Source organism: Macaca fascicularis, chromosome 7 (genome assembly GCF_037993035.2).
Source record: "Macaca fascicularis isolate 582-1 chromosome 7, T2T-MFA8v1.1".
In the NCBI taxonomy this organism is placed as follows: Eukaryota; Metazoa; Chordata; class Mammalia; order Primates; family Cercopithecidae; genus Macaca; species Macaca fascicularis.
The window spans coordinates 50,883,381-50,986,683 of NC_088381.1; the positions used below are offsets into that span (position 1 = coordinate 50,883,381).

At 47.8% G+C, this 103,303-nt stretch overlaps 2 protein-coding genes across 29 annotated transcripts; one reads left to right on the forward strand and one right to left on the reverse strand.

Moving 5' to 3' along the window:
- Positions 1–24,184: 24,184 nt before the first annotated feature.
- STOML1 (stomatin like 1) lies at positions 24,185–35,582 on the reverse strand. 7 transcript variants are annotated; one of them, XM_005560011.5, is made up of 7 exons: positions 35,525–35,582; positions 31,303–31,409; positions 30,078–30,227; positions 29,569–29,772; positions 26,287–26,482; positions 25,641–25,850; positions 24,185–25,112 (listed from the first exon to the last, which is right to left on the reverse strand). In XM_005560011.5, the coding sequence occupies exons 3-7, from the start codon at positions 30,204–30,206 to the stop codon at positions 24,919–24,921; spliced, it is 933 nt and encodes a 310-aa protein (XP_005560068.1). In that variant the 5' UTR covers positions 30,207–30,227; positions 31,303–31,409; positions 35,525–35,582; the 3' UTR covers positions 24,185–24,918. The 7 variants fall into 7 exon arrangements, with proteins under 7 accessions (XP_005560068.1, XP_015308539.1, XP_073852436.1 ...); XM_015453053.4 differs by having other exon boundaries at positions 25,641–25,853; XM_073996335.1 differs by lacking the exon at positions 35,525–35,582 and adding an exon at positions 33,161–33,242.
- Positions 35,583–35,755: 173 nt separating this feature from the next.
- PML (PML nuclear body scaffold) lies at positions 35,756–90,008 on the forward strand. 22 transcript variants are annotated; one of them, XR_012415146.1, is made up of 9 exons: positions 35,756–35,914; positions 38,943–39,415; positions 65,509–66,089; positions 67,524–67,594; positions 75,846–75,989; positions 76,430–76,696; positions 77,764–77,816; positions 86,238–86,388; positions 87,470–90,008. XR_012415146.1 is itself a non-coding variant. In XM_005560012.4 (9 exons), the coding sequence occupies exons 1-9, from the start codon at positions 35,786–35,788 to the stop codon at positions 88,255–88,257; spliced, it is 2,649 nt and encodes an 882-aa protein (XP_005560069.1). In that variant the 5' UTR covers positions 35,756–35,785; the 3' UTR covers positions 88,258–90,008. The 22 variants fall into 22 exon arrangements, 16 of the variants coding, with proteins under 16 accessions (XP_005560069.1, XP_005560073.1, XP_005560070.1 ...); XR_012415147.1 differs by having other exon boundaries at positions 87,475–90,008; XM_005560012.4 differs by having other exon boundaries at positions 76,430–76,688.
- Positions 90,009–103,303: the final 13,295 nt, after the last annotated feature.

The following is a 103,303-nucleotide window of genomic DNA, read 5'->3' on the forward strand; positions in this document are numbered from 1 at the left end:
ACTTGGCCAGGGGTGGTGGCACATGCCTGTAATCCCAACACTTTGGGAGGCCAAGGCAGGCAGATCACTTGAGCCCAGGAGGTCCAGACCAGCCTGGGCAATATGGTGAAACACTGTCTCTACAAAAAACACAATAACTAGCCAGGGATGGTGGTGGGTACCTGCAGTCCCAGCTGCTCAGAAGGCAGGGATGGGAGGATCACCTGAGCCCAGGAGTTTGAGGCTACAGTGACACTGCACTCCAACTTGGGTGACAGAGGGAGACCTTGTCTCAAAACAAAAAACAAAAACAGAAACAAAGTGTCTACATGCTCAACAGACACATTATATCTTCTTCTTTTTTTTTTTTTTTTTTTTTTTGAGACGCCAGGCTGGAGTACAGTGGTGTGATCTCAGCTCAGTGTGCAACTTCCGCCCCTGGGGTTCAAGCGATTCTCCTGCCTCAGCCTCCCAAGTAGCTGGGATTACAGACACACACCACCACACCTGGCTAATTTTTGTATTTTTAGTAGAGACAGGGTTTCACCATGTTGGCCAGGATGGTCTCAATCTCTTGACTTTGTGATCTGCCTGCCCCAACCTCCCAAAGTGCTGGGATTACAGGGGTGAGCCACTGTGCCTGACCTGTATCATCTTTTTTAAAGCTATTCTACTAGGTACCCAGTGGCAGTCATCTTTCCATATTCCTGGGGACTGATTCCAGGACTCCTGAAAATAGGAGAGTCTGGGGATGCTCAAGTCCCTGATATAAAATAGTGTAGCATTTGCATATAACCCATGCACATCCCCCACTTTACTTTATCTCTAGATGACTTATGATCCCTAATATAATTTAAATGCTATGTAAATCCTTGTTATGTCGTATTGTTTTTTATTGTTGTATTGTTATTTTTTTCAATATTTTTTATCTGTGCATTCACTGTGCAGTTGGTTGAATCCGTGGATGTGGAACCCATAGATACCGAGGGCCAATTGTATTTCATTTTGGTTTAAATTTTCATTTCCCTAGTGACTAATAATGTTGAGCCTCTGTTCATGTGGTTGTTTGCCAGGATATCTCTTCTTTTTTATGAAGTTTCTCTTCAAATCCTTTGCCCATTTTTAATTGGCTTGTTTGTCTTATCATTGAGTTGGAAGAGTTCTTTATCTATCTATTCTGGATACAAGTTCTTCATCAGTTATATGTTTTGCAAATATTTTCTCCCAATCTATAGTTTGTCTTTTCATTTTCTTACTAGTACCTTCTAAAGAGCAGAAGTTTTTAATTTTGATAAGAGCGAATTTATCATTTTTTTCCTTTTATGGATTGTGTTTTTTGTCCTATCTAAACCTCAACTTAAACAATGTCACAAAGATTTTCTGTAAGCACTGCAGTAAATGGTATCCCATGAATTTTTAGAACTAAGTTCTGAGTTTTGATCTTGCCAAAATTTCTATCTAAGTGGTCTAGGGAGTCATGCCCTACAAATCATAAATTCTCATCAGATGGATTTTATTTATATATCATGACTTACTTTTCAATCTGACTCTGGCATAACATTACGAGACAAGGAAAAAATATTTAACCCCAAAATGTATTTCCTTGCCATACCTTGAAATTGCCCTGCAAGTCTCTTGTGGGAAAAATCCACATTCTATAGAGAATCCCTTTTCCCTTTTGTTTTCCTTTCTTCCTTTCCAGATCCAGGAGATAATCAACTAAGAGCCAGGCACCCTTTTAGGTCTAATAAGAAACATTTTACAACCTGCTGTCTCTCTCTCTCTCTCTCTCTCTCTCTCTCTCTGAAGTCTGCTATCTGAGAGATTCCTCTGCACAATAAAACCTGGTTTCCACAATCCTTTATTTTAACCTGAACATTTCCTTTCTATTGATCCCAGATCTTCAGATAAACCAACCGTCAACCAGAAAATGTTTAAATTTACCTATAGCCTGGAAGTCCCCGCTTTGAGTTGTCCCTCCTTTCTGAACCAAACCAATGTATTTCTTAAATGTATTTGATTGCTGTCTCATGCCTTCCTAAAATATATAAAATTAAGCTGCACCCCGACCATCTTGGGCACGTGTTCTCAGGACCTCCTGAGGGCTGTGTCACAGGCCATGGTCACTCATATTCGGCTCAGAATAAATCTCCTAAAATATTTTACAGAGTTTGACTCTCTTTTTTTTTTTTTTTGAGACGGAGTCTTGCTCTGTTGCCCAGGCTGGAGTGCAGTGGTGCAATCTCGGCTCACTGCAACCTCCGCCTCCTGGGTTCACGCTATTCTCCTGCCTCAGCCTCCCGAGTAGCTGGGACTACAGGCGCCCGCCACCATGCCTGGCTAATTTTTTGTATTTTTAATAGAGACGGGCTTTCACCATGTTAGCCAGGATGGTCTCAATCTCCTGACTTTGTCATCCACCCGCCTCAGCCTCTCAAAGTGCTGGGATTACAGGCATGAGCCACCGCGCCCAGCCAGAGTTCGACTCTTTTCGTCGACAGTTTTGATATGTTGTATTTTTATTTCCATTAGAATATTTCTAATTATCCTCATGGTTTCTTCTTTGAACCATAAGTTGTCTAAAAGTATGTTGTTTGATTTCCAAACATTTGGGGACTTTCCAGATATCTTTCTGTTACTGATTTATAGTTTAATTTCATTATGGTGAGAGAACATACTTTGTATGATTTCACTTATTTTTATTATGGTGAGAGAACATACTTTGTATGATTTCACTTATTTTTAATTTGTTAAGATTTGCTTTGTGGCCCAGAATATGGTGTATCTTGCTAGAGTTCCATGGGCACGCAAAAAGAATGTGTATTCTGCTGTTGTGCGGAATGTCCTATAAATGTCAATCAGATTAAGTTGGTTATTAGTGTTATTCAAGTTACCATACCCAGCCTGATTTTCTGTGTACTCACTCTACCAAGTATTGAGAGAAGAGTGGATTTGTCTATTTCTCCTTTCAGCTCTAACGGTCTTGATTTCTCGATTTCAGCTCTAACGGTCTCGATCCTCACTGTGTTCTCCAGTGCACATGCACGGACAGGTATGATGTCCTCTTGATGAATCAACCCCTTTATATACGGTCCTTCTTTATTCCTGAAAATATTCTCTGTTTCTGCTTCGTCTGACATTAATATAGACACTTGAGCTTTCTTTCGATTAGTGTTTACATGGCAAGTCTTTTTTCCATTCCTTTGGTTTTAGGCTATCTAGGTCTTTATTATTACTTTTTATTTCTTTTGAGACAGAGTCTCGCTCTGTTGCCCAGGCTGGAGTGCAATGGTGTGATCTCAGCTCACTGCAACCTCCGCCTCCCGGGTTCAAGCGATTCTCGTGCCTCGGCTTCCCAAGTAGTTGGGATTACAGGCACATGCCACCACACCTGACTACTTTTTGTATTTTTAGTAGAGATGGAGTTTCACCATGTTGGCCAGGCTGGTCTTGAACTCCTGCCCTCAGGTGATCAGCCTGCCTTGGCCTCCCAAAGTGCTGGGATTACAAGTGTGAGCCACGGCCCCAGCCCTAGGTCTTTATATTTAAAGTGTGTTTCTCACAGACAGCCTGGGGGGGCCCGGAAGTTTTCTCAAAGTTGCGGCTCCACCCTCAGCTCTCAGCAGCCCCTGCTCGCCTGCACCACCTAGGGGATGTGAGGTCTTGCCCGCCTCCTGGTGGTAAATGCCGTTGCTGCTACTCTTGGTTGGGCTAGTGGTGGAGGTGGTTTGTGGATGTGTATTAAAGGGTTTACTGGTGGTGGGATGTTGCTCCATTCTCCTGGCCCAGCCTCCGCAGAGCCTGTGTACTAGGGTCTCAAAACGTGGAGTCTTCGAAGTGCTCCTGTCCCTTCTTCTCGTGCCTTCTATCTCCTGTAGGTTTAACACAGGAGAGTGCGTCCTGCCCCTCCTGCAGGGGCAAGTGGTGTTTACTTTGATTCTGCCCCAGAAGTAGTGGATCTTCGTTTCTGCCTCTCTGGTAGCAGCCCAGGGCCAGAGAGAGCAGCCTCCCACGTGGCTTTGCCCAGAGAGAATCATCCTGGGGAAGCAGGTGGGGGTCGCTGCACAGCAGCCAATCACCGCTTGCATGCTTGTGTCACCAGCAAGCGGGGAGGGATCTCTCCCGGCTCCCCCTCTGCCTCCAGTCTTTTTCCCGCAGTGAAGACCTGTGCAAAAAGCTCAGAAGGCAGGGCAGACTCCCTCCTGCCCACCACATGCTCTGTCCTGCCTTTCCTTGGCGGGGCTTGTCACTCTTTGGAATTCAGTTCTCTTGGTTGCCTGCCCCCTCAGCTCCTGACTGGTTTAAGAAATGATGGTTTTGCAGATTATCTGGTGTTTTGTTATTGTGAGAGTCATGGGGCAGGGTGGCTTATTGCTGTACTCTCAGCACTTTCAGGGGCTGAGGTGGGTGGATCCTTTGAGCCCTGGAGTTCAAGACCAGCCAGCCTGAGCAACATGGTGAAACCCTGTCTCTACAAAAAAAAAAAAAAAAAAAAAATTAGCCAGACATGGCGGCAGGAGCCTGTAGTCCCAGCTACTCAGGAGGCTGATGTGGGAGCATCACTGGAGCTCCCCCAAAAAAGAATGGGAATGATGTTCCCTTGTGATTTTCTACATCCTAAGAGGAAATAAACACTCTTCTCTTTCACTTTTAACATATGCAAATGAGTGACTCCAAATGCCTTCTAGGGCAATGTCTCATGGCTTACAGTGCCTCGTGATTTTTCTTATTTCTTTGACGATTGCAGTTGTATTTGCTACCACTCGTGCAGCTGACATTTACGAAGCCCTTACTGTGTTCCAGCATGGTTTCATTTAGAACCATCCCTGACTCCTCTTTTCTCTCAAACCCACATTCAATTTGTCAGATAATCCTGTTGGCCCTATGTTGAAAATATAACCAGTTCCTTTCAAAAATAAAAATGGACTTATCATAAAACCTGGCAATTGCACTCGCATGCATTTTTCCCAGAGAAATGAAAACTTATTTCTATGGTGGAAGTTGTACACAAATGCTCACAGAAGCTTAATTTGTAATAGCCCTAAACCAGAAAAAAATACTCACAAACTATGGTGTATTCATACCACAGGATACTGTTTTGCTGTAGAAGGAATGAACTATAGATACAAGCAACAACTTGGATGAACTTTTGCTGAGTGAAAAAGCCAACCTCAAAAGGATACATCACTGCATGATTCTATTCACATAGCAAATAATGTAATTAGAGAGATGGGGAATAGACTAGTGGTTGTCAGGAGTTAGGAATGTGTATTAGTCCTGTTCTCCTCTTGCTATAAAGAAATACCTGAGACTGGGTAATTTATAAAGACAAAAGGTTTAATTGGCTCATGGTTCTGCAAGCTGTACAGGAAGCATGGTGGCTTCAGCTTCTGGGGAGGCCTCAGGAAACTTACAATCATGGGGAAGGCAAAGGAGGGGGCAGGGACTACTTACATGGCCAGAGCAGGAGGAAGAGAAAGGGGAGGTGCTACACACTTTTGAACAACCAGATCTCATGGTGAGATCCCATTCATGAGAACTCCGCTGGATTTGGTGGGGACACAGATCAGTACCATATCAGAATGGGAGGGGAGGGTGTGGCTGCAAAGGGGTAACACAAGAGGCTTTGTGGTGATGGTACAGTTGAGCACCTCGATCATTCTGGTGGCTACTCCAGGCTACTCATGGGACAAATTTGCATAGAGCAACTTTGTGGTTGGCCAGGCGTGATGGCTCACGTCTGTAATCCCAGCACTTTGGGAGGCTGAGGTGGGGGGGATCATGAGGTCAAGAGATCGAGACCATCCTGGCCAACACGGTGAAACCCCGTCTCTACTAAAAATACAAAAATTAGCCAGGTGTAGCAGTGTATGCCTGTAATCCCAGCTACTCAGGAGGTTGAGACAGGAGAATCGCTTTAACCCGGGAGGAGGCGGTTGCATTGAGCCAAGATTGCACCACTGCACGCCAGCCTGGCAACAGAGTGAGACTCTGTCTCAAACAAACAAACAAACAAAAGCTTTTTTGTGGTCTTTGTGCTGATATCAAGTAAGTGGTATCATTTCCAGTACCAATTGATTTTCTGATTCTGTGATACCAATTGGGTGTTCAATAATTCAATTCTATTCCGATACTAACTACCTGGAGTTAGTGTCAGGCTCTACAGGCTGAAGGGCTCAGTCCCATAAGACTACTCCCATTTCTGCCAGCCGCGGTGGCTCATACCTGTAATCCCAGCACTTTGGGAGGCTGAGGTGGGCCAATCACCTGAGGTCAGGAGTTCGAGACCAGCCTGGCCAGCATGGTGAAACCCTGTCTCTACTAAAAATACAAAACTTAGCCAGGCATGGTGGTGGGCACCTGTAATCCCAGCTACTCAAGAGGCTGAGGCAGAAGAATTGCTTGAACCCAGGAGGCAGAGGTTGTAGTGAGCTGAGATCACGCCACTGCACTCCAGCCTGGGCAACAAGAGTGAAATTCCATTTCAAAAAAAAAAAAAAAAAAAGGGGGCCAGGTGCAGAGGCTCATGCCTGTAATTCCAGAACTTTGGAAGGCCAAGGCGGGTGGATCACCTGAGGTCACGAGTTTGAGACCAGCTTGGCCAACATGGTGAAACCTCATCTCTACTAAAAGTACAAAAATTAGCTGGAAGTGTTGGTGAGTGGCTGTAATCCCAGCTACTTGGGGGGCTGAGACAGGATAATTGCTTGAACCCAGAGGCAGAGGTTGTGTCAGCTGAGATTGTGCCACTGCACTCCAGCGTGGGTGACAAAGTGAGAATCCATCTCCAAAAAAAAAAAAACAACAAAGACTACCCCGATTTCACATGCCAGTCACGAGTACTGGGTCCCCAGGTTACCCACACTTCTGTCCAGCCAACTACAAATTTGGAGGTTCCCATGACCCCCATTCCTCAGGTTTGACAATTTTCTAGAATGACTCACAGAATTCAGAAAAACATATTACTTAACCATTACTGGTCTATTAGAAAAGATACAACTCAGAACAGCCAAGTGAAGAGATGCATAGGACTAGGTACCGGGGGGTGCGTGTGCAGAGCCTCCCTGCCTGCTCTGGGCGTCACCCGTCCAGCATCTCCATGTGTTCCAACCTGGAAGCTCTCCAAACTCCATTGTTTTGGAACTTTTTGAAGGTTCCATTACAGAGGCATGATTGATGAAATCACTGGTCATTGGTGACTGAACTCCATCTCTAGCCACTGTCCCCTCCCTGGAGGTCAGAGAGTAGGGCTCAAAGTTCCAGCCCTCTCATCACCAATCATGGCTTAGTCTTTCTGATGAGCAGCCTGCATCCAGAGACTATTTAGGGTCCTTATTAGCATAAGCTCAGGTATGGTTGAAAGGGGTTTGTTATGAATAACAAGACATTACTGTAACTCAGGAAATTTTAGGGGTGTTTTAAAAGCTCTGTGCCAAGAACCACGGACAAAGGCCAACTCTATTTTTCTCACTATATACATGATTTCCCATTTCCTACAGGCACACACAAACACACACACAAATGGGTGCATGTGTAACTGGTTAGATCTGAATAAACTCAATGGATTGTGCCAATGTTCCATTTCTTCATTTTGATACTGTACTCTGGTTATGTGAGTTGCTCGTATGAGGGGAACATGGGACTTCTCTCTACATTCCTTTGTGACCTTCTGTGACCCTACAATTATTTCAAAATTAACAACTTAGAATACAAATAACCAGAGTCCAACTCCCGCGCCGCTACCAGCCTGGTCCACACCACTTTTTCTCCTGCCTGGATTATTGCAACAGCCTCCTTTTGTTTTTTTTTTTTTTTGAAATGGAGTCTTGCAACAGCTTCTTAATGGATCTCCCTGCTTTTACATACAGTCTATTCTCAATAAAGCAGCTTTGTAAGACGGGTCCTACCATTTGTAGAAATAAACAAAAACCAATCAAATGAGAAACACAAAGGCTACTTATTCAGAGCTTGCTATAGCAAGGGAGTCAGCCAGCATCACTTGCATTTTTGTAGGGATTCAAAGTCAGGCTGAGCCTTATAGTGGGGGGAGAAAAAGGGGTTGGGGAAGGCTTCGGGTGTGCCCTAATTGGAGGCTATTGGCCTGGAGGAGCTGAAGGTGGGATAATTTGGAGGGGATTCTGAGATTGGCTGGGGAGAGGTGGGTGCATATTTGGCTTTCTCTTGCTGGCCCCAAGTTGGAAGCTGGGACAAAAATTAGGGAAGCTGCCAGTTTTTAATCAAGTCCTGGCCTTTGGGGGCTGGTTGTTAGAGAAGTTATTGTTTTGCTTCCTGGATGGCTACTGGAGACAGTGATCTGGCTTCCTACATGTCTGACTTATAGCAGACTGGCATCCTTGGCTGTGGATGCCAGATGAAGGGGTTGGTTTCCTGGGCAGCTTGCTGCAGGCTAGGCTCGGAGTTCTAGTTTCCACAAGGTCTGGCCACGGTACACCTGTATGTTCAGTCCCTCATGTTCCTCTGCTTAGAAGCCTGCCGGGGCTCCCACTGCACATAGCCCTTCTGGTGGCCTACCAGGCCCTACACGAGCTGGCCCCATTTCCCCTCTGGCCTGGTCTTCTGCCACTCTCCCGCCTCTCTCCGTCCCAGCCACAGTGGCCTCTTTGCTGTTCTAGAACATGCCAGGCCCTCTCCCAAGGCATTCATGGCCTTTTAACATGCTGTATGCCTTTCTTATTTCTCTCTCTCTCTCTCACACTCTCTCTCTCTCTATATGTGTATACAATATGTACACACGCACACACACATACACATATATGTGTACACACACATACACATATATGTATACACACACACATATATACATACACACACACACACACACACATATATGTATTTTTTTTGAGACAGGGACTCACTCTGTCACCCAGGCTGGAGTGCAGTGGTGTGATCCTAGCTCACTACAGCCTCAAACTCCTGGACTCAAGCGATCCTCCCACCTTAGCCTCCAAAGAGCTGGGATTACAAGCATGAGCCAATGCACCCAGCCTCCTTTCTGATTTTTAATGCTTATTGCTTAAGTTTAGCTCTCCCAACGAGAATGTAAATTTCACAAGGACAGGGTTCTTGGTGGGTTTGTTCCCCTACTATATCCTTAGCACCTAGAACATTGCCTTGCCCAGCACATAGTGAGTACCCAATAAAAAATGTCTGAGTGAATGAATGAGTTTGCGAGTATGTGTGTGCAGATACATTTACTAACATCTACTACTTTCAATTAGGTGCTCAGCGTTTACCAGACACTATGCTAAGTGCTTTTATCTAGTATCCAATTTTTATTCTTCATAGCTTTCCTATGGGTAGGTGTCATCAGGCCACTTATCTTTCAGGTAAAGTGAACTCAGAGGACATGCTGAGAGCCCATGAGCTTCTCAGGGACCTAAATCAATGTTTAAAACCTGAGAAAAGTCTTGGCTCCAAAACGTAAAAACTACAGAATCATCCAAATTGATAAATGTTTAATCAAATGTCTACAAAGTGTCATCGATTGTTAATTTATGTCATTAATTCTCTATTGGCCTCTTTAATTATTAAATGTAGTGTTCATAAGAATTTCATTACTTTTGGCCGGGCGCGGTGGCTCAAGCCTGTAATCCCAGCACTTTGGGAGGCCGAGGCGGGCGGATCACGAGGTCAGGAGATCGAGACCATCCTGGCTGACACGGTGAAACCCCGTCTCTACTAAAAAAATACAAAAAACTAGCCGGGCGAGGTGGCGGGCGCCTGTAGTCCCAGCTACTGGGGAGGCTGAGGCAGGAGAATGGCGTGAACCCGGGAGGCGGAGCTTGCAGTGAGCTGAGATCCGGCCACTGCACTCCAGCCTGGGCGGCAGAGCGAGACTCCGTCTCAAAAAAAAAAAAAAAAAAGAATTTCATTACTTTTAAAAAGAATCTGTAGACTAGATGTTTTTTAACTCTTGGAGCACAGTCATGCATCCGTTAACCACAAGAATACCATCAGAAAAATGCGCCATTAGGTGATTTCAATGTTGTGCAAACATCGGAGAGTGTCCTTATACACTCTGTGATGTGTGGCCTGCTATACACTTAGGCTATATGAGATATAGGCTACAAACCTGTACAGCATGTGACTGTACTGAACACTGTAGGCAATTATAATACAATAATAAGTATTTGTGTATCTAAACATAGAAAAGGCACAGTAAAAATATGATATAAAATATTTAAAATGTATACCTGTCTAGGGTACTTACCATGAATGGGGTTTGCAGGACTGGAAGTTGCTCTGGGTGAGTCCATGAGTGGGTGGTGAGTGAATGTGAAGGCCTAGGACAATACTGTACACTACTGTAGACTCTAAAGACACTGTAACCTAGGCTACTACACTAAGTTTATTAAGAATATTTTTCTTCTGCAGGGCGCGGTGGCTCATGCCTGTAATCCCAGCGCTTTAGGAGGCCAAGGCGGGTGGATCACCTGAGGTCAGGAGCTCGAGACCTGCCTGGTCAACATGGTGAAACCCCATCTCTACTAAAAATACAAAAAATTAGCCAGGCATGGTGGTGGGCACCTGTAATCTCAGCTACCCGGGAGACTGAGGCAGGAGAATTGCTTGAACCTGGGAGGCGGAGGTTGCAGTGAGCTGAGATCGCGCCATTGCACTCCAGCCTGGGCAACAAGAGCAAAACTGTCTCAAAAAAAGAAAAGTTTTTCTTCAGTAATAAATTAACCTTAGCTTTCTACAACTTTATGAACTTTTAAATTTTTTTAACTTTTTGACTTTTTATAATAACACAGCTTAAAATACAAACACATGATACAGCTCTACAAAAATATTTTTTCTTTGTATCCTTATTCTATAAACTTTTTAGTTTTCAATTATTTTATTTTTACTTTTAAAACCTTATTGTTAAAAACTAAGACACAAATACACACATTGGCCTAAACCTACACAGGGTCAGGACCATCAATATCACTGTCTTGCACCTCTACACTTTGTCCCACTGGAAGGTCTTCAGAGGCAACAACATGCATGGAGCTGTCACCTGCTGTTACAACGATGCTTTTTTCTTTTCTTTTCTTTTTTCTTTTTTTTTTTTGATAGAGTCTTACTCTGTTGCCCAGGCTGGAGTGCAGTGGCATGATCTCAGCTCACTGCAACCTCCGCCTCCAAGGTTCAAGTGATCCTCCAGCCTCAGCCTCCCAAGTAGCTGGGAGTACAGGCACGTGCTATCACGCCCAGAGAAGGGGTTTTGCCATGTTGGCCAAGCTGGTCTCGAACTCCTGACCTCACGTGATCCACCTGCCTCGGCCTCTCAAAGCGCTGGGATTACAGGCGTGAGCCCCCGCGCCCAGAGGACAATGCTTTCTTCTGGAATCTCTCCTAAAGGACCTGCCTGAGGCTCTTCTTGAGGAAGTGTCGGTCTTTTCAGAAATATGTCCATGGTGGTTTGCCGGGTTTGTTTCTTTTTTCCATAATAGATTTGCATGAGTATGCTTTGTGTCACCTAAAATGTTAGCTCGGCTATGACGTCACTAGGGGATAGCAGTTTGTCAGCTCCATTATAATCTTACGGGACCGCCATCGTATACGCAGCCCATCACTGACTTGAAACGTCGTTATTTGGGGTGTGATTGTACTTTAAGAATGCAAATGAATAACCCAGGGAGAGCTGAGAACGCATAGGTAATTACACCATAAATGAATTACTCTTAGCCAAGTAATTTCCAAGGCAAACATGCAAAAATCACCTGTGTTATCTTACAGTGCTATGTAATATTTAACGTAGGATTTCTGTGTATTTTAATATTTAATAAGATGTGGGAAGGAACTTCCAAAGGTAATAGCACCTGGTCCAGGAGGTCTTAAAACGCCCTTTGATTTCAGAATGCCTCATTTTGCAGATTTAATCCAGAATCTGCAGTTTCTGGCGACGCAGTAGTCCGCCTCCCCCAGTTTCTCCAGGCCAAAGCCTCCCACTTTCCTCCCTACCCCCACAACCCTGTCAAGTGCACCTGGGCCAGGCACAACAGCGGTGTGTGTGTGTGTGTGAGTGTGAGTGCGTGAATGCATTTGGGAAAGGCTAGGCAGGGTGAATATTCCCTAGACCCCGCTCTTCACCGTCACTCTACCACAGCAGCTCACTGCCCCTCCCCGCCCCGTCCCTCCCCGGCCCTGGAAAGCAACCTTTGGAAAGAGGAAACCAGCTATCTCCCGTGTCGCCACAAGATGGCACCACAAGCTCGGGACTGGTTTTCTCTACGTTTCCGTCATGAAAAAACGGGAGATCTGACCTGGGAGCCAAGGCGCCCAGGGAGGCCTCTGGATGCCACTGCCCGGGCTTCTTCTCCTCCTCAGGGTGACTCGGACCCTCTGGAGTGACCTGCATGGCTTTGTGGTTTGGGTGCCCATGAGACCCAGAAGTCAGCATGGAGACTCAGGGCTTCTCTTGGGCCACTTTTCTTCTCATACCCAGCATGCAGACCAAGGTTGGGATGAGATCTGAACATGGGGCAGAGTCCCTGACCCCAGAGCAACTCTGAGAGCACCTTGCCCTTCTTCCCACGGCACAGGCACCAGCCCTCCTCCCCAGCTCAGTCCCTGCTTCTTTCTTTTTTTCTTTTTTTTTTTTTAAAGACAGGTTCTTGCTTTGTCACTCAGGCTGGAGTGCAGTGGTGCAATTATAGTTCACTGCAGCCTTGACCTCCTGGGCTCAAGAGATCCTCCCTCCTCAGCCTCCCGAGTAGCTGGGACTACAGGTGCACACAACCATGCCCAGCTAATACCTAGGCTGGTCTCCAAATCTTGGGTTCAAGTGGTCCTCCCACCTTAGCCGCCTAAAGTATTGGGATTAAAGGTATGAGCCACTGTGCCGGGCTTGCTTCTCCTTTCTTCCTCTGTGGCGCTGTTTCTCACTCTGTCTCTGCCTCTCTCTCTCTCCTGTCCCTCCCTCTATCCCTGTCTCCCAGTGGTTTTGTCTTTCCTAGTTTACCTTCTCTCTCTATCTCTGCCTCTCTTTCCCTCTCTTCTTCTGTTCCTCCCTTCTTCCGGCCTCCTCAATATCTAAGACTTCTTCATCTTATTCAACGAGCTAATTTTGAAAACCAGTTGCTGGTGCCTGTTACATGGCAGACACCATGCCAGGCTTTGGAAAGTCAGTGAAAGCAAACTGGAGCCCCAGCCCAGAGGGGAACTATGGTGGACAAATCTTCAGTGCCGAGAAGAGTCTCTTTCATCTTCAGCTTCCTCGCTCTCTGCCTCTCCCCGCCACCTCACCTATCCTGTCTAAGCAGGGGGGAATCTGGGGCAGTAGGGGTAGAACTGTGTCCCCCTCTGCCCCACCCCGACAGTCCACCCATCAACCCCTATGCAGTGGAGTCAGGCTTGGCAGAGCAACTGAAAGTCGCAGGTCTTGAGACCTTCTTTATTCTAAACTCATCTTACCTCCCCACAGTTATGGGCTTGGAGCCATGAGACCTGGTTTCAGGAACCTGCTTTGCCCCCAGATTCCCCTGAGAAGGTTTTCTCTGGGCCTGCTGGACCCCCATCTTCCTTGGCAATGAGCCGGGTGGATCAGTAATCCCCTGCTCTTCTCCCACTCTGCACCCCAAGGTGCTCCTGACCGATCACTCACTGCTCCTTTAGCTTCACCTAACACTCCCAGCTGCCCTCATCAGTCTTGAAGATGTTGGCCTTGGGTCATCACTGAAAGGCTTGATCTCCTGGTTGGACTTCACTTGGCCCAGGACAGGAATGAACTACCCACCAGCCCTCACCACTCCAGTATATAAACAAGTCTCCCCAAATGCCCCTCCCCATCACTCTATGATTTTGGGCTGGGAGGCCCCACTGAGGGGCTAACCAAGAGTAGCCGAGTAGCTGCTGCAAATGACCCAATGACTAAGATTTTACCATTGGCACTTCTTTCCCTTGAAATTGTTACAGGCACTAAACATCCCAGAGCCAATGGGGTAAGATGGACTATGAAGATTTTCAACCTTTACCCAGGCATTGCCTGCTTCCCCCAGCCCACCATCCTTTCTCCCATCTTTCTCCAGGGCAGAGTTTCTTTGTCCTTCCACCAGGGCTCAGGACCCCAGTCTCTTCTCTTCATCTAGAAACTCCCTCCTGGCCAGGTGTGGTGGTCGCTCACATCTGTAATCCCAGCACTTTGGGAGACCAAGACAAGAGGATCGCTTGAGGCGAGGAGTTCAAGACCAGCCTGAGCAACAAAGCAAGATCCTGTATCTCCAACAAATTTAAAAATTAGGTGTAGTGGTGCATACCTGTAGTCCTAGATACTTAGGAGGCTGAGGCAGGAGGATCACTTGAGCCCAGGAGTCCGAGGCTGCAGTGAGCTGGTGAAACTCCATCTCTACAAAAAATACAAAAATTAGCCAGATATGGTGGTGCACACCTGAAATCCCAGCTACTAGGGAGCTCGCCTCTTAAGACGCGAGTCTGCCGACGCTCCCGGCCGAATAAAAAACCTCTTCCTTCTTTAATCCGGTGTCTAAGAAGTTTTGTCTGCGGCTCATCCTGCTACAGAGGCAGAGGTTGCAGTGAGCCCAAGATCATCTGAGATCTGAAATTCAAGATTGCACCACTGCACTCCAGCGTGCACAACAGAGTAAGACTCTGTCTCAAAAACAAACAAACAAACAAACAAACAACAGAAAGAAAGAAAGTTACCTGAAGTAACCTGACATCAATCGGTTATTTTTCTTTTTTTCTTTTTTTTTTTTTTTGAGATGTACTCTCGCTCTGTCGCCCAGGCTGGAGTGCAGTGGCGCGATCTCAGCTCACTGCAAGCTCTGCCTCTCAGGTTCATGCCATTCTCCTGCCTCAGCCTCCTGAGTAGCTGGGACTACAGGCTTCTGCCACCACTAATTTTTTTTTGATTTTTAGTAGAGACGGGGTTTCACCGTGTTAGCCAGGATAGTCTCGATCTCCTGACCTTGTGATCCACCCGCCTCAGCCTCCCAAAGTGCTGGCATTACAGGCATGAGCCCCACCACCTGGCCACCAGTTATTTTTAAATTGTTCTGTTTCTCTGTTCCTGCCTTACGAAGAAAGTAACTTTGAAATGACCGATCCACTCTTCGTTCTTTGTTTCTGGCGTCTTTAGCCTATTCTGTCTTTAAAACCTGCATCCTCTGCTCAGCTCAATGGTACGCTCATTCTGTTTTATAGAAGTTAGTAAGTATGGGCCGGGCGCGGTGGCTCAAGCCTGTAATCCCAGCACTTTGGGAGGCCGAGACGGGTGGATCACGAGGTCAGGAGATTGAGACCATCCTGGCTAACACGGTGAAACCCCGTCCCACTAAAAAATACAAAAAACTAGCCGGGCGAAGTGGCGGGCGCCTGTAGTCCCAGCTACTCGGGAGGCTGAGGCGGAAGAATGGCGTAAACCCGGGAGGCGGAGCTTGCAGTGAGCTGAGATCCGGCCACGGCACTCCAGCCTGGGCGACAGAGCCAGACTCGGTCTCAAAAAAAAAAAAAAAAAAAAAAAGAAGTTAGTAAGTATGATACTATGATATATCTATTTTTTGTTTTTGTCTATAGTTCCTGACTCACAGCCCATATAACCCTTGTAATTTCCTAAGAGACTGAAGTGTGATAAGAGTATCTTTCCTTAAAATACTTGACCTTTCATCCTTGGTTCCTGAAACGGCTCTGGAGCAGCTCCAGAATAAGCATAAAGGTGAAAGATAGGCCAGGCGCAGTGGCTCACGTCTGTAATCCCAGCACTTTAGGAGGCCGAGGCTGCAGGTCACGAGGTCAGGAGTTGGAGACCAGCCTGACCAACATGGTGAAACCCTGTCTTTACTAAAAATACAAAAATTAGCTGGGCGTGGTGGTGTGTATCTGTAATCCCAGCTACTTGGGAGGCTGAGGCAGGAGAATTGCTTCAGCACAGGAGGCGGAGGTTGCAGTGAGCTGAGATCATTACTGCACTCCAGCCTGGGCAACAGAGTGAGACTCCATCTCAAAAAAAAAAAAAAAAAAAAAAAAAGGGAAAGACGGGCTTGTTCTTTAGAGCCATAACTGAGCTTATGTTCATAACCACAGGATGGGGGGCTGCTTGCCAGGGGAACCAACCATCTGCTCAGAGCCCTACCCTCCACCTTCGGGCAGGGGAGAGGGACCAAAGGTTGATCACCAATGGCCAATGATGTCATCGATCATGCCTACTTAACGAAATCTCCATAAAAACCCGTAACGACTGAGTTGAGGGGTTTTCCAGGAAGGTGGTCTTGTATGGAAGATTTTGTATTCAGGGATGGAAGCTTTTGTATTCGAGGCCCTTCCAGAGTGTGCCCCGTTTATCTCTTCATCTGGCTTTTCATTTGTATCCTTTAAAATATGCTTTAGAATAAACTGCTAAATGTAAGCAAGTGCTTCCCTGCATTTTGTGAGCTGCTCTAGCAAATTAAACCCAAGAAGAGGGTCATGGGAATCCTGATTTATAGCCAGTTGGCCAGAAGTACAGGTAACACAACCTGGGGCTTGTGATTGACACTGGAAGTGGGGGACAGTCTTGTGGAACTGAGCCCTCGACCTGTGGGATCTGATGCTATATCCAGGTAGATAGTATTGGAATTGAATCAGGACACCCAGCTGGTGGCCACTGCAGAACTGGCTGCTGCTTGATATGGGTGGGTGGAGGAACTCCACACATGTGGTATTAGAAGTGTGTTTCTGGAGTATGGTAGGAGAAACTGAGTTTGTTTTCTACTCATACACAGAGAAACAAAATCACTAAAGAGCAATAAATTGTATTCTGTTCAGATAATATAATGGAAGAAATATTCCATTTATAGTAGTACCAAAAAGGGTAAAGTACCTAGGAATAAATGTTCAGACAATATAAAGGACATTTCAAAACTTCTAAAGGACACAAAAGAAGACATAAAAACACACCATGTTCATGGATAGGAAGACTCACTATCATAAAGACTGCAATTTTCTTTTTCTTTTCTTTCTTTCTTTTTTTCTTTTCTTTTTTTTTTTTTTTTTTTTTTTTTTTTTTGAGATGGAGTCTTGCTCTGTTGCCAGGCTGGCTGTAGTGTAGTGGCTCAATCTCGGCTCACTGCAACCTCCAACTCCTGGATTCAAGTGATTCTCCTGCCTCAGCCTCCCAAGTAGCTGGGACTACAGGTGCATGCCACCACGCCCAGCTAATTTTTGTATTTTTAGTAAAGATGAAGTTTCACCATATTGGCCAGGATGGTCTCAATCTTGATCTGACCTCATGAACCACCCACCTCAGTCTCCCAAAGTGCTGGGATTACAGGCCTGAGCCACCACGCTCGGCTAAAGATTGCAATTTTCTATGAGTTACTTGACACATTTAATATAATCCCAATGAAGATACTGACAATATTCTTTTTAAAAAACTACACCAAGTAATTCTAAAGTTCATTGAAAATAGAAACACTAGTCAGCCATGGTAAGTGGCTTGCATCTGTAGTCCCAGCTACTTTGGAGGCCAAGGTAGGAGGATCATTTGAACCCAGGAATTTGAGGCTGCAGTAAGCTATGATCGCACCTATGAATAGCCACTACACTCCAGCCTGAGCAATATAGCAAGACTCTGTCTCTTAAAACAAAAAAAGACAGAAGGTCTTTCTTAAGAAGCATTAAAAAGAATTACTCCTATAGATATTTAACGTTTTATGGCACCTCAATAATTAAAACAAAGTGGTCCTAGAGCATGGATAAACATTAGCCTGATGGAACAGAGCAGAAAGCCCAACGATAGACCTCAACACAAAAAATTCATGGTGTTGAAAAAAGGGGGATCAATATTTTATACTTTATACTTATTTAATTTCCAAATGAGTTTATAATTTTACATGTAAAATATAAAATAATAAGATTACATTAAATTCTGTTATGATCTCAGAATGGAGGTTTTTTTACTTATGACTCAAAATCCAGAAGTCATAAAATATTTATCAATTCAAATACATTTTTAAAATTTCATGAGAAAATATTATAAGCAAAGTCAAAATACAAACCAACAAATTGAGTGAAAAAAAATTTACAGCTCATATCAAAATGGCTAATCTTCCTAATATTTAAAGAGCTCCCAAATGTCAAAAACAGAAATAGAAACAACCGACACTAGAAAAATGAACAAAGTAGAAAAAATAACAGTTTGTAGAAAAGGAGACACGTGGCTCTTAAACATATTAGAAGATGCTCAACCTCACTCAAAATAACACAAAAGCAAATGAAAAGGTTTCCAGGTAATTCAATGGGGGAAAGATACCTTTAAACAAAAAGTGCTGGAAAAATCAGATATCACCATGAAAAAAAAAGAACCTCAACCTTTACTTCATATCATATACAAAAATTAATTCAAAAATGGGCCACAGGTCAGGCAAGGTGTCTCATGTCTATAATTCCAGCACTTTGAGAGGCCAAGGCAGGTATATAACTTGAGGTCAGGAGTTTGAGACCAGCCTAGGCAATGTGGCAAAACCCTGTTTCTACAAAAAACCTAAAAATTAGCCAGGTTTGGTAATGTGTACCTATAATCCCAACTACTTGGGATGTTGAGTGGGGAGGATTGCTTGAGTCCAGGAGGTTGAGGCTGCAGTGAACCAGGATTGTGCCACTGCACTCAGCCTAGGCAACATCTCGAGACTGTCTGAAAAGAAAAAAAAAAAGGATCATAGACATGAAGTCAATAGCTAAATCTGTAAAATTTTAGGAGAAAACATAGGAGAAAATCTTCAAAAAGTTGGGATGAGCAGAGATTTCCTGTGTTAGTCCCTTCTCATTCTGCTATAAATCACTGCCCAAGATGGGGTAGTTTATAAAGGAAAGAGGTTTAATTGACCCACAGTTCCGCAGGACTGGGGAGGCCTCAGGAAACTTATAATCGTGGCAGAAGGGGAAGCAAACACATCCTTCTTCACGTGGCAGCAGGAAGAAGTGCCCAGCAAAAGGAGAAAAGCCCCTTATAAAACCATCAGATCTCTTTTAAGAGATTCCAAGTCGCTGGGATTATAGGTACTCACTATCACGAGAACAGCATGGAGGTAACTGCCTCCATGACTCAGTTACCTCCCACTGAGTCCCTCCTACAACATGTGGGGATTATGGGAACTACAATTCAGTATGAGATTTGGGTGGGGACACAGTTGAACCGTATCACCTAGGCCAGGCACAAAACCTCTAACCATTAAAAAATTATAAATGGGACTTCATCAATATTTTAAAAACTTTTGCTCTTCAAGTTAGAGCATTAAGAAGCTAGAAAGGCAAGTTATGGACTGTGGAAAAATATTCCAAATATACATATCTATTAAAGACTGTGTCTAGAATATTCTAAGAACTCCCTTTTCTCTTTTCCTTTCTTTTTCTTTCTCTTTTTTTCTTTCTCTCTCTCTCTTTTTCCTTCTTTCTTTTCTTTCTTTCTGTCTCTCTCTCCCCTCCCTCCCTCCCTTCCTCTCCTCCTCCTCCTCCTTCTTCTCTCTCTTTCTGTCTCTCTCTCTCTCTCTCCCCCCACCCCCCCTTTCTTTCTTCTTCTTTTAAGAGATCAGGTCTTGCTATGTTGTCCAGGCTGTTCTCGAACTTCTGGGCTCAAGTGATCCTCCTTCAGCCTCCCAAATATCTGGGAATACAGGCATATGTCACTGCATCCAGATATACTAAGAACTTCTAAAGCTCAACAATATTAATAGCCCATTTCTTAAATGAGCAAAATATTGAACAGATAGTTCACAAAAGAAGACACGTGCCCAAAAAGCAAATTAAAAGTGGCTCAACATTGTCAGTCACACCTGCTAGAGTGGCTAATGTTTAAAAGACTGACTATACTGCATGTTGACAGGATCACTTTGGAAATGTTTGACGGTTTTTCAATCCAGCAATTCTACTTCTAGGTATTTACCCAGATGAAAATATATGTCCAAACAAAGACTCATACACAGATGTCTGGAGGAGCTTTATTTAATAACCAAACCTGAAAACTACTCAAATGTTCATCAATGGATGAATGAATAAATTGTGCCTCTACCTAGACAATGGAATGTGTTGGCAATATAGTGAACTACAGATATAGAATAACATGTATTACTCTCAAAACCATTACAGTGAGGGGAAAAAGCTAGACACAAAAGAGTACATACTGTGTACTCATTTCATTCATATGAAATGCTAGAAAAGTGAAATGTGGTCAGCGGTTATGGATAGGTCAATGGCTGCTCAAGGCTGGAGGTGGTAAGCACTGACTGGGAAGTGATGTGGAGAACTTTGTGAGTGGATGGGAATGTTCTGTATTTGATTGTAGGGGTGGTGGTTACTCAGGTGTTCACATTTGTCAAAGCACATCAAATGATACATTTTATTTCTATTTTTATCTTTATTTAATTTTGAGATGGAGTCTCGCTCTGTTGCCCAGGCTAAAGTGCGGTGGCATGATCTCAACTCACTGCAACTTCTGCCTCCGGGGTTCAAGCAATTCTCCTGTCTCAGCCTCCTGAGTAGCTGGGACTACAGCGGTGTGCCACCACGCCTAGATAAATTTTGTATTTTTAGTAGAGATGAGGTTTGACCATATCAGTCAGGCTGGTCTCAAACTCCTGACCTCAGGTGATCCACCCATCTCTGCCTCCCAAAGTGCTGGGATTACAAGCGCGAGCCAGTCAAATAATACATTTCAAAAGGGTGTTTGTTGTATGTAAATTACACCTTTAAAAATACTCAAATGCTAGGGGAAGACAGAAACCAAACCAAACCAAACCCTGTTCTTTGCTGGAGCTAGAAATCCAAGACTTACAAAGCAATAAACAATTGGACAATAAACAGGCTGGGTTAGGTGGCTCGTGCCTGTAATCCTAGCAGTTTGTGGGGCCAGGGCCGAGGTGGGAGGATCACTTGAGGCCAGGAGTTAGAGGTCAGCTTGAGAAGGCCCTGTCTCTACAAACAAACAAAAAAGCCACGCATGGTGATCCCTTAAGCCTGGGAGGTTGAGGCTGCAGTGAGCCATGATCACTGCACTGTACTCCAGCCTGGGTGACACAGTGAGACTCTGTCTCAAAAAAAAAAATTGAACAATAAACAAAAAAATTACACTGAGATACAAATTTTAACTTTCCAGAATGTCAAAAGATCCAAAAGTTTCATAACACAGTGTATTGACATGACTCTGAGAAAAAAACACCACTGACAATGGGAGTGTAAATTGGTATAATCCCCAGAGAGGGTATTCTGGCAATATTTACTAAATTATAAATGCTTTGATTTAGCAATTCCACTTTCAGGCTTTTATCTTATAGATAAACTCTACCATAAATAGCACGTTAAAGGTTATTCATTGCAAAAGCATTTAAAATAGCAAAACACAAGAAATAATCTAAATGTCTATCAGTCCAGGACAGCTGGAATAAATTATGATACATCCATACTATGGAATCCTATGTAACTACAAGAAAGAACAGGGAAACGCTGTCTGTGGTAACATAGAAAGATCCTCAATGGGTGATGTTAAGCGAAAAAGACAACATTGTGTTTCTAGGTTGCCATTGTATAAAAACAGGAACAACAAAAACCCAGAAGATACATATTTGGATTTTCTTGCATATGTATTTTTTAAAGAAACAAAATCTTCTGGAAGAATTACCAAGAAACTAATTGCAGGGGGTAGGGGAAGGCATGGGAAATATGTGTGGAGGGAGAATTTTCATAATATGCTTTCCTATCTTTTTAAATGTTTAGCCAACCAAAATTTAAATACTGGCTGGGTACAGTGGCTCACACCTGTAATCCCAGCACTTTGGAAATCTGTGGTGGGAGGATACTGCGAGCCCAGGAATTCAAGACCTCCTGAGCAACGGGGGAGACATCCTCATCTCTATAAAAGAGATTTAAAAAACTAGCCGGTTGTGGTGGCACACACCTGTGGTCCCAGCTACTCAGGAAGCTGAGGCAGGAGGATCGCTTGAGCCCCAGAGTTCAAGGCTACAGTGATCTATGATCATGCCACTGCACTCCAGCCTGGGTGATAGAGCAAGACCATCTGAAAAAAAAATTTTTTTAATGCTTAAAAATAAGGCTAGGTGCGATGGCTCACACCTATAATCCCAGGACTTTGGGAGGCCTAGGCCTGCGGATCATTTGAGGTCAGGAGTTCAAGACCAGCCTGGCCAACATGGTGAAATCCCGTCTCTACTAAAAATACAAAAATTAACCAGGTGTGGTGGTGTGCGCCTGTAATCCTGACCACTCGGGTGTCTGAGGCAGGAGAATCACTTGAACCTGGGAGGTGGAGGTTGCAGTGAGATGAGATCGTCCTGCACTCCAACCTGGGCGACAGAGTAAGACTCTTTTTTTAAAGAAAATACTTTAAAATAACATCAAAATAACACATTATATATTAACATATTAACCAGGATACTATAACTATTATCATTACTCACCAGGTTATCTTGAAGAAAAATATAATACATAAGAAGTGTCTTGTCCAGTATAAGGACATATTTGGCACACAGATATGGTTACTTTTTCTATACCCTGCCCCTCAAATGCCCGCACACAACCTGTCTCATACTTCAGGTCCTAGTTCCCCAAAGCCCAGTTGCCTGGCTGCCTCTTCTAGCTCTGCCCTTGCAGGGACTTCTCCTCTGCTGAATCATTTTCCCCATCTCTTCTTACTGTCCACCTATCTGATGTGGAGGACATCACCTCCTCAGGGAAGTTTCTGATTGACACACATCCTCCTCCTCCCTCTTTACACTGACCCTTTAGGTGGCCCTTGTCCTCCCTCCCCTGTGGATTGGAGGGTCTGCTCAGTCCTCTGTAGCCCAGGGGCCACAGAACCCGTAGGCCCCCATTCCTAGAGTGCTGGCCCAGGATCGAGCTCCGCTCCGCAGGGTGGGGATCAATGGCGGGGCAGGCCTTACTCTCCACCTACACACACATCCAGAAGAGTTTTGGTTCCCCTAAATGTTATGTTGATCTTCCCATGCCCACAAAGAAGAGTTTGGGTTTCCCCTAAATTGTGATGTCATTTTTCCTGTCTCCCCTACCCCCCAGCCCTACCCCAGCCAAAGGGCAGTGCCAGCTTTCATGGTGAAGATGCCTGGGGTTTCCTGGGCAGCCCTTCACATACTGTGTAATAGCAATGGAAGGAATCCACAGGTGAATGCTGATGTGGGAGGCTCCCAGTCCAGCAGGGAGGGCAGCCATATATGCAAGGAGGAGAAACACACAATGTGGAATGAGTGCAGAGAGCCAGGCGAGGGCATAGAGGACAAGTCCCACTGGGCCTCAAAGTGTGGCCGCAGTGTGGCTGTGGGGATTGGAAGGCAGGCTTTGGAACAGACAGCCTCAGCTAGAAAGCCCTGGAAGCGCCCATGAGAGGCCACCAAGTAAGCAAAGGGGCAACAGTAGGTGCAGCAGCCTGGGACTCTAGGAAGGGGCCCTGGAAACCTGAACCTCAATGGCCATGGCAGTGACAGAGGGGTCTGTGCTGGGCTTTAGGGAGGTGCCTCAGGCAATGTGGAGGACCTCCAGGAGGAAGGACAAGGCAGTGTCTGGCAAAGGCAGGGACAGACAGCAAACAAGACAGAGCCAGGCACCCAGGAAGGGGAGAGACCCCTGGGGGAAGGGGGGATACGGTGCCAGAGGACAGGCTGGGGGCTGTTCTTAAGGGGAGGCTCTGATTTTTGTGGTTTTGTTTTTCCCAGAAGTCTCCCCAAGGAGTAAGATTCCTTTCTTAGGACTCAAGAAGTCAGAGGCCCCCCTTCTCTGGGGCCCCTGGGGTTTGGGCGGGAGTACTGGAGCAGAAAGCAGGGCTGGGCTGGGCTGGGCCTGGGGCCAGGTCTTGATGACTGTTTCCTTCCCGGCAGCCAGCGGAGAAGCAGTGACAGAGTGTACCAGGAGGGGAAGCTGGCAGTGGTCCCAACCCCTCTTCAATGGGACATGACCACCCCGCCTGTCCCTCAGTGTTTGCAGGACACTCTGGCACACTCGTGCCTTGCTTTCCTGGTGAACCTGTACCCCACTACAAAGAGGAACAGATAACTCCCCACCCAGCGCCATCCCTGCTTCCAGGGGCTTTGAGACACTCAGGAGAAAGAGCTTCAAATATTGTGAGGCTCTGTCTGTGTCAGCCACCAGGACGTCAATCCCTGCCTGGTCTGGCAGCAGGGACCTCGTGGACCCTCCTAGCCCACCCCATGCCCCCAGGAGCTCCGCTTGGCTTCTTCTCTTTTATACATTGTAAACACCACATTTATTTGTCTGAGGTTTGCAAACCTCTGGTAAGAAGCACAGAACGCAGGGCTCTACTTCATGCTGCCCTGGGCCCCAGCTCGCCAGGCATGCAGGATGGAGCTGGCAGATGAGTCAGATATCTTCGGGAGCAGTGCCAGGGGAGCAGCAGGCCCTGCTCCTTCCCATGTCCACTCCCGCTAGCCTGGGCCTGGGCTGCAGCCAGGAAGGCAGGCCGGCCAGGATCCCCAGGTAACTCTGCCACAGGGACCTCTTCTTAGAGGCTGCCTTCCCATCCCTCCCCATCCCTCTCCAATCACTGCAGAGCTTAGAGCCTGGACCACATGCTTGGTCCCTCACACAAGGTCCAAACCAGCTGCTGTCAGGCTGTTTCTGTGGGTCCTGCCTCTTCAGTCAGGAAGCCAGCAAGGTAGGGCCCGGCAGGGCGGGCCTGGCTTACCTCCTGGCATCACACCGTGCACCCAGCTCAAGGCTGGGCACTCAGCTGGGGACCAGGATGGACAAAGGCTTGTCCAAAGAACCATTGTAGGGGAGAAGTGCATGGCAGCCAGACTCAGTCTCCCCCAGCCTCCATCCATGGGCTCTTGGCTGGGCCTGAAACTTGTTAGGGCCTCAACTCTCAGTGGTACAGATGAACACTTCCTCCTCCAATAGGCCCCTCGGGCTTGGTGCCAGGCTTGGGACTGGGCTATGGAAAGTCAACCAAGGCTGCTACTTCAGGGCCCTGAGGACAGCCTCCAGCTTCATGGCCACGGCCAGGTCGCCCTTCACCTTCAGCCGTCCGCTCATGTAGGCCCCCAGGGGCCGTAGCTCTCTGCACAGCAGGGCCCGCAGGTCTGCCTCGGCCATCTCTACCACCACATCAGGGATGCCATCAGGCACCCCGTGTCCCACTCTTCCTTGTCCTGTGGGGGAAAAGAAAACCGAGTGTCAGTAGGGGGATGGAGGAACATGAAGGAGAGCTATGGGGATGGGAGGGGCTGGCATTTCCCACTGGGAGGAGAGTACTGGTTCAGAGTTCGGGTTCTAATACCCTGGGTTTGAGTCTTATTGGCTGTGTGAACTCTTGGAGCCTCAGTTTCCAAATCTGTGATGATAATCCCTTTACAGATGACAATTCCTAAAGCATAAGCTCATGGTGAGAAGTCGGTGAGATAATGCACAAAAAGTACTTGGCACAGAGCCTGACAGGCAGCAGGCCTGTAACATGGGCAGGCCTCTTGGTATTGGAAGCCTGGCTGTGTTGTCCTGCGGATGGTGGGGAGACCAGGGCATAGATAATGCCTGGAAATGGTGTCTGAGCCCCTGCCTGCCATGGGTTCACTCCAAATTATTAACAGGAGCAGGGGGCAGTCTATAAGAGCACCACTGGGGTGGGTAACATGCAACCTAGCAAGCTGGATGGGAAGGAGAGGCAGGGAGGGCAGCGGCACCTGTAGTGAGGTCCAGGAAGTAGGCGCTCTGGGTGCCGCTGGGCAGGACGACATTGAACTGGTAGCAGGCCCCGACTTGGTTGACCAGGGCCTCAGACAGGAAGGGCTGTAGAGCAGTCAGCAGCCCCTCCGCCAGAGGCTGCTTTGGACTGGGCCTGGCACCGACTTGAGGGGCAGGAGGCTCAACTTCACTCACCATCTCCACAGTGTCTGCTGGGGATGGCCAACAGGGTTGGGGAAGGAGGCAGAGAGGAGGTCATCGCATTGCCAAGGTCAGGACCACTCACTGTGGCCTTTGCACGTCTCCTCTTACATCCCCTTCCGGCCTTTGTTCAAGTTCCTGCCCTACTGGAAAGGTGCCCCTGAGTTTTCAGCCTAAACCACAAACTCAGTTTCTAAACTACTCCAGCCTCAGATATAAAACTCTTTCCAGCTGCCCTTCTGGTGCTGCCGCCTCCTCCCACGGAGCCTGCCAATGGCCTCTGCACACTCAGACACCTGGCCTCCTCTCACTGCCTGGGCTGTGGTCAGCGTGGGCTGAACATCTGTGCAGGGTGTGTACTGCACAGGGCTGCTGGGATAGCGAGCAGTCTGTGCTGGCACCAAGCTGATAAGCACCCCCGGCCTCCTCCCCAGGGCTCCTCACCTGGCCCCGGGGACGGGGCACCTCCTGCCACTGAGTTCATGCTTCCTCCCAGGAAGTGCAGGGCCAGCTGCTGGAGGGTGCTGTCCAGGTTGGGCCCAGTTGGGCTGTCCTGGGGCGGCTGGAGCACGGCCTCCACCGCCAGCTCCACTCGGTCTACCTCCAGCCCCCAAGCCCTGGTCACATCGTTGATCTCCAGCTGGAGGACAGGGTGGGGAGAAATGTAATTCATTCAACAAACCTTTCCTGAGCACCTTCTTTGGGCAGACTGTGTGGCTGTGCACGGACATGGAGGCACCACACCACCCTTGAGACGCTCCTAGCCTGGGACACAGGCAGAGGGCAATGACCACTCAAGCTGTAGTAAGTGCCAAGACAGAAGCAAGGCCGGTGGTGAGCCCCCAGCAGAGGAGGGTGGTGCCAGCAGGAGGGAGTCCTCAGGTGGAAGAGGACCTTGCCAGGCAATAGGAACAGCATGTGCAAAACCCCGGACAAGAAAACCTGGCATGTTCACGGAGCTGCGAGGAACGAGAGTTCCATTTAGCTGGACCCTCACCTGTGGGCTGAGGACTGGAGACAGCTAAGGGGTCAGAGGTGGGGTAGTTCTGCTTACTTGGATTTATTCTGAAGCAACAAAGAGCCCCAGAGAAGAGTTTGAGCAGGGAGGTGACAGAGCAGACTTGCTTTAAGGCAAGATCCTCCTAGCTGCTGTGGAAGCTGGATTTTAGGGGGCTGAGGGGAGGGATGGAGACCAAGTAAGACATTGTTTCAAAATACAGCCAAGGAATGATGCAGCTCTCGTGAGGGCGGAGGGCAGCTGTGAAGCCAAGATCCACTGAAGGAGGCATGCCTCTATCAACTCTACTGAGCCATAACAGGGCACTAGAGAAGTGCAAGCACCAGGTTAGGGGCTGCCTTGATGTGCAATGATACAAGAGGGGGCAGGAGTGGGGAGGAGTCAGGCTCCTGAATGGATGAGTGTGGCATTCACTAGAGAGGACACACAGGGGGTGGGAAGGGAGGGTCGGCAACCTTTTTTTTTTTTTTTTTTAACTATTGTAAGCTTGAAGTGTCTGTGGGGCAGTCAACTGTCCAGTAGGCAGCTGGAGAAATGGCCCAGGGTACAGAAGCATCAGGGTTAGGGCAGGTCGTTGTGAATAATCAGCGTCCACAGGCAGCAAACAGCCCAGATGGATGAGCTCTTCCAGGGATGTCACAGATGAGAAGAGGCCAGTGATGAAACCCTGGAAACTCAAGGGCAGGAGAACAAGTGGCAGTAACCAGGGGTAACAGGGAAGGAGGAAATGCAGGGGGTTCTGGGGACTGGGGGCTGGGTCGACCATGTCGCATGCTGCCACCAGGTGATGTAAGGGAAGGGCTGAGAGGTGCCCACTGGGCTGGCATGTGGGAGGTCACCGTGATGTTGGCCAGCGCTGACTCAGGAGCCCAAGGAGGTCAAGACGAAGGATGTAGGGGCAGGGGTTGGGGGCATGGATGAAAGTCTTGCAGAAGAAAAGGGGAGAAAGGGAGTGGGAGCTAGAGGGCACTGGGGCAAAGGGAGAGTACATTTCTACACAGAAAGGAGAAGTAACAGAGAAAGAGTGCATGGAGTGGAGGGAAGCCATCCTGGGACAGCAGGGGGCCCAGAGCACTGCGCAGTACAGGGATGAGCCTCAGAGAGGGGAGACAGCCAGGAAAAGAGGCAGGAAAGCAGCACAGAGGCAGGTGGGTTTGAAGGGGTGAAACCGGAGGAAGCAGAGTGCTCATCCTAGTCTTTCTCCTGAGTGTTAGGAGGCAAGGCCTGCTGCAGAGAGCAATGGGCAGTGGTGGGGGCTGGAGGGCAGTGAAGGGCTGAGGCAGCTGGCCTGGGCCTCTGGCAGGTAAGGAGTGGTAACTGGCTAAGGAGGGTCCAGCAGGTGAGAAGTGGGGACTCTGATTGCTCTAGAAGAAAATCAGGCATGTGAATAAATGTACACCTGAACCAGGGCCTGAGGCCGGTGTGCTGGACTTCCTGAGGTTCTGTTTCAACCACAGGCACAGATCTCACTCTACCAGGTGCCCACTCAGTCTGGGAAATGGGGCCTAAATGACTCTTACATCCTCGTGTGGGAATGGCTTCCCCAAACTGCCTCTCTCACATCAAAGAAATGTGCAACAAGACTGAGATCAATTTTCTCTTCCTAAAGGTGAATTAACATGGGACATGGTTTTATGAATAAAAGTTGTTATCCACTTGTTATCTGAGTTGTGTTAGATCAAGCACTGGATTGAGGGGAGCTGGTGGGATGGAAGCAGGTGGTCTGGCTATGACTCAGCTCTGCCCTTGACCATAGCTCTCAAAGGCAAGTCAAATTATTTCTTAGCCTTAGTTTCCTCCCTCCAAAATAAAACCATAGTACTGACTTGCAGCAAAAACGTGAAGCTCAGACACGCTGGGCCAGACAAAAGGACTTTGTAAACCATAAGCTGCTAAGCACGTGAGAGCAATTGTTAGGACCTCAAATAGTATTTCCTCAGGGATTTCACCTCGCTGCTTGCAGTGGGAACTCCAGGACTGGCATTTATCCCACTCCCCTGTCTGTCCTCTAACCTCGATTCCCCAGGGCAGAGGAAAGAGGAGCCAAGAGGAATGGGGAGAAACTTCACCTACATTCCCCTGTCAGGACACAAGAGGAAGCACAAGTTGAGTGTGGCTGCAGGGGACATGCCTCTGCATGTGTATTTATTTCTACCCCATCTTGTAGCAGAAGACATTTAAGGCAAACTCCAGTATATACATGGAGAAGAGGCAGGAAAAAGATCCAAATGTCCTCATGTGTCTTTGTTCTGTTCCAAACAGGGAAACCAAAATCACAAGCATGCACACGCTGCATGGTGAGCCTGGAATTCCCCAGCAGGTGACTGGGCTGGGAGGGTCCCTGCTCCTTTACCCACCTGCCTGCCCCATGAGTCAGGCCCGGAATGAGAGCTGCAGAGGCCAGCGTCATCATGGCAGAGCGGTGAGGGGTGAACACTCAGCAGTCAGGGGCAGACCCCAAGAATGTCTGCCGGGGCCACTTCCTCTTCTCAGGGACAAGTTTGCCCAAGATCGTTATGGTCTATGCCCACCTGCCATTCCTCAACTCATGGCCCCACCCAGGCACTGGCTCTTCAGAGGTGGTTACACTTTTGGGACATATGGTAAACTGAGGCCCAGAGTGGTCTGACGCTTTGCTCAAAGTGACCTGGCAGGTGGAGCCAGGCCGGTGCCACTCCCCAAGCTCTGTCTTGTGAGGGGCTACCTACCAGAAGCTGGTCGCTGATCTTGAGCTTCTCCATCTGGATCTCCCGCAGCGGCCTCTTGAGCAGGGCCTTGGTCATGGCGTTCTGGGCCGTCATGCGTGTGGCTGTGTTCAGGTCTTTCACAGTCATCACCGACAGCACCGGGTCCCAGATGCGAAACTGGACATCGGCTCCCACGGACAGCACAGCTCCATCCTTAGAGGCCAGCTGTTGGGGGAGGCCATGAGAGAGAGACACTGGAGGGGCTGGGGGTGCAGGGAGGTCAGGCCCACTGGGGCCACCCAGCTTGACCCACCTGCTTGGCAGCTAGCTCCTCAAGGGCAAATGGTGTACCCAAGTATGTAGGGTTAGGTGTATGAAGCAAGGATGTCCTCCCAGCCTCCATCAATTTTCTGGTCTCTTCTTCCCCCTTCCCCCCTCAGATGGTGACTCACAGGCCAAGGTCCTGGAACCATAGTACATTCTGGACAGGCCCCCAATTCCTCTGTCAAGGCAGCTGAGAAGCCCCTCACCTTGCAGGGAGGGACGTTGAAGGCTCGTGTCCTCAGATCCACCCTCTGAAAGGAGTCAATGAAGGGCAAGAGCAGAACCATGCCAGGTCCCTGGGGGGTGCGGATCCGGCCCAAGCGAAACACGATCATCCGCTCATACGTGGGCACGATCTGTCCACAATGGCAAGGGAAAGAGTTGAAAGTGGTTAGCCAAGGCTGGCCAATGCCGTCTGCCTAAGTCCCTTCCTCACTTGGGTCACAGTTAGGTATCCCTAGCTCTGTTTTCAGATCAGAAAACCAAGGCTCACGGAGGCTAAGTTACTTGCTCAAAAATTGCATAGCCCTAAGTGAAACAGGGAAGACCTGAACGCAGTTCTGAATAACTCCAAAGACCATGTGTCTTAACCACTGCACTGTATTGACTTGATCCTTAAGAGAAACTTTTCATCTCTATGGTCTGAAGCTAGACATGACTCATACCAGGAAACTGTCTGTCCTTGGATTAGTTAGGAGAAAAGGCTGGGCTGCCCTAACAGCACCCCCGGGCAAAGGGCTTTGTCAACTTTAGGTCCCTGGACCTCTTAGGGAAGTAGTGATGTCCAAATTGAGAAATGAAGGCCCAGAGAGGCAAAGCAACCTGCTCAAGGTCACACAGCATTTGTTTCTGTGGCAGTTTTAGAACTAGGATCTGGGGCCATTTAAGGACTCCCTGGCAGACCACACCAAACCCAGTGATTGTCTAGAGAGGGACTGTTGCCTAGGGTTACACAAAGGGCAAGGCCTCCTTGGGCTTCCACCTTCCCCACAGCTTTCATGTGTGATGCTGAACTACAGCTCCATGACTCATCCTTTTCCCACTGTACCACCCCTTATTGAAAATGAGGCCTGAATTCCTATTATGTGTTACCTGCTGGGCTAGGTTGGGTGTTTTCATTTCTAATTTATTCTAACCCAAAGAGAAGATAATTTGGCAAAGACGTCTGTGTGCACCTTAAAGCCAGTGTCCAGATCCCAGGACTTAGGAGTTTGGGACTTGTTTCTACCCCCTACTGGCTCCCAGTATGACTTTAGACAAGCCCAAGCCTTGTTTCCTCCCCTGAACAATGTGAATGAATGATTCTTGCCTAGCCCATTGCACAAAGGGGTAATATTTAGGGAGACGGGACAGAGGATAGGCAAATTTATTCATCAATGCCAAAGCTCTGTGTGGCCCAACCACCCTGGGGGCTGACCCAGCCAGCCTTACCTTCAGGGCAAACCAGCCGGAAATGGGGAAGGTGACCAACAGCAGCAAGAACCCCAGGAAACTGATGAGGCCATGACAGAGGCAGGAGGGCCAGCTCTGGGGTGCATCTGCAGGTGAGAGCAGAGATGGTCAACTGGACCTGCCATGACAGCTGCAAGTAGAGTGAACTTGGGCAAGCGTACCTTACGTCCACCTTCCCCTCGAGAGGCTCCTTCCTTCTCAGGGTTCTCAGTCTGGCTCCTTGCCTAATATCCCCATATCTTTGGGCAGCTGCGAGTTAGGATCTGTTCCCTCCTCCCATACATCAATACTCATTTGTCCCAAGTCCAACAACCCTCACAAGGCCTTATTCTCTGCTAGGCAACAGTCATCAATCTCAGAATCCAGTCCAGGTGATGATGCTCTCCTCACTGGACTGAGTAGGGGTCAATCTTCTCGTTTAATTTATATTGCCTACTCATACCTGGCATGCAGCCAGGAGCACCTGGGCATCTGTAAACATGCACTGAATATTGCTGGCAAAACACATTCCTCCTATACCATTAGCCCTAGAAGTATGCTTTCCAGGAGTCCTTATGAAGATGATGCCTTAGCCTACAGGGATAGAGCATAAATAGCTTATCAACAGGAGCCATAAATGAGGAATAAGATTATTATTTTCTATTCCTCACCCTACTTTAATGCCTTAATGACCATTTAAAAATGTCTGTTTCACGAGATTGCGCCATTGCACTCCAGCCTGGGGGACAGAGCGAGACTCTGCTTCAAAAACAAAACAAAACAATAAAAAAACAAAAAACAAAAAAAACCTGCCTATTTAAATTCAAGAAAATTGTTAGGGGTCAGGGTCAGGGGCAGGGCTAGAAAGATGAGGCTTATCCAAGCCAAATGTCCTGGCCCCTGGAGAACCAGGATGGGAGCGCAGCCAAGACAGCTCCAGAATCTGGGATGAGGTTATTTGCTGCTTTCCTTCCCCCAACCCTGGACAGGAAGCAGTCAGGAGCCCCTGCTCCATTCTTCAAGGAAGCCCTGCCCTCTGAGCTAATCCCCAGAGCACTGAGGCTCCACTTTGTGCCTGGCTCTGATCCCCAGGCCTCTCAAGAGAGTTCTGGATACGGAGATCTTTCAGGACAGGAAGGCCAGGGAGGGATCAAATCCAAGGTTAGGCGGTCAGGCTGAACAGTGTGGGATCTGGCCTCTAGGCCAAAGGAGCCACAGAAGACTTTGAGGGCAAGACAGAGGCAGGGCAGATCCAACAGGCAGCTGAGGACCAGTCTTTTTGGCCTGCACATCCAGGAGATGCCTAGTTCCCGGGCTTCTAGAGGTGCCCCCTAAGGTGAAAATACTTCCATTTCTTGGCAGCAGGTGCCTTTAGGGTGCTGGCGGCCTCCTCTGCCTAGACCTCGGTTTCTTCTATGCGAAATAGAAACCTGAAACGTCTTCCCAGGCCTAAAGGGCTAATAAGAACCGAGGACAAATGTGGTGAGGTGAGGTTTTGGAAGATAGGAGCAACGCTGGCTGGCTCCAGGGCCACCGCCCCGTGACCCTAGGGAGGGCGTATCAGCGCTAGCACCAGGCGCCGGGTCCAGCCCCCTCTCCACATCGTATCCCCTTCTCAGTCCCCCCTCGTAGGGTGCGATGACGCCGGGCCGGCCGACTCCTCGGAGGCAGAGATTTCGGGCCTGGGGGTTGCCGGCCGGTCCCCCCCGGGTCCGCCGTGCCGGGCGGCCACTCACCGGCCCCCGTCCCCACGCCGCCCCGCTCCGGGGACAAGCAGCCCTTCTGCGAGCCCAGAAAGCCAAAGCTCGACTGCTGGAAGCGGTCAAAATCCCCCAGGGGCAGCGCCCGGTACCCAGACCTGCCCAGCATGGCTTTTGACAGGAGACACGCCCCGCACGCCACACGGCGCCCTCCCTGACCAGCGGGCCCTACGCGGCCCCGCCCTGCTGGCTGCTGCTTCCGGCTTCACCCACGCTGCCACCCGCTGCAGCGGCGGGCGCAGGAGGAGGAGACTGGCCGGGGCCCGCTCCCGCTGTCGTATGGCGTCCCCAGTGCTGGGAGGACCGAACTGCAGCCGAGGGCCAAGGGGTGTGATCGGTGTTCCCGGGAGCACGCTGGGGTCGTCGCCTCCTCCCGTCTTCTACTCAGCCTTAGAAAAGCTAAAGGGGAAGCTGGGCACGGTGGCTCACGCCTATAATCCATCAGTTTGGGAGACTCAGGCAGGAGGATCGCTTGAGGCCAGGAATTCAGGACCAGCCTGAGCAATACAGTGAGAGCCTATCTCTACAAAAAATTTTGAAAAATTAGCCTGGCGTGGGGATGCCTGCCTGTGGTCCCAGCCACTTGGGAGGCTGAGGCGGGAGGATCTCTTGAGTACAGGAGTTTGAGGCTGCAGTGAGCTATGATCGTGCCACTGCACTGCAGCCAGAGAGAGAGAGCAAGATCTCATCAGGGTTTACAGGAAGCGAATCTTCTCCAGGATCAAGGACATGCTATTATCAGCCTTCTCAGCACTCCTTCTCGCACACTGGAGGCAGGGCATGCCATATCTGGACTTTGGGTTTCTCTGGGACATAGTCTGCAAATTATTCCTCTTTGTGAACCCATAGCCCAGCAAGCAGGGACTGGCATAGGGCAGATCTCAGTACTTATTTGTTAAGTAATGGCCTAGCCAGGTCACCGTGATCAAGGTGGAGTAGGAAGGCCTGAACTTTGGCACAAAAAGAAAGAAGTTTCACATGCAGACCTCGGGGAGCATGGAAGTGTAAGGAAGAAGGGGGTAGCACAGAGCCACATGAGGGCAGGGGCCCCAGAGCACCACAGAGGTGAGGCCCTCAGTCCTGCAGGTCTAGAAACAGCATGCCCCTTGATCTAGGTAGCTGAAATTAACTGGCCTCTCCAGGGCTTGAGAAAACCTGAATGCAACTTGCGAATTTACTTTGAGAAGTGTTAACTTCCAACAGAACTCTGGGGTAGTCTGGGAGCAGGCTATCTTTCAAAGCAAGCAAATAAATGAATAAAGCTTCCCCAGCTCTGCCTCCTCAGCCAATCGCCTCTGGCCTCCAAAGCCCCATCCTGCCATAGCCCACTTCCAGGTCCCTTGTGCAGATGGCTGCCCACCATATTTGGCTTTCATGGACTGATTCTCTAAAGGCCTGGGAGTACTGACCAGGCTGGAGGGAAGGGCAGGCTCCTGAGGCCTCTTACAGTCCCTAGGAAGTTGGGTATCCACCCAACCCTTGACCTCCAGCCCGCATACTATAAGGTTTACAAGAGCCAGGCCCTATCATCATCCTTTCTAGTCTGTTTCTAAGTTGGAACAGAGTACAGAATGGGTACACAGGAGCCAGCACAGTGGTTGCGATGGTTTAAGTTTGAAGCCAGGGGCACTGGCCCAGTGAGGTCACCTGGAGCTGTGCCCTTTCCCCCTCACCAGCTGGGAGTCTGGCATGCTTTTCCACTGGTGAAGACCTACCTGGCTCTCCCCTCTCCCTCTTCATACCCGCTCTCCAGCTCTCCCCCTCCCTCCTGCCCCCACCACCTCACATCCACCAGCCTTTCCAGCTGTCACTCAAGGCGTCACCCTGCTCCCTCACCTCCAGTCACTGGCTTCCCAGGATCTCTGACTCAAGACCCTCCTCTGCATCCCACAGCCACTGTCCTAGACAAGGGTATGTGCCCCTAGGTTGTTAGAGTGACCGTCCCATCATGCACAGCTGATCATGTTGTTTCCTGGTTCCAGATCCTTCACCAACTTCCCATCACTCCCAGAACTGGTCCAATCTCCTTAGTTAGGATCTTGTCCCAGCACACTTCTTGGGCATCATTTCTCATGAATTCCCTCTTAAATCTGAAAACGGCCAAAACTAGTTCCCAAACAGGCTTTCGTGTTTCAAACTTCCATGCCTTTTGCAAGAGCTATCTTTCGTGTTTCCAGTGTCCCCTGGACCCCACCACCTACAGCCCTGAATCCCTGGTGAATTCCCACTGCTTTTTCAGGTCCCAGCTGAGGGCTCTCCTTTCCAGAATGTCTCCGTTTGCAAGCTTGCTCTTCCATTACATCTGGGGCTCTTAAAAAGCAGGGGCTGCGTGTGGCTCATCTTTGTGCGCCCAGCTCCCGGCAGGAGGTGGCACGAAGCAGTGCCAGTGTGAACTGATGAATGGATCAAACCCGGGGGCGGGGCTGCCCCTCTGCAGCTCTGCCCTGCCTCTCCCGCTTTACCGTAAGCCAGCAGTAGGTCTGCGGCTCCCCGCCTCTCCTTCCTCCCCGCTCTGGGCGTGTCTTTAAAACCCACAGTCGGCCTCTCTGCCCCTAGAACCGCCCCCAGTTTGTGTCTCACTTCCTCTCCAGAGGCGGGCCCTGAGCTGGCACCTCCCCTTTCGGACAGCTCAAGGGGCTCAGCCAACTGGCTCACGCCTCCCCTTTAGTTTCTTTTCACGCCCTCCAAGATCTAAACCGAGAATCGAAACTAAGCTGAGGTCCATGGAGCCTGCACCCGCCCGATCTCCGAGGCCCCAGCAGGACCCCGCCCGGCCCCACGCGCCCACCATGCCTCCCCCCGAGACCCCCTCGGAAGGCCGTCAGCCCAGCCCCAGCCACAGCCCTACAGAGGTACTATTGGGTTAGGGGATGATGGGGTTAGGCTTTGTTGGTTTGCTGTGGTGGGGAGAGTGGGGAAGAGAGGGTCTAACGGAGGATTTGGTCAAGTACGCTAGAGAGTGACACAAAGCGGGAAGACCACACACCAGGGTCCTGACCTTCTTGGCTGGGGCATGGGAGGGTAGGATAGAGTAGAAAAGAGGACCCGGAGGAGTTGGGGCGGCCTCGCTGGGCTGCGGTTTCTCCACGGAGCAGTTGGGCAAGGTGAGAAGGGTCAGTGGCCTCCGGGCCTGGGCCCTTCCGCCCACCCTCGAGCCCTGGTCAACCCTGCCTCAGATGCAGGACCACAGATTAGGGAGGATGGAAGTGGTAGCCCTGTTGCGCTGGCCTGGAGCCAGGAGCATGTCCCAGGCACAGCAAAACTAAAACCAACTTCCCAGATCCGAGGTGAGAAACTGTGGCTCAGACTGAAGAGGTATCTTTGCCAAGGCCTCCCAGCTCATGTGGTTTCTGCTTAAGGAAGCCTCCCTAACAAACCCTTCTCTTGCCACACCTGTCCTGCCTACCTCCCACCTCCACCCCCAAAGGAACTACTTGGGTTTCTTGTTCTGCTGTCTTCCAGGCCCTTTTGCTCCCCTTCATGAAAGTACAGAGGACACTGTATTACAGTAACTTTTATAAGCATTATTACAACTAAGAATAACATTACTTAACAACACTAGCTAACATTTATGAGCACTTCAAATGTGCCAGGTACTGTATTAAGCACTTTGGTTTTTTGTTGTTTGTTTTGTTTTGTTTTTTGTTTGTTTGTTTATCTGTTTGTTTTTGAGATGGAGTCTTGCACTGTCGCCCAGGCTGGAGTGCAATGGTGCGATCTCTGCTCGCTGCAACCTCCTCCTCCCGGGTTGACGTGATTCTCCTGCCTCAGCCTTCTGAGTAGCTGGGATTACAGGCCACACCACTATACCTGGCTGATTTTTATATTTTTAGTAGAGATGGGGTTTCACTATGTTGGCCAGATTGGTCTCTAACTTCTGACCTCGTGATCTGCCCAACTCGGCCTCCCAAAGTGCTGGGATTACAGGCGTCAGCCACCATGCCCGGACTGCTTTTGTATTTTAAAAATTGTGGTAAAATATACGTAACGGATAAGCTCCTATGTTAACCATTTCTAAGTGTAACGTTCAGTGGCATTAAGTAGATTCACAATATTGTGTAACCATCACCACCATCTATTTTCAGAACTTTTTAATTGCTCCAGAAACTCTGTACCCTTTAAACCATAGGGGAGGGAAAGATGGCTTCCCTCCACCCTTCTAGTTTCCTTGGCTGGGCTATGAATTAAATAGTCATAAAATAGATTAACAGGGGGAAAACCCATATTTAATTACATATGTATACTCAGGAGTCCCACAAAGTATGAGACTCAAAGAAAGGTCAGATGATTGAAGCCTATATAACATCCTGATCCACAGAAAAGAGCTTGGAGCTTCTGGGTGGTGGTGATGACACAAGTTATGGGAGGGTGAGGAGAGGAGCTGTTGTCTTGCTATGTAGATAAAAAGTTCTTAGATAATAAGAGTTGTCTGGAGCAGCCCTCTTTTAATATAGACCATTTTACTAATGTAGATTTTCTTTGGGATGCAAATGCCTTTCTGTTTTACAAAAGGAGAGCTTTTCAGAGCTATTCCTGTATCAGCAGTTTCTCAGAATAACCAGCTTAAAATATGCCAACAAAGTATATTTCAAGGGTGGCATATTCTGGCCTCCTGCAGTCATATTTTGAAGTGGTGTGTCCTGAGTCTCAGTAAAGCAATAGCTCCTCATTTTCTCCTTCCCCTAGCCCTTGGTAACTTCTAATCTACCTTCTGTCCCTACGAGCTTACTTATTCTAGATATTTCATATAAGTGGAATTGTTACCAGTAGACGGTCTTGACCGCAAGTTGTTCAGGTTCTTGGCGTTTTGAACAAAGAATTGGACAAAATGCACAGCAAAGCAAGGAAAGAATGAAGCAATGAAAGCAGAGATTTATGGAAAATGAAAGTACACTCCACAGGGTGGGATGGGTTGGAGCAGGGCTCAAGGGCCCAAGTTACAGAATCTTCTGGGTTCCAAATATGCCCTAGAGGTTTCCCATTGGCCACTTGGTGTTCACCCCATTGGTTGTAGAAAGCAACCAATCAGAGGTGCTTTCAATTTTCCATCTGCCAGGCAGGAAATGGGGTGTTTTGCAAAGAGAGTAGCCTCTGGTCCTTTTGTTACTTGGGCGTGGAGAGTTCGGGTTTTCCTTTGGATTTAGTTCTAGGAAGTCAGAGGGAATCGGCCTTAGGTTCCCTGCCTCCAGACCCTATTCTCCTGCCTCAGAATCATACAGTATTTGACCTTTTGTGTGTGGCTTATTTCACTTAGCATAATGTCATTGAGGTCCATCTATGTTGTAGCATGATCAGAATTTCATTTCTTTCTAATGCTGAATAATATTCCATTATATGTGTAGACCACATTTTGTTTATCTATTCATCTGTTGATGGATACTTGGATTGTTTCTACATTTTGACTATTGTGAATAATGTTGCTCTGGACATTGTTGTACAAGTATCTGTTTGGGTCCTTGTTTTTAGATCTTTTGGTTATATATGTAAGAGTGAAATTGCTGGGTCATATGATTGTTCCATGCTTACCTCTTTGATGAACCCCCAAACTGTGCATTAAGCACTTTATATGAGGTTGGTACTTACTGTATCTACCTTCCAAACTGAGTTCCTTGAAGGCAGAATGTATCCTATACCTCTTATATCTCAGGGCCTAGTACTGTGTGTGATGAGTAGATGCTCAATAAATGGTGCAGTGAGAGCAGGAGGGCCTGAATAAGTGGGAGTATTGGGGTGCTGATAAGCCAGGGTTTTGCATCATCCAATGACTGGCTGGAATGGAATATGAGGTCCTACTCCAGGCTCCAGCTGTAAGGGTGGTTGGCCAGTGGGTGGGGGCTCTTGGGACTTCTCCAGGCCTCACCCGCCTCTCTGGTCCCCCAGCAAGCCCCCTCTCCGGAGGAGGAGTTCCAGTTTCTGCGCTGCCAGCAATGCCAGGCTGAAGCCAAGTGCCCGAAGCTGCTGCCTTGTCTGCACACGCTGTGCTCAGGATGCCTGGAGGAGTCGGGCATGCAGTGCCCCATCTGCCAGGCGCCCTGGCCCCTAGGTGCAGACACGCCTGCCCTGGATAACGTCTTTTTCGAGAGTCTGCAACGGCGCCTGTCGGTGTACCGGCAGATTGTGGATGCACAGGCTGCGTGCATCCGCTGCAAAGAGTCCGCCGACTTCTGGTGCTTTGAGTGCGAGCAGCTCCTCTGCGCCAAGTGCTTCGAGGCACACCAGTGGTTCCTCAAGCACGAGGCCCGGCCCTTAGCAGAGCTGCGCAACCAGTCCGTGCGTGAGTTCCTGGATGGCACCCGCAAGACCAACAATATCTTCTGCTCCAACCCCAACCACCGCACCCCTACACTGACCAGGTGAGTGGGCTGGCACAGGGTGGGATGGTGCATCCAAGAACCAGGTAGAGGTGAGAGGAGCAAAGATCCAAAGAGTCACACAGCTGAGGACAAGGAGCTTCTGGGGCCTTGCAACTCTAAATGTGGTCTGCAGATATGCAGCATCCGTGGTGACGACCGCAATTTATGCTGCCAGTCCCCACGCAGGTGGATAGTAAGTTTCCAGTTTCCTCCTGTAATAAATAATGCTGCAGAATCATCTTTGCATTGTTATCCAGTAATTTCTTCAGGATAAATTTTTAGAAGTGCCACTGCTGGCTGTAGGGGGACAGAAATTCTACATTTGATACATGTTACCAAACTGCCCTTTAGAAAGTCTTCGAGTGAAATTTTCCATGAGCGCTGACAGAGAATCTCAGTAAGGCTGGATTCTAGGATCAGAGGCAGGTAGGTAGTTTCTGTCTGAAAAGTTGAGACCATTAACACCAGGCAGTGCTATCTGAGAGTGTCTGTATGGGAAAAAAAAATCACATCCAGTTGTAATTGTTTTTATTAAACAGATTTTAATTCAGTTTTTTAATAGGTAATACATTTGTACAGTTCACGAACAAAATTTATAAAGAGGAGAGAGAGAGTGCAGTCTTCTGTCCATCCTCAACTGTCTAATTCCCACCACTTCTCCCTCTTCCCATCCACAGGTAGTTTTGAATGTTTCTTCTGAGAGTTTCTTTATGACTATATATGCAGGTAGCAGCAGTCTTCTCAGGTCCTATTTTCCCTCTTTTAGCCAAAATGGTAGCATAACTATGTGAACTTTCAACCATCAGAAATAGATTGTTTATAGAAGGCTCTTCTTGGTTCTTAGGGATCCACTTGCAAAATGGAAGCATTTTTCCCTTGTTTTTGACAACTCAGAACTATATATGGCTAAACCACATACCTGCTAAACTACATATCTGCTAAACTGAGTGTGGTTTGTTTCCTGCTTTAGGATAAACTTCCCCCACTATCAGAATAAGCTTTCCCCTCTGACTTCTCAACAGCTGGTATCACCACATTTCTTAGCTTGTTGTAAAGGTTGAGTGGCTTTCCACTTGTTTATTGGCCATTGTGTTTCTTCATTTGTGAATAGCCTGTTTAGGTCCTTTGCCTGTTGTTGTTGTTGTTTCCTTTGAGGAATTAAGGGATTAATTAAGGAATTCAGGAACAAATTCCTCGAAGGAAAAAAATTTATGCGTTTCTTTTGCTCTTACAATTTGTGCAGTTTTAAAACTTACATATTCATTGGATTTTGATTGAAATTGCAATAAATTAGGGGAAATTGGCTTTATCTCTGGTTATATCTTTTGGATTTAAAAATTTTTTTTAATTTTTTTTTTTTTTTGAAATAGAGTCTCCCTGTATCACCCAGGCTGGAGTGCAGTGGCGCGATCTTGGCTTACTGCAACCTTCGCCTCCCGGGTTCAAGCAATTCTCCTGCCTTAGCCTCCCAAGTAGCTGGGATTACAGGTGCATACCACCATGCCTGGCTAATTTTTTGGTATTTTTAGTAGAGACAAGGTTTCACTATATTGGTCAGGCTGGTCTCCTGACCTCAGGTGATCCACCTGCGTTGGCCTCCCAAAGTTCTGGGATTACAGGCGTGAGCCACCGCACCCAGCCTTATACTAATTTCTTAATGAATTTGTAAGCTTTCATGTTTTGAACATGATAATGAAGCCATCCCACGGGATCCATGGGAGACTGGTTCAAATTCATAGATGCTCAAGTCTGTGATATAAAATGGCATAGTATTTGTATATAACCTCTACACATCCTCCTGTATGCTTTATTTTTTATTTTATTTTTATTTTTTGAGACAGGGTCTTGCTCTGTCGCCCAGGCTGGGGTGCAGTGCTGCACTCGTGGCTCACTGCAGCCTCAGTCTCCTGGGGTTCAAACAATCCTCCCACTTCAGCCTCCAGATTATATGGGACTACAGGTGTGCACCACCACGCTCAGCTAATTTTTAATTTTTTTTGTAAAGACAGGGTTTCGCCACATTGCCCAGGCTGGTCTTGAGAATTCTTGGGCTCAAGCAACAACCCTCCCACATAGGCCTCTCAAAGTGCTGGGATTACACGTGTGAGCCACTGTACCCAGTCTCTCCTTGTATACTTTAAATCATCTCTAGATTACTTATAATGCCTAATACAGTGTAAATGCTATGTAAAGAGTTGTTTTACTATATTTTTGAATTTGTATTATTTTTTATTGTGGTCCTTTTTTTTATTGATTTTTTTTTCCCTGAATATTTTTGATCCAAGATTTGTTGAATCCACAGGTGTGTAACCTGCAGATACTGAGGGCCAACTGTACATATAAATTGTTTAACATAGTGCCTGGCACATATTAAATACTCAATGAATGTTAAAATTCTATTATAATTTCTCTGCTCTAGAACAGTTTGAAGAATATAAGAAATTTAAGCTTATAAAAGTTTTTTGAAAAACCATCTTGGAACTGGTGCTTTTTTATAGTAGATTTTTGAGAACTTTTCCCATTTTTACCATGGAATTAGTCTGTTCTGGTTCTTGTGTCAGATTTTTGGAAAATTTTCCAGTTCATCCTGAGTTATCTTTCATAATTTAAAAATCTCAGCCAGGTGCGGTGGCTCACGCCTGTAATCCCAGCACTTTGGGAGGCCGAGGTGGACAGATCACGAGGTCAGGAGATTGAGACCAAAGTGGCTAATACGGTGAAACCCCATCTCTACTAAAAATACAAAAAATTAGCCAGGCATCGTGGCGGGTGCCTGTAGTCCCAGCTACTCGGGAGGCTGAGGCAGAAGAATGGACTGAACCCAGGAGGCAGAGCTTGCAGTGAGCCGAGATCGTGCCACTGCACTCCATCCTGGGCGACAGAGAGACTCCGTCTCAAAAAAAAAAAAAAAAATCCTCTATGTCTGTAACTGTACCCCCTTTTTTTATTTCTGATGTTGTATATTTGTGGTTTAGTGGTCTTTTCAAAGTACTGTACTTTTAGTCTTTCCTGAGATTGCTTACTGATTTTAATATTTTCCTTCTTTCTGTTTGGTCATTTTATTATTTTTGTCATTTTCTTCCTTCTAACTTTGTCATTATTCATTTTCTAGCTTCTTGAACTTATAATTCATTTATTTGCAATCTTTATTGTTTAATAATAATAACTTTTTTTTTTTTTTTTTTTTTTTTTTTGAGACAGACTCTCCTTCTGTAACCCAGGCTGGAATGCAGTGGTATGATCTTGGCTCACTGCAACCTGTGCCTCCTGGGTTCAAGTGATTCTCCTGCCTCAGCCTCCCCAGTAGCTGAGACTACAGGTGCCCACCACCACGCCTGGCAAATTTTTTTATTTTTATTAGAGACGGGGTTTTCCCATGTTGACCAGGCTGGTCTCGAACTCCTGGCCTCAAGTGATCCACCCGCCTCAGTCTCCCAAAGTTCTGGGATTACAGGCATGAGCTACAATGCCTGCCTAATAATAACTTTTTTAAGGCATAAGTTTTCTGTATATGGCTTTGGCTGTATGCCATAACTTTGATAATTTTATGAGTGTTCTTATAGTCAATCATTTCTCAAATATCATTTCAGTCTTTTATTAAAAAGGTTCTCTTGCTTAAGGTCAAGAGTTCGAGATCAGCCTGGGCAACATGGCAAGACCTCATCTTTACAAAAAATAAAAAAAATTAGCCAGGCATGTTAGGTGGTACATGCTTGTAGTCCCAGTTATTTGGGAGGTTGAGGCAGGAGGGTTACTTGAACCTGGGAATTTGAGCCTGCAATGAGCTGTGATGGTGCCACTTCACTCTAACCTGAGCATCAGAGCCAGACCCTGACTCGAAAAAGGAAAAAATTTTTTTTCTTTTGAAAAGTTTTAGAGAAGAGTGTTTTCTAAAATTTTCAAGTGGTTTGTGATGTTTGGTTTCTCGCTCTGTCACCCAGGCTGGCATGTGGTGGTGCGATTTCATACTTGCTAATTTCTGCACTATGGCCAGTTTATACAGTTTGTATGAGTTCTACATCTAAGACTATATTGAGATTTTCTTAGTGGCCTAGGATATTCCTTGGACTCACATATTCCTAGCAATAATCCTTAGAGTTGAAAAGTTGTATTTGTTGTACAGTACACACATATATATAATATACAAATATATGTATATATAATGTATATATGCATATATATGTGTATATCCATATATATGTAAGTTCTAGTGCTTGTGTGTGTGTGTATCTACACTCTATTGAAACTTTCTACTTTTCTTTCTTTTTTTTTTTTTTTGAGACGGAGTCTTGCTCTGTTGCCCAGGTTGGCGTGCAGTGGTGTGATCTTGGCTCACTGCAGCCTCCTCCTGTGGGGTTCAAGTGATTCTCCTGCCTCAGCCTCCTGAGTAGCTGGGACTACAGGCGCGTGCCACCACGCCCGGCTAAGTTTTTTTTGTATTTTTAGTAGAGATGGGGTTTTACCATGTTGACCAGGATGGTCTCGATCTCCTGACTTTGTGATCCACCTGCCTCAGCCTCCCAAAGCACTGGAATTACAGGAGTGAGACATCACCCCTGGCCAAAACTTTCTATCTTTCTTTCCATTCTGTTTCACCAATTCTCTAAATAATAATTACAGAGTGGTAACTTCCCCATTAAAACATATATATAGGCTGGACATGGTGGCTTCCACCTGTAATCCCAACACTTTGGGAGGCCAAGGCTGGTGGATTGATTGAGCCCACGAGTTTGAGGCCAGCCTGGGCAATATGGCGAAACCCCGTCTCTACAAAAAAATACAAAAATTAGCTGGGCATGGTGGCACGTGCCTCTCGTCCCAGCTATTCGGGAGGTGGAGGTATTCCTCAGAGAGGATCACCTGAGCCTGGCAGTTCAAGGATGCGGTGAGCCATGATCACGCCACTGCACTCCAGCCTGGGTGACAGAATGAGACTGTCTTAAAAAAAAAAAAAAAAAAAAAGGGCCAGGTGTGGTGGCTCACACCTGTAATCTCAGCACTTTGGGAGGCTGAGGCGGGTGGATCATGAGGTCAGGAGTTCAAGACCAGCCCGACCAACATGGTGAACCCCGCCTCTATTAAAAACACAAAAATCAGCCGGGCATGGTGGTGGGCGTCTGTAATCCCAGCTACTCAGGAGGCTGAGGCAGGAGAATCGCTTAAAACCAGAAGGTGGAGGTTGCAGTGAGCCGAGATTGTACCACTGCACTCCAGCCTGGGCAACAAGAACGAAACTCTGTCTCAAAGAAAAAAAAAAGTGTGTATAAACACACACGCACATGCGCACTCTAGAACCTATCTCATCTATCACCACAAAGAGTAGAATATAACTGTTCTTCCAGACAAAATAAAACATTTAGCACACTTTTATAATTTTTCTTCTTCCCTCTTCCCTCTCACTTTCAGATTTAGTTGAAATAATGTGAACTTTTAGTTCCAGATTACTACCAAATTTTTAATTTTTTTTTTCTATTGTAAGCATCCTTTCTGAACAGGTATTAAGCTTCATGGTCATATTACAACCCACCTGTTAGCCATACCTTAGACTTTAATTGGATTCATTGCTCAACATAATTTTTCCTATAGCTTTTCTTCCCCTTTCTTGAATTATTTAAGGTGATTAATTTTCCATTTGACAGGAATACTCCATCAAGTAATTAAAAAAAATTATTCCAGAGTTTACTTTCTGAGACCTTAAGTGTCTTTACTTGTATGTCCTTCTTTTCTGTCACATATGAGGGAAAGTTTAGGTGTAAAATTCTGAGGTCACAATCACAGTGCTTTTACCTCAGAATGTATAAACCTTGCTTCACAGATTTCTAGTCTGGTGTTGCAGATGAGAAGTCCAGTTATGGTCTATTTTTTTCTCTGTGAGTATACTTTTTAGAGATGGGATCTCACTCTGTCACCCAGGCTGGAATGTAGTGGTGCAGTCAGAGCTCACCATAGCCTAAAACTCCTGGGCTCAAGCAATCCTCCCACCTTGGCCTCCCAAGTAGCCAGGACTACAGGCACCTGCCACCACGCCTGGCTAATAAATATAGTTGGATGGTTTTCATTTGTTTATTTGTTTGTTTAGAGACAGGGTCTTGCTTTGTTGCCCAAGCTGGTGTGCAGTGGTGTGATCATAGCTTACCATAACCTCGAACTCCTGGACTCAAGAGATCTGCCAGCCTTAGTCTCTGAGTAGCTAGGACTACAGGTGCCTGCCACTATGCCTGGCTAATTTTTAAAATTTTGTATAGAAATAGGATCTCACTCTATTGCCCAGGCTGGTCTAAACTCCTGACTTCAAGTGATCCTCCTGCCTTAAACACCCAAAGCACTGGGATTACAAGCTTGAGCCCATGCCCAGCCTGCTAAAGATCTTTATATAATTTTTTCTTTTTTCAATAATCTTCTATCACCATTGTTGATCTGAAAAACTCAAGTCTTTCTTCAGCTTTTCAGCTCAGGGAAATTATATTTTGCTATTTATTTATTTATTTATTTATTTATTTATTTGAGATAGAGTCTCACTCTTGGAATATAGTAGCATGATCTCAGTTCCTTGCAACCTTTGCCTCCCAGGCTCAAGCAATTCTCATGCCTCAGCTTCCCAAGTAGCCGGGACTACAGAAGTGCGCCATTACACCTGGCTAATTCTTGCGTTTTCTTTTTAGTAGAGACAAGGTTTTGCCATATTAACCAGGCTGGTCTTGAATTCCTGGCCTCAAGTGATCTGCCCGCCTTGGCCTCCCGAAGTGCTGGGATTATAGGCATGAGCCACTGTGCCTGGCCATACTTTTTAATGTACTCATAGCCCTTCATTTGTTTAATTTATTATTTATTTATTTATTTTAGACATGGTCTCACTCTGTCACCCACGCTGGAGTGCAGTGGCACGATTGTGACTCACTGCAACCTCCGCCTCCCAGGTTCAAGCGATTTTCCTGCCTCAGCTTCCTGAGTAGCTGGGACTACAGGTGCGCACCACCATGCCCAGCTAATTTTTGTATTATTAGTAGAGACGATGTTTCACCATATTGGCCAGGCTGTTCTCGAACTCCTGACCTTGTGATCCACTCACCTCGGCCTCCCAAAGTGCTGGTATTACAGGTGTGAGCCACTGCACCTGGCCCATTTGTTTATTTTTAAAATGTTTACTACTGTTGTTATATGGATATTGGAACTCCAAGAACATATTTTGCATCTTTTAATTTTTTCCCCATTAATTCTGTTGCTTTGCCCTTTTTCCCCGAGATTCTCTGAGCGCTCCTTGAATTGTTTTTCTAACTTGCCAGCTCATCTTTTCACAGCTGACTCCATTCTTCTATCTGCTACCCCTGTTGAATTGTTGTGGGTTTTTCCCCCCCAGCAATCTTTTTTTTTTTTTTTTTGGTTGCCAAAAGAGCTTAATGCTGTCAGGATGCTTTTTCTTGGCAGCCTGTTCTTGTTTTCTCACTGTAATATGTTCTTAAGTCGCCCTGAAAAACACACTTCGCATTTACAGAGGTGTATGTTTCCTACATGATCCCCTTTTCAATGGGGACTTGCTCAGTTTGGTTGTTGATTCTCTTCATAGTTGTCCTGCGGTCTGTGCTGTCTGCTCCCATGTAAAGACTGACATCCAGATTGTTCAGTGTTTGTAGCTAGCGTGGGCTGGCAGCAGTTGTGTAAAGCACAATTTATACCCCACACTCAATCCCTGCAGTGGAACAGGGCCGCTCCCCGCGAGTCCCAGATGGTGTCAGCTTGTAAGTAGTCCCACCTCTACTGTGGGGGTCAGAGGTGGATTTCTCCCTATTAAGGATGGAGAAAGCCTTTCGTCTGTACCCATTTTAGATGTCCAGCTAGGTCCCTGTAAATTAGACTCACAAGATACAGATTCACAAGAGAAAAGCAGGCTGGGTGCGCCTGTAGTCCCAGCACTTTGGAAGGCCGAGGTGGGTGGATTACCTGAGGTCAGGAGTTTGAGACCAGCCTGACCAACATGGCGAAACCTCATCTCTACTAAAAATACAAAATTTAGCCAGGCGTGGTGGCACACACCTGTAATCCCAGCTACTCAGGAGGCTGAGGCAGGAGAACTGCTTGAACCCTGGAGGTGGAGCTGCAGTGAGCCGAGATCACACCACTGCCCTCCAGCCTGGGTGACAGAGCGAGACTCTGTCTCCAAAAAAAAAAAAAAGAGAGAGAAAACCAGGAGCATTTTAGCATGTGCATCTAGCATGGGTATCACATCTAGCATGGGAATTGTGCATATACATGGGAGTATCCAGAGATGAGTAACTCAAAGCATTGGTTAGAACTTCAGCTTACATAGCATCTTAATGAAAGAAAAGGAAATGTTTAAAGAAGTGGCAGGATTGGCCGGGTGCGGTGGCTCACGCCTGTAATCCCAGCACTTTGGGAGGTCGAGGTGGGCAGATCACGAGGTCAAGAGATCAAGACCATCCTGACTAACATGGTGAAACCCCATCTCTACTAAAAATGCAAAACATTAGCCAGGCGTGGTGGCGGGCACCTGTAGTCCCAGCTACTTGGGAGGCTGAGGCAGGAGAATTGCTTGAACCCGAGAGGCAGAGGTTGCAGCAAGCCGACATGGTGCCACTGCACTCCAGCCTGGGTGACAGAGTGAGACTCCGTCTCAAAAAAAAAAAAAAAAAAAAAAAAGGAAAAAAAGAAGTGGCAGGATAAAAGAAAGGGGTTTTAGGCTTGCAAAGGTGGCAAACTTTAGGAAGTTGTGTTTCTGTTTTGCATTGCTAGAAGGAATACCTGAGGCTGGGTAATTTATAAAGAAGAGAGGTTTTTTTGGCTCATGTTCTGCATGCTGTACAAGCGTGGCACCAGAAACCTGCTTGGCCTCAGGTGAGGCTGCAGGTAGGTTTTAATCGTGGCAGAAGGTGAAGGGGGAACAGGCGTGTCGCATGGCAACAGAGGGAGCGAGAGAGAGAGAGAGAGAGAGAGAGAGAGAGAGAGAGGGGGAGGAAGCTGGAGAAGGAGGTGTCAGGTGCCTTTAAATAACCGGCTCTCCCATGAACTACCAGAGAGAGAATTGTGGCCCCAAGCCATTCATAAGGGATCCACCCTCATGACCCAAAACACCTCCCACTAGACCCCGCCTCCAACACTGGAGGTCACATTTCAACGGGAGATTTGGCAAATATACTTACTAATGGAGTAAGGTTTGTTTGTGCAGGCCTACTTGGCGCCAGCTTTCCATCTTCGCGGCTGTAAAACTTCCCTGAGAGAGGAGATTTATGCAGTTCTTGTTTCTCAGAAGTTTCTGCTTTTAGTCATAAGAGCAAAGAGCGTAACAGTCAAAAGAGTTTCTGTTTTTAGTCATAAGCTCTTAGAAGGCTCCTTTCTGTATCTGTTGGTTTTCATTTGCCTGCAGCTCAGAACAATCACATGCCAAAGTGGCATATTTTGGAGTGGTATATTTTTATCCCCTATGTCAGGTACAATGAGCAGGGAAGGGTCAGCCAGCAAGAGGGCAGGATTCCTGTTCCTTCAGCACGATGCATGGCCTTAAAAATCCTGAAAAATCATATGCTCCCACTCCCATTTCACACTGCTTCACAATTTACCAGTGGTTACTGGATAAACTCAACTTATTTTTTCTGCACAAAACCTCAATGCCATAAATAAAAGCTCACAACTTCCTCTGGTCCCAAGTCAATTAGCAGCCACCTCGCTCTTTGACACTGATCTGATTTAGAGCTCACACTGGGGAGCAGCCCCAGAGGTGGCTTTAAACCTGGGACTTGGGGTGTCTGCCCTGGGGCCATTGGTATTTGCTCCACATGCCTGTGGAGTCCATTCTTTCATGTTCATGTCACACCTACTGTGTGGCATGTTCTTTACTAGGGGCTGGGGTAGAAATACGAATGGACACAGCACCTCCTTGAGGTCACAGCCTGGTAAACAGATCAGCCATTAACATCGAGGCGGCAGGGTTCTGTGCAGAAGGCTGCGTGACTTTGCTGTCTATTGTGACTGTGTTTTGATAGTTGCCTTTGTCACACTGTCTTCTGTGTTAGGTTTGGCCTCAGCAGCATGCCTTATCTGGCACAGGGCCGACATCCTGTTTGTGCTCAGTCAGTTGTGGAAGGAAGAAGGCAGGCAGGCACAAAGGTGGCTGAGCTCAGAAAAGGCCACTTACCCTGCTGGGATTGGCTGGGGAAGGCGGCTTCCAAGAGGCCATCACACTTAGTGTGATGTATAAGGAAAGAGAAAGGTTATAGACAGGAGGGACCGCAGGGGCAAGGAAGGGGCACTAGTGAGTCTGCAGCATTTCAGGAACTGCAATAGAAGGTTGATGTGAGGGCAGGCACTGGAAAGGTGAGTTGGGGTCAGACGTGGCAGGCTTGGAAGGAGTCAGGACTCTATGCTGCAATGTCCAGAACACTCAGTGTTGTCAGCTTTCTCCTTTGTCATGCCTTCATACCACCTAATCGTCTCACCAGTGACTATCCTCTGGAAGACAATGGGAATGGGACCCTGTGGTGGGCTCTACTGAAAATCCATTGATGGGGCCGAGCGCGGTGGCTCACGCCTGTAATTCCAGCACTTTGGAAGGCCGAGGCAGGTGGATCATGAGGTCAGGAGATCGAGACCATCCTGGCTAACATGGTGAAACCCTGTCTCTACTAAAAATACAAAAAAATTAGCCGGGCATGGTGGTGGGCACCTGTAGTCCCAGCTACTTGGGAGGCTGAGGCAGGAGAATGGTGTGAACCGGGAGGCAGAGCTTGCAGGGAGCCAAGATTGTGCCACTGCACTCCAACCTGGGCGACAGAGTGAGACTGTCTCAAAAAGAAAAAAAGAAAACCCATTGATGGGTGTTGAGGAGTGGTAGGATGGATGATCAGACCCTCTCTCTGCACTCTGGTACTTTGACAAAAGTGGGCAAGTTTGGGAACAGGGAGATCAGAATTTCTTTGGCTGCATACTTATTTATATTTCACCCCATTCCATGGAGAATTTGAGGGGACTTGCCACCAGATGTGGGATACATATCCAATAGAAACTGAAGCAAAGAATCTGGAGAAGGGAAAGGGAGCCTCATGAGTACACTAGGTCTTAGGTTCAGGTGGGGGTGAGACCTGCAAGAATGCAGAGAGGGAGGGGTGTGGAGACGGCTGCAGTCCCACACTGCCAGCACTTGCCTGACCAGACGTGCTCTGGAGTGCTTCCACCCAAGAATGCAGAGATGGCTGCGGTCTCACACTGCCAGCACTTGCCTGACCGGACATTCTCAGGAGTGCTTCCACCCAAGCATAGTGTGGGTCTAGGGCTGCAGGTGGAGCTGAGTCTTATCTGTGTCTGGGTGTCAGATCCTAAAGTTTGCTGGATGGAGTGGGGGAGTTAATCCAGGGCCATCAAAGCCTGCAGCCAGAAAGAGCTTGAGTTATCATTAATTGGAGGAAACAAAAGGCCTATTAATCAAGTTTAAGAGGTGTGGTTGGAGGATCAGTACCCATGCCTGCTTGGTGCTCTCTTGGTGCCCTCTGTGAAGTTAGCGGTAAATTGCATTTTATTGGGGATTGATGATATTATTGGGATTGCTTCCTGGCCTGCCAGGAGCATTACATGGGCAGAAGAAAGGCTGCTGCCAGGAGTTGGGTAACATGATGAAAGATGTGGACAATAAATGACCCATTTCCAAGTTTTTTATGAACTTACCTCGAAGGTAGATTTGTAGAATAGTATGTGGATAAAAGGGGTTTTCCTCCTGGTCTCCTTTGATGTTTTGGAGAAAGAAGCAAGAAGTTTACTTATTTATTTGTTTATTTTTGAGACAGTATCTTGATCTGTCACCCAGGCTGGAGTGCAGTGGCACAGTCATGGCTCGCTGCAGCCTCAACCTTCCAGGTTCAAGTGATCCTCCTACCTTAGCCTTCCTAGTTTGTAGAGATGAGTTTTCACCATGTTGCCCAGGTTGGTCTCGAACTCCTGGGCTCCACCCACCTCGGCTTCTCAAAGTGCTGGAATTACAGGCTTGAGCCACCATGCCCAGCCAGAAGCAGGGAATTTGAAGCAGCCCAAGCCAAGATCAGGATTAGGGCTGGCGCTCCTTCCTGCAGCTGTGGGAGTGGGCTTTGCTCTTCACAGATGGAGGCCTGGGACATTTTAGAACAATTTGGGGTTTTTTCGTTTTGTTTTTTTGAGACAGGGGCTCGCTCTGTCATCCAGGCTGGAGTGCAGTGGTGCGATTACAGCTTACTGAACCCTTGACCTCCCAGGCCCTAGTTATCCTCCCACCTCAGACCCCCAAGTATAATAGCTGGGACTACAGACATGCACCACTAGGCCCAGCTAATTTTCTTTCTTTTTTTTTTTTTTTTTTTTTTGTAGAGATGGGATTTCACTATGTTCCCTAGGCTGGTCTCAAACTACTGAGCTCAGGCAATCCACCTGCCTGGGCCTCTCAAAGTGCTGGCATTACAGGCGTGAACCACTGTGCCCAACCTTTAGAACGATTTTTAACAAGACTTGAAATTAACAAGCTTTTGGCATAGTGGTGCACGCCTGTAGTCCCAGCTACTAGGGAGACTGAGGTGTGAGGATCACTTGAGCCTGAGACGTTGAGGCTGCAGTAAGCCATAAATCATGCCATTGCACTCCACACTCCAGTCTGGGCAAGAGAGCGAGGGCTTGTCTCCAAAAAAAAAAAAGAAATTAACAAGCTTTTCTCATTGATTGCTAACTGATACAATTAAAAACTAACTATTAATAGAACCACGGCCAGCCAGCCAGACAGCCATTGAGCAATCACTTATTAAGCATCTATTTCATGACTGGTATTATGATAGCTATTGCCAGATGAAAAAGAATGCCTGCCTTTGAAGCTTGAATTTGTGGAGAGTTTCAGCCTATGGATAATTTGCATGTGTGTGCAACCTTGTACTCTATGGCAAGAACCCAGAGGTCCCAGAAGACACGTTCAGATCAAGTGCTGTGGCAGTTTTAAGAAGGGAAAACTTGTGTTTATGTGGGAGGGTCAGGGAAACCCTGATATTTTAGCGTTTCAGCTACACCTTGAAGAGGTTTATTTGTCTCTATAAGTTGCATCTAAAACAAACTATAAATTAGTGACTTTTTTTAGTAGGTTAAGCAAAAGCTGAATTGATGGCTGATGTAAGTGAATCGGGGTCAAGCTGGCCTCTGACCTGACCGATTAGATACTCAGATTGTGTCACCAGGAGGTACTTTCTCTGTATGTCTTGTGACCTGGCTTTCTTCCAAGACTGGTCCATTCACAGAAGGGTTAACTCCTCATGGGTGCCAGATGTTTGCAACAGCTCCAGAGGTTACGCCCTCAGCCCCAGATTCAAGGGGAAGAGAGTGTGACTCTCTCCCAGCATTCCAAGCTAAATCTCAGTGTGTCTTTGATTGGGTCAGGTTCCTCTCCCTGCAAGGGTGGCTAAGGCTAGGGGGGTTCTCCGATTAGCTTAAGCCTGAGTCATATGCTGCCCCAAAGCTCATGGACTGAGAACAGGAATGTGTGGCTACCTAAAGGCAAAGTCCAGTTTCATATTGGTACAAGAAGAAAGAAGAATGTGCCTTCAATACATCTTAGAAAAAATGTCCAGTAGCCACTGTAAATGAAAGCAAAGAAGAAAAAAAACACTCCAGGTGTATGGAAGGCAGTGGAACAGAAACTGAAGTGCAGGGGACAGGTTTGAAGCCAGCCTCAAGTGAAACAACACCCTCACCTCTTGGTACCTGGGTAAACTCTCTTCAATAGAAAGCCATCCTTTTCCAACCAGGTTAGGAAATGGGCTGTTGGGGCTGCATTCGGCCTTTCCTTTTAACAAAGTAGAGCACTATCCTGCCATTTGAGATGTTTTTCCTGTGTTATTCTTATAATTCCCACACCCTCCTGTAAGATTATTAGGAAGAGAGAGCTGTTCCCTTTGTACAAACAAGGTGAGAGGCCAGAGAGTTAACAGGAGCTTCCCAAAAGGAAGAGCTTGCGGGAGCCAGGGCCAGAACAGGATGCAGGATTTCCTGATTGCAGAATGGGTGCCCCTTTCCTACTCCTGCTGGACTCTACATTCAGGCAGCCCAAAGCTAACGACTGCACTGAGTTGCAAAAATAATTCTAACAGTTGTTTCTTAAGAATTTAGAGTGTATCTTAAGTAAGCATGCAATTTAAGCAATGTTGAACTTAATTTTCCCTGACTTTTACAGAAGATAAAGAAACTAAAGTAAAATGAGACTTGCTGAACTTCAAAGAAATCATTCTTCATCTTAAAATATTTTCCTAAAAGATCCCTCTAAGATTAAGGAAAAAAACCGCAAGACATTAAGAGGTTGCAGTCATACTGTTTTTTTGTTTTGTTTTGTTTTTTGAAACAGAGTCTCACTCTGTCGCCCAGGCTGGAGTGCAGTGGCATGATTTCGGCTCAGGGCAACGTCTGCCTCCCGGGTTCAAGCGATTCTCCTGCCTCAGCCTCTCGAGTAGCTGGAATTACAGGCGTGCACCAATAAGCCCAGCTAACTGTTTTGGGGTTTTTGGGTTTTTGTTTTGTTTTTGTTTTTGTTTTTGAGACAGAGTCTCACTCCATTGCCCAGGCTGGAGTGCAGTGGCGTGATGTTGGCTTGCTGCAACCTCTGCCTCCTGGGTTCAAGCAATTCTCCTGCCTCAGCCTCCCAAGTAGCTGGGATTACAGGCTCCTGCCACCACTCCTGGCTAATTTTGTATTTTTAGTAGAGATGGGGTTTCTCCATCTTGGCCAGGCTGGTCTTGAACTCCTGACCTCGTGATCCACCCACCTCTGCGTCCCCAAGTGCTGAGATTACAGGCGTGAACCACTGTGCCCGGCCATTTTTTTGTATTTTTAGTAGAGACGGGGTTTCGCCATGTTGGCCAGACTGGTCTCGAACTCCTGATTTCAGGTGATCCACCCACCTCAGCCTCCCAAAGTTCTGGGATTACAGGCAGGAGCCACCATGCCCAGCCTCATATCGTTTGTTTTTAATGAAACGCTTCTATTTTACATGGTAGTAACTGAGTCTCTGCAATGAAAGATCAAGATGGTTGGCTTCCATCCTTCTCGTTTTGGTTCCATGTCAATAGGACTATAAGGTTCACCACTGGTCTTTTTACTTTAACATCACTTTTCCCAAGTTGTGTATTTTCATTGAGCTCTTAATTGGATAGATGTTATCAATAAGCAATTTTTTTTTTGTCAAGAAGAACTTCTTTGTTCTGAATTCCTTGAGTCTCTTGGTGTTGAGAATGTCTCTGGGTTACTCTGATACTTGAATAATAACTTGGCTGGGTATAATATTCTTGGTCACAATCACTTTCAAAATTTTGTAGATGCTGCTGCCTTGTCTTCCAGCATCAACTGTTCATTAGGACAGCTCTGGGGCCAAACTGACTTGCTTTTTCTGTCTTTCTTTTTTTTTTTTTTTTTTTTTTTTTGAGGTGGAGTCTCGCCCTGTCGCCCAGGCTGGAGTGCAGTGGCCGGATCTCAGCTCACTGCAAGCTCCCCCTCCCGGGTTTATGCCATTCTCCTGCCTCAGCCTCCCGAGTAGCTGGGACTACAGGCGCCCGCCACCTCGCCCGGCTAGTTTTTTGTATTTTTTAGTAGAGACGGGGTTTCACCATGTTAGCCAGGATGGTCTCTATCTCCTGACCTCGTGATCCGCCCGTCTCGGCCTCCCAAAGTGCTGGGATTACAGGCTTGAGCCACCGCGCCCGGCCGCTTTTTCTGTCTTGATGCCTAAAGATATTTTTTATTCTTGAAATTTATTAATTTAACCAAGCTGTCTTGGTGTTGAACATTTTGTATCAAATTATTCTGGAACTTAGCATGCTCCTTCAATCTAAAAATGCTCTTTATTTCAATTGCTTAAATTGCTTCTCCTCCGTCTTCCTTTTCTTCCTTCTCATTTTCTTTTTCTTGCTCTATTACCAATAGTATTGCAATTTGTAATTTATTAACTTTAGGTTTGTTCAGTTTAGTAATATAACAGTACTACTACCATTTGGGGGGGGGGAACTTACTTAATGACTATTGAATGAGTAACCAAGATTAGAACCACCATATACATTCACTTGATACATATTTTTATAAAAGTGCTTGAGAATATCAGAATTATTTATGTCACATAAGGAGTTACTGCTTGTTTTCTGTGTCACCAGATTATATTAATATTTAATGATTAATTCTACTCTTTGAATTTTGTAACAAATTCCTGCTGTGGCATATTTTGCAATTTGGTTATGTTCTGCCAAAGCTGTAAGAGTTGGTGAGGTGTGTCAAAATTGGCATGACTGAATAGAAGAGCTATCCGTTTTCACGATATGTTACTTAACTCATATATTGCTATGTTATTTTTATCTTACTCATCAAATTATCTTTTTTCTTATACATGGCTTTAATTAATGATTATTTTAGGTATTTCCATCTCTTGACATTTCATGTACTGAAAATAGATCAGATTTAAATAAAAGCTTGATAATCAGTATTTATGTGATAAACTTTGTCTTATTTCTTGCAACATTTACCAGCATGTAAATCCAAATTGAATATTGGTTAATGTTCACCAATATTCAATACTATATAATTGTAGTGTATTGTTATGAAAGTCAATGAATTTCCCCCAATGATGTACTTTGTTCCAAAATTTGAATCTCCTTTAATAACGTATAACACATATGATGCTTAAAAAATTTCTCACCGCTGACACTATTTGGATTGTACTTATGACGGGCATACTGGCCATTACCTCAGCATATGAGGATAAGCATATTTTAGAAATACCATGCTGGTGGCACTGGGGAGAGCTGATTACAGCTGGAGAGACCAGAGGCAGGGAGGCCTCTTAGGACATCGTGCTCAAGGAGATAAGCAATAATCGAGGCAAGAAGAGAGGCAGTAGCAGTGGGAACTGCTGGGACAGGTTTAGGAGTCAGCATTCTGCCTTAATCATCTTTATACCCTTGCCCCATGCCTAGACCTAGATGGTACTCAGTAAGTTTTTTGGGTTTTTTTTGAGATGGAGTCTCACTCTGTCTCCCAGGCAGGAGTGCGGTGGCATAATCTCAGCTCACTGCAACCTCCGCCTTCCGGGTTCAAGTGATTCTCTTACCTCAGCCTCCCGAGTAGCTGGGATTACAGGCGCCCGCCACCACACTCAGCTAATTTTTGTGTTTTTAGTAGAGATGGGGTTTCACCATGTTGGCCAGGCTGGTCTCAGACTCCTGACCTCAGGTGATCCGCCCGCCTCAGCCTCCCAAAGTGTTGGGATTACAGGCGTGAGCCATCGCGCTCAGTCGTAAGTTTTTTAAGTCAATGAAGATAGGATCAAGAAGACTTAATAAAAAATTATTGGGCCAGGTGCTCACACCTGTAATCCCAGCACTTTGGGAGTCCGAGGTGGGCAGATCACAAGGTCAGGAGTTCGAGACCAGCCTGACGAATATGGTGAAACTCCGTCTCTACTAAAAATACAAAAATTAGCCGGGTGTGGCAGCAGACGCCTGTAGTCCCAGCTACTTGGGAGGCTGAGGCAGGAGAATTGCTTGAACCTGGAAGGCAGAGGTTGCAGTGAGCCAAGATCATGCCACTGCACTCTAGCCTGGGTGGCAGAGTGAGACTCTGTCTCAAAAGAAAAAAAAAAAAAATCATTGAAGCCGTAGAGGACAGGGAGGCATCCAGGAGTGGCTGTTGAATGGTCGTGCGATTCCCCACCATAAAGATGGCAGGAGAAACAGGGAACCCATGTGGCAGTGTACCCGCCGCCTATTGAATGAGTGACATGATCCCTAGGAACACTGCCCACCATGGATACACCAGCCATATGCCTTGGGAGCAGGTACCTGTGTAGAAAAGAGTGGAGAAGAAAAAGCACAAACATTCCCTTCCCCATTCCTGGGTGTGGCACCAGCATAAGACAGAAGTGTGAAACAGTGCTTCCTTTCACCGCTTTCCTTGCTGCTTTTCTTTTCTGGTGTCTTCTTCTCTAAGACCTCAGGCTTTCCCCTCTCCAACACCCCTTCTCAACCAATAAATCACTGGAGGGGAGGTCAATAGGAATAATGCATTCACTCTCTTCAAATACCCCAGGCTCTAGAATTACCCATCTCCTCTCCTGGTTTCAGAAATCTTGTTTTTTCAGCGGTGAGATAGCAGGAAACTGATCTGGTGAAATGCGTTCATACTACTGTATAAATGATCGATGGATTCTTTTAACTGTAGTTACTTGAATTTCCAAAAGAGCTGCTCTTTTACCACTCTACCAAAGTGAAGGTGGCAAGTTGCTGCATGGAAGTGGGACAGGTAGAGGAGTGTTTTTGGTCACCATTCAGGTAAGCCAGGTGGTATCAGCTCTCCTTCACTGGTCCTGTTTCATAACATTTTTGCTTCTTGCATTTTAGAGCTACCAGTTCCCTAGAACAGCAGAAATAGCATGCTCCCCTGGCCCAACCAAGAGGTGCGGCTATAGTGGCCTATCTGTACTGGGGAGGGGACACCCCAGATCTGATATTGATAGGTTCACCCAACAGCAGGGATGTCCCGTGCCATGTGTAATACCCCCTCTTCTTTTATGGCTCCAGAATGTCCAGTGACTACACAGCACTGTGCTGAGCCGTTCACATACACTAGCCTATCTTTGTGCTTGTAACAGTCTATGAGGGAAGCATTATTACTCCCATTCTACAGGTGGGGAAATTAAGACTTAGAGAGAAAAGGTAATTTGCTCAAGGCCTTGTAGCTAGAAATTGCAGGAGCTAACACATACCACTCTTGGCATGGCAGTTTAGACATGGACAGCTTTAGGATGGGGAAACTGAAAACCCAGGAAACATGTTGAGGCTTCTATTAAAATACACTACTCAGCCAGGCATAGTGGCTCATGCCTGTAATCCTAACACTTTGGGAGGCCGAGGTGGGCGGATTATGAGGTCAAGAGATTGGGACCATCCTGGCCCACCTGGTGAAACCCTGTCTCTACTAAAAATACAAAAATTAGCTGAGTGTGGTGGTACACACCTGTAGTCCCAGCTACTTGGGAGGCTGAGGCAGGAGAATCGCTTGAACCCAGGAGGCAGAGGTTGCAATGAGCCGAGATCTCGCCACTGCACCCCAGTCTGGTAACAGAGCGAGATTCCGTCTCAAAAAATAAATGAATAAAAATAAATTAAAAAATAAATAAATAAAATGAAATGAAATACACTACTCAGGAGGCTGAGGTGAGAGGATCACATGAGCCCAGGAATTCAAGTCCAGCCTGGGCAACATAGCAAGACCCTGTCTCTGAAAAAAAAATTAACAGTGTGGAGTCATTGCACTAAAGAGTCATAAAGGGGTAAATGAAACAATACATCCCAGAGAAGAGAAAGAGCTTTGTTGTAATACCTAGATGGGAGGTTCTTTGAGTGTTCCCCATTGCTTCCTATTTAAAGTCCAAACTCCTTTACTTAGAATTGATTATAGAAACTTTTGGAAAATCTAAATAGGTGAAAAGGAGGGACGAGAGTAAAAGAGGAAACTACTATCACTCTAGACCTTTTCCTTTCCTTTTTGCTATCTCTGTGATCATCTAAAACAAAATGAACAACGCTTACTGTTGTATAACTTGCTTTTCTTATAAATAGTCCTGAATATCTTTCAAAAATATATAGTTTTGATTTTTTTTTTTTTTTTTTTTTTGAGATGGAGTCTTGCTCTGTCGCCTAGGCTGGAGTGTAGTGGTGCCATCTCGGCTCACTGCAAGCTCCGCCTCCCGGGTTCCCGCCATTCTTCTGCCTCAGCCTCCTGAGTAGCTGGGACTACAGGCACCTGCCACCACGTCCGGCTAATTTTTTTGTATTTTTAGTAGAGACGGGATTTCACCATGTTAGCCAGGATGGTCTCGATCTCCTAACCTCGTGATCCACCTGCCTCGGCCTCCCAAAGTGCTGGGATTACAGGTGTGAGCCACCGTGCCCGGCCTGGTTTCGAATTTTTAAGGCAGTGGCATCTACTGATTGTGTGGTTTCTTTCATTTTTCAGTAATTATAGTGTCTTTACTATGGCGAGAGTAAATAGTCCACTATGTTTTCTCCTTCGAGATGTAATTTTACACATTTAACTTTGTGATTCATTGGAAGCGTATCTGGACATGAAACAAGAAGCAAAGCTCTAATTTCATTCCTGCCCCCTACCCTCCTCCCTAGCTAATTTCTCTGATTCCAATTGTTGAAAACCCCTTTAATGTCCATCAGTTTGGGCTGCTGGCTGGGCGTGGTGGCTTATGTCTGTGATCCCAGAACTTTGGGAGGCAGGGGCTGTCAGATCACCTGAGGTCAGGAGTTCAAGACCAGCCTGGCCAGCATGGTGAAACCCTGTCTCTACTAAAAATACAAAAAAATTAGCCAGGTGTGGTGGTGCACACCTGTAGTCCTGGCTGCTTAGGAGACTGAGGCAGGAGAATCGCTTGAACCTGGGAGGTGGAAGTTACAATGAGCTGAGATCGCGCCACTGCACTCCAGCCTGGGCGACACAGTGAGACTCTGTCTCAAAAAACAAGAGAAAAAGATGGGTTGCTTTCTTCATTATATAAAATATTACATTTCTATATGCCAGGGACTACATCAGGCCTATCAGGTCTGTTCTACTGATCCTTCTCTTGACTCTTGAACTAGTACCATATTCTCTTAATAATGGCATTTCTGTAATGTGTTATCCCTTCCTTACACTGATTCCTCAAACATTTCTTAGCAGCTGGTCATAGTGGCTTAGACCTGAAATCCCAGCACTCTGGGGGCCAAGGTGGAAGAATCACTTGAGCCTAGGAGTTTGAGACCAGCCTGGGCAAAATGTTGAGACTCTGTCTCTATAAAATTAAATTTTTTTTTCTTAGCTATTTTATCTGTTTGTTCCTTCATATGAAATTTAGAAACCTAGCCAGGCATGGTGGCTTACGCCTGTAATCCTGGCACTTTGGGAGGCCGAGGTGGGCGGATCACCTGAGATCAGGAGTTTGAGACCAGCCTGGCCAACATGGTGAAACCCCATCTCTACTAAAAATACAAAAAAAAAAAAAAAAAAAAAACCATTAGCGAGGCATGGTGGCTCACACCTGTAGTCCTAGCTACTTGAGAGGCTGAGGCACAAGAATCACTTGAACTCGGGAAGCAGAGGTTGCAGTGAGCCAAGATTGTGCCACTGCACTCCAGCCTGGGCAACAGAGTGAGAACTAGTCTCAAAAAGAAAAAAAAAAAGAAAGAAATTTAGAATACTTTGGTTAAGTTTCAAAAATAATTTAATTGCCTTAAACCTGTTTATTAACTCAAGGAGAATTAATAATTTTATAATATTTAGTCTCTCTTTTTGGGACCTTGATACAGTCTTCTGTTTTTTTAGACTTTATCTCTTAGTAGGTTTTTGTAATTTTCTAGGTATTTTGTACCTTTTTAAAATTAAAAACAAGTTTTTTAGAGATGGGGTTCTTGCTATGTTGCCCAGGCTGGCCTTGAACTCCTGGGTATAAGCAATCCTCTCACCTCAGCCTCCCTAGTAGCTGGGACTATAGGCACACAACCATGGCTTTGTAGAATTTTTTAAATAGCTGCTGTGAATGGGAAGATGGAATTTTCCCCATATTTCTTTTCATTTGCTTTGCTAAGATAGAATTATGCTATTTTTCTTTCTTAATTATTATGTAATCTAGCCACTTTGGTGAGCAATTTCTTATTAAGTTAGTGGTGTTTTTCCTCATTATTTTGAGTATTCCAGAAGCAAATAAATAATTATTTTGCCTTTCTGAAGATATAGTTAAGTCTGGGTTCTTGTCATGGAGCCCTTCTGGGCAGTTGCCCACTTCACCTCTGCCTCCTCCAAAGTGCCAAGCACACAGTAGGTACTCAGTGAGTGTCCTTTGAATGAAGGTAAAGGAACCGCCTGGCTAAGGTCATTCCTGGCCCTGGGTGGCAGCCCTTTGATTCAGGGTCTGCACCTCAGTCTTACCAGAGGGCTGGGGGCTTTTAGACCCAAGTGTCTGATTCAGGCTGGCCACCTCACAGACACTTGCTACCCATTTCCATGTGGAGTGGGAGCAGGGGCCAGTCTCCCTAAGGAGACCCCATTCAGGACAAAAGAAGCTTAGAAAAAGGACACAGCGGAGGCGATGGCCATCCAGAAGGTCTTGCTCTCTATCCAGCCAGGCTGCCTGAGGCGTGCCCTTCCAGGCTTGGAGCCCTGTCTCCAAGGAAAGGGATCCAACATCAGACACAGCCCCTCTCCCCAAGGGTCCAAGATCCAAAGTGGGAAACTGACAACTGTTTCTTATTCTCCTCCCTTTATTCCTATACCCTATAGAATTGCCCATATTTATTAGTATTCTGTTTTTTGATTTCAAAAAAAGGAATACATTCATACATTCACAAGGCTCAAACATAATCTAAAAAGGTATACAGTGAATGTCTTACTCTACCCTCATTCCACCCATCCCGTAGCCACTTTTAATAATTTGTGTGTCCTTTTAAGATTTATTTATTCAAATACAATCAAATATGAAGATATTCTTATTTTTCCCCATTCTTACACAAAAGGTAGTATCTGATACACACATTTCTGCACCTTGATTTCTAACTTAAAATATATATCATAATAATACAAATAGTTAGCATTTATTGAACACTCATTGTATGCCAGTCATTTTTCAAACTTTCATCCATATATTTAACTCATTTAATCCTTCCAGTACTCCTATTATTAACCTCATTTCTCCATGGAGAATTTTCCTTATCATTATATAGATTCCTCAGTGGCTTACAGCTACATAGTATTTGTTGTATGGGTGGATCATAATTTATGTAACTAATTGCCTTGTAATGGACACGTGGGTGGCTTCTAATTCTTTGCTATTGTGGACTGTGCTGCAGTGAATAAATTGTATGGATATCATCTTGTTATGTGTGGAGATAGAGCTGTGGAGCAGATCCATAGAAAGAGGATTGCTGGGATAAATGCATTTGTAATTCTGATGGGTATTGCCAAATTGCCGTCTTCAGAGTTATTAGTTCTTTTCATAATTGCTTAGTATTTCTAATTAAGCGTAGCATTGATGAGCACTGTGTATCAGTCTGGCTGGCTAGTAGGCTCTCTGTTGCTGGTTCCAGAACAAGTTGATCTCAACATGGTCCCAGATGAGACCCTTTCTTCTGGCCTCAGGTGGGCTGACTAATTCCTCTTTTTTTTTTTTTTTCTTTTGGATGGAGTCTTGCTCTGTTGACCAGACTGGAGTACAGTGGTGCTATTTTGGCTCACTGTAACCTCCGCCTCTTGGGTTCAAGCAGTTTTCCCACCTCAGCCTCCCGAGTAGCTGGGATTACTGGCGCAGGCCACCAAGACTTATTCTGAATATCACTGCCGGTGAGGGTAAATTACAGCAATATTTCTGGGGAAGTAACAGTATTTTCTCTGGTAATATTTGAAGAAGCAGCCTTGTAATGGTTAAGAACATGGACTCTGAGCTGGACTACCTGGGTTTTTATATTTTCTTTTTTTTTTTTTTTTTTTGAGACTGAGTCTCACTCTGTCGCCCAGACTGGAGTGCAGTGGCTGGATCTGAGCTCACTGCAAGCTCCGCCTCCCGGGTTTACGCCATTCTCCTGCCTCAGCCTCCGGAGTAGCTGGGACTACAGGCGCCCGCCACCTCGCCCGACTAGTTTTTTGTATTTTTTTTTTTAAGTAGAGATGTGGTTTCACCGTGTTAGCCTGGTCTCGTTCTCCTGACCTCGTGATCCGCCCGTCTCGGCCTCCCAAAGTCCTGGGATTACAGGCTTGAGCCACCGCGCCCGGCCGGGTTTTTATATTTTGTTTTGCTGCTGTAACAAATTACCACAAATTTAGGGGCTTAAATCAATGTAAATGTATTCTCTCATGGTTCTGGAGGTAAGAAGTCTGAAACAGGTCTCACTGAGGTATATTAAGGTGTCAGCAGGCTTTGCTCCTTTGGGAGGCTCTCAGGCAGAATGTTTTCTTGCCTTTCCCAGCTTCTAGAGGCTGCCCACATTCCTTGGTGCATGCCCCCTTTCTGTCTTCAAAGCAGCAACATCACAACACTCCCACCTCTGCATTCATCACATCTCCCCTTCTGCCTCCCTGCCCTTTCCTTTGTAAGGATTCACGTGATTACATTGAACCCACCCAGATAATCTAGAATGATCTCTTTATCTCAAGGTCCTTAATTGAGTAACACCTGCAAAGACCCTTTTGCCATAGTAAGGTGACATATTCACAGGTCTCAGGAATTTGCACGTGGACATCTTTAGAGGCCACTATTCTGCCTACTAGAGTTTGCATCTAGACTCTACCACTTACTAATCGTGTGAGCTTGAACAAATTATTTCGCCTCTTGCACCAGTTTTCTCATCCTTAAAATGGGGATAATAATGTTATCTATTCCATTGGATTGTCAGGAGGATTGAATGAATTGATATTTGCCAACACTTATAATAGTGTCTGATACACAATAAATGCTATGGAAGTATCTGCTAGCTAAAATATATTAACCAGGCTAGGAGTGGTGGCTCACGCCTGTAATCCCAACACTTTGGGAGGCTGAGGCGGATGGATCACCTGAGGTCGGGAGTTCGAGACCAGCCTGACCAACATGGAGAAACCTTGTCTCTACTAAAAATACAAAATTAGCCGGGGTGGTGGTGCATGCCTGTAATCCCAGCTACTCGGGTGGCTGAGGCAGGAGAATTGCTTGAACCCGGGAGACGGAGGTTGTGGTGAGCCAAGATGGCGCCATTGCACTCCAGCTTGGGCAACAAGAGCGAAACTCCGTCTCAAAAAAAAAAAAAAAAAAAAAAAAATTAACCAAATAAAAACATTAAAATACAAACACTTTGATCTAGCAAGCCTATATTTATAATCTATTTCATAGGAACAAAAGCATCCATGTTTAGGCTATATAACTTGGATATTACTAAAGTGTTGTCCATATTGGCACCAAAAGAAAAAAAGGAAAGGAAAAGAAAGAAAGAAAATACACAAACAGGAAATTACCTGAATGCCAGCAAAATGAGTGATTGAATCAATTGTAGCCCATCTGGGATATACCAGAGCTATTAAAGAGAATACATCTGATCTGTGCCTATGCACCTAGAGGAATGCTCTGAGTGAAAGTTTGTTAAGAGGAGGAAGTTACAAAGTAATTATATGAGTTGATTTCTTTCTTTTTTCTTTTTCTTGTTTTTTTTTTTTTTTTTTTTTGAGGCGGAGTTTCGCTCTTGTTGCCCAGGCTGGAGTGCAATGGCACCATCTCAGCTCACTGCAACCTCCGTCTCCCAGGTTCAAGCAATTCTCCTGCCTCAGCCTCCCAAGTAGCTGGGATTACAGGCATGCGGCACCACACCCGCCTAATTTTGTATTTTTAATAGAGACGGAGTTTCTCTATGTTGGTCAGGCTGGTCTCGAACTCCCAACCTCAGGTGATCCGCCCGCCTCGGCCTCCCAAAGTGCTGGGATTACAGGCGTGAGCCACAGCGCCCGGCCGATTTCTTTCTTTTCTTTCTTTTTCTTTCTTTCTTTTTTTTTTTTTTTTTTTTTTGACAAACGTCAATCCCCAAAATTGTAGATATCCAGGTCAATCATTTAACATGTTCTGTTTCTTCCTCTGGGAAATATGCATAACAATAATTCTCATCCAAGGGGCTCTCGCAAAGGTTAAGTGGCATGGCTGACATGTGTCAAGTCTGTACCATCCTGCAAGCAGCTGCCAGTCTGGCATTTGTGTAAAGCGGTTTCACTGGAGAGAGGTGTGGAAGGGTGCACCCCACAATGCTTACCTGGTGCTTCCTCAGTGAGGAAGGGAAATTCAGAAGTGGTGGAAAGAGATGATTGTCGTTTCGTATATCTTTGTATTGTTTCCCGGATGTTGAAATTGTTACTGTAGTAACTTTTTATACTCGTGTTATTGGTAGTTTGGATACTATCACCATAACCACAAACAATGAATTGGGAAAAGCAGAAACCTAGAAACACGCCATGATTCAAAGTCTGGTAATTTTGGAAAAGGAATTTTATAACGAACGTTTTAAGAGGAAAAAGTCAGGAGAGTCCTAACCCAGGCCAACCTTGTGTGTCCACAGCATCTACTGCCGAGGCTGTTCCAAGCCGCTGTGCTGCTCGTGCGCTCTCCTTGACAGCGGCCACAGTGAGCTCAAGTGCGACATCAGCGCAGAGATCCAGCAGCGACAGGAGGAGCTGGATGCCATGACGCAGGCGCTGCAGGAGCAGGATAGTGCCTTTGGCGCGGTGCACGCGCAGATGCACGCGGCTGTCGGCCAGCTGGGCCGCGCGCGCGCCGAGACCGAGGAGCTGATCCGCGCGCGCGTGCGCGAGGTGGTAGCTCACTTGCAGGCGCAGGAGCGCGAGCTGCTGGAGGCAGTGGACGCACGGTACCAGCGCGACTACAAGGAGATGGCCAGTCGGCTGGGCCGCCTGGACGCTGTGCTGCAGCGCATCCGCACGGGCAGCGCGCTGGTGCAGAGGATGAAGTGCTACGCATCGGACCAGGAGGTGCTGGACATGCACAGTTTCCTGCGCCAGGCGCTCTGCCGCTTGCGCCAGGAGGAACCCCAGAGCCTGCAAGCCGCTGTGCGCACGGACGGTTTTGACGAGTTCAAGGTGCGCCTGCAGGACCTCAGCTCTTGCATCACCCAGGGGACAGGTAAGTACGCAAGCCACCATCCTGGGCGCCCTGTGCCTCTGCTGCACCCTAGGGAAGGCGAGTCAGAAGAGATCGTCTCCATTTGACAGAAAAGGAAACTGGGTTTTTATTCAGTCTTTGGGATTTGGTAAGGTCTTAGGTTCCAGGACACAGGATAAGGGGGAGATAAGGCCCTGACAAAGGGCTGCAGCCACCCAGAGGGGACACGTTTTACTAATTTACAAGACTCTGGATTGACCTAGCGATGACTCATAGGGAACGAAAAACTGCAAAGCTGAGAATCAGACCCAGTATCATTTTGGCGCCAGAGGGACCAACCACTTCAGGAGGTTCTCTTAAGCCACCAGTGTCTCGGAACAGAGAAGTCAATTGGGACCTGGGGTTAGGGTAGAAGGGAGCTAAGAAAACCTCCGGGAGATGATTGGATGCTTACCCAAAACCGTACAGTGGCTCAGTGGAGGAGACCTCTTGTCTCTAGGATGACCTGCTGTCTGACAACCTTTGCACGCCCTGCCTAGTGTTGGGCACTTGAGAGGTAAGGAGACACAGACCAGTTTCTGATCTCAAGGAGCCAGAGCCACATCACATAGCTGGAGAATGAGACAGTGCTCAGCTCTGCAATCCAAATCCGGGAGATGTGGCAGCTGTGTATTAGCTGGAATAAGGGGACTTTCAAAGTAAGGGGTGAGGGGAGTGCACAGGAGGGTCTCCAGGACTCTTTGACTAAATCTCCAAGCTGGAATGTGAGCTCTGAGCAGCTGGTATAGGACGCCCTTACTGGGAAAGGGGAGGGAGGCTACGGAATCTGAAGGCACCTGGGTATGTGCCAGTGACAGAGAGCTTACTTACTTCTCCTGGAGCTGGACATGGATCATAAAGGATAATCTTAGAGGGCCTGGACCTGTGCCTTCTCCACCTAGGCAGTGAGTGTTACCCATATTAAGGAAGTGACGCCACAGAGTTTACACAGCTTGTCTTAGGTGTTATAACTGGGCAGTGGCAGAGAGAAGGATTATTTTATTCTGAAGCATAAGAGATTTAGATTTAATAAAAACCAGCCTGCAGATAAGGAAGATCATGGAGCTCTCACTATATGCAGAGAGTCAGTGAGCTGGGAATGATGGCTTTATGATTGCTCACACTTAGCCTTGCTGGTGGCTCAGAGATGCAGAGAGGTGCACTTGGAGTTTGGAGCCAAAAGCAAGCACTGTAATGCCACCTCTCTTTCCCTTCTGGCTGGGTTCCTGCCCACTGAATTCGAGAGAGCTCTCCTTCCAGCTGCCCCTCCAGGGAGTTGTCCAGTGCTGTGGGATGCCCTAGAAAATGGGTAACCAGGAAAAGCAACAGGGACCTCCTGTCTATCACTGTCCCAGGTCAGGATGTCCCTTACCAGCATTTCCTTGACCTGCCTGTGACCTTCTCTGTGTTCTACAGATGCAGCTGTAGCCAAGAAAGCCAGCCCAGAGGCTGCCAGCACTCCCAGGGATCCCACTGACGTTGACTTGGTGAGATGGGTTTGAGGTCTGAAGGGGAGGCGGTGGGGCCCAGCAGGTCAGGCAGGTTGTGAGTCCTGCTATCCCTGTGTGTGCAGGGAGAGTGTCTGAGTGAGGGACAGCAAGTGGCTGGACTGGAAATTTCAGTGAGAGGAAGTAAAGGGAGACAGTAAGGAAGGGTTGGCTGGCTACCTGGCTGACTCTAGGCTCCTAAATGCCGAAGTTGCTCTTTTTTTTTTTTTTTTTTTTTTTTTTGAGACGGAGTCTGGCTCTGTCACCCAGGCTGGAGTAGTGCAGTGGCGCGATCTCGGCTCACTGCAAGCTCCGCCTCCCGGGTTCACGCCATTCTCCTGCCTCAGCCTCCCGAGTAGCTGGGACTACAGGCGCCCGCCACCTCGCCCGGCTAGTTTTTTGTATTTTTTAGTAGAGACGGGGTTTCACCCTGTTAGCCAGGATGGTCTCGATCTCCTGACCTCGTGATCCGCCCGTCTCGGCCTCCCAAAGTGCTGGGATTACAGGCTTGAGCCACCGCGCCCGGCCCGAAGTTGCTCTTGATGGTCGGTGAGCCAGGTTCAGTGGGGGTTAGATGTGGGGTAGACGGACGGCTACAGATCAGGGCTGCTGCAGAGGGAATTCCAGCATTAGATGGCATATGGGTGCCTTCCAGCCATGAGAAACTATGGTTGTCAGATGTATGGTTAGATATAGGGTCAGCAGCCCTAAGGGATGTGGCAGATGTCCTCTCCCCTCCTGCACCCTGTCCCCAGTGTGTGAGCCTTCTCTTGGAGTCAGCATAGGTGGGCCTTCCCCCGCTGTTCCCCACAGGTGGTTCTTGGAAAGGAATGGGAAATGAAGCCAGGAGTCAGATCTCGATCCCAGTTGCCCAGGTTCTGCTGGTGTGATTCCAGGGCCACCATACATGTAAGAAACCAGAGTGTCTCAGGGTTGGAAGGTATCCATGTCCCATCTAATGCTGGCGTTCCCTCTGCAGCATCCCTGAGCCGTGGCTGTCCAGCTTTCATGTACACATCTCCAGGGACAGGAAGCTTACTCATTCTAGAGGCAGCTGCTCCCAACTCTGGACTGCTCTGACTTAGAAAGTGCTTCTCTGGGTGGAAATGCAGTGGTGTCCCTTTGACTTGCCCCCTTTGGCACTCACAAGTATGGCTCCTCTCCACCAGAATAAGCATCCTCGGTTTCTTCCTGGACCTGGCGTCTGGTCTCTTCCCCAGCCTGGTCACTCAGATTTGTGTGCACCTAGCCTATCAAGGGTCTGGCCCCAGGACTGGCCAGTCCTTCATGGACAGCAGGTCTTCTGGTGGTGGGTAGGGGCCTAGCTTTTGCCATGGCATGACCCATAGGAGAGAGAGAGTGCTGTAGGTTGAGGCAATCAGGAGAGGCTTCCTGGAAGAGACAGGACTTAAGAGTCTCAGAGTTTTAGAGCCAGGCAAGAGCATGGAGTCTAACCCCCTTTTTTTTTAAACAGAGGACGAAGCTAAGGCCCAGAAAGAGGATGTGACTTACCTAAGGCTACACACAGCAAGTTAGGGGCAAGATTAAAAGCTGACTCTGTTTTTGTTTGTTTGATTGATTGTTTTTTAGATGAAGTCTCGCTCTGTTGTTCAGGCTGGTGTGTAGTGGCACAATCTCAGCTCACTACAACCTCTGCTTCCAGGGTTCAAGCCATTCTCCTGCCTCAGCCTCCCTAGTAGCTGGGACTACAGGCACGCACCACTATGCCTGGCTAATTTTTGTATTTTTTAGTAGAGATGGAATTTCATCATATTGGCCAGGCTGGTCTTGAACTCCTGACCTCATGATCTGCCTGCCTCGGTCTCCCAAAGTGCTGGGATAACAGGCGTGAGCCACCGCGCCCAGCCTAAAAGCTGACTCTTAACTGCCTTGGGTACTGCATTCCTATATACACAACCTCAAAGTAAAAAGAGGACTTAAAAAAAATATATATATATATATATACACACACACATAATACAATCACATAGTCAGAAATAAAAACATAGAAAGTGATTAATAGTGTCTTACTCCCACTTCAGCCCCCCGTTCTTATGCCCATATAACTATCTTTTAAAAATTTATTTTGAGACAGTCTTGCTCTGTCACCCAGGCTGGAGTGCAGTGACACAATCTCGGCTCACTGCAACCTCTGCCTCCTGGGTACAAACCATTCTCATGCCTCAGCCTCCTGAGTAGCTGGGATTATAGGTGTGCGCTACTACACCCAGCTAATTTTTTGCATTTTTAGGAGAGATAGAGTTTTGCTATGTTAGCCAGGATAGTCTCAAATTTCTGGCCTCAAGTGATCCACCCACCTCAGCCTCCCAAAAGTGCCGGAATTACAGGCATGAGCCACCGTACCCCGCCTCTTTTTAAATTTCTTATATATCCTTCCACAATTTATTTATGTAATTACAAGCAAATATTATTACAGATATTTGCCTTTTGCATTCTGTGCTTCACAAAGGTAGCATAATACCATATACACACGGCATCATACCAGAATTCTTATCCTATCAATAGGTAGAGAGCTTCCTGATACCTGCATAATGGACCATTAAATGGATATGGCAGGCTTTATTTAGCCAGCTCCTTGTTGCTGCATATTTAGGTTGTTTTGCTATTACAAACAATGCTACAATGGATGATGTTCGCAAATAAATAATATAAAATAATAAGGCTGGGTATGGTGGCTCACACCTGTAAACCCAGAACCTTGGGACACTAAGGCGGGCAGATTGCTTGAGCCCAGGAATTTGAGACCAGCCTCGGCAACGTGGTGAGATCCTGTTTCTACAAAAAGTGTAAAAATCAGCCAGTTAATCCCAGCACTTTGGGAGGCCGAGAAGGGTGGATCACGAGGTCAGGAGATCGAGACCATCCTGGCTAACATGGTGAAACCTCGTCTCTACTAAAAAATACAAAAAACTAGCCAGGCGAGGTGGCGGGCGCCTGTAGTCTCAGTTACTCAGGAGGCTGAGGCGGGAGAATGGCGTGAACCCGCGAGGTGGAGCTTGCTGTGAGCCGAGATCCGGCCACTGCACTCCAGCCTGGGCGACAGAGCGAGACTCCGTCTCAAAAAAAAAAAAAAAAAAAAAAAAAAAAATCAGCCAGTTGTGGTGGCATGTGCCTATAATCCCAGGTACTCAGGAGACTGAGGTGAGAGGATCACCTGAGCCCAGGGAGTTTGAGGTTGCAGTGAGCTGTGATCACACCACTGCATTGTAGCCTGAGTGACAGAGTGAGACCCTGTCTCAAAAAACAAACAAACAAATAAAATCAAAATAATAACGGGGAAGTGCACTTGGTCCACAGACTCAGCTGTCTTCCAGGTGCTAGTCATTGGTGAATGAACAGTAAGAGAGCCTGCACTGTCTTGTGTGAAGGTCTAGGTATTTTGGGTCTTTGTCTTGATAAAATCAGAATAGACGTGGCCTGTCACTATCAGCTAGGAAGCAGTTTGAACTTGGACTATTAGAGGGTTGCTCTTTTTGCGGAGCCTCTGGCTTCAGTCCTTGCCTGGGGATGGCAGTGGAGCTGAGGGAAGAAAGTGGGGAACACAGTGTGAGTGCAAGGACAGGTGAGGCAGGCACAGACGGCTTTCCTAAGGGAAAGTGCTCCATCAGCTGTGCCAGGAGAGAAGCAGCTCTTGGGTCCATGTTTCTGCCTTAGAAGGCGGGAGTTAGGCATCTAGCTCCAGCGCTCCTCCCTCTTGAAACTGCTGGTTTGTTTACTTTCATTGCAACTATATGCCTGGAAGAGATGAAGAGAAAACTCAACAGGCTTCACTAGGATTGTTTGGGTGGGGCGGCAGCAGCTCGGATATTTTCCCTCCTCTGTTTCTCATAGGCTTTTTGTAATCATGTTATAATACTTTAATGGAAAAAAATAAATTTATTATTTAAAGCTATAAAAATTATAAATCCGTCATTATGATGTGTTTTTCTCTACTGAGCCCTCTGGTGTGTTCCCTGTTTTATTAACATGGATGGAGGGTGTGTCAGGGAGGTTGGGACAGAGGCAGAGAGGAGGCCAGCCCGGCCTTTGGGGAGTTCGTGACCTGTCTGGAAAGAGGGTCTTTTACATACCAGCAGTTTGCAGAGCCAGACACAGAATGATAGAGCAGGACCTTTTAAACTCCTTTTTGACGAAAAAAAAAAAAAAGTTTAATTTTGGTAAAATACACATAACATAAAATATTTCATCTTAACCATTTCAAAATGTTCAGTTCAGTGTATACTGAGTGTACAGTTCTGTAGCATTGAGTACATTCATACTGCTGTGCAGCCATCGCCACCACCCGTTCCAGAACGATTTTCATCTTCCCAAGCTGGAACTCTGTCCCCATAAAACAGTCACTCCCCAAGCTGTCTCCCCTCAGCCCTGGTGACCCTTGTCTACTTTCTGTCTCTGTGATTTTCACTACTCTAGGTACCTCCTATAAGTGGAATCACACAGTATTTGTCCTTTTGTGACTGGCCAGTTTCACTTAGCACAATGTTCTCAAGGTTCATCCATGTAGCATGTGTCAGAATTTCCTTTCTTGTTAAAGCTGAATAATAATATCCCATAATGTGTATATGCCACATTTTGTTGATCCATTCGTCCGTTGATGGACACTTGGCTTTTTCCATTTTTTGGCTATTGTGAATATGCTACTGTGAACACGGTGTACAAATATATCCTTGAGACCTTGCTTTCAATTATTTTGCATGTTTACTGAGAAGTGGAATCACTGGATTATATGGTAATTCTATTTTTAATTTTTTTTGAGGAATCACCATGCTGTTTTCCATTTTTTATTGCACAATTTGACATTTCCACCAGCACTGTATAAAAGTTTTGACTGGAGAGAATACAGCTTCACCAACATTTGTTATATTGTCTCTCTCTCTTTTTTTCTTAAATAATAGTCATTCTAATGTGTATGAGGTGGGTTAAACTCTTTTTTGACCACTATCCTCTATTAAAAATGTATATATTTTACATCTTATAGTGTATACATATGCACACACATACTGTAGCTAAAGGAGAAGTTTTATAAAATAGGCTGGGCGCAGTGGCTCACGCCTGTAATCCCAGCACTTTGGGAGGCAGAGGCAAGTGGATCACCTGAGGTCAGGAGTTCAAGACCAGCCTGGCCAACATGATGAAACCTAGTCTCTTCTAAAAATATAAACCTTAACCGGGCTTGGTGGTGGGCACCTGTAATCCCAGCTACTCAGGAGGCTGAGGCAGGAGAATCATTTGAACCTGGGAGGCGGAGGTTGCAGTGAGCCAAGATTACGCCACTACACTCCAGCCTGGGCAACAAGAACGAGACTCTGCCTCAAAAAAAAAAAAAAAAAAAAAAAGTTTTACAAAATAAATTATGATTGTTACATGGGATATACTCTGATAATATTTCTATTCTATACTATTATTTTTGATATAATAATGTTGGTCATGACCCACTAAATTGCTTTCATGGTTGGATCCACTAATGGGTCACAAGCTGCAGTTTGAAAACCACTGGCCTTAAGAGTGACTAGACTCTCCTAGAGGCCTGGCAGAGACAGATCCTGGGAGATCATCTGTTCTCTCTCCTTCCCCAGACAGACTCACACTCTCTAATCTGCAGAGATCATCCTCCTTCTTTTTAAAGATGTGGAGAAAAAGGAAGGAAGGAAGGGAGGAGGGAAGGAGGTCAATCTATCATGGCCAATGGTGTGGAGCCCAAGAGAAGGACCCACGATGGGGTTCTGGTACCTGGCACACCCAGGAGCCAGCACTGTGCTGGGGCCATCCCTGCCTTAACTCACACACCCAGCAGCCTCTGTGGGGAGCCTCTTCGCCCAGCCCCAGCTTGCCTGGGTGGTTCTCAGAAGGCCCACATGGGAGGGACAGAGCTTGTCCCCATGAGGAAGGCATATCCCTGCCACTCACTCATTTTCAACAATTGGTCCAGTGGACGTTTAAAGTTCACATAAGAGAGAAAGATGGTGGGGAAGGATGTAAAAGACTCAGCAAGTAAAGAAAATGAAGAGCACGCTGGGGCAGGAAGAGGCCTCCATTTCAAGACACTGGATTTGGCCAGGTGTGGTGGCTCATGCCTGTAATCCCAGCACTTTGGGAGGCTGAGGTGGGCGGATCACCTGAGGTCAGGAGTTTGAGACCAGCCTGGCCAACATGGTGAAATCCCGTCTCTACTAAAAATACAAAAATTAGCTGGGTGTGGGGGTGTGTGCCTGTAATCCTAGCTACTTGGGAGGCTGAGGCAGGAGAATTGTTTGAACCCAGAAAGCAGAGGTTGCAGTGAGCCAAGATCGCGCCACTGCACTCCATCCTGGGAACAGAGCAAGACTGTCTCAAAACAAACAAACAAAAAACACTGGATTCAAGCCAGGCCAGAGGTCCCGAGGTATGTGACCTTTGGAAATCACTTCACCTCTCTCTGCCTCCGTTTCCTTCTCTGAAGATTGGCAATAATCATAGTATGGCACCTACTTTTTTTTAAACTATAATCTTTATGGTGATAAAATTCATATAAAATTCACCATTTTAACTCTTGAAGTGTGCAATTTAGTGGTATTTATTAACATTCATAATATTTAAAAAAATTTTTTTTTCTTTGCAGCTCCAGCTCAAATGGTTAAATTTTTTTCTTTTTAATTTTCAGAGATGAGGTCTCGCTCTGTTGCCTAGGTGGGAGGCTGAGGCGATTGTCACACCTCAGCCTGCTGTACTTTCATAGTCTTGCACAGCCATTGCCACCTATCTAGCCCCAGAATATTTTTATCCCCCCAAAAGGAAATCCCTTACCCATGAAGCAGTCCCATTTCCCCCTCCCCCATTTCCTGGCAACCACCAATCTGCTTTCCGTGTCTATGGATTTAACCATTCTGAGCATTGCATGTAAATAGGATTATACAATGTGTGTTTTGTGTCTGGCTTCTTTTTTTTTTAATTAATTATTATTATTATTATTATTGTTTGAGACGGAGTCTCACTCTGTGCCCCAGGCTGGAGTGCAGTGACACAATCTTGGCTCACTGCAATGTCTGCCTCTGGTCTCAAGCGATTCTTGTGCCTCAGCCTCCCAAGTAGCTGAGACTACAGATGCGCACCACCACGTCCAGCTGGCTTCTTTCATTTAATGTAATACGTTCAGGGCTCATCCATGTTGTACATCTCAGTCCTCCATTCCTTTTTATGACTTAATAATATTCCATCATGTGGCTGTACCACATTTTTGTTTATTCACTCATCAGTTGATGCACATTTAGTTTGTTTTACCTTTTGGCTATTGTGAATAGTGCTGCTCTGAACATTCACGTGCAAACTTTTGTTTAACCATCTGTTTTCCCTTCTTTTGGGTGCACACCTGGGGTAGAATTGCTAGGTCCTATGGTAATTCTACATTTAGTCTTTTAAGAAACTGCCTCTATTTAATTTTGAGATAGATACATGAAGTACTTAGCACTGTGCCTGGCACAGAGTAGTAATAAGAACAATATTTATCATCAATGACATTTTCTAAGTGCCAGGTATTTTATATTTTACTTGTATTAACACATTTCATCCACATTACCATATAAGGTAGATGTTGTTACTCCCATTTTATAGAGGGGGACTGAGACCTGAGGAGTTTTAAGCAATTCACCCAACTAGTGTAGTAGCTGACCCAGGTAGAGTTAAGGCTGAGAGGGCAGAGGCAAGGTCCCAGGGAGGCCAGTTTCAGCTCAATGGGAAGATTTTCTCATTGTTACAGGAGCTGCTTTCGCCAGTAGTGAGCACTTTGTCCCTGGAGGTGTGTGTATAAGTTGAGCTAATTATTGAGCATGTCCTGCGTCGGGCACTGTGATTCCTGGGGTATCTTCCAGCCCTCTTAGGACACACAAGAACCAAAGTGGTCCCTAGGCACCAGTAACTCAGAGTCAGAAGGAGGTGATGACAGGCGCGGTGGCTCATGCCTGTAATCCCAGCACTCTGGGAGGCCGAAACAGGAGAATTGCTCAAGCCCAGGAGTTCAAGACCAGCCTGGGCAACATAGTGAGAGCTTGTCTCTACAAAAAAAATTTTTTTTAAAAAGGAAGTGATGTGAGAGTTTGGAGGACTTCTTGTCCCCAGTGAGCTCGGAGCTGTGAGTCAGGGAACCTGGACCTGTGACTTGGTGAGGCCCCAGGGATTGGGCCAACCACAGGTCTGGAGTACCTGGTCCTGGGGCTACTGCCTAGTCATTTCTGACTTGATTTTCCCAACTTTGCAGCCCGAGGAGGCAGAGAGAGTGAAGGCCCAGGCTCAGACCTTGGGGCTGGCTGAAGCCCAGCCTATGGCTGTGGTACAGTCAGTGCCCGGGGCACACCCTGTGCCAGTGTACGCCTTCTCCATCAAAGGCCCCTCCTACGGAGAGGTAAGGTTCTCCCCAGCCCCGGCCTCCCCTTCTGAAGGCCTCGATTCCACCAGGAAAGTGAGCTGGCACTGGGGTGGGAATCCAGGCCTTTATCAGATCAGCTCTTCGTGGGAAAGATTTTGCTCAGCGCCTTCTCTGTGCTCTCCCCTGTTCTTGGCTGCATGGTCAGGGAGCTCCCCAAAAGCATGGCCCACTCCCAGCCCAGCAGGGGTGCTGAGACACCCAGGGCTGTCAGAGGCCAGCAGAGACTGGTGGACAGCAGACAGTACCAGTTTGGGAAGACTTCCTGTCTGAAGAGAGACGTGATCTGCATGGTTGAGAGCAGAGGAGAGGGGACAGTAGGAGCAAAAGGGTGGTCACAAGCCCCTGGCACTCAGGGCAGGCTCTGCCCACCCACCCCTGGAGGCATCTGACCTGGCTCTGTGACTCCCTCTGTGCAGGATGTCTCCAATACAACCACAGCCCAGAAGAGGAAGAACAGCCAGACCCAGTGCCCCAGAAAGGTCATCAAGATGGAGTCTGAGGAGGGGAAGGAGGCAAGGTTGGCTCGGAGCTCCCCGGAGCAGCCCAGGCCCAGCACCTCCAAGGCAGTCTCACCACCCCACCTGGATGGGCCACCTAACCCCAGGAGCCCCGTCATAGGAAGTGAGGTCTTCCCGCCCAACAGCAACCACGTGGCCAGTGGCACCGGGGAGGCAGGTAGGGAGGTGGGTAGGGCAGTTGCTGCCTGCCAGGGTCTGGGTGGGGCCCCTCTTCTGTATTTTTGGCCCTATCCACAAAGCACAAAGCCAACAGGAGTCCCTTATTCCCACTGAATAAGATAGGGAAAGTTCACAGTGTGCCTGGGGGTGAGAGTGGATACGGTTTACCATGTGTTTTGCCATGATTAAGGTGTGGGGAGCCTGACAGGCTAAAATGCACAGTTCTATGAGTCCTTTCTCCCAAACATTAATCTTACAGTGCCCAGTACTGTGCCTTTGCACAGGGCAGGTCTCCACAAGAAGTTTTGGCTGATGCCTAGCATACTCCCAGAGAGGACTTGGGCATACCCTCACAGGAAACTGGACTCCCCGTGACCTTAACTCTGCTCTCTCAGTCTACACCCATCATTTCCCCAAGTGTTTCTACAAAGGCCACCTACCTAGGTATCTCATTTGTCAGAGTTATCTTCTACGAACACTGCCAGGCAGGTAGTCAGTTGGGCAGGAGTTGAGGTCAACCCAGAGAAATCTGGAACAAGACAGTTCTTCTTGGATCTGCTTAACCCAGAGTACAGCTTTGTTCTTCATTCTGACCAAGCCCCAGCCCTGGTCACACACTGAGCACTGACTGATATTCCTTACCCACAAATGCCATTGGTAATCGATGAGTTTTGATTAACTAAATGAAGCATATTTTAACTCTAGACACCCCAGCTCATGGAGCTGCGAATGGGGACAAACAGTGTGCTTCTTTAGGATTGCAGAAGGTTCCAGACCAGGTAGTGGTTGTCAGGCTTGCTGTACAGGGGGCAAATTCTGAATTCTGGGCAAATAACTTAATTGAATATTCATAGATAAGGCACAGCAAGAAATTATGGAAACCCATTTGTGAATTACACAAATCCAAGTGTAAAGCAGTCACATTGGCACACACAGTGGCTATTCCCATCCCCCTGCAGGGCATCCGTTGCCCCCAGTCCACTGGCCTGCAAGGATTCCAGTAGGTGCACACCCACACCCTCCCAGCGTGTGTCCTGGACAGTTAATAATGCATCTCTGCTTGCCCGTTTCAGAGGAGCGCATTGTGGTGATCAGCAGCTCGGAAGACTCAGATGCCGAAAACTCGGTGAGTAGCCCAGAAGTTCAGCCCAGGACTCTTGCCTCCCCCCATTTCAGGTCCCAGGGGACACAGCCACAGCAGGTAACTCTCAGACTTGCCTTGCACCTGGGAAATTTTCCAGTGAGGCCTTGAGTCCCAAGCTGTGCTGAGGACAGTCTCCAAATGCTAGCTGCATGCCTGGACCACCCCAGCCCTCCCACTACACCAGGGCAGGAGCCTTCAGTAGCCATATGTACTCTTCTGAAATGCTGATAGCATGTGTCCAGAGCCCTGTCTCTTTTCTGGAATGTCCAAGGCCTTTGTCTGGAACTTCCTTATGCATTTACTGTCCTCTAAGTCCTCAGTGAGGAGGGCTGGACAAGAATCCATTCCTTGGTTTATTGCAGCCAGTGGGGGCCAGTGAAGGGGTGTGAGGCCACAGGGCAGCTGTTCAGGGGCCAAACAAGTGAGGTTTGACTCTATCCATGTAAGAAAGAACTGTAAATCCATTCCACAATGAAACAGGTGGCCTCATGGGTAGCGACCCTTCCGTCCCTAGAGGTTTATTACTAGAGGCTGGGCCATCACCTGTCCAGGGGAAAATGGGATCTGAATAGAGTGAAAGGTTGGACTGGGTGGCCCCTGAGGTCTCTTCCAGCCCTCAGTCTGAGGTTCTGTATTGGAAAGTGCACAGAGCCCATGGAGACCGCCGAGCCACAGTCCTCGCCAGCCCAGTCTCTGCTGAGAGCACAAGGAGCCTCCAGCCTGCTCCGTGGCACACACCACCCCCCAGCTTGGCCTCCCCACCAGCCCACTGAGCAGGCTGCCGTCCCCGATGCTGAGCCTCACAGCCAGCCTCCTGATCACCAGGAGCACCCTGCCGTCCACCGTGGGATCCGCTACCTGTTGTACAGAGCACAGAGAGCCATCCGCCTTCGCCACGCCCTCCGCTTGCACCCTCGATTGCATCGGGTCCCTACTCGGGCTTGGTCTCCCCATGTGGTCCAAGCCAGCACTCCTGCCACCACAGGGCCCCTCAACCATCTTGCCAATGCCCAGGAACATCCTGCCCAGCTGCAAAGGGGCATCTGCCCACCCTGCCGGATACGAGGGACTGTGCGATCCCGCAGCCGCTCCCTCCGGGGCTCCTCCTATTTATCCCAGTGGCTCAACCACTTTTTTTCCCTTCCCCTCTCCTCCGTGAATTCCCAGCTTGATAACTCTTCCATGGTGGGGGCAGGGGGAGGCAGAGCCCAGACTCTTGGAACGGGTGTTTCCCCTGGGGATTCTGTCAGAGGCGCCATGGAGGCTTCTCAAGTCCAAGTGCCTCTGGAAGCCTCTCCAGTTACATTCCCACCATCCTGTCCCCCAGAAAGGCCCCCCATCAGCCCAGTCCCAGGCGCCCGTCAAGCAGGCCTCTGAGAGTGCTACCCTTCTCTTACAACCTTGCAGCCAACACCCCTGCCCGGCCCCTGAGCTGCCTCCTCTAGCCCATGCTCTTTCAGGCCCTGCACAGAGTACGCATTCGTTAATTCTTGGTAAAGGAATGACTCAGTGAATGACTGGCTATGCATGGACCTCTGGGCAGGGAGACATGGGTCTTCTCTGGCTGAGAGGGGAAGGCTAAGGCATGGCTGAGACTCAAGCCACCATTCCAGGACTCTGCCCAAGAAAGAAACTTTTGTCACCCCTGCACCCTCCTGTGTTCTGAGTCCCTGGCAAATAGCACAGCCTTCCATGCCCTGATCCCCACCCCAAGCTTTTCCACGGGGCCTCTGCCAGGATCTAAGCCCACGAGCACAGGGACTGGCTATCCCAAGACCTGGCAGACGTGGCTGCTCAATAAACACTTGTTGAACCATCACCCTTGCGAACCCTTATTCCATGACCATCATGTTCTCTGATGGATCCAGCTCCTCGCTGCAGGCTGGTTCTCTCTTCCCTACGGTGGAAGTTGGTTCTCCTGTGGGGATACCATGCCCCCTCTTCTGCCCACACTTATGGGCATCAGAGGTGGGAGGTAGGGTCAAGGCCCCGTGCTTCCTGGACTGTTGCATCCCCCTCCTGGCCGTCTGGTAAGATCCTCTGTGCCTCTGAGGATCCTCTGTCCCTCTCAGGGTGGGCCCTATGCTCCCCAGCTCATCTCAGACACTCACCTGCCTACCCTCACTGAGGGCAGACGTGAGCATTCGCCTCCCAGATTTCTTCTCCCTGCTCAGCTCCTGCCTTCCTCCTGAGTGAATTCTACATCCCCCGACCTGCCCGCCAAGCCACTCCTTGACCTCTCAGGGGTCATCACCCCATTCCCCCCAACAACTGCCTGCCCCATGGCTGCGCCCTGCACCTCGCCATCACTGAGCACTGTCAGTCCCTCAGCTGGCCCCCTCGGACTCTGACCGCAGCCTCCTGTTCCTTGAGCTCTAGGTCCTACCTTTGCCTCCCTCCAGCCCCGCACACTCGCCATTTCATCCCATCTTTCATCAGGATCACAGCTGCCTGCCCAGCAGAAAATCCTGGAAGGACTCAGGTGCTTGTCGCCTCTGTGCTGCCACCTGGAGGCCGAGATCTGCGGGAGAAAGGCCTGGGAAAACTATGAGTGGTTGTCTGTAACTACTAAGGGCTCCTTAGTTCTCTGCCCAGCATATCCTTTTGCTCTGCAGGATAGCCCCCGCCTGCCTTTCCTCACTGGACCCGTGTCCCAGCCTCACCCTCAGCTGGTGGTAGCACCTTCTGCTCCAGGGAGAAGACAGGAGCTCTCCAATGGCATAGGGACAGTTAACATCTTGCTCCCTATTTACAGATCCCCATCACATCCCTTCCCTGTCCTCGTTAGGGTGGAAGGGATGTCTGCCTGCCTCCAAGACTCACCCTGTGTCCTGGCCCCAGCCCTTGACCCCCTGGAAGCCTCATTCCTCCTCCTCATCTGTCTTGCATCTCTAATGCATCCACTGCCTTCTGAACGAAACACCCTGAATGAGGTCTTTCTCATCTCAGAAAACTCCATCCACTTCCCTCTTCAACTGTCGGCTCCCCTTCCTCTGCTTTCCTTGTTTAAACTTCAACCCCCTCCTTGCCCCTTCTTCACTCCACCTCCTGCGCTTCCCCGCCAGTACCAGAGTGGCCTCCATGCCTCTAGGTGCAGTGTTGTGTTTAGTCCTTATTATTCTTGACTGGCGCCGGGTCCAGTCTTTCCTGGAAAGATTGCCTGCTCTGGTGCAGCTCTGGGCACTCCTCCCTCTCCTCTGCAGACTCTGTTTCGTCTTGGGTGTGGTGCTCCTCCAGCTTTGCTGCTGGGCCCTTTCCTCTTTTCGGTCTGTGTATTCTCCCAGGTGCTCTCAGCCATGCCCCTGACTTCAATTACCACCCAGGGGTAGCTGATACCCAATGCTCGCACCTGCCTGCCAGACCAGCGTGGCCAATGACCTTCTAACAGCTCCACATGGATGCCCATTGGCACCTCAAACTCAGCACCTCCTCCTCCCCTCTCAGTAGCTCACCCCACTCTCTGCCCCGTTGCGCAAGCCGAGACCCCAGCCACCCAGGGCACCCCCCTTTTGATTATTCCTTACATCCAACCAGTTATTGTGTCTTGTCTTTCTAGGGTCTAAATTCCTCTGAAATCTGGGCACTTACTTCCATCTCATAATCTTGGTAAAATTAAAGCTACCACTGACCCTGGGTAGAGGCAGAAGCCTGGGAAGGAAAGGTGGAGAACGGGATTGGAATGCCAACAGTCTCCCCAGACATCATGGACAGTCAAGTAGAGGGACCCTAGCAATATTAGGGGCGGAGAGTATCTAATGCTCAGCTATCAGCAAGGAGTCATTAGGGGCTATCCAGTGAATTAAGGGAGGGGGTAAGAGCACATTTCAGGTGATGTGAAATGTCACCTGGAGGCCTGGAGATGTGGGGAGAGAGCCAGAGGACCGCTGCTTTTGTGTATGTAGCTTTAAGACACAGGTTTTAAAAATTGTTACAGGAGTCCCAAACTTTAGAAAATATATATTTTAAAACCCCAACAAATGAGGTCCCCCCATGCATTTGTCACTCAACTTCTATGCCCTTTCCAGACCCCTGGTGCCCCTAGAGTACCCCCAGCACCCCCACTGCAAATTCCTACTCCCCAGCTTAGAGGGAGGGGGTAGGGTGATATTCCCAAGGTGACCCCGGCTCCCTCCTAACCCATCTTCCCCAGCTGTGCCGCTTGTATCCAGCCTTACAGTGAGGAAAGTTGCAGAATACTGGTCTGCTACGATATGACACTTTCCAAGTGTATCAGGGCATTTAGGGACCCCTCCCTTGAGCTTCAGCTGTATCCTAGGGATTCAGTGAGAGACTGCTGGTGCAAGGAGGAGCGAGAGGCAGCAGGGCATAGTCATGGGGTGGAGCGGTGAGTCCCCCAGGCCTGGTTGTGGAGTACCTGGGGTGAGGACTTTGCTTAAAAACTGCCAGAGTGGGACAGCAATGCGCCTGCCCTGGGGCCCCTGCTTTAGGATCCAAAGTGGAAAAGATAGGTGTTCTCACTCACTCTTGTGACAGATTACTGGTTCCGGTGCCTTGGTGGCAGCAGCAACAGGAGGGGGTCAACGGGAGGGGGCAGCCTGTGGCAGAAGTGGCAGTGGTGATGGCGAAGGAAGGGAGGCCTGTGGGGAATGGCTGATCCAGGGAGGGGCCGTGGCACTGGTGAGTGTGCATCTGAGAAAATGAAACGGAGGTGCTGGCCAAGAGGCTGGAGCTAGGCAGAAGGGCAGCAGAGGCCACAGGCTGGCCAAGTTTATGGTCCAGTTCACTGATAACATGTGCAGTATTCCTGGGGTCTTTGAGGCTTTGCAAGACCTGGGGTTTTGTGTCTGCAGAAAGACAGCAGTGCATGTGTCTTGCCAAACTGATCCCAGCTGTAGCTGATGCTTAAGTGCTCAGAAAGTTCTTCAGGAGCTTGAGGGCTCTTGATAAGCATGAATGTCAGATGCTCTGTATCTTCCAGAGGCTGGAAGCTGACTCTCAGAGTTTGGCTTGTGTGTGTTTGGTTGATGAGCAAACCTGGAATGAATCAGTGAGAAGGACGATTGTTCTCAAGCTGGCTGTACACTGGGGAGTTTTCCCAACTACAGATTCCTAGGTCTCACGCCCCGAGATTCTAATTGAATCAGTCTTGGCTGCAGCCTAGGCCCCAATAGTTTTTTCTTAAAGCTACGAATGCCTCGCCAAAGTCAAGAACCACTGAATGGGATTCATTGCATGTCTGGTAGAGGAACGCTGATCGTTTGTTTATAGATGTAGCAGTCTTGAATGCAGGTGACATTTTCATACCGGGCTGTGATACAGCAGAGGAGGGGAGAGGCTGGATCTTCCCTGATGCACCTCCTAGACTTTTGGAAGGTGATTAAAGTGCCAATCCAGCCACTTCCTCTGAGCATGCTTAGGACAACTGTTAGACCTGCTGTGTTGAGTTGGAATGCAGTTGACCTGCTCAGGCCGGGAGATCTATGAGGAAGGGGAGTGAGATGGGTGTAGCTCATGGGCCAGACTGCATGTGTATCCAAGTTGCATGTAGATCCTGAAAAAATCCCAGTTCTCACGAGGCTCAGCCTGAACACAGTTTTGCATTCAAAGAAACAATATCCATGAACCAAGTATGATAAATAAATAAATCCCAGTATCTACTTGCATCTTTTGAAAGAATATTAAAGGGAATCCAGCTCATAACCCCAGCAGCACTTCTTCAGTCCCTCTTCCCCTTTTCTTTGGCGCCTGGCATCTTTCACTACATAGCAAAGGTTTCCCCCTTCCTTCCCAGTCCTCACATGCAGGCTCAAGACTCTGCTTTCCATCCTCTTTCTTCTGTCTCCCTTCCTTTTCTCTTCCAAGCAAATCTAAGCCTTTTCTAGTGACTGTCCCTCTCTATGCTCCCCCGACACCCAGTTATCCTAATTTGTGAAATAAGGCCAAGGTGTGGGGCCTGGGGGCAGAATGGGAGAGTCTCCCCTAGTGAGCAGGGAGGGGAGTGTGTCCTGCACCAGGCCACTATGTCTGATGGCCCTGCTGGCAAACCTGAGTCTTTCAGAAAGTCTTATTTAAATGCGTCAGCACTCCCCAGCCGTGATGCTGGAGTTTAAGGTGGGGCAGGGGAGAATTCTGAGTTCACAGCTGGCTGGAGTTCCAGTGAGACCAGCTCCATGGGTGGCCATACTTTATGGAAGTTCCCAACGGCAAGAGGAATTTTGGAGGAAGTGAGTCAGGGCTGAAAGTTCCAGCCTGTCCTCCATTAACAAGCTCGGTGGAATGGGGTGTCCTTTTGTTAAGGGAGAAAGCAGAGGTTTCTTAGAGAAGGCAGCTCCAGTAAGTTTAGGACAAAGGACTTTCCCTGGCCCCAGGACAATGGAAGGCTCTAGAAATGAGGGTCTAGTGGCTGCCATAAATGGCCCTGCTGTAACGATGGGAGAGATCGCCTAAAGAGACAGCACTGTGGCTCTCCAGGGAGCTCTGCTCTTGGAAGAGCAGATCTGAGAGAAGACTGGTTCTAAGGCCGAGGACATTGCCCCGAGCTTTGTGGAGGCACTCAGGAACACAAAGGGGCATTTGCAGTTGCGTTTGGAGCAGGAAGAAGAATGAAAAAGAGAAAGTCCTGTGTGCGGTGTCAGTAGGTGGCAGCATGGACTCAGCCTCAGCTATTGGCACCAGGGATCTGAACCAGGGAGGACCCAGGAGGGGAGCCCAGCCCCTCTGGCAGCTTGTGGGAGAGTGCTGCTGCCCAGTGAAGCCTGGAGAGAGGAAACAACTGGATTTTCCCTAAGCGGGAGAAGGTGGAGCCTCCAGCCACCCAGCTACAAGCTAGGAAGACGCCTTGTAGAAGGCTCCTTACAGGGAGGAAACCAAGTCGGGAAGGTGAGACAGCAGTGTGGGCTCACCCGGAGCAAGACGTGTGAAATCAGCCTTTGACACCGTGGCTAAATGAGGATCTGGAGATGCGAGGCGCTGGGCAGACTCTCTGACTAGATCCCTGGATATGAAGAGGCAAAGCCAGCTCTAGATGGATTCATAGTGAGTGCTTCTGACAATGACTGGCAGAAAGCTGGCGAGCCTGGAGCAGGGCTGTGAAATGCAAATCAAGTGAAACCCTGCCACTCCTAGGAAAACCCACCACATCTTAGGTTACTCGTAGGCGGAAATGCTTTTTCTCTCAGTTGAAGCTTGGTTGGAAACAGATGTTTCACTTGGGCATTGGAAGTGAAATGCATTGTCGCCTAGGCCAGGGACATTAGCCAGAGGCCAGAATTAACTGAGGCTTTAGCGCCAGGTGACACCAACTTCACTGAGAAGCCAGAGGCAGTCCATAAGGAGGAAAAACCCAAGGCCTGCCCTGGACTCTGTCCCAGCCATGCTCCCAATTGGCCCTGTGATCCTGGCCACGTCTCTTCCTTGCTGGTCTCTGGCTAACGTCCACAGGTGGCATTCACGGAAGGTTCCAAGTTGGTCACCAAAGACTAAACATCTGGGCTTGGCAGCTCAGCAGATAAGCAATTAACTCTGTATTACCATCAGAGGCACCACCTCCCTCTGTAGTCCCAGTCCCTTGGGAAAATCTCAGAGCTGGAGCCCTTCCCTCATCCTCTGGCTGCCCAGCCCATGGCTTCTCGAACAGTGTTCCCACCAGGACCTTGGGGCAGGAGAGAACACCTCACCTGAAGGACTCCCAAAACTCAGGTTTCTCTAAGCCTCTGGGTCAGATGCCAAGGGCCTCCACTGCTCTCTCACAGCCAAGGACCTGGGTGTCCACCTAGATGTGGCCTTCAGGAGGCCAAGCAGCCCTTCCCTTCGCCTTTGTGTAGGACACTGGCACCTTGGCTGACTTCGGGGACAAGAAAAGGCAGGCTCCTGACCTCTTCCAAAGAATCATCTGGGGTTCAAGATGAGGCTTCATTCTCCCATCCCAAGTTTTTGGTGTTTCTTCTGAGTCTGCTCAAAAATATGAAATTAGGAGCAGACATCTCAGGTCCTGCCTGCCATAGCAGATGGCTCCTTCCCTGAGCCTCCATAAGCAGCACAACACACTCGTGCACACACCCACTGGCATTTTCTCTCACACTTCCATATGCTTGTGTCAACGCAGGTTCACAGCTAACACTTAACTGTGCATGCACACACAGGCTTAGCACTTGGATTCATTCCCACACATGCACGTTCACAACCTGTGTGTGCCACCTTCCCTCCCCTACTCATGAAGGTGTATGCCCTGGTTCACACACGTAACCCTCACATGTGACACACCTAATTCACATCCATTCATGCACACATACCTTCTCTTGTGCATGCATGTCCCCTTTCCCAGTGGTACACCCTCCTTCATGTGCACGCAGATGCCCCCAGCTATACCAGCTTGCTAGTGTTCTGCACAGGTGCTTGCCTTGGCGCTCTGAACCCCTGACGCTTGGTTTTTCTGTGTTGCAGTCCTCCCGAGAGCTGGATGACAGCAGCAGTGAGTCCAGTGACCTCCAGCTGGAAGGCCCCACTAGCCTCAGGGTCCTGGATGAGAACCTTGCTGACTCCCAAGCAGAAGATAGACCTCTGGTTTTCTTTGACCTCAAGATTGACAATGAAAGTGGGTTCTCCTGGGGCTACCCCCACCCCTTTCTAACTGAGTCTCTGAGTCCCAAAAAGAAGTGCAGGCAGAGCCATCTGTCAGGCTCGGGAGAGCGCTGAGCTCTGGCCAACAACTGCAGCCAGGCTGGGCAGAGCACTCCGGCTCACCTGGGCTCCGGGGGTGTCATTTGCTGGCTTGAATGAAGATGTCTGCCTTGTCCAGTGCCTGAGTGTGCGAGGGAGGCAGATGCCTCCACAAGTGCACCTCTGACCAGTTCTTCTCTTAGACGGAGAGCCTGGGGAACACACTCCTAGACAGAAACACAATGTGCGAGCTCATTGCCATGAGCCCAGTCATCCAAGTAAGGCCTCTGGCTGTGCTACACGTTTCTGAGTAGAGGGCCAGTCCCACAGGGGGCTGCACAGGGCTGCCCACAGATCCAAGGTCACAGAGGGACCAGACGCCTTATTCTGGAAGCCCCTCAACTTCCTCCAATGCTTACCCTGGCTCTGCAAATGCCCCTCCTTGAGCCAGAGCCCCAGGCCCTACCCTGTGGCATGGACTCAACATTGGGGCTAGCCCAGCCAGACAGAAACAGCAAGTGTTTTCATGGTACAGGAAAGTTATTTGCAGACCTCAGTGGGAGGCTCTGGGCCTTGCTCTGAGTGGAGTGCTGTCTACGTCCCAGGGCTCTAACTGGGCTGGCGTCCTTGAGGGAATTGGAGGAAGGAGCATGGGATGGAGAGCTAAGTTCAGACAGCTTGGGATCTCTAGTGTAAGTGGCTGAGGCTGACAGAAGACAGGAGGGACCTGGATCCATGGAGTTTGGCCAACTCTGGGGCTGGTAGTGAAGAAGGGGAGAGCTGGATCCCCAGCTGGTGAACAAGGTGTTTGGAGGGCAGCCGAGCCTCCCCTTCTGACTGCTATCCCATCAGAACCAGGGTCAGAGCTGCATTTGGGGGCTGATGTGTGGCTACTGCCAGCAGGCCCCAAGGTGAGGTCTCTAGATAGTGGGTCAGCAGCCCTAGAGGACCCCCTGCTCCCACTCCAGAGCTCTCTGTGCCCCTGGGTCCTCACCCTGCCCTTCTCTCCTGCCCAGCCCAGAAGATTAGCCAGCTGGCTGCAGTGAACCAGGAAAGCAAGTTCCGCGTGGTCATCCAGCCCGAAGCCTTCTTCAGCATCTACTCCAAAGCCGTGTCCCTGGAGGTGGGGCTGCAGCACTTCCTCAGCTTTCTGAGCTCCATGCGCCGCCCTATCTTGGCCTGTTACAAGCTGTGGGGGCCTGGCCTCCCGAACTTCTTCCAGGCCCTGGAGGACATTAACAGGCTCTGGGAATTCCAGGAGGCCATCTCGGGCTTCCTCGCTGCCCTGCCCCTCATCCAGGAGCGTGTGCCCGGGGCCAGCAGCTTCAAACTCAAGAACCTGGCCCAGACCTACCTAGCAAGAAACATGAGCGAGCACAGTGCCATGGCTGCCGTGCTGGCCATGCGTGACCTGTGCCGCCTCATCGAGGTCTCCCCGGGCCCCCAGCTGGCCCAGCATGTCTACCCCTTCAGTAACCTGCAGTGCTTTGCCTCCCTGCAGCCCCTGGTGCAGGCGGCTGTGCTGCCCCGGGCTGAGGCCCGCCTCCTGGCCCTCCGCAATGTGAGCTTCATGGAGCTGCTGAGCGCACACCGCCGTGACCGGAAGGGGGGCCTGAAGAAGTACAGCCGCTACCTGAGCCTGCGGACCACCGCGTTGCCCCCTGCCCAGCCTGCTTTCAACCTGCAGGCTCTGGGTACCTACTTTGAAGGCCTGTTGGAGGGTCTGGCGCTGGCACAGGCTGAAGGAGTCTGCACCCCTCTTGCTGGCCATGGCTTGGCAGAGAGGGCTTCTCAGCAGAGCTGAGAGGAGGGGGTGACCATCTTGGAGTCTCTGGTGGGCAGAGAGGGATGGGGTCCCTGAGCCAGGCCCCACCCATCACAGCATTCCCAGGTCCTGGTACCCAGCCCTCAGTTGTCATTTGGTTCAGAATCAATTCCCTTTCTCTGGGACCAAATTTCTCTTCTCTAAAAATCCTACAGAGAAGGTTCCAAAGCTGAGCACCCACTACCCCAGGTGTGCACCAGACTCCTAGCCCCCTCCTTCCAGGAGCCAGAACCAGGGAGGTCTGGAGTGAGGAAGTCATGACCTCTGGGCTCTCTAGGTGGCCCTGGTCTTGCCCCATCCATCCCACCTGCCACTACCTTGGGTGTCCTTACAGCTCAGTCCTGACCCCAGCCCCTGCCCCAGGACACCTGTTGACAGCTCCCACAGAGAACAGTCTGAGGTGATGCTGGCTACAGCCCCAGCAGCCCATGGCAACTCAAAGTGCCTTCCAAACCAAACTGCCCCTCATGAGGTTAGGGTCCCCCACCCTCCACCTGCCCAGAGGCCAACTCTGTTCCCTTCTTTCATCCCAGAGGGGCCTCATCAACAAAGACAGAAACTGATGTTCCATGCACGTCCCTGCTTCCAAAGCCTGACCTTCCAAAGCTTGCTTCCTTCCTCCTGGCTGCACAGACACCTCTACTTGGCCACAGCTTTGCTCTTTGGTCCTCAGGCCACCAGACCCCTCACAGCATGGCCCTTGGCTCTTCCTGCACTGCCCTCACCCTCAGCCGTCCCAAGGAGTGCCCAGCACTACTCAGTATGTAGTCCAGGACCTGCGGCATTAGCATCCCCTGGGAGCTTCTTAGAAAGGCAGACCCGTGGACTCTACTGCAGGCCTCTGGAATCAGAATCTTCAGGGTGGGGCCCAGCAGTCTGTGTTTTAACAGGTTCTCCTGGTGATGCTGGTGCATGCTCAAGTTTGAGAACCGCTGCTCTCATAGACAGCTCCTCCAAGGGGAAGCAGTGTGGGACAGGAGAGAAAGTCCCGTCCCTATCTCTGACTGCGCAGTGAGTGTGGCCTAGGAACAGGCCCCTTCCTAAGCTCTAATGTCCCCATCTGTAAAGTGGACTGATTGGCCTCCATGGTCTCAGAGCTGCCATCCCTCTGTGCCATCCTGCAGTTTTGGGAATGGAAAGCAGGCCTCTGAGGCAGTGGACAGGAAGCTTTCTCATCCTTGAATTCTAGCTCCCATTCCAAACTGTGAGTCCCCAGCATTGTGGTCACATCAGAGGTCAACAGCAGAGCAGAGGCAGGTCGGGGTTGTCCTCTCTGATTAGCAGAACAACGGACCCTTCCTCCTCCTCCCTCCCTCCCATCCCTTCTCATTGGCTCCCTGCTCCTGGGATGCTTTCCAAGACCTCTAGCCTCCATGGCTGATGACCTCAGCTTTCACATAGGTGAAATGTGTGTGCCCATACTGCAGCTCCATCCCATGGGGGCCCTGAAGACCCACTGAGGAATTCCACAGGGTCTTGTTCCCACAATTGGAGTGCTGGCTCTAACAGTGAACTTTGATGCATTTAAAATAAGATTCTGATGCCAGACTGTTAAAGCAGGCGCTGGTTCTGAAGCACCGATGGAAATAGATTGATGCAGATGGAAGGAGGAAGGGAGACTGGGCCCACTGATTTCCAGCCCCACCATGTGCGCTGTTTTCAGATGTGACTGAGGGGTGTTCTGCCTGCCTCCACTGTCACAGTCTTTAATAAAGATGTAAATCTTGAAAGCCTGATGCTCCAATCACAGACTCTGCTCAGCACCCCCAGAGGAACCACTGAGAAGCCTTTTGCCTGGATAGGAGGGGGCTCTCCCAGGCATAGGCTTGTGGCCACTTGTCCAGCACAACTGTGTTTTGTGGGGCGTCTTTTAGGACTTAGCAGAGCTGAGAGCCCTTTGTTGCTCAGTGCTGTGAGCCTTAAGCATGTGAACCCCCATAGGACAAGTGGGGAGACCCAGGGTAGGCTTGCCTTGGGATCATCTCCAAATGGGAGTGCCACATGGAGGGAAAGAAACACCGATTTCAAGAATTACTTCCTAGAGAAAGTCAGGAACCAGAGACCAGAGTCTGCAGGAACTTTGCCACTGCCCCTCACTGGCTAGTCCTGTACTTCTCTCTGTGTTCCTTGAGTGACAAGTGGTAAAACCCTTAAAAAGGGAGGTGGAGGCCCAGGACTTTGGTAACAGGTGATGAATGTGTTGTCTTGGCCATCACAGATGGAACTTCAGTTAGTACCCGAGGGATTCCCATGGCACAAGCATTACAGGAATTAGTCCACCACTGGTGTGGGTGAGCAGCCAGGTAATGGGAATTGATCAGTGCCACCACCCTTGACCCCAACTACCATCCCAGATGCCCAGATTCCAGTCCTGGAGTTTTATTCTCAGCTTGACCCTTTGACCAAGAAGATCCAGTCCCAATACGTCACCTGTGCTTCATCTTTGGACTATATATCTCATGTCAGCTAATGGGAACTTACTGGGTTAGAAGTCAGGATGCAGAGTTTCAATCCTCACTTGGTAGTAGTCTGTGGCCCTCTTTGGCACATTTACCTCCCTCCTTGATCCTCAGGCCACACCTCTGTCAAATGGGATAATGTGGCTCCTTTTGACTTCAAGGGATCTTTGTGGGAACCGGTGAGAAAATGTGTGTGAAGATACCTTTTTGGTGTATTTTGAAAGTACACAAATTTAAGATCTTACTGCTTTATAAAGTGCTTTATGAATTATAGGAAAATAAACACATTTTAGATCTTAGAAAAAAACAAAAACAAAAAAAGTGGGCTTGTCTTCAGGGTAGCAAAGAACAAAATCTGGGATGAACAAACAATTGTGGGGGTCCTGGGGTCTGAGGGAGCCAAGATCAAGGGGCCCACCATGGAGGGGCTGGGCAGGAGGTGGCACTGTGCTCCCAGAACACCCAGATGGGACATTTCAGTCACTGGGGCCCAGAGTAGAGAACAAGCTTCCTGTGTGGCAGCTCAGCCAAGCCGTGCTCCAGGGTCTCCTTCTGAGGCCCAAGGGCCTCACACCCCTGGGAAAGTCATTTAAAAATCTGCTTTGCCCCCTACCCCAACCTGGCTCTTAGCTCCAGCTGCTGTCCCAGACCTGGCCAGGCTGTTCTCCCACCCTCTACCTCCCCTTGTCTTGGCCCATGTTCACCCTTCTCCCTGCCCATGTCCACCCTTCTCCCTATCCCAGCCTCACTCTGACTCCTGGCCCCAACCCTGACCACTCTTCATGCCTCAGAGTCTCCCCCTCAGCCCAGCCCTGCCAGCAGGCCCCATCTCCTCCTCTGACCTCAGCCTTGTCTCCACCTCACACCCCAGGTGCCTCCAGCACGTATGCCTGAGTAAGGGGCTCCCTTCTCACCTTTCTTCATTCTTCACAATTAAGGAAACTCCACGGCTAGTGTGCATACCACCCAGGCTGGGATGCACCAAATGTCAAGTCAAAGAGGGTAGGACACTGGGGACCCTGCCTGGGGAGAAGGGGAGCTGAGCTAGGGCTGCTTCCAGACTCTGCCAGCAGCAGAAGCTGCAGCCCCCACACAGTGCCTGGCAAAGGGCATGAGCCACGGTGGTGCTGGTGGTGCTGGTGGTGCTGGTGGTTTAGGCTCCGTCACCTCAGTCCTTTCTAAAGTTCTGTGTGCACTTCCTGTGGTATAACTGTAGATATGAGATAACTGTAGATTATCTATCAGTTATGTAGATAACTGTAGATATGAGACATGTGGAGGAACATTTTTGTTAAATGTTAAACCTTTTATATTTATTTTAACATCTGTTAGAAACAATACAACCAGGCCGTTCACGGTGGCTCACACCTGTAATCCCAGTACTCACTTTGGGAGGCCGAGGCAGGTGGATCACCTGAGGTCAGGAGTTCGAGACCAGCCTGGCCAACCTGGTGAAACCTGTCTCTACTAAAAATACAAAAATGTGCTGGGTGTGGTGGCCTGTGCCTGCATTCCCAGCTATTCGGGAGGCTCTGAGGCAGGAGAATTGCTTGAACCTGGGAAGTGGAGGTTGCAGTGAGCCAAGATTGTGCCACTGCACTTCAGCCTGGGTGACAAGAGCAAAATTCTGTCTAATTCTGTCTCAAAAAAAAAAAAAAAAAAAAAGAAAGAAAGAAAGAAAAAAAAAAAAAGAAACAATACAACCAGCTCATCGAAAGTGTGATTTCCGGGTGGGTGTGGTGGTTCATGCCTGTAATCCCAGCACTTTGGGAGGCCAAGGCAGGTGGATCACAAGGACGGGAAATCAAGACCATCCCAACTAACATGGTGAAACCCTGTCTCTACTGAAAATACAAAAAATTAGCCAGGCGAGGTGTCGCACACCTGTAGTCCCAGCTACTTGGGAGGCTGAGGCAGGAGAATGGTTTGAACCCAGGAGGCAGAGGCTGCAGTGAGCTGAGATCACGCCACTGCACTCCAGCCTGGGCGACAGAGCGAGACTCCATCTCGAAAAACAAACAAACAATAAAGTGTGATTTCTGGGACCTAGTTGCTCAGAATGATGCTGAAGTGGAATTATTTAAAGATCCACTTAGGACAAATAGTAACTCCATGCTCGGAAGGGACGCAGGTAGAGCAAAACTTATGACTGTCAAAGTGAATGAGCTGTTAATTTGGGGAAATACTGGGTTACCAGTGGACTTGGGGTGAGCTCTACAGCTAAGGATAGGGCCCAAGTTAGAACTGGGGTAAGGATGGGGTGGGCTTAGAATTGGGGTGAGGGTTAGAGCTAAAGTTCAGGGGAGGCCCCAGGTTAGGATTTGGGATTAGATCGAGGAGCACACTTGGTGCTTAAGGTTGAGAATAAACCTTAGGAATTAGGAATTGAGTTAGAATTGGGATGAGTTAGGAATTTAGTTAGAAATGGAGTTAAAGTCACTCTTCGGGTCACAAATCTTTGTGACTTTAGTAACTGAAAAGTCCATGAAACTGTGAACAAATGGGCAGGAGCTTCTCGACCCCCTAATAGGCACCCCAAGTTCAATCTGCCTTTTCCCCTAAATCCTCTTCTAGGAGCACCTGGCAGTGGCTCTGCCAGAGCTCACAACTCCAACAAGGTCAATGTACACCAATCAGATCGGAGGGACCGAGGAGTGGGCAAGCCTGCCCAGGCAGGAGAGCATGGGACAACCAGGTAAGATAACTGGGTACCAGACATGATTTCACCATTTAGCACAAGTAACTTTCTTTAATTTTCCCAACTGTCCTATGTGGTTACAGCCCATCCTCCTCCTACAGAGGAGCACAGCAGAGCAGCAAGGCTGAGTACCTTGTCAGGGTCATTAAACTTGTATGTGGCAGAGCTGGGATTTGCCTGCGGGGAGCCTGTGTCTAGATGGGCACCATCTGTGGCCCACACCATGGAGTGCATGGCCATGTGTTGGAGGACAGGCTCCGTGGTCTCTCCTTCCCGTGCCCTCCTGAGCTTCAGTCTCAGGTGATGCAGAAGGCAGGTCCCTGGAAGCTACCCCCACCTTCTAGTGCCTGTGCTTGAGCTTTCATTTTAATTTTTTCATTTAGGGCAGTGCTTCTGGATCTTTTTATAATAATAATTATTATTGTCCTCTTAAGGAGCATTTTTAGCATTTTTTCCCAATTGTGCCTCCCTCTATGAAATTTTAATACCATGGATACATTGTACATTCCATAGGATTTTCTAAATACAAGATTGTATCATCTGCAAATAGAGATGGTTTTACCTCTTCTTTACATGGACATATGTATGGACTGTGAGCCTTTGGAGGGTCAGAAACCATGGTAATAGCTAAGATGGTCAACTGCCCTTCCTCCCCTGCCTTTTCATCCTCTGTGGGGTGATAATACCTCTGTTGAGAATGCATGATTTAGGATAAGGCCCCACCCCCAGTTATAATGTAGGTAAGAAGTGGTCACGGGAAGGAGTGGGTGGGATGCAGGCTGCACCTCGATGTGGGTGGAGACTAGGTGGGCCAGGCAGAGGGAGACGGGAGGGAATGGAGATCCAGGTCTCTGAGGACACACTCCCCTGCAGTGGCCTTGATCCTGGTCCCAGGCACAGGCACAGGCTGAGCCTGGGCCTGGGGGAGGAATGGGGCCAATACCATCATTTATTTTTGTCTCTGAATCCAGATGTCAGCTCCAGACCCGCTGGACCTGAATAAAGCAAATACCTGTGCAGACTCTGTTGAGAGAAGAGTCTAGAATTTCAAGAGATTCTCCCCATACTAAAAGCAAACAAACAAAAACAAAATGAAACAACCAAACAAAAACAAAAACCAGAAAGTTTGGAAGTCTCTATTTACCCTTACAAAATGCATTTGCTGTCAAGTGAGGGGAAAATTCCTTCATTCTTGGCTCAGGGAACTTCCTTAAACTGAGACCAGCTGCCTGGACTATGCTAAATTCAGTTTATAAATATTATACATATCCCAAACTTGATAGCCAAGCAGATTACAAAAGCTAGCTAGCTAACCACAGAAATTTTCCAAAAAGCTAGCCAGTCAGACAAGTATGAGATATTGTGAAATCCTGTGTTGCTTGTCTGATTTCCTGAAATCATTCATCTCAGACTGAGCGCAGAGGGCCTGGGGGTGGAATTTAGGAGCACTATCTCCTACAGTTCTTAAAGCCCTGCCTGACCCCAGCTTGGATTGACTGCACAGTAAGTCAGACCTACCAGCTGGACGCAGTGGCTCACACCTATAATCCTAGCACTTCAGGAGGCCGAGGCAAGTGGCTCTACGGTCATGAAGAAGGTGGAGACATTGAGGCCCTAAGCAATTTTAAAAAGAACACGTTAGCAAATGTCCAGCACTATGGTTTCTTACCTTCACTAAGGGTCCACAAGGCCTCACGTTCTGACAGGTCTTATCAGACAAATTGCACTCAGTCATGCTTCATTCATTTTCCTCGGAGAGTTTCCAGGTTACATAGAACTGAGATAATCTCCCCACCACGCCATCATCCGCCACGAAGACCCTCCATGTTTGTGCTTGCAATACATTCTCATACGGATCAATATTAGATTTTCAGGTGCTCTTTGCATTTTGCAACTATTGCTCAAGCTGGAGACCCTGAAAGAGCACTAGCTTCAGAGTCAAAGACCCCTGGGTTCCAGATTCAGCTGAGAGACTGTGAGCGCGTCACTAGCCCACTCTGATCCTGTATCCTAGTTGTGTAATCACCTATTTCCCATCAATTGCGAGGCTGGAGAGAAAAGTGCCCACTCTGGCCAGTACACAGTAGGAGCTTACTAAGCTTAAGCTCTCTTCCTTCCCCACTATCCTAATGTATTAGGGGAAAGACAGAGATGTGGGGAATGGCACCTGGGAGGCTCCAGCTGTATGCTTCACAATCCTACCAATGAAAAATCTGAATTAGGCTTCAGTTTACCTTCTACAAAATGAGAAAGGGCAGGAGTGGGTAGGAAGAAGAGGAGCTGGGCTTTGTTAGTTTAAACTGGGCCAGTCTGATTGTGTGAGGCGGGCTTCACTGTCGGGTCCAGCCCACTCCCCAGCCAGGGCTTTGCGTGCTCTGAATGTCTTTTGGCCAAGTCCAAGGCTGCCCAGGGTCCGGGTGGGGAGGCGGGGTGGAGGATACTGGGGTAGGGGTGGAGAAGCAGTTCCCCCATATAACCTGCAGGAGCACCAGAGCAGCGTGGGAGCCGAGGGTTCCGCTCCAGCCTTCCTGGAGACCCGGGCAGGGCGGGGTAGGGCGAGGCAGAGGTGGTGCACACCGCATGGCTGGGCAGCGGCACAAGCGCGACTGCGGATCAGTCCACACCGTTTAAAATGGACACATGGGTCTTCTGGCTAATATTCTCTCTTTGCCAGGGTGATCATATGCTTTATCATCCAAGTCCAGACACTTTGGAGAGTGAAAGGGGCACTATAATAATTGCACCGGGACAACAGATAAAACCTTAGAGGCACCTTGCAAACAAGAACATAGGGTCACCCTACCCTCCGGTCACTTTTTCTTCCTTGTTTCCATTCTTTCTTTTAATTTTTTTTTTTTCTTTTTAAACACACAGCATTCTCTTTCCCTGAGCATCATTGTCTTTGCAAATGCTCTTGCAATCGGGACATTTTCGACCTGGCAGCATCTGCTTTTGCAGCTTGAGTCTGAACAGTCTCTCTGAACCCACCCCAAAGGCTGGTTTTGGCTTCCAGTCAGAAGACTCTGTTCCCTGGCTTGCCATCCCCATGACTCAAGAATTAAAGGTGTCAGAAGATGTCAGAGGTGGGACAGTGGCCCTTATCTCAACTTTGGTGCCTCTTTGCTAAATGTATTCCTGTAATTTTTTTTTTTTTTTTTTTTTTTTTTTTGAGACGGAGTCTCTCTCTCTGTCGCCCAGGCTGGAGTGCGGTGGTGCAATCTCGGCTCACTGCAAGCTCTGCCTCCCGGGTTTCAATAATTCTTCTGCCTCAGCCTCCCAAGTAGCTGGTACTATAGGCGCATGCTACCATGCCTGGTTAATTTTTGTATTTTTGGTAGAGATGGGGTTTCACCACGTTGGCCAGGCCTGTCAGAAAGTCCTGACCTCAGGTGGTTTGCCTGCCTCAGCTTCCCAAAGTGCTGGGATTACAGGCGTGAGCCACTGCACCCGGCCCTATTCCTGTAATTTTGTTCTGAGTGCTCATGTCCTTTGTCTCTTTGAATTTACTATATTGGTTTATTGAATTGCAAGTAGACAAGTCCCATTAAGCAGGATTCTTATATTTCCAAGATCATCTCATTACTCCATGCAACCCCAAATTAGCATGCCATTTATCCCCTTGTTTCTGAACCCTCTTCACTTAATAGTCTCATAAACATCCATCCATCGCAAAAAGGACTCTAACTGTTCTCACTTCCATTTTTGGTTGATTCATTGCTATCTAAGTAATGATTTGTCTGGGGGAGTCATTAGCAGAGAACTGTGCCCTTAAATTTAGTTTTATAGTTGGATTCTGCTAGTTAATATCTCTCTCTCTGTCATTCTCACATTGCAACGAACGACTATGGGTTTCTGTCTTAACCTAAAATCTAGGTTAGAAATTTGGTTTTATCTGAATAAGATATTAATAGGTAATGTGAGAAAAATAATTTACTGAAACTTTTCTCAGCTAAGAATGACACTCATGGTCACAAATATGTATGTAAGCAAGTGGAAAATTGGGCTGTAAATATATACATTCTTAAAATATTATGTTTAGAGACAAGATTTTCCTTTTTTTTCTTTTTAGTAAAGTACTTTTGCAATGGTTGGAATGATTGTGTCTCTTTTAAAAGTCACGTTGGAACTTAAACCCCAATGTGATAGCATTAAGAGGTGGAGTCTTTAGGAGATGACTAAGTCGTGAGGGAGGAGCCCTCTCATGAATGGGATTAGTGACCTTATGAAAGGGCTTGAGGGAGCTACCTAGCTCGCTTTTCTTCTTTTGCTTTTCTGTCTTTTCCATCAAGTTAGGACACAGTGTTCAAGGTGCCATCTTGGAAGCAGACAACAGCCCTCACTAGACTACAAACCTGCTGGTCCCTTGATCTTGGACTTCCCACCCACCAGAACTGTGAGAAATACATTTTTATTCTTTACCCATTACCCAGTTTCAGATATTTTGTTATAACACCATAAATGGACTAAGACGGTATCTTATATATAGTGAGGTGCATATACCTTAAGTTACAACTTTGTACTATTGTTTTTTGGTTTGTTTTTGAGATGGAGTCTTGTTCTGTTGCCCAGACTGGAGTGCAGTGGCAAGATCTTGGCTCACTGCAACCTCTGCCTCCCGGGTTCAAGTGATTCTCCAGCCTCAGCCTCCTGAGTAGCTGGGATTACAGGTGTCTGCCACCACGCCTGGCTAATTTTTGTATTGTAGTAGAGATGGGGTTTCACCATGTTGACCAGGCTGGTCTCAAACTCCTGACCTCAAGTGATCCACCCACCTCGGCCTCCCAAAGTGCTGGGATTACAGGTGTGAGGCACCATACCTGGTCAACTCCATAGTATTTACATATGTGCACACTCATGTGACCACCACTCAGCTCAAGATACAGAATCAGCACAGAGGGCTCCCTCTTGCCCCTTTTCAGTTGCTATTCCCTCAAAGTTAATCAGGATCCTGACCTTTGTCACCATGGGTTAGTTTCACCTGTTCTTGAACTTCATATAAGTGGAATCATTCAGTATGTGCACGTTTGTGGCTGGCTTCTTTCATTCAACATAATCCTGTGAGATTTAGCCTTGTTTTGGGTACTGGTAGTTGTTTATTTTTCTGGTTGTGTAGTTTTCCATATTCCATTTATTACCTCTCTATTTTTATGTCTAACTCAGTGTCTTGTGGGGTCTATTGGTCGTTTTTAGCTAGATTGATATTGAACATCTTATCAATGGAGCTTAGGACAGTTTTAGAAGACAAAAGCCTAATAAACCCAAGCCCCCCAATCTTAAGCCAAGCTTCCTTCTCACGCCTGCTTCGTTGCTCTTCTTCGTGTGGAATTTTTTTCCCTCACAAAACTGATGGAAATTAAGAAACCCAAAAGCTCTTCATCATATTATCAGCTTAGGGACTCTTGTTATCTGCATAACAGGGTAGATATTTATAATCTGAAATGTTAAAATAACTATAGCAAACACTTACATAGCACTAACTGCTGTTCAAAGTGCTTTACATATTTTACCTCAAAACCACTCTGTGAAATAGACACTATTATTGTCATCCCCACATTTTAGATGGAGAAATTGAGACACAGAGAGACCACATAACTTTCCCAAGGTGGTGGAGCCAGGACTTGAACCTGTGTTTTCTGGTTTTAGAGCCTGCACCCTTCACCACCACACCATATTGTGAGGCATGATACTTCCTGTGGTTAAAGTGTTTTCTTCTATTTACTTGGGAGCATTTTCTGAATAATTTGAATCTTATAAATTTGCTTCAAAGAATACAAGTAAATTGAAATGGAAGATCTAATATAGAATGTGTGGCATTCATGAATAAATTATAGGCATCTCTGGTTTTAAATAATAATCATTTGCTTCTCCTGTGACTTTTGTCAGCAGGGCTGTAATGCACTCGCCTCATTTTCCTTCTCTTCAATAGGAGGAGATGGGCTCAGAGACAGGCACAATTTATCATAAAATCTCATCACACTTTCCCTCACCATCTGGAAGCTGGAGACAGGTTTGTGAAGTCTTGGTTGAGAAAGAGTTGAATGCCACTTGTGGCATAGCAAGTTTTAAAAAGATGGTTTTACTCTTCAGTTCTGTTGCACAGGGCCCTGTGAGTTTTGACAATTAACATATGTGGCCAAGAGTTTTCTCACAAAGATTATCAGGGTTCTAGAGGAAATTATCTTCCAGTTTTAGTCTGCTGCTAAAGTGCTACATTTCTTTATAGATGAACTAATTAATTCTTGGTCACTTGTTTTTATTAGACATTTCTCTGCCTCTTTATGCTATGCTTTGTCTCTTTATGCCCAGCCCCAGGTTTTTCCTTCTAACTGCAAGAAACAGATCATTGAAATATTCTCTCTCAAACTCCTGGGTTCAAGTGATCTTCCCCTGTCTGCCTCCTGAGTAGCTGGCATTACAGGTATGCACCACTGTATACACACACACACAAACACACACATAGACACACAGACATCCTCATGTACACACACACACATAGATATACACATATCCACACATACTCATTAGATATACATTTACACACACAAACCCACACATGCACAAACACATATACACACCTTGTTTCCATCTTCTTCTCAGGACTTGGGGCTCTCAGAGAGTAAAAGAGTCTTGTACTATGAGTCCAGGATCAACTGTGCAACCCTGCCCAAGTGTCCTCCCTCTTGTTTATAATAACAAACATCCTTACCCACCAATTAGGGTTATTTTGAAGACAAAACAGAAAAAATAACAGAATGATGGCATGTTGTATAGTAAAAAAAAAAAATTAACCTTGGCCAAAAAGAGGTCTGGCCTTTGTCCTAGACTCCTGGGAGGTGACCATCAACATGTAATATCTGATAGGAATATCTTTGCCTGGGGATCTTGGCTCATGATGGATGGTCTAATAATAAGATTTAGGGTGGGGACTAGCCAGGCCAGGAAAAGCGACTATCTGATTTAGAGTTCAGGCTTTAGGTCACCCCTGGAAGGACTGGAGACTGGAAACTGAGAGCAGCCACATGGACGATCAAGCATGCCTCTGTGATGAAGTTCCAGTAAAAATCCTGAACACTGAGGCTTGAGGGAGCCTCACTGGCTGGGAATACTCCATGTGTATTGGTACATAGGAAAGCCAGGAGGGTAATGCACTCTGACTGCATGGGGAAGGGATAATGGACACTCCATGCCTGGTGCCCTCCTGGACTCAGCCCTGTGCCTTTCTTCCCCTGGCTGATTTTAATCTGTATCCTTTCTGTGTAATCAAGCCATAACTATGAGTATAACAGATTTCTGTGGGTTGTAGCCAGTTCTTAGAGGTAAGCAAGCAGAGTTGATCTACTGCCTGCTTGAAAAAACTATTTAAAAATCCCTAAACTGAAGAAGGCCAGAGCTGTCATGAATCTGACCCAACAGATTTTGAAGCCAAAGCTGAGGGCATTTGAAGCCAAAGCCTGGCCAGAGATGAGGCTCCTGGGAGGGAACAGGTGCAGTCCTGCTCAGGCTGCAGTGTCCCAGGACTACAGCTGGACAAGGGCTCCCTCTGGGTCACAGCTTCCAGGGACAGAGTTTAGGGCAGGTCAACTGTCTGATTTATAGGACTCTGGTGATGAACTCAGCTGGGAAACTGTAATGGGAAGGGAATGGTTTTCCAAATCGTCTACCCCCTGCATGCTTGGATCCACATTGGAACTCAGTGTGGAAACTGCCTTTGAACAGCCTACGCCTGAACTCTGGGTCATGTGTCCGGTTTCCTGGCCTCCAGCTTTGTTCACTCCTTACCTCTACCCATCACTGATGCCAGATCCATCCTCCCAAATATCCTTTCATCATGTTACCCTCCCCACCACCTCATGACACCTTCTATACAACAGGAAATGCCTCTCACCTCAACCTGGCATTCAAGGTTCTTTCTGATGTGGCCCACCTCTCACCACCCCACCCTGTGGGCCCTGCCTAATTGGATCAATTTTTCCTATCCATGAGCTGAACTTTCCCACCTCCATACTGTTGCTTACACTGTGACCTTCCTGTGCATGTTCTTTTCCTCCCTCTTCCCAAGTCTAAATGCTATAGACTGAATGGTGTCTCCTGAAAATTCATACTTGGAGCCCTAACCCCCTATGTGATTGTATTTGGAAACAGGACTCTTAGGAGGTAAAGTGAAGTGAGGGAGGAGGGGCAGAGCAAGATGGCTGCATAGTAGTCTCTACCAATCATTCCCGCTGCGAGGTGGCTGGCTTCAGCTGAGACTCAGCACATTCCCAGCTATGGTGGCTAAGGTGAGAGATTTCTTTTGCTTGAGAAAAGCAGAGGGAAAGCTAAAAGGGAATTTGTCTTGCAGCTTAGGTACCTGCCTGGCCACAATAGGGTAGAGAGCACCAAATGGGCTCTTGTGGTCACTAACTTTAGGCCTTGGCTATTAGACAGCATTTCTGGGCCTGCCCTGGGCCAGAGGGGAGCCCACTACACTGAAGGGTGAGGCCCAGGCCTGGAAGCATTCACCACAAGTGACTTAAGAGCCCTTGGGCCCTAAGTAAACATCAACAGTAGCCTGGCAGCACTCCCTGTGGGCCTGTGGTGGTGGCCACAGGGTGAGGCTCCTCTGCCTGTGGAAAGGGAAAGGCAGAGTGGGAAGGACTTTGTCTCATGGTTTCAGTGTCAGCTTAGCCGCCTTAGAATAAAGCACCAGGTAAATTTCTAAGGTTTTTTACTCCAGTCTCTGGCTCCCAGACAGCATCTCCGGACCCAGCAGGGCCTCAAGAAACTCATTGCCCTGAAGGGAAAGACACCAGCCTAGCTGGCTTTGCCATCTTCTGACTGTAGGGCCCCAGGGCCTCGAGTGAACATAGGCAATAGCCAGGTAGTGTTGACAGTGGGCCTTGAGTGAGAACCAGTGCTTTGCTGGCTTTAGGTCTGACCCAGTGCAGTCCCAGTAGTGGTGGCCATAGGGATGTTGTGTCAGCCCACCCCCAGTTCCAAGTGGCTCAGCAGAGAGAGAGAGAGAGAGAGAGAGAGAGAGAGAGAGAGAGAGAGACACTGACTGACTGTTTTTTGGAGAGAAATTACAGGTAGCGAATAAGAGTCTCTGTTGCCTGGTAGCCCAGAGAATTCTTCCAGATCTTATCTGAGACCACCAAGACAGTTCCTCTATGAGTCTGCCAGAACCATAGCATAACTGGGCTTGGAGCGTCCCCTAAGAAAGATACAGTTTAGAGCACAACACCCACATCCTTTCAAATACCTGGAAAGCCTTCCCAAGGGTGGGTACAAACAAGCCCAGACTGAGAAGACGGTGGCAGCTTGAAATCAGCCATGGAATATTTACACCACAGAAAATGTCAAACACTACAGAACAGACTCTGTTCCTGCCCCGACAGAGAGCCCCTTGGGTAACAACAGCACACCACTGCCCCATCCCTGAGCGGAGCGCTGTGTGTTGCAGCAGAGTGGGGGTGGGTGTCTTCTCCCTTGGGCTACAGAATACACATTTTTTTTCCTCAGCACATGGATCATTCTCAAGGATAGACCATATGTTAGGCCACATGACATGTCTTAAAACATTAGGAAAAAATGAAATAATATCAAACATCTTCTCTGATCACAATGGAATAAAACTAGAAGTTAGTAACAAGAGAAATGTTGGAAACTATACAAACACATGGAGATTAAATAATATGCCCTGGAATGACCAGTGGGTCAATGAAGAAATCAAGAAGGAAATTGAAACATTTCTTAGATGATAATGGAAACACAACATGGCAGAACCTACGGGATATGACAAAAGCAGTACTAAGAGGGAAGTTCATGGCTGTAAACACCCACTTTTAAAAAGTAGAAAAGCATCAAATAAACAACCTAACAATGCATC

Excerpts from the sequence above, each read along its gene's own strand:
- STOML1 (XM_005560004.5), bottom strand. The coding sequence starts at position 33,171 with ATGCTGGGCAGGTCTGGGTACCGGGCGCTGCCCCTGGGGGATTTTGAC. Across the intron at positions 30,228-31,302 it reads CCGGCTGGTTTGCCCTGAAG|ATCGTGCCCACGTATGAGCG; the intron begins GTAAGGCTGGCT and ends CATTGTGGACAG. Across the intron at positions 25,854-26,286 it reads TGCCCCGTCCCCGGGGCCAG|CAGACACTGTGGAGATGGTG; the intron begins GTGAGGAGCCCT and ends GGCCATCCCCAG.
- PML (XM_005560012.4), top strand. The coding sequence starts at position 35,786 with ATGGAGCCTGCACCCGCCCGATCTCCGAGGCCCCAGCAGGACCCCGCC. Across the intron at positions 66,090-67,523 it reads TTGCATCACCCAGGGGACAG|ATGCAGCTGTAGCCAAGAAA; the intron begins GTAAGTACGCAA and ends TGTGTTCTACAG. Across the intron at positions 75,990-76,429 it reads AAGGCCCCTCCTACGGAGAG|GATGTCTCCAATACAACCAC; the intron begins GTAAGGTTCTCC and ends CCCTCTGTGCAG.